Genomic DNA, 128341 nt, shown 5'->3' with positions numbered 1-128341 from the left:
AATATTTGTATTTGTATAAGGGTTTCAACAGTCGTGTTTAAAGTCAGCATGGTCGTTATAACAATCTATTTTACCAATATAACCTATTATGGGTCAAAATTACCTGATGAAGATATAGAGCTCATGGCGGGTGTGACCGGTCAACAGGGGATGCTTTCTCCTCCTAGGCACCTTATCCCACTTCTGGTATATCCAGGGGTCCGTGTTTGCCCAATTCTCTATTTTGTATCGCTTATAGGAGTTACGAGATTGATCACTGTTCGTTATCTTCACCTTCCTAAATGAGGATTTCACAGAGAAAAAGTTATCTTCTGGTGTCGATATCATAGCGACTTTGTACATTGTACGACGAAATACCATAGAGAGATTTGCTTGTGAAGTATTGTCTAACACAATATCATTTCTACAAGTCCAGCCATTGCCACTAACTACAGCTGCAGAAGAGGAGCACAGTTTTTAAAGTAAATCCTAACCTCATTTCTTTATTGGGAGCCTCAAATATATGGAAACAAATGTGGGATTTCTTCTTAGAATATCAAACTTTAACAATTGTATTAAAAAAAGGAAGATTTTACCCAAAAATTACAGTCAAGGAAAGAATATATTCTGCTGTCAAAAGTTTTAATCGAACATTTCAAGGTTGAAATTTGAAATATGAAACTGATTTTTACTCTATATTACATGAAATGGACCTTTTCTTCAATTTCAAGTTTTTAGCGGTTTTCATGAAAAACACATCATTTTACATTGAAATACAAAAACCGACACATTGTTTGCATGTGTTTTCTTGCATGAATAATCAATATTTCATTTCTGTTGCAATTAGTTTGAGGTTTTGCTCATGTGTGGCTAGATTGACTAGAGACTATTAAATCGTAGATACATTATAAAAGCTAGAATTAATAAATCTAATGGAGACTGAAAGTTTGTTTTTTATGTAAAACAATTAAGTGCCTTCATCTATCATGAATTAAATATCGAAATGCGATATTTAATTGCACTATATTCTGTTAAATGGAACTTTGGTTTGTCATAGTGGTACATGGATTAACTCAAATTAACAATATTTTAATTCCTTTACTATTTATTTGTTTGTTTGTCTTCTTCAGCAAGAAACAAGAACACCGTAAAGAGGATCATACCCTTGAAACAAACCATTGATATCTTATGTAACAAGCCATGGACATCTTATGTAATTGGAATTTAGATTGCGCCGAAGAAGCGATGTAATCTTCCGGTATTTGAAATATATATATCCCGTGATACGATTCAACAATGAAGATTTAAAGCACTTCCAGGTTAGAATTTCAACGATAGACACGTGCAAGTCTACTACAAAAATGTCTATAAGGTTAAAAATACACCAAAACCTGAATTCAATTGGATCATATTCAATGGTACAATTATATATTATCTGTAACTAATGGATTATTCAGCATGACAAATTCCTTGTTCGATAACTAGTGTCAAAACATAACATGGTGTTGACAGCAGACGACACTTTTTTGATTGAAATGACAAATCCAAACAAAGGGACATAAGAAAATAGTAAGATTAGCGCAAAAATGTTCCTCAGCATCAAAAAGTTGGTTTCCTTTTCAAAACTTATGAACGATATTCCTCTAACGCGATTGCGCCATGGGGTTAAGAATATAAATTGGCATTTTTGTCAGAATTTTTTTTTTTTTTTTTTTTTTACAACAAAATCAGTGTGAAGACATATAATCCGTTAAAAAGTTAAAAGGAAATAAGACAACATCTTCGTCAAAGCAATAATTCCACCAATCAGAAGAGCAGATTCGTTTAAGTAGATGTGAATGCGTTGTATTTTTTTAATCGCCAGGATTTACTTTGAGGTGATTTGCCGAGTTCGTCACGTAAAAGGGTGGCTGACATCGGCAAAGTTTTAAACTGACGAATTAAATTGGAAATTGTCATTTGATTTATCAAAGTTATCGTTCAATTTGACAAAAGAGTTACATGCAACGTCGTTGGTTAGTATCTTGTTTAGTGGAGCACCTCAACACGTGCTGTCAATGTAACTATCCCAGAACACAGAAACATGACGTCATACACAGGAGTACCACAATGATCACATGTTGCACAAACAACTGATGTATTAATAGGTAGAGTTCTAACATAAATCCGAAACATCTTTCTTTTCCAGCTAAGAAAAATACATATCTGACTCACGGCGGATGTGACCGGTCGACAGGGGATGCTTACTCCTCCTATAATGAGGACTCGTAAATATCTGTCGGAGTTTGTAGTTTACGGCAAATTATTGAATGATTCTGAGGTAAACTATGTACCATTGCCTGATACGAGCTCTTTAGGTATTCCCCAAACATGTTCTTTACAATGCCAATTATATGCTCACTGGTGATGGACTGAAGAAAAGCAATCTCGATTAATCTAGAGAACTAGTCTATGACTCCATCCAAATGCACAGATCTGCCGCAATTTTCTGCCATGGTCGATTCGGTAATGCAGTGTACTTCAACGGTTCTCTTTAGACTTGGTGAGTTTGGCAAAATACACAGGAACTAATAACGATACCAGGCCACCAAATATAATACAGAACTCTTGCGCGGTATTTCATAAGTCCAAGGTACCCATCATGGGTGTTCATCAGAATTTCACTTCGAAGTGAATCTGGAAGAAAAATTCGAATTCTGTACAGAAGTAGTCATCTGAACACAAAGAGTCTCGCAACTCCTTCCTGTAGATGTAATATGTGCGTCGGCCATCCATGTCTTGTGTGGTTGATTTGCTCTAGTAGCATGTCTGATAGTTGACTCGAACGTTCTAGTAAATCAACATAGTGGCCGACCTCCGCTGTATTGCCTCACTCTGAATTGTTTTTGTCTTTCGATTGTACTTTTTGAAAGTGCTTCAGGAACTATGTGTTTTCTTTGAACATGTTCTGCATGCAAGCTGTATCATCTTAGTCTCATGAACATGCCCTGACAGCGTAAAGGAGCTTTGCCTAAGTTTTGGGGTACTGATAAGAAGAACAAGTGGTTTGTGGTCTATAAGGAGCTTAAATGACTTTAGTCCTACCACGTGACCCGAAAACTGTTCACATGCCCAAAGCGCAACATTTGTTTTCGATCTGAGCGAATTTCAACTCGGCACTGGTCAATATTCTTGAACAGTATGCCGCTGGCTTTAATCCATTATCTCTCTCCTGAAAAAGTGCAGCTCCTAAACCGAAATTGTTAGCATCTGCACTGATAACAATTGACTTTTGTTGATCATAGAATGTCCACACTGGAACACTTGTAAGTAGTTCTTTAATACGAGTGAACGTGTTAATCTATGGTTGGTCCCATAACTAGACTCTTTCGGATATCAGCATGCCTGTCTTTGGACTGATCACTGACTCAAGAATGAATCTTCCTAAACAGCCCACTATTACCTGATAACGTCGGCTTGAATTCCCTTGGATGCAATGTTGTGACCAAAATACTCTATCTCAGATTTGCCAATTTCACACTTTTCCCGATTTCATTTCAGTCCTGATTCATGAATTATTTGCAACTCTGTGTGAAGTCTGTCATCACGTGCCTTGCAAGTTTTCCCGTGAATAAAGATATAATCAATGTTGACCTCCACTCCCGCGATTCTCTGCAGTAATTCTCTCATCTTGTGCAAAATATTTCTGGAGCGGATTGTATTCCGAATGGTACTAGTGTAAAGCAATATATACGCATGGACGTTATAGATATTGTCAATTCGCAGCTGTCACAATGCAACGGAAGTTGGTAAAATCCACCAGAGGCATCGAGTTTTGAAAACAGTGACAATCCAGCTATTTTGGGAGACATATCATCAAGGTTGGGCTGCATGATGTGTTCCCTTTTCACAGCTTCATACAACGTTTTGGAGGTCTACACAAATTCTCACATTTCCGTTTTTCTCTACCATCGTCAATATCTTGGCACAACAATCCATTGGCCTTTCCGCGTTTGCAACGATACCTTCTTTCTCCAGTCTGTTTAATTCGGCTTCAACTTTCGACGTCAGTGGAAATGTAATTCGCCATGCATTGGTAAACAGTACGGCTTTGCACCATCTTTGAAAGCTATTCTGATGGGCTCAAATTTCACAACCCCAAAACGTCCAAACAAACTCGGTTCAATAATGTCAATTTTCATGATAAATCCCAACGTTACTGATTCCTCTGATGACATGAATTGGAAACACAAAGTTGTGGTCCTTAAAGTGAGTTTCAGCATTGAAAACACCTAGTCAAGTGAGTCCTCCTTCCGGGTGAAATAAAGCTGTGTTGTCAGTTTTCAGTTATGGTGGGTACTGAAGTGCACGGTAGATTGATTCAACCATGACTGTGATGCCTTCTCCTGAATCAATTATAAATGTTATAGTTTCCCCACATATTTTCAGGTTCACCTTCCAGGCCTCATTCTCCTCATCACAATAGGTAATGGATCCAAGAAATCCCCATTCCGTACACTATTCAGAAGGTTCAGGTTGTAATGTTTCAGCTACACAAGTTTGGTTACCACACACAACGAAGTGATCATATTTATGTTAAAGACAGCACTGTTTGCCCTTTGCTAAACGACGATTCCTTGTTTCTCGTAGATTATATTGGCTACAATTCCCCCCGACTCTGTACCATATTATCATTACCTCCCCGTTTTCATGACCTCTGCCTCGGTTATTGCTAATATTTTGCTGAACTTGATATGTGTTGTGTTTTCTGACTGCCTCGACATTTGTAGTTGATACGCTCTGACCTTTGATTTTTGATTTTACCATTTCTGATTTGCGAGCTATTTCGACCGCTTTTCCAAGTGTCATTTCTTATCTGAACTGCAATTTCCCGGAAAGTTCTTTGTCAAATATCACTATCACCAAGCGATCTCTGATCTGTTCCTTCTTGTTAGAAAATTCACAATACTGTGATGTTTTAGCCAGATTTCTAAGAAATGTTCAATTGACTCACCCAGTTGCTGACCTCGCCGGAGAAGTATTGCGCGTTCATGAATAACATTCCTCTTTGAATTAAAAAATATTCATCGAATTTATTGAATGCTTTATGTAAAACTTATACGGTACAAATTTTGATGCACCAGATGCGCATTTCGACAAATAATGTCTCTTCATTGATGCTCAAGCCGAAAGTTTGGAAATTTGAAATAACAATAAACTTGTGAGAACTAAAAGGAAAACTAGAGTGCCAAAACAATCCAATAAAAAATGGAGCCAAATTCGTCCAAGGATAAGAGCTATGCATGAGGGAGATCGTCCTTAATTTTGAAATGAATTTCTAAATTTTATCCCAGCAATTGAATATACATCCGTATTTTGAAGCTAGTAACGAAGTACTTAGCTACTGGGCTGTAGAGACCCTCGGGGAATAACAGTCCACCAGCAGAGGCCTCGACCCAGGGGTCATAATGTAAAACTTATACGGTACCAATTTTGATGCACCAGATGCGCATTTCGACAAATAATGTCTCTTCAGTGATGCTCAAGCCGAATGTTTTAAAATTCGAAATAACAATGAATTTGTGAGAGCTAAAAGGAAAACTAGAGTGCCAAAAGAAAACCCGAACAAAAAACCAAAACAATAACAAACAAACAACAACAACAACAAAATGGAGCCAAATTCGTCCAAGGATAAGAGCTATGCATGAAGGAGATAATCCTTAATTTTGATATGAATTTCTAACAATTTATCGAATTTCTTCTTATCATCCTTGTCTGCGAACTGATGAGACTTGAATATGAGTTCGGCCTCCTTACCTGTTGTGAAGATGATAGTGCTGATCTGTACCTTTAGCTTATCCTTGTTTAACTTCGACGCCTTTCTCTGAAGCGCGAGCATCTCTCTTTCTAGTCAAACCACTTCGACGGGTTGCTGACATTCACAATATCCGGGGATTGAAATGCGGCGTACATCTTCTGGAATGTCTTGAATTCTAAAACCTATGGGTAATTGTTGGTTAATTTCTGAAACCATGTTTAGTGGAGCACATAAATACGTGCTATATAGTCTTGACTCTTGTTGAGAACAGACGTTTGATTTATTGCTCCATATTTCAAGATGTAGACGTCCCGTGGAAATCTGGGTAAGAATAGGTCTTTAATACCCCTTGTTTGTCGTTAGAGGCGACTAAATGGGGGTGGTTCTTCGGATGAGGCCGTAAAACCGAAGCCTCGTGTCACAGCAGGTGAGACACGATAACGATCTTTCCCTCCTCAAAGGCGAAAGCGCCGAGTATAGGCCTAAATTTTACAGCCCTTCACCGGCAATGGTGACGTCTCCATATGAGTGGATATTAAATAACATTCAATCAATCGCTCAATATGTAGACGTTCAGTTTTTTTCTAAGCCTTGGTAGTTTAGTTTTAGTGCTAGTTTTCATTTCTTTTTTTTTTTTAATTTCATTTATTTACTTTTCATTGATATATAGATATTTTATCTTCCTGAAGACATATATCGTTAATAAATGCTATGTTGATAAACTAGATTAAGGAATAAACAAACTCTAACAGTAAAAGGGCACTGGATGGCGAATACTACATGTTTTACATTTAGAGTTTGTAAATATTTGTCATTTTTGAGTAGTGTGTAGCATGTGGTATTTGTTTACTTAATTTGATAAAGACGCGGACTGTGTGTGTTGAAAATTTGAGGTGGCCTATCCAGTGCTTCTAAACATTTCTTATTGCCCTTGTATCGGTTTAGATCCGACACTTTAAGAAAGTAGGGTGTTGTTGGCTTTTCGTGCTCATATATATTAACATTGTTTTATGTGGTAAGGCTTTATTTGATCCCTATCATCTACAAAAGAAGACTGCATCGGTGAACATTAGTGGTATAATGCTGCACAGTTCTTAGCAGTAAATTTTAAATCTATAAGCTAAGTAACATTTAGGATCTATTACTTTGCGTAAAGATAAATCACCGGATAAATTAATTGTTTCAGTAAACCTATTGGGTAGAAAATGACTCATGATTACAAGCACGTATAACCCTTTCATAAAATTCACATGGGTACAGTGGTTATGGACATGCCTGTGAAGGCTAAGTGGAATTTAATGAAACGCAATCAAATCTACAGATAAACCGATCATAAAATTACAGTTCGCTTTATCATTACCGGTAATTGAATGCGATGACCCGTTGACTGGGTTCCGAAGGGTCGGTAATAATGATATTTACTCCAAATTGATTATTTACCAATGAGGTTTAAGCAACTAGATTTTCAATTGATCTGTGAAAATACAGAACAATTTTAATTCAAATGTTGAACACGTTCATTTCATATGCCTGGAGTTTCTGTCGATGTTTGGAGTCGATTGCAATTTGGAAATATGGTGGCAACAACATATTATTGTGTGCTTAATTTGATCATTTTCATCGTTTCTGTTCAGTCAAATACGTACGAAATACACAGGATTCTACAAACAGATATGTTGAGGAATTACTCCAAAGACGTGCGACCGGTGACGTTTCAGACAGACGCAGTGCACGTCAATATGAGCTTTCTTGCGAAAGCCCTCAACAAGTTTAACGAAATTGAAGGAGTTCTAGATATGGTTTGTGGGTTGACCTTAACATGGCGAGACGAATTGATGCAATGGAATCCATCCAATTATGGCCAAACGACAATATTGCGGCTACCAATGTCGAAAGTGTGGACACCATCATTGTTTCTGATAAATTCTGCAACTAGTTTCCAGGTAAATCTGGGAGATGACAAAGTACAAAGCGTGACGTACTTTTTTGACGGCAGCGCCATGCTTACCACCGGTATTATTACATCAACAATTTGTTCTCCGAACGTGACGTATTATCCTTTTGATTCACATCATTGCAGTTTAGAATTCACGAGTCTTGTTCTACCGGAGGAAGTAAACTTACACATTGAAACACACATCAACACTTACGCATTTGAACCAAATACCATTTGGGAGCTGGAATCCGCCTATGGGAGTGAAATGGGAACAACAGGGATTTCTTTAGTCAAGGCTAATATTAGAATAAAAAGACGACCAACTTTTCTGTTAATAAACATTTTCGCCCCGATTTTATTTCTAGCACTTGCAAATCTGTTTGTATTCGCCATTCCAATCGAATCCGGAGAAAGGGTGTCCTTTGCTGTTACAATTCTGTTGTCCTTTGCTGTCTTTTTGACACTAGTCACGGACAAAATGCCCCAAACAAGTCTATCTTTGTCGTTGTTTTCGTTGTATTTAATCCTGACTATGACTTATAGTTCTTTGATTATGTTAGCATTGGCGTTCATTTTAAGCATATATTTTACAGAGGACAATGAACCGACAGGACCATTTACAAACTTTATGTTATGCTTGTTCACGCAGAAAAAGTTCCGAAGACCTACATCTAATAAATTAAACACTGTCTGTGAATTGGACAGCGATAATATTAGACCAAACAAAGCGCCAGAAGATCGAAAAGTGTGTACGTCGTCTGGAGAAACAAGCCGAATGAAGACATTGGCTTCTAAATTAGACAAATGTTGTGGCATTGCATTCTTAGTATTTTTCATTGTGATAACCATAATATTCATGAGCGTTTTATCATCTGCTTAAAATCAGGCGTTTGAAAGGTTCGGAAGCATATTGTAGAATCTACCATATTGTTTTGGTGCATAAAATGGTTTATATCATGCCGTGAATCACCTGTTTGTTGACACAACTGAACGACTTGCTTCTCGGTGTCAACTAAGATAAGTATCCATTTTAACCTGCCATTATACAATTACAGTTTTCGGAAAACCTCTGATAATTGAAATTTTGCAAATAGACCCATAGTTTTATAGAACGTAGCAGTGAAAGGTTTGAGTTGTGTTTGTAAATATGTTTCTAATAATGTATGTCGGTCTACAATAACATTAGCAAGACACAAAATGTTGTATGTAACATATCTACAAAAAAAAATTCTAGTGACGTCACATTCATATTCTTGCTCTGGCTATGATCTCATATCATTCTACTGGAAGGTCATGACACCAGACCTCAAGACAATGAACTAAGAAAAAAGTTAAAATAGTTTTATCACAAGATAAATCTAGCATAGATATTTCTAAAAGAAAATTTCGGTTTATCCAAAAACTAAATGCAAACATATACTGAAAATTTTACTTTCTTATAAAATGTGTTTTAAAACTTAGATCCCGATTTTCCTCAAAATTTTGTGTTCCACTTTTAATGATCAAAATCTGTCTAATTAATTTGTTTCAAAGAATTTAAAAAAAGGTTATACATTATGACTGACGCTCATTACAAAGATTTTATTATATGCTGTGTAAACAAGGATTTGGGTATGTTATTGCTTACAAAGATTAGAACATGTATGTTTAATTGGTTATCGATCTAAGTTTATCATTATATATTACATTTCAAGTATCCTTTAGGTAAAATGTACCATTTAGATTTTAAAGAGGCTGTGCAAAATTAAAATGCTTAAATTAGATCTTACAAAGTTAACAATTCACTAGTTTGTATGTAAACATATACAAGACTCGAGTCTTTATTACACAGACGATTGCATTCAGAAGGTTCAAAGTTTGATTACCATTTTGAGATATTTTTCTGGACTCAGTTGCAAGAAACTTAGTTAACTTTAACTAACAGTTAACTTATCATTAACTCTTACATTTACATAGTAGTAATTAAACGTGAACTGTCGGTTAAACTCAAATAAATTTTGTGCAACAGGGCCCTGATGTTTAACATGAAAAACCAAATATATTTAGAATAAACGCAAATCACCCCCTTTAAGTTGTTTTTTAAAGGATGGGGTTGTCGCTCTCTGGTCTGTCCCAATATTTCCCCGGATAACTGCAGATCTGCAACTAGGTTTACAGAGGATAAATCAGTATTTTTGTGTATCGACACGGTCAATTTTACCTACTAACTTTAGACCTTTTTTCACATTTGTTTGTTTCTGTTGTCTGCTGTGTTCTGTGTTTGATTGTCCTTAATATAGACCAGAGCGTGGATGTAAAAATAAACACAAAAACGTTCTCCCGTTGTTGAAGTGCGTCCATTCTATTCCGCCGTGTTTGATATACGGCTCTTAAAAATAATAGCATAGAGAGAGAATTGATTGATTGATTTGATATTGTTTAACGTCCCTCTCGAGAATGTTTCACTCATATGTAGACGTCACCACTGCCAGTGAAGGGCTGCGAATTTAGGCCTATGCTCGGCGCTTACCGCTTTTCAGCAGGGAGGAATCTTTATTGTGCCACACCTGCTGTGACACGAGACCTCGGCTTTTGCAGTCTCATCCGAAGGACCGCCCCATTTAGTCGCCTCTTACGACAAACAAGGGGTACTGAGGACCTATTCTAACCCAGATTTCCACGGAATGAGAGAAATTGAAAGAAAAGTAAGAAAAACGTGCAGAGAGAGAGAGAGAGAGAGAGAGAGAGAGAGTTATATATATATATATATATATATATATATATATATATATATAAAGCACAAACAAACAATTATAACACCCAACCTTACGTTTACCCCTAGGATCTAAACGATACATGTGATAATCAATTAATAAATATTTAAAGCACTAAATAATCACAACTAGGTACTGAACATTTTCGCCCCAGCCCGGGGTCGAACCAGCGACGTACGGCACCCACCGCCTAGCAAGATTGTCAAACCAGTGCGTAAGTCCACTCGGCCACTCGGAGGGAAGTACCTACTTGTGATTATTTAGTGATATATATATATATATATATATATATATAGAGAGAGAGAGAGAGAGAGAGAATATCATATATATATTGTATTTAAGTTTCATATATGTTGCTTCAACTTCATGTATCTGCATTCAGATCTTGATTTTTCGAGAACTAAGTTTCCATTCAGACATTTTAAAGGGGGGTGTTGTATAATGCATTTGTATCTGATGTTGTTGATTAAAACATGTGACGTAGGCGATCTATTTTAAAACGCTGTTTGGGAGAGTGCAACAGAAAATTGTTTACTGGGAATGTGTATTTTCTAGAAATGGAATTCTCTAGAGTTTTGGTTTAGTATAGACTGTAAATTTTGTGTTTGTAAGTACACTGATGAATTACATTGGATATTACAATACTGGGAACTGAACTCTTTTTGTCAACTTTTTATTTATTTGGTCACCTGCCATAAAAGGAACATTAAAATAAATAAAAATCATAACTCCTATAAGCAATACAAAATAGATAGTTGGGCATACACGGACCCCTGGATATACCAGAAGTGGAATCAAGTGCCTAGGAGGAGTAAGCATCCCCTGTCGACCGGTCACACCAACCGTGAGCTCTATATCTTAATCAGACAAATGGGGTTGTCCGTAGTAAAAATCAGTGTGCCAACACGACCAACAATCGTTATAAAACAAGTCAGACGGCATTTGATCGATATGATAGGTTGTATTGGCAAACTAGATTGTTATAACGACCACAGAATTGGCAAAATGCTGATTTTAAAGGAGACTGTTGAAATCCTTACACCATCAACTTGTTTGTCAGTAGCCTCCCTCGATTTAAAAAACTAATCATACACAGAACAAGCTATTGCGTATCGAACCAATTGAGAGATATAAACACCATATGTAGGTCTTTTTCATTTACTTTATTAATTTTAATATTCCTTATATGAAAGGTGAAGATAATGAACAGTGATCAATCTCATAACTCCAATAAGCAATATAGAGTTATCCGTAGTCAAAATCGGTGTGCCAAAAATGACGTAACAATCGCTGTGAAACAAGACAGACAGCATTTGACCCAATTATAGGTTGAATTGGCAAACTAGATTGTTATAACGACCATAGAATTTGCAAAATACTGACTCTAAACGAGACTGTTGAAACCCCTGCACCATCTATTTGTTTTTCAGTAGCCTGATTCGATTAACAAACTGTCCATACGCAGAACAAACTCTTGCATATATATATATATAATCAGTTGAGAGATATAAACACCATACATAGGTGATGATGGGATATTTGTTACATAAATATGGGAAGTTGGCAATGCAGAAGCTGAAATCATTCCGTTTATCATAGAGTTGAGTTGTTAGTTTGCCGTGAAGTTCTATTTTCAACAAAATATCTAAGTTGTTAATAGATAAAATGTCCCCGACATCTCAAAATATCGCATTGAAGGCCACAACAAGAGATTTTTTCTTCTCACGTAAAGGTTTTTGAATAAAATCTGCTTCTTAAAGACCCAACTTTAAGGTAACACCCCCAAATTGTTAGTCGCCTGTCATTCAAACATTTAACAATAGATCTCAGGTGGAGTGACATCTGCAGAGACTGGTCTTGAGAGGTGTTTTGATAGCTATAACAGTGAATTAGTACAGGCGTTCTTTAGATCTTGAGAAAGCCCAGTATACCAGAATTTTGATAGCATGGACCTGTCCACAACTGATATTTTCTCACAATTATTAACAATGCAATTTTAATATAATTGTATTCTTTTCTTCTCCATATACATGTATTATAAATTACACAATCAGAAATCAAACAATACTTTGCACATTAATTTCTAAAACTTGTAACTTACTGAAATAATTTACACTGAAACTTCTCCAAATCGGCCCCTCAGAAAACCGGTTCTCCCTGAATGTTGGCCGATTCTCAAAGTCCCGGCAGAAATCTTAACATTTCCTTACAAAGAAAGTCTTACAAAACCGGCCACCCCTGAAAACCGGACATTGGTCACTTTTTAAAGTACATTTGTTAACAAACATGTGTAATTTACCCTTATCATACCGGCCACTTTTTGAAAAGTTTGGCCAGAGGGTGATCAAGATTGTCTGGGTGTGCAAATCGACTGACAAACTGACCAGATGGGAAATTATTGACCGGAGGTGTGAAAAACACAAGTGGCCTCTTTAATTTCTATCGTTTACCTGGGCAGTCAAGGTACAATAACAAGGGTGTTAATTGACACTTAGCTAATCCAAGTGACCCTTCCAAATTCTGTACAAAATGTAAAAAAAAACCAAAAAACCAGTTAGGAGCATATTGAATGAATACAGTATCAAACGCCATATTGTTGCATCATTCTATCGTATGGATATAAGCGGTAGTTAATAAAGAAAACAAACCCAAGACTTTTAATGATAATCATTAACAAAATAATTTAATTTTCTTGGTTTCCATAGACTTAAAATTCCTAAGAAATATTCAAACAACAATTTTATATTTACTACTGTACTTTTCAAAAACGTCAAAGCAAATTTGTTAATGATATAAGCGATGTATGTAAACAGAGTTTTATAGGTAATAGGAATTCCAATATGCCTCTGTGTTTTCTTTATGTATCGGAATCCTGTTGTAGATTTTCAGTATAAAATTAGATGATTTCATTGAGAATATTTTTTTTCTTATTAATTACACATGTATAATTACCTGTAGGTACAAGCGGACTTATTTGATCTCCGCCGATAATTTACCACCAGAGGAATTGGAATAGTAACTACGTTGTGAATATTGAGATAAAATGTCTCTAAATGCTAAATTCTCGGTTAACCGGCCACCCCTCCAAACCGGCCGTTTTTTTCGGCCCGAGAGCCAGCTGGTTTAGAGAAGTTTCACTGTATATTATCAATTGATGATAGCTCTATATTTATGAAAGAAATTAGTTATTCAGCCATTGAATGAGAGAGAGAGAGAGAGAGAGAGAGAGAGAGAGAGAGAGAGAGAGAGAGAGAGAGAGAGAAAATGGGTGGTGGGTATTAACTGTGTGTCAGCTACTGTAAAAGATACAACCACTATACAAATACTATCACCATTGGAACTCTGCAGACGCCCCTGAGACATGTCCTGTGTATATCAAAAGTATACATAACACCCTGATCTGTTGGCCAGGTAAATAACAATGACCATAGATGAGCTCCGCCCACATCCAGTGATACGTGAAGAAACCGTACGTTATTATTTTTGGGTCTTTAAGATTATAAAAAACAGGTCAGCCAACAAAGGAGCACAAATCGTGCCCATAGGGATTACAACAAAAAGTTGAAAGAACTGATCACCAACGACTACTGATATTGTCAATGAGGAACTCCAGCATATTTTGATTTCAACTTCAAAGTAATTGTGCGTGGAACCAGAGTTGTGTTTTAGATATTAATTTTTTAAATGACTGATAACTAGATACGAATATTTCCGTTTTCCATTTTTACTGATGAAAGAACTGTCTATAATGTCAAAAGGTCTAGCCTTTAATTTATTGTTCGGAATGGTCGTGTAAAGTGTTGAAAATTCATACGTCTTGGTGTTGTTGATTTGAGAAAAGCTATGCAATTTCAAGTTTACTAAAAGGTCTTTAGAATTTTTCAGAATCCACATTTAGTTTACATCACGTTCGGTATATGTAATGGCAAAGTGTCTTTGAAGTTTCTCCTTCACGGCTGTTAATATTTTCATGAGGAGCAAAGATAGAGGGTTGGTGGTATACTTACTTGATCCAGCAAAGTAAGGGTTTTTATGAAGTTTAGGAATTCAGTATAGGTACGGTAATTTTTATTCATGAGACCCATTGATTGGGATATTAAATGTGTCTGAAACTGAAGCACGGTTTTGAAGAATTTTATCTATTGAAAGGGCAATTGGAGTATAAGTACGATTACCAAAAGTGGAATTAATGCGTTCGTTTAAAATACAGTTGTAATAATGAGCCTTACAAACAAAGACAATGTTGTTACAAGCTTTGTCAGCTGAAACCAAAATATATATCTCATATAACTTATCTAATTCTTTTATCACTTCTGTTTTTCTAAACACAGAAGGATAGATGGTTAGTACTTTTGTTTTGATGTGTCTAATGGGGGATTTTAATATTCCTCTTACACTTACACTTTAATCCATTCTGACAATGTATCAAGTTTTTCGTTTTCATATTTAGCCCATCGTCTAGCATAATCTTCAACAAAATCCATAATAGAGATGAAATGCTGGCGCCAATCGAAAGACCGAGGTTCTCTGTATTTAGGACCTTGTAGAATATGTGATTGGTAGAATACGTGATTGGAGGTCCTCATTTTCAACTATATTAACATCACCAGTAATGACATATAGTTGAAAGAAGACGAAGAACAAGAACACGCAGGCGGATCAAGTATAGGATGGTCTATGTCTAGGCACTGCATAGTTTGTTTATAATTCAAAAGATGCAATGGTAGAAGTATATATGTAGGAAATATAGGGCGAAGACTTAAACTTGAAAACAGTTGGAATACAAGACTGAATTCTTTTATGACAAAGAATGTTGCTTATGTTGACGTCATCTATTCCTTTGTTTGTAAATTTGAGTTTGTGGAACTGTCGGCATGTTTGGAAGGAATGTCGTCCATGACTCGTGCTGGCTTAAAGAGCCTGTAATTGGCAGCACCCGTAATCACAGAGTTCAGTCTCTATTCAGGTGTTGAAAAACCAAAGTATATACTTCCTGTCTCTTCTTTAAATAACTCAATGGAATATATTAAAAATTTGTGCGAATACGATGTGGACCTAATTGTCTGTTGACGTAAGGTAAAAGTGAATGAAACGTGACATCATTTATACTTGGTCTTTTATATGAACCGATGTGCATGACTGCGCTTCCGTCTTTGAGTATAGGGAAAGAGTCCAATCAAATTAACCTTATTTCCTGGTGGACTAGTCAAATTTCCTACATCATATACATATACCTCATCATTGCATATGGTGTTTATCTCTCTCAACTGATTCAATACGCAAGAGCTTGTTCTGCTTATGGTCAGTTTTTACATCGAAACAGGCTACTGACAAACAAGTTTATGGTGCAGGGGTTTAAACAGTCGCGTATAAAGACAGTATTTCGCAAATTTTATGGTCGCTAGAACGATCTAGTTTGCCAATACAACCTATCATTGGGTCAAATGCTGTCTGAGGTGTTTCATACCGATTGTTAGACCGTTCTTGGCAAACTGAATTTGACTACGAATAACTCCGTTTTTATCTGAGCAAGATGTAGGGCTCACGACGGGTGACCGGTCGACAGGAGATACTTACTTCTCCTCGGCACTTGATATATGGTATATCCAGGGGTCCGTGTTTGCCCAACTCTCTATTTTGTATTGATTATAGGAGTTATGAGATTGATCACTGTTCTTTATCTTAACCTTTAATCCATATGGAAATGCAGTACCTAGAGTCCTGAGCCAGTGATCTTCTCGTTGTCTACGAAAAGGGGTATTCGTCTGAAATAATGCAAGGTGAAGATAACGAACAGTGATCAATCTCATAACTCCTATAAGCAATACAAAATAGATAGGTGGGCAAACACGGACCCCAGGACAAACCAGAGGTGGGATCAGGTGCCTAGGAAGTTGTGTTGTTGGTATAATGGTAACTTTTTTTTCTAGAATTCTGACCCTCGTGACAAGATGGAGTGATCAGGGGAATTGAAATGTTTATAGAGAAGTTGATTACTATTGTTATTTATACCCGTGTCCCGATATTCTTTTTATTTAGTTACCCCTTAGTTTCCTTGACATATATGTGTCTAAAAAGGTTACACCCAATTGCGTAGACAACGTTAGAAAACTTACAAGTCAAATTTTCAAACGTTTTGGAACACAAGCTACGTCTGGTAAGGTTACGAATAAATGAATAATAAATAAATTTCAAATGATCAATATATCAAAGGTTTTACAAATGTTTTTCTTTTACAGAAAATGTTTCAGTGGAGTACATGAGATCCGAAAAGGAATCATCAACAATGATTCTTCATGTAAAACTTATACGGTACCAATTTTGATGCACCAGATGCGCATTTCGACAAATAATGTCTCTTCAGTGATGCTCAACCGAAATGTTTGAAATCCGAAATAACTATGAAATTTTGGAGCTAAATATAGCCAAAAACAGCGTGCCAAAAAAGTGGAGCCAAATTCGTCCAAGGATAAGAGCTATGCATGAGGGAGATAATCCTTAATTTCGAAATGAATTTCTAAATTTTATAACAGCAATTCAATATACATCCGTATTTTCAAGCTAGTAACGAAGTAGTTAGCTACTGGGCTGTAGAGACCCTCGGGGACTAACAGTCCACCAGCAGAGGCCTCGACCCAGGGGTCATAATGTAAAACTTATACGGTACCAATTTTGATGCATATACAATGTGTAGTTTTTCTACTTTTCAAACTTTTAAAATATGTGAAACCGCATCCTCAGAGATATTTCCACCGCGTTGAAGGAAAAAACTGTGTCACTTACATCCGCCTAAAAAATTATCAATAAATGAATCACATTCATTACATCCATTACTAACATAAAAATCTTTAACATGTTCACTAAAGATCATGGATTGCAAATTACTCCCAGTAAACCTTTCACGCTTGATTATTATCGCGCAAGTAATCAAGCTTATTTCCATCATGTCTCAGACATCGTCGTCTTGTTTCAACTGCACAAGTTTTGTATATTTATCTTATACAAATCAATTTTCCTTCTTGTTCGTATTTCTAGTCCTATTAAAGCATTATGATAACTACTAGACAAATGTTCATATTTTACATCAAAGCTTTTGATTCAATGAGGGGTTATATTGGTAAATTAGATCGTTATAATTTGGCATTAATTCCACATTTCGTAATCCTTAATATATTCCAAATTCCTTTTCAAACGATGGAATGCTTCAAAATCATGCTTCAGGTTTAAACAAATTTAACATCCTTGTCAATGGGATGAAAGAATAGGAGTTACCGTATTGGTTTCCTAATTTTCACAAAAAATATCCTTGGATGCATAAATACTTTACTGAATCCAGTAAATGTTCTACCAAGCTCCTATCTTTGCTCCTCACGAAAATATTAACAGCTGTGAAGGAAAAAGTTTACACGTATTGTGTCACAACATGTCCCAGGAGCGGTATAAACCAAATGTTGATTCTAAAAAAGAACTTTTAATGAATTTGAAATTACAAAAAAAATTTCAAATCAATACCATCAAAACATATGAATATTCAATACTTCAAACGAGTATTCCTCACAAAAGATTGACGACTAGACTTTTTTACACCTTGGACAGTTTACTGCTTCAATAAAAATGGAAAAAAGAAACTACTGATCAGTTATTTACAAATTATTTTGTTATACACCACCTCTATTCACAAGTACTCAGAAGTTGATGTTAACAAGATGCTGGACTTTCAAAGTCACATTATTTTCGTAATCTTTGGTGATTGGGTCTTCCAACATTCTGTTGGAATTAACATGGAAACGGATTGTGCTCCTTTATTAGCTAACGTGTGTTCTTATTCCTACGACGCCTGTCACTGACCAAGAAGTTGATGCTAAAGGGGTTTCAACAGTCTCGATTAAATTCAGCATTCCAAAGTCGTTATAACGATCTCGTTTGCCAATACAACTTACCTATTGTTAAATTTGCTTTATACACTGTACTAGCAAACTAGATTTTTATAACGACCATAGAATTTTCGACTTTAAATGAGCCTATTGAAACCACTAATTTTGCCTTCGAATTACTCCGTTTACCTGATCAAGATATAAGGCTTACGTTTACAGGGAATGCGTACTTCTCTTCGGCATCTGATCCCATCTATGTTACATCCAGGGGTCCGTGTTTGCCCACCTCATAATGTTGTATTCCTTATAGGAGTTATGAGATATGCATATAATGTTTATATCCTTCAACTGATTCAATACACGAGAGCTTGTTCTGCGTATGATCAGCCTTTAAATCGAGGCAGGTTACTAACAAACAAGTTGATGGTGCAGGGGTTTCAACAGTCTCGTTTAAAGTCAGCATTCTCAATCGTCAACTTCCCATATTTATATAGCAATATTCCATTATCCCCTTCATATGGTGTTTATGTTTCTCAACTGATTCGAAACGCAAGAGCTTCTTCTGTGTAAGGTCAGCTTTTGAATTGAGGCAGGCTACTGAGAAACAAGTTGATGGTGCAAATAACCTATCATTGAATCAAATGCTGTCTGTCGTTTTTGATACCGATTATTAGTCCGTGCTTGACACACTAATTTTGACTACGAATAACTCCGTTTACCTGATCAAGATATAGGGTTCACGGTGGGTGTGACCGGTCCACAAGGGATGTTTACTCCTCCTAGGCACCTGATCCCACCTCTGGTATATCCAAGTGTCTGTGTTGGCCCAACTCTTTATTTTGTATGCCTTATAGGTATCAGGTGCTAAGTGGGAGTAAACAGCCCCTGTTGACCAGTCACACTCGCCACTAGCGGTATATATTGATCAGAAAAACGATTATAGTATACTCATGATAAAATGTGTATTGTGTGACCATTGTACCCGCAGTACAAGTGCCCATTGCTGTTAACTGAGGGCTTTGTTGATTTGCTATATGCATGTGGTTGTAACTGCATTGTTCTGTGGTAATCAAGTAAACTGATCTGAACGTCATACAAATGATAGAATATTTCTTTGCTGAATAATTGAAACTTTTTATTAGGCCTTAGTGAGAGATTCCTGTACCTTACACGTGAATGAAACAGTGTATATATTGAACAGTCATCAATCTCACGTTAATGTTATCCCATTAACTATGACATGACAACACTGTCAATGCGACATAATGACCTACTTATCAGAAATTCATAAGATATTAGATTGTTTTGAATAAAAACTAGATGACAAAAGCGATAAACACGGAGATGAATACCTATCAATTTCATCGTCCTTTGAAAATATTTTCCCATCTTGTGAAATATCTTAAAAGTGTTTGATGTATCACACGAGATCATGCATATTATTAAACCTTACCAGGAATTTTTCTTGAATAACAACTTACAATAAAAAAAAGAAGAAATTAACGAAAACAAAATTAAACATTCATTATTTCAGACTGTATTTACTTATTATATCTTAAATGTTTTACAAAGTTGCACCTTGCTATACGCAAAACAACCAACAGAGTAATTGAAATACATGTAATGCTGGTTTTATTTTATTTTTAAATTTCTATTTATTTGTTTCCAAGTGTGGGGACAGAGATGTCCGACTTTTTGACATAATCATATGATTCTTGTAGTACATTTGCATGGTAGTAAAGGAGGTACCGGGGTTGATTCTTCATTCCCATGGTAACCTCAAAATAGGAAGGAATAACTAGTGAAAAGTGTTATGGATGGACATGTACACACGATATTCTGAAATGGGAAACTTTGTATTCTAACTTGTTTTGTAGATATGTACCTTTAGTAGAAAGAAATATAGAAATATCAAACCTGCTATATTAAAACCCACGATCAGTAGATCAGCAGCTTTACACGGTAATAGTTGAAATACATGTAGACATTGAGGTACACAAAAAGGTAGCTAATATTTTCCCATTTGTTTTTAACGGAAGTCAACCATTACGACAATATGTTGTTCATCTTCAAGGTCAAGTATTGATTAAAGATGAAGATAACGAACAATGATCAATCCCATAATTCCTATAAGGAATACAAGACAAAGTTGGGCAAACATGGACCCCTGGATATACTAGAGCTGGGATCAGGTGTCTAGGAGGAGTAAGTATCCCCCGTCGACCGGCCAAACCCGTCGTGATCCCGATATCTTAGGTAATGGAATAATCCATAGTAAAAAACAGTGTACCATGGACGGCATAACAATCGGTATGAAATACGTCAGACATCATTGGACCCAATAATAGGTTGTATTGGCAAATAAGATCGCTATGACGACCATAGAATTTGCGAAATGATGGAAATTTTATGTATCATAAGCACATTACATCGTTAAATTCCTATATTTACATGTGTATATAGCAATATTCCATTATCATCTACACATTGTGGTTATATCTTTCAACTGATTCGATACGGAAGATCTTGTTCTGCGTGTGATCAGTTTGTAAATCAAGGCAGGGTACTGACAAACAAGTTGATATTACAGGGGTTTCAAAGTCAGCATTTCGCAAATTCTTGAATGGGATATAGCATTACAAGCTAACAAGTCACGGGGAAAGAGTAATGGCATATCTCACATCACAGAAGTCAAATTTCCATTTGCAGCGTTTGTCATCACCTCCGAATGATATTTACGTTGCCCAACTGATTCGATACTCGAGAGCATGCTCAGCATATGATCATTTCTTAAATAAAGGTAGCCTACTGACAAATAAATTGATGTTAAATGAGCTTTAGAAGTCTCGTTTAAAGTCAGATTTTGCAAAATCTATACAAAGACAAGTTGTCATTATGTCAATTGCTATCTGACTTGTTACATTAACCAATTTTTAAGCCGTACTTTACATGATATCTTTTACTACGAATTACTCCGTTTATCCGATTGAGATATTGAGCTCACGACGGGTGTAACCGGTCAATTGGGGATGCTTACATGTTAACCCCCCCCCCTAGGCACTTGATCCCACCGCTGACGAATTTAGGTGTCCATGTGTGTCCTGGTCTCAATTTCGAATTCTTTTATAGGATTTGTTAGATTGATCACTTTTCGTTGTCTTCACATTTTCATTTGATGGAGAGGGTGCATAATGGCAACCCATATACAAGGAATTACATGGCAGATGTTAGAGGTGGTGTTAAGCTTTTTAAAAGCCCCACTGTTGGTACCATGTGTGACTGATCGTGGAGTTTACCCGGAATGTATGCATAGAATTAAATCTAAGTGTATCTTTACATTGATGTGCACACAAGTAATAAACTATAGAAATTTTGTTTTATGTTTAATAGGAAGACCTTGTGATATATGCATAACTTTTACAGACATGTCTTAACTGTAACATTAGAGTTAATCTCCAAGTAAGTAAATAGCCAGACTTGCAAATTAGCAATACACAAATTATTCAATAGGCTTTCTTTGAGAACTGCTAATACCCAACACTATATAACGACTGACTTAAAAAAAACCCAGAGCAGTGATTGTAAGTGAAGACATCATATGTTGGAAAACACGACGAAGCATGACACGTGACATGCGAATCATAATGCGTTAATTCGGTAGTTTATATAAAACCTTCTTCTGTGTCTCCGCAACAGTTGTACGCTGACAGTACCTAAGTGATAGGATGGTGTCATTTCGCACGCTTTTCCTGACGATGGTGATTTCCGCTGCACTTGGTGCATGTCCGTATGATGACGTGACTTTACATGACTGGTCGGATCCAGATACTTGGCCGAATGGAGAAGTATGTAATAATTTGTCCTGTTGGACGTTTGATATTTTGTAAGTTACATTCAGTTTTGCAAAAATTTTCAACTACACATGCTACCTTTGGTATACGTGCCTGTTGTTAGAAATATGAATAGCAAACACATTTTATTAACTTTTGATTATCAAGATGCGTATTTTATGGTCTTATGAGGTTGCATTTTTATCTAAGAAAACAAAAACAAGCCCGCAGTAATAGTTTAATCGAGGTGTTCATAGTTTAGTTTTAAAACGAAATCTTTTCACTCTATCGAAATTACCTGTGTCATATTAAGAATTTATGACAGAAGAATGTCTTTCTGGTCAATATATTGAAACGTTATGTAATGTTAGATATAAAATCATATATGATTGAAATTACAATCACTCTTGTACACTTCCTCAATAAATGAAATGTTGAATAGATTTGTGTTGTATCAATTTGTCGACGAATTTCATCAAAAAGGTACCAGATGTCGACAGTGTAGTGAAGATTTGGAAAAAGATTCGTTTGAACGTGTCCCCTCCGAAACTTAAAGGAATAGAGATCAATGGAGGAGGAAGTCTGGTATGGGGGAAAATCCCGGGCGAAGAAATCAATCTCAACACCCATTACATTCATATCAAGGACGGGGGAAAAATGGTCATCGGATCCGAGGATTGTAATTATGACGCCAAGACTACTATTACTTTGCTAGGTATGTTATCTTTGTCTTATTTTCTTTGTGCTAGATATTTTATATTTTAGAATATGAAGTATATGTTCTTGTTCTTATGGTGCTTATTTTATTTATATTTCAAGACTATGCCATCCGTTATTAACCATATTTTACATAACATTTGTGAACTATCCGTTGTGATTACCTATTATTTAACATTTGCATTGACAGTGATTGGAAGGATTAATGACTACTATATATAAAGCTGTCAGTTTTGATTGCACATGTATTTAAAGTTTGAACGAGTAAAAATAAATATAATGACAATTTTATCTCCATTTTCAAAGTGTACACTAACAATAAAAATATAATGTTCGTGTAAAGTAAGCTCTATATCCTTGTTTCTATTCTATTTCAAACTAACAGGAACGCGAGGGGTGTCCTCTATTCCTGATTTTGGTGAAAAGTTTATAGGTGTAGATGCAGGTGGTACTTTCGAATGTCACGGAAAGAAGACTCTGGCGTGGACAAAACTAACAGGCACCATAAGTGGATTCAATGCTCTGACTCTAGATTTCAGACATAAGGTATTGTATGGATCAATGCGTATGTATATATCCTGTATGTCTGTCTGTCTGTATGTATGTATGCATGTACATCTATGCATGGAAGGTGAAGATAACGATGAGTGATCAATCTCATAAATCCTATAAGCAATATAAAATAGAGAGTTGGGCAAACACGGATCCCTGGACACACCAGAGGTGGGATCAGGTGCCTAGGAGGATCATGCATACCCTATCGACCGGTCAAACCCGACGTGAGTCATATATCTTGATCAGGTAAACGGAGTTATCCGTAGTTAAAATCAGTGTACCAAGAACGGCCTAACAATCGGTATGAAACACGTCAGACAGCATTTGACCCAATGATATGTTCTATTGGCAAACTAGATCATTGTAAAGATAATAGCATTTGCGAAATGCTGACTTTAAACGAGACTGTTGAAACTCCTGCACCATCAGCTTGTTTGTCAGTAGGCTGCCTCGATTGAAAACCTGACTATATGCAGAACAAGCTCTAGCGTATCGAATCAGTTGATATATATAAACACCATATGCAGATGATAATGGAATATTGCTACATAAATATGGGAAGTTGACGATGGAGAAGCTGAAATCACCCCGTTTGTCATAAAGTTACATATCTAATTTGTTTGAAATGTGACAAGAATTCATTTTTTCTTTGGAATGTCAATTTCAGGAACAACCAGGCATCAAAAACTGGAATGGTGCTTGCTTGTATCATTTTAGCGCAGACGGTACTTTTGTCAAGAGCTTGTTTCGGGGCGCTAATAGTATTGATACCACAGAATATATGAATTTTGTCACTGGTAAGTGTAAAAGTGGGAAAACAGCTTTTGCAGATTTAAATTATATCCCGGTCTTTCTTAACGATTTTTTGTACAATATCTGTAGCTCTTTGCTCTGTCCCAATATTTTCATACAGAGATATGTATCTGCTGCTACCGTTCCAAAGATATTATATTTCAAAACTAGATTTGACAACTCCATTTGATCTTTCGCAACTTGGTGAAAACACAGTGATCGAAATATTGTGATACTTAATTTAGGTGGTTGTATAAAGTATGGAAAGATTTCGTATCATGTAGTCTTAAACAGGAAGAAATCATCTTTTATATCAGGTGTCCCAACATCAGACATAATTGCAATGGCCACACAAGGCGATCTGGACAATAATGTAATGTCTAAATTGTATCCTGTAGTAGATGTTTTGGATACTACTAACCAGGTGCGCAAACACTGGATAAATGATGCCTATGTATTTGCTGCGAGAAAAGGTATGACATTTTTTTTTTTTTTTAGGTTTAAAGAGAATATTTTATCGCAATGTATTTGGCTGTGCTCTGTCTCGTAAAAACAAAATTTTAATCACCACCATCAAGGTAATCGATAACTTATTTTCAAGCTTTATCAGCTAATAATATCTTTTTTTTAAAATTGGTTTTACTTCGACCTAAGTACCTGGTACTATCATGTTGATTGACATCAAACGAGAATCGCTTTGACAATAACGACAGACAAGGCGATGAGAAAAGAGCACTGTGCTTAATTGATTATTTCTAGAAGGTTTATAATATGGTTATTCATTACAGGTTTTACTTAGATATTGGATTAATTGACAGCATATCACTTGTCAGTAATACTGAACATATAGTAATATTTTGTATTAGTTACACATATCACATATATAAGAAACAACCCCCTATTGTATATGTTGGTACATGTAACATTTTGCACAATCTCATCAAAATATAGATCTCTCAAATAGTGTATTTGAAAGTTCTATGTTTTAATGAGATTTCATGTGTTAATTACATATTGTATATATCAGTTTTCTGTAGCATTTATGAGATTTCTCTTGGATATCTTAGTTATTTATTAAATGCATTATTTATTTATCCCATATACAATGTATTATATTTATCCTTTTTGGGCTATCTATTGCATTTCTAGTTATTTGAGTGTTGCATATATTAGATATATATTGCATATATTAGTTAAAATATGCACATGCTATAATTATTATTTCGGAGGCAATACTAGGTGCTTCAACATTTTCAAAACATTTCTTTTAGGAGATACGTTTAAAGATGACATTGGCATATACCAATTTGGACACGAGTATTCAGAGGCAACAATGAAATTAGATATCTTAGGAAATAGCAACTCTCTTGTGGTAATGTCCAGAAACAACAAGGAGGTAAATGTTGACAGTTACGTAGATTTCCTTATCATGGACCAGGCCCTCGCCAATCCGATCATCGATGTGGTAGACGATGTAGGCTTTTGGCCTGTAGGTAAGTCACACTGTTATTTGAGTCGTTCCTAGCAAATAGGGTCCTTATCCTATCCAATTTGATATTGCAATGATTGTAATATTGTCAGCAATTACAACCCTTTCCCCAGGTTGAAGTCCTTGAAGTCAGCGTAACTCCAGTAGCTCTAATGATAAAGGCTTTAGACTTGAAATTAGCAGGAATATACCTTGGTGTATTCACTGGACAACAGGTTAATCTATTTTGAGGTACTGTCGTGGGGAACAATAAACAGGCTATTCGTTAATTTTTACAATAAACGGGTCTATATATAACACCTTCCGTATTCTTAACTTACCGAATGAAACTGCCAGAGAATAATGTTTGATTTATCGCAATATATTATCTATTTCACCGGTCGCGGTAGCTCAGTTATAGAATGTTCACTTTTTGGCCGGAATGACACATGTGCCATTGCCGCGTCAAACCTAAGACCTAAACATAGGTATGACTACTCTGTCGCCAAAATGCTCGGCATTTAGAAGTGAGAATCACGGGTCTCTCAAATATGATAATAAAAACAAGGTCCTGTCTTGTGTCGCGATAGGCGATGGTACGTAAAAACAAACTTCTCACAGCCACGATTCCTGATGCTTAAACTGGGTCTAAATTAATCAACTGATGACGTCTCAATATAAGTGAAAAATCTCGACCGGACGTAAAACAATCAATCATTAAAGATGTTATATTAAGCTATATTTCAATAGATCTTAGAAGAAGGATTTCTAATGCTATGTGAACACATTAACCAGATACTAATGGAGATTCAGAGATTATTGAAGAACCATAAAGGAACTGTGTTTCACATAGTCGCATCCATATTGTACCTTTTCTCTGCCAGGGCAGCATATTATACTTCAACTAAAACATATCCGTACGCATTTTCAGAGTAAAGTGAATTATTTGAAAGCAATGTACAGGTAGGTGTAAATAAAATTATTGAAATCATCAGAGGGAGGATGAAAACTAGCTAGCACGGACCAAAAGAATGGAACTTTGGAGAAGTAGAGGTAGGGATGACCTCAGTGATCATGGTTGTCTTTGTTGATAATGCTGATATTTTGAATTTTTTGTAGGGGACAAAATTTACGTCACGTCCACTGACTATGATTGGAAACAAGTGGAGGAGTTCACGATTATGGAATGTCCGCAGTGTCTAACAAACCAGATTCAACTAAATAGTATGTGTTTTTATATCAATTACACCGTAATACATTAATATCATACAGAAATATAACGCATATCTTACACAGAAATGTTATAGATGCAAGGCGAAGACAACGAACAGTGATCAATCCCATAATTCCTATAAGCTACACAAAATAGATAGTTGGGCAAACAAGGACCCCTGGACACACCAGAGGTGGGATCAGGTGCCTAGGAGGAGTAAGCATCCCCTGTTGACCGGTCACACCCGCCGTGAGCCCTATATCTTGATCAGGTAAACGGAGTTATCCGCAGTAAAAATCAGTGTGCCAAGAACGGCTTAACAATCGGTATGAAACATTTCAGACAGCATTTGACCCAATGCAAGGTTGTATTGACGAACTAGATCATTATAACGATCATAGAATTTACGAAATGCTGACTTCAATCGAGACTGTTGAAACCCCTGTGCCATCAACTTGTTTGTCAGTAGCTTACCTCGATTTAAAAACTGACTATACGCAGAACAAGCTCTTGCATATCGAATCAGTTGAGATATATAAACACCATATGCAGGTGATAATGGAATATTGCTACATAAATATGGGATATATATATATATATAGATATAAATTTAAATGTTATAAGGCTACTGAAAAACAAGTTGAATTTACAGGGGTTTCAACAGTCTCGTTTAAAGTCATTATTTCGCAAATTCTATGCTCGTTATAACAATTTAGTTTGCCAATACAACCTATGATTGGGACAAATACTGTCTGACATGTTTCATATCGATTGTTAGGCCGTTCTTGACACACTGATTTTGATTACAGATTACTCCGTTTACCTGATCAAGAGATAGGGCTCACGTGAGGGCGGGTGTGACCGGTCGACAGAAGATGCTTGCTCCTCCTAGACACCTGATCCCACCTCTGGTATATCCAGGTGTACGTGTTTGCCCAACTCTCTATTTTGTATTGCTTATAGGAGTTACGAGATTGATCACTGTTCGTTATCTTCACCTTTCATATCGCAGAATTATTTACTGGGTGTAAAAAGATATAAAATTTACAGTCTTCCGACACGAATTATCGTTTTGTATTCTGAAAATTGCATGTTAATTATAGATTATGCGTATCAATATGTTAAGACAAAGCGAGTATTTTCCCGTGGGAATACGGGTTAGAATAGGTCCTCAGTACCCCCTTGTTTGTCGTAAGAGGCGACTAAATGGGGGCGGTCCTTCAGATGAGACCGCAAAAACCGAGGTCCAGTGTCGCAGCAGGTGTGGCACCCTCCCTGCTCAACGGTCATAAGTGCCGAGCATAGGCCTAAATTTTACAGCCGTTCACCGGAAATGGTGACGTCTCCATATGAGTGAAATATTCTCGAGAGGGACGTAAAACAATATTCAATCAATCAATCAAAGCGAGTATTTTGACTTGAAGATGAAACTAATATAGATCTAAAATGCGTCTTATTTCAGAACCTCCAAGGTTTTCTCATTATGGTGAAATCTTTAAACGAGTGGACATGAGAGCAGAAGTGTTCCGAACGACTCGGAATATTCACATCACAAGCGAAGTGGCAGAGGGAGAATCCAATGGAGGTCATATCAAGGTCACACAAATATTGGTCTCAATGAAATAATTCAATTACAAATGTTTGTAGAGTAAATGAATATCAGACAAATTGCATTCTTCATTTACTTTACAGTTCCTGTATGGATTTAAGACTGTGAAAGTGGAAAACGTAGAGTTAACGAACTTGGGTGATCCATTGGTGACAGGTAGCTACATTTTCAAATCAATATCTTGTAACCAACCAAAGTTTTTTCCAATATCAATAATTCTTACTAGTGATAACTAGTACATGTAAGAACGGACGTTTTTCCCTGTGACATACTGTATGTAGCCTTCTTTACACTGTAGTTTATTTTTTGCTATTTCTACTGCAAGCGCAGACCGTAAAATCAAAACCCTTATCCATAAAACATAGTCATAATCATAAAGAATGGATATGAGAAAATTTATTTCAAAATTGCAAGAAAGTGTATTAATGAAAAAGTACAAATAACTTGGACGCATTTAAAACTGTATACAGTAATTCATTTCAACGCTTCGGCAAAAATACATATGAAATCGAAGCAGGCTACTGACAACGAATTTGATGGTGCAGAGGTTTCAAAAGTCTCGTTTAAAATCAGCATTTCGCAAATTCTATGGTTTGCCAATACAACCTATCATTGGGTCAAATGCTATCTGACATGTTTCATACCGATTGTTAGTCCGTTCTTGGCACACTGATTTTGACTACGGATAACTCCGTTTACCTGATCAAGATCTAGGGCTCTGTGTGACCGGTCTACAGGGGATGCTTACTCCTCCTAGGCACCTGATCCCACCTCTGGTATATGCATGGGTTCGTGTTTGCCCAAGTCTCTAATTGGTATTGCTTATAGGAGCTATGCTATTAATTACTGTTCGTTATCTTTACCTTTCACATTGAAGATATTTGTAAATCTGCATGTCATAAATGTTATTCTCTGGAATGCAAATGTGAATATAATTTGCACAAGTTTATTATTCTCTACTATAGCATGTGACTATTATTTTGCATACATTTATTTATCTCTTCCTAAAATATGTGAATCTAATTTGCATACGGTTATTTCTTCTCTTCTATAACTTGTGTATATGATTTGCATAAGTTTATTCCTTCTTTTATTCTACATTTTAAGGAAGATACCCTCTTCATTATCACATGTGTGAAAACCTAGCAGACAAGATGATTTATGTCAGCGAGTCGTACCTTCAGAACAACTCAATTCATCACTCCCAGTTTAGATGCATCACCATACATGGTACACACAATGCAAAGGTATTCACTATTTTTGACTTTGTACAAAGAAGATAGAGAATAGCACCCCCTTTAAATTGAATAACAAAACCTTGTAAGCACAGTTTAGCGTTATCATACGTTATAAAATAGATTTGTAAGCACGATGTAACGCTATCCATACATTAATGTACATATATGTGTAATTTTTAGTATCATTCATTGATGTAATTTTAAAAAAAAAAATTAGCGCTAATATACGCTAATGTATTTTTTGTACTTTTAAAGATAACGTATCGCTATCAGACGTTCATAGACACCAGAATTTGATGTGCATTAGTTTTAACCAGTCTATGAACGTGTCAACGACTGTGTATGAGTATCGCTAAAACGTGTATATTTACATTATATAGCTACGTTAATGATAAGCAATTTGTTTTTCATTGTACTAAAAATCTTAATGTGGTGCATTTTATGAATCTTTACCAGAATACGCCCGATCAAGTTTGAAAAGATACTGAAAATTGAAACTAAATACACATCCACGCATTCACTTAAAAGTGAAAGATGGGAACATTATGGGTATCAAACTTCATTAACATGTTTACATAACACCAATAAAATACCTACAACATAAAATTCAAATATTAAACTGAAAATTGTCACGTCAATTTAAGATTGAAAAAAAGATTGCATTTGTGATTTCGTACCTCTTATATCGGTATAGGATGTCCACGATTTCGGCGTTTTGGTCAGTTTATCAGTAGACAAACATGTATATTGGTCGAGAACCAATGACGAATTACAAAGTGAAATAACAATTTGGAACTCTGAGATCATTTATGAGATAATGTTTATCAGTCGTGTATGCTCAGGAAAATATGTCTATAAATAACTATCGAAACATTTGTAGATATGAATGAATATACAGAGAAAGTCCAAGATACCAGTTAACACATTTTTTTTCAAACCTAGAAATTGTCTCCTTTCACATAGGAAAGTAAGCACATTCTACCATTTATTTTATCAGATAAAAAACAACATTTGTTTGAATTCGGTCGGGCACGGATTATTCGTTGAAGATGGTGGAGAGAAACATACACTGTTTGAAGGAAATTTGGCTCTAGGCCAAAGAGCATGGACGGGTTTGATAAACCACCCAATAACAGGAGCGCTACCTAGCGACAGGTATTTTCATTAAGTTGATTTTTCTGTATTTTATGTGAAAAATCTGAAATAATTGATCATTACTGTACACCATGGATGGCTATCAATACTCATTTTACATGGTAATAGTATATGAAACAAACGATTTTTAAATATGGGAAAACTTTAACAAATTTCGCCACATTTCGTGATGTTTTCAGAGAACCTGTTACCTACTGGATCACAAACCCGCTTACAAAAATGATAAATAACGTGGCAGCAGGGAGCGATGTAAGTAAAGCTATCCTAAATTTAGACTAAGAACTGAAATATCAATCAACCATTTGGTTTTATGTTGTTTAACGTCCCATTCGAAAATTCTAACTCTTATATAAACGTCACTAGTTTTAGGTGAAGTAGCACAAACTTTCACTTGTGCATACATTACGCCGTTTAAGTGATGATTATTTATCGTTCTACCGCCTACCTAACACATGTCCTCCGCTTTAAAGATGTGGTCCTTTCTCAGCTGACCTGGGCTTTTTTATATTCATACGAGTCAGAATTCATTCAAGGCTTCTGCAAAGGAAGAAAAGATATTTTGTTGTGGCCTTCGACTCCACATTAGGACGTATCAACGACCTTCTATCTAGTAATAATACTAATTTTCACTCGAATGTCAATTCCATATATACGAAGAGGTACTCGAAATAAGAGACATCACAGTCCTCCAAATCTGTTTCTTACCTAGATATTTTATTCAACATAAATGTCAACGGCAAACTAACAACTTAACTTCATGACATACTGGATGACTTTAGTTTCTCCATTGTCAACTTCTCATATTCATTTGCAATATACTATTATCACCTACATATGGTGTTTATGTTTCTCAACTGATTCAATACCCATGGGTATATTTTGTGTATGCTCAGTTTTTAAATCAAGGCAGACTACTTACAAATAAGTTGATGTTACAAGGGTTTGAACAGTCACGATAAACTCCACATTTCGCACATTCTATGGTGGTTATAACGATCTAACAACCTATCGTTGAGTCAAATGCTGTCTCAAGTGTTTCAAACCAATTGTTAAGTCTTTCTTTACACACTGATTTTGACCACAGAATACTCTGTTTACCTGATTAACATATACGACTCAAGGAATCTGTGACCAGTCAACAGGGGATGCATACTCACTCCAAGAACCTGATCCCACCTCTGGTGCGTTCAGGAATCCGTGTTTGTCTGATCCCACCTCTGATGCGTTCAGGGATCCGTGTTTGTCTGATCCCACCTCTGGTGCGTTCAGGGATCCATGTTTACCCTACTCTTACTTTTCTATTCTTTACAGGAGTTATGAGATTGATCACTGTTCGTTATCTTCACCTTTCATTGATCACTGTTCGTTATCTTCACGTCTTTATCATATCGGAAAGACTGGTGTAGTATTTCAATTGTTAAGCAAATTCATGAAATGGTAATAATATTGAAATGGTAAACTTCAAACAGTAATAATGATAATTGATATGATAGTCATAGAAATATGTCAATTCATGTAATCTGTTGCCTTGAATATGAAATCATGGAAATAAACATACGTAAACGTAATACTGTTTAGAACGCTGGTCAGCAGTACCTTCAATTTTTTTCAGTTCATTGGAATTTGGTTTCTCTTCCCGGAGGCCCCGATAGGACCCTCAGCCACGAAAAACTTCATGAGACCAGGCGAGGCTAAACACACACCAGTAGAATTATTCACAAACAATGTTATTCATTCTTATGGAAAAGTAAGTACGAAACTTCGATTTTGATAAATGGAACATCTTACTAAACTATTTCTATACGAGATGATATAACTGATAAATAGAACAATGAACAGAGTTCATATGATAGGTATTATGTTGAATTGTAGACTGGACTTTTCGTGGATAACCAGTTATTCCCAAATCAAACTGTAAACAAGGTATACAACAAACTAAATACCCGGATGACACCGACCGACACAACATCGGAACGTGTTCCTATGATCTTCGACAGAACAACAGGTATATTGAGTACAAAATTTAAATGGATTATTTTACCCATTATTCCCAGAAATGATCGTCATTATTAACACATTGTATGTAGTTTAATGGATATAAGCATTGTAAAGAAATCTAAGCCATATTTTAATGTAGAAGATGTTTCCCTGTTTTCCATGAAAATGCATAGCGCGTAATCCTTACTACGATATTTTATTACCATTTTCCATATGCTTGTGGTTATGTACTTACTAACAATTGAAAATGTCCAACATTTTCTACAAATCCATCCATGCTTAGAATTCTGTAAAACCAGTTATTAACATTTAGATGCTAGAAAGCAATGTATTTCTTTGCAGCATTCAAGTGCAGAAATCGGAATTTGTGGATCCGTGGAGGTCCAACTATAGTTCGATACGCATCGTAAGTATCCGGTTACCTTAAGCCCCATCCCATTATCATTTTAAAAGTATTTACAGAGTGATTACGGAATTTAGCTCCTTAAGAATGCTTTATTGTAATGTTTTCAAATGTTTGAGTCTATGTAAACTGCTATGAGAGAGCTATGCGATTTTTTTACGCAGTTTAATTTTAACATATGACCTGTAACATGCAAGTAGCAAAAATAAAAACAAAACCAGTCGTACAAAACTGTCTTTGGAGAAAGCGTATGTTGTCTCTGCCTGTTGCCTAATCCTATCATGTTACACATAATAAAATATGTTTAAATTCACCTGTTTTAATAGCTTGTTCTGCGTATTGTAAGTTTTTTAATCGAGGCAAGCTACTGACAAACAAGTTGATGGTACAGGGATTTCAACACTCTCTATTGAAGGCAACATTTTGCAAATTCTATGGTCGTTATAACGATTTAGTTCGTGAATACAACCTATCATTGGGTCGAATGCTGTCTGACGTGTTTCATACTGATTGTTAGGCCGTTCTTAGCACACTGATTTTGACTAAGGGTGATTCCGTTACCTGATCAGGATATAGGGATCACGACGGGTATGACCGGTCGATAGGGGGTGCTTACTCCTCCTAGGCACCTGATCCCGCCTCTGGTGTGTCCAGGGGTCCGTGTTTGCCCAACTATATATTTTGTATTACTTATAGGAGTTCTGCTGTTGATCACTGTTCGTTATATTCACCTTTCATGAAAATTATATGCAGATTTCATTTGTACTCATCTCATTGATTATGTGTACGTCTTCTTTAATTGTTTGATAAGAATTTTTTTATTTTGCTTGGCGACAATGGGTATCATTTTTAGCGTATGGTATCAGGAATATCACAGAGACCCTGGGAACTCTTTCCATATTCAATGTACTACCAAGTTTTATGCTTAGAGAATAAGGGTTTATTTCTCATTTTCTCGATTTTAGGTTGGCTGAGAGTATGGAGGTAGCTGCCCTTGTAAAGTAAGTAAATTCGATCTTAGAAATGTAATGTTGTAAGATTTTCAATGCCTACATATCAAATAGCAAGAGCAAAAGGAAGAAAAAATTGTGTGATGAATGATGCTTTTTCCTTCATTTCAAATTTGTAATGTTTCTCTAGAGAACAGACCTCCTATCAACTATTTGAGAAAAGCGTGGTAATTGGATTGACAGAGAATTTGGGAGAACCACAAAATGTGAAAGCAAAAGATGGAAGTATTTTAAAATGGTCTCGTTCCATGCCAAAGTTTAATTTGTGAGTGAAATACGAGTATAATTCAATTCCAATGTATTTACAGCAAATTCTAAATGGAAAACCTTTGTAATTGTTTTTGAAAAACTAGATTTAAAAATCCCCCAGTGAAGTGATACCTGAATTTATTATAGTTTCTTATAATTGATTTCTTTAGAGCGAATACGATCCGAGGTTTTCAATTTCGTCGTGGACCAGTGTTTGTAAGATCCTGCTTTTTTGGGGGATTTCAGCCCACCGATCAATACAACGCTGCAGCTTTTACACATAGTGCCTGTGTACTAGAATTCAACTCCCGCAACTACTTCATGTCCACCTTTTTTGATTTTGCCGATGTGAGAAAATATTCCATAATTTTTTACTTTTATTTTTAAGCTTGTGTAGTAAATTTTATAGTATTTGAAGGGCGACCTCTATCGTTTATATCAATGACCGACATCCAGACGACGGGCAATGTAACCGGTCAATTTGCTTTGTTTCGCAAAGATTGATTGATTGAATATTGTTTAACGTCACTCTCGAGAATATTTCACTGCCGGTGAAGGGCTGCAAAATTTAGTCCTATGCTCGGTGCGTATGGCCATTGAGCAGGGAGGGATCTTTATCGTACCACGCCTGCTGTGACACGGGACCTCGGTTTCTGCGGTCTCATCCCATTGACCTTTAGTTTTGTTTCGCAAAGAACCAAAATATACTTTGCAACAATATTGACACAATAACTGAAAACAAAACTATTGAACCAATGGTGTTTTTAATCCTCTGTTTATCATATAAACCCACTTGTGTAAGCAAATGTTTGCACCCATGTATACTACAATTAATTAAAAAATGATAACGATGATGACTCCTGATTAGCATTCGTTTGATATTTTGCAAGAACACACAAGAAATGACTACACATGTGTCGGTGTTGTTCTCTATGTCAATTAACATTTGATTAGTATCGGTATATATATTCACTATCTTCACCTTTCATAGACTGGTTACCAATAACACGCTACTGTTTTTGTGCATCTTTCCAGGTTTTGAGCATCATAAAACTTGGCCTTGATATTGGTGTCTTATACTAAACATTCAGTACTCAGTTGCTCAAAAGTGTGTTAAGTTGAACAGGCAGTTAATGTCTATACAAATCTACACAATTATGTAAGAGTTCATGACAATTTAACTGTTAAAGTTAACTATGCTTCGTGGCAACAGGGTCCAGTTTATTTCCCCCCTTTAATTAGTTTTCGTATCAGACGACAGACTACTTGTGGGGCACGATTTACCCGGGAACAATAGTAGTATATCTTTTCAAAAGCAAGAATATAAGCACAGTAAAACTATTATATTAAAGAGTATGAACCTTACTTCGTGCAGATTGCTTGTCGTGTCATTTTGAGACACACAAACACATTGTGCATCTCTCTCTCTCTCTCTCTCTCTCTCTCTCTCTCTCTCTCTCTCTCTGTGTGTATGTGTGTGAAATGGGGTTTTTTACGGTATTTACATGTGGTTATTTATCCAGACAATTGATCATGTGCTTTTAACTTACTTCGTAAAGGAAAATCACAAGTATTGCATGCTCCAACCTTTGTATAAAGATACAATTTGATGAAATTCCGAAAGCATACAAATGATATTCTTATTTCATCATAGGGTTCTAATGCTGGAAACCGATTTTTACATGTCCCATGTAAAAAACAAGTCCACAGTGATGCTACATTAGCGATCAAAGATTTCAAAAACGACTTCTATATCGTGAAAAACATTCCATTTACAACAACGGAGGAGTGTAGTTACAGAAGCAACTGGGGTGCTGCAAAATGTCCTCATGATTACGGTCAGGTAGATTGATATTTCGAACATACTAGATTTGTTTTAATCAGTGTGATATATATTCTTACAGAAGTGCAATATCCAGACATGATATACCTATGTACTATTTGCGTATCTAATACAGCATATGATATCTAATTTGATAATGAAATCATTAATAGTCATTCACATAATCTGTTTTGTTTTTTTTATTTACGACGTACTTTCACTGGAATTTGTTAAAATCAGCTGCTATTTGATATCAATTTGTTATTTTCTTTTCTATGAGAATGTGTTTGAACACTGACGTAAAAATGAAAATTAGATTCTTGAATAGTTTCGTTTATGATTGAATTGAAACCACTTTCTTTTAGATTTCCGTGTATACACCGCCAACCGGGAATAATATGTTTGTTGCCAGGACTGACGTCAATTTCCCAATAGTAGAAGTGTACGATCAAATCCCATCCCAGAGATTTATCACCATCTTAGGAGGACGATTTAACTATCTTTTCTACTTTAAAACCGCAGTACCTAAAAATATCTTTCTGGTCGGATCTTCCATTACGAAGTCCAAGACTGTGGTTCTGGCTTACTGTATTCCAAGAAATGCTGCTTTCAACATGAAGTTCAAAATCGGAGACACTGAGTTAACTACGACTCAGGTGAATTCATTGGAAAAAGTCCAAAGTGACACAGATGGTGGGAAGTTCTTCTTCGACCAAACAGTGGGGTATGTACTCAAAGTTAAAAAGTCACGTTTTCTCATTACAAGCAAGGTGAAGATAACGAACAGTGATCAATCTCATAACTCCCACAAGCAATACAAATTAGATAGTTGGGCAAACACGGACCCCTGGACACACCAGAGGTGGGATCCTTTAAGAATGTGCAATACAAAACACAGAAAGTTCAACTGTTTGAATTATTTGTACATGTACTCCACTTTGACAATAACAACAACGAAATGATCATCATGTACTTCATGGAGTTTTCACTGGGAACTTCAAACATATGTATTGTCAATAGTATTTGTTTGTCCTTTGTAAATTTATAAAAGTAACACAAATATCGAATACAGTATTCGTAAACCATTTTCAGAGTCGTGTTTTTCAAGATGCTTCACAACAAGGACTTCATGGGTGAATTGTCACAATGTCCTCAGAACAGGTGCCCTACTGTCAATATTTTCATAGGCCAGGGAGACATGTCAGACAACGACTGTTCTGGGAGATTTCAGACCAATCCTAGCTACGTCCAACCTGCACCGGTACGACACATTACTACATTCGCCAACGAGAATACATGTAATAACGTTACACGACGTAAAAGCTCTGCACGTATTCTTTTCAGGAATTCATTACAGAATGGACAGAGTTGATTTTGATATTTATATTGGACTATGTTTATGATAGGTTTATTATGGAACAATTAATTCTAAAAAAAATAAATATTCTATTTGTTTTAATTTCTTACATGTAGAAGACCAGACGAAATTTATGATTGCGCTACATTATGCAACAAACAAAACTAAATAATTTCTTATTTGATAGAATGGTCAACCTACAGAGTCAGTGGAAGAAATGCCGGCAGATGTCAGTTCACCACCTGGCGTAAGTTTGATGAATATTAAGAACAGTATCGAATTCAAAAACATTTTTCCATATATTTGATTTCCTTCTCAATATCATTTGTTTTGCTAAACTACTTAGCAATAAATCATTAATACCAATTTTCTCACGTATTTCCGGTATTGGTTAATATTGTCGATCTATTTGCAGTGGATCGGTGCAGGGGCATCCTACCCATTCCCACAGTGATCATAAGAATGTTGGTATTATGCTTTAGGTATGAATTGTCACAGGGAAGCATCATAAGAATAAACTATGTTGTTGAAACATATACTCATTTGTTTGATTGTAAGCGAATTCAATATTTGTTTTAAAAAGTTTAAAAGCATGTGTATAAATAATATATTATATATACATATCCGTTAATACCATGGCCGCGCCGAACCTAAGAGGCACCTGATCCCACCTCTGATGTGTCCAAAGGTCCATTTTCCCCTACTCTTAATTTTGTATTCTTTGTGAGATTTATGAGATTCATTACTGTTCCTTATCTGTGATCAATCTCATAACTCCTATAAGGAATTTAAAATCAAGAGATGGACAAGCACGGAACCCTGGACACACCAGAGGTGGGACCAGGTGTCTAGGAGGTATTAACATCCCCTGTCGACCGGTCACATCTGCCGTGAGCCCTATATCTTAATCACGTAAATGGAGTAATACCTAATCAGAATTAATGTGTTAATTACGGCTTAACAATTGGTATGAAACACGTCAAACAGCATTGATGGGAAGCGAATTCTCTATAAATCATAATATATTGATTTTTGTTTGACAAGAAACAATGGGAAGCGAATTTTATGTTTGTACATAAAGGATTAATTCTGAATCAAAACATGCATAAATCCATGCGAATGAATTATGCATATATTCATTTCCGTTAATGCATACTGATTTCAATTAAATTCTGGTGTTTTTTTAAAAAATACTTTAAAAATCAAACGTGTAGATCACTTATGTTCTCATTTGTTTGATGGGATTGTTGAATATATATTGTTTAACGTTTAGGGGGATCTTTATCATGTCATACCTGCTGTGATACGGGCATATGTTTTTGTGGTCTTATAAAAAAACACCCAATTTAGTCGCCTTTTACTACAAGCGAGGGGTACTGTGGACCTATTCTGGCACAGGTCCACACTGGATAGAATGGAATTCTATATCAAAAAACCTTTAAAACATATAGTATTCCGCTTATATTCATCTCTGATAAGTTCTAACAACTTATGATGTCTTCATACATTAATTGATAACAAAGGTCATAAAACATTTGCCCGAAAGGGTGAAAATAATGAACAATTATCAATCACATTATTCCTATGAGGAATACAAAATCAAGAATTGGGAAAACACGGATCCCTGGATATACCAGAGATGGAACCTGGTGCCTAGGAGGAGTGAGCATCTCCTTCCAACAAGTCACATCCGCCGTGAGCCCGATGAAACACGTCGTACGTCGTAATATGAATGTCAATTAAAAGCGTGCACTCCGTATAAATAACAATGTGAAATAAATGTTTATTATGTTTGGTTGATGAGAATAGTTGTAATTGATACATACAGAAATCATTAAATACTGTTAACATATTCATGGATTACATAATCATAATACTTCTTGTGTTGTGTCTTTGCACTTTCAAATAATTGCAGTAACCATAAAGTACAAGGACCATAGCCTGACAAGAAAACAAAATATACCAGTGTTGATTCTACATTTAGAAAGAGTGAAATATTCATTGATTTCAATTCATAAACTTTGATTCATTGATTTCAAGAAAAATCACATGAAAATTGCATGTTTATTTTCAAAGGATGTTTTCAATTCTAACGATAATAATAAGATGTATTGTGTAATCATGTGTATTGGCGGAATTGTGGACTGTAAGTTAAAACAGGACATACGTCTGCAAAACAGCGGAAATATTCTCAAATTTATGACATCAAAGACGATGCCATAGATAATATTTACATGCTGTTAAATAACGCTATGGGTTCATTTCTTTGAACATTTCCAATGTATAGCGACAATCAGGACAGAATAAGAATAAATATGTACTTGATTTAAAAAAAAAAGAGGCTAAGATACGCATTGAAGAAGTTTTGCAGCTTTAAGGAACACTACCTTTTAGGGACAGATAATTTTTATCATACATATAAACTTTAAAACTTACTGATATTATTAGTAACCCCGCACAGAATGTTGTTGACCATTCGTTACCAATTTGATCCACTAATGCACCCCCTACACTGGCCCCTAGAAATGCTCTAAAATATATTTTATATTTGACCATATTAAAACTGTTTACAAATGATAGAAAATATTGTCAAAGGTTTCTTTAATGAAAGTTGTATAAAATGAATCATGAAATTTTGAACATCTTACTACCCTAGAGAAAAGCAGGAATTGAATAGACCAGAAACCACACCATGTGTATCCATACTTTCGTCCATTCCAATATTTCTGTCAAAGTAAATGTGAATGATCAATTTTGCTTTATCTCTATATTTTGTATTGCATTGTGTAATATCACCATAAAGAATGACTTACTTCGCTGATTCCATCAGGCCTGAGAAGGTTGGAATAATGACACCCGCTAAACCCACTCCCAGCAGAAAAAGGGACAAAATGACAGACCAGATTTCACTATTAAAAAAAGGCAAAATGAGTGGTGAAATATTTTTCAATGTAGAATAGATAATGCAAAAAAGTACAAATACTTAGGAACAATATTTTGATAAGAAGTCGAAGATGTGCTCACAGAATAGAACATACCTCGTTCATCTTTATCAAATAGAGTTTTCAAATTATTTTCCGTCAGTAGAAATTATGTTTTTCAACTTTGTTTATTAAATTTCAGGTATCATTGATAAGAAAATCCACATTTGTAACATCATACTATGCGATTTAACAAACCGTTTATCAGGATGATAATGAAAAAGTTAAGATGACAATCAGTGATCAATCTCATAAATTCTATAAATGATATGACATCAGGATCAATACTGATCCATAGAAACACCGTAGGTGGAATAAGATACCTAGGGGGAGTAAGCATCCTCTGTGGACCTGTCACACCCAAGAAAATCTATTTGGATGAAAAGGTGAACATAACGAACAGTAATCAATCTCCTATGATGCAACTGATTCGATACGCAAGAGCTTGTTCTGCGTATAGTCAGTTTTTAAATCGAGGCAAGCTACTGACAAACACGTTGATGGTACAAGGGTTTCAACAGTCTCGATTGAAGTCAGCATTTCGCAAATTCTATGGTCGTTATAACGATCTAGTTCGTCAATACAACCTATCATTGGGTCAAATGCTGTCTGACATGTTTCATACCTTCTGTTAGGCCGTTCTTGGCACACTGATTTTGACTACGGATCACTCTGTTTACCTGATCAGGATATAGGGCTCACTGCAGGTGTGACCGGTCGACAGGGGATGCTTACTCCTCCTAGGCACCTGGTCCCACCTCTGGTGTGTCCAGGGGTCCGTGTTTGCCCAACTATCTACTTTGTATTGCTTATAGAAGTTGTGAGATTGATCACTGTTCGTTATATTCACCTTTCATACATAATCTTCAGGAAGGAAAAACAAAACGGATATAAAATTAATGATACATCATAAAAAGTGTGAATTTGAGAAATTGTGAAGTTCTGCATTTTTATAGATCCTATTTATGACTTCCCTAATTCTGCAAATGTTATATAATATATGCTTTTAAAATGAGTTCCTTATTAAGATGAAATATTTATCCGGTGTATTGGCTAAACATGGCATTCATATGTATGTTTTAAGAGAGCATCTTTCATCATGAAATAATTAAGATAACGAACAGGGATTAAATTCATAACTTCTATAAAAAACAAAATTAGGAGTTGGACAAACGAATTCTGGATATATCAGAAGTGGATCAGGTGCTTAAGAGGAATAAGCATCCCATGTTGACCAGTAACTCCCGCCTTGGTGTTCTATCTTGATCTGCTAAACGGAGTAATCCGTAGTCAAAATCAGTGTGTATAGAACGACCTAACAATTGGTATGAAACATCAAATGACAGGTTGTATTTCAAAACTATCGTTATAACGACCAGAGTTTGCATAATGCTGACTTTAAACGTGTGTTGAAACCCAGTAACATCAACGTGTCTGTCAGTAGCCTGTCTCAATTTAAAAACTGATCATACGCAGACCAAACTCTCGCATATCGAATCTGTTGAGAATCATAAACACCACATGCAGGTGATAATGGAATATTGCTCTTCACTCACGAATTCCTCTTCTTGTAGCCAAGTAGTTATAATGTCTTCACTTTTTGAGATATTCTTTTTTAAAGTATCGAATTTTCGGTGGCTGCAATATCTCTTTTTCAATTTGATTTCCTATTTATATTTCTTTTAATAACCGTCATTAACATTGCATTTTGGTACAAATATAAATTTGTGGTTTATTTGTATTAGAATGAATTGGTACTCTATTTCCGATAGGTTTTGAAATAAAATCAATTTCAAATGTTTTCAGAAATACGATTAAACTGATCTATGTTTTAACAAATGGAAAACATGATAAAAGCATGATAAACAGTTAACCAGTACTTGTTGACTATATGTAGAAAATGTGAAGATCAGGAACAGTGATGAATACCCCAATAAATGATATAAGTAGTATGGCAAACATGGACCCCTGGACATACCAGAGGTGGGATCAAGTGCCTAGGAGGAGGAATTCGGCGTCAGTAACTTTCTGTCAAGTACTTATTTACTTATTAGGAGAGGAATGGGAAGACAAAGAAGACTATAACTTGGTTATAAAATAGGTCAAGCGTTAAACCTTGCAGTAGTATACCGTTGAACATTCAAAATTAGTCCATATAATCAGCACATTAAAACCCCAATATGCACGGTATCCACACAATTCGCCCCAGAAATTAAATACAGGTTTACATTTTGTGTATTGATGTTTCTTTAGTTTACTGTTATTGGTATTCTTGATAGTTTAATGCTGTAATTAAATAGAAGATATACTTACAAAGGTAACATATCTATTAAAGGTGTTGGCCCCATCAATAAGTAAGCAATCGCCGTTGTTAAACTTCCCATTGTCATCGTGCTCATCACATAACCCTAGAGAGGCAAATTTATCTTGTGTTATATTATCTTACAATACCTATCTCAAGCAAAATTTGAAATTAAAACGAGATCTGGTAAAACAAATTTCTTAATACTGGCACGTACAAAACATTTGTGACTCATTATCATTTTCGTATTCTTTCACGCCATTTCCCCTTCAACAATAGCTCAACATTAAAATCAAAAGTAACAAGTCTGAAACACGGAGGTCCAGTGTTACGGTAGTCGTTGGAACGATAAAGAACCCTCAATGCTACGGCCCTGAACCCCATGCATTAGTCAAACTTTGTGGAACTTCGCCTAAAGCTGATGACAGTTTTAGAGGAGTAACAATTTCTCCAATGGCACGTGATAAACGAACAATAAAACACACTTTCAACGACATTTAAAGGTAATGGTAAGCGACAAAACATTCCACAATTTCGTACATCAGTAATGAATAAAATCCACGACTAACTTACTTTTTTATCGATAACATATCCATATAGTGGTCCGGTGATGGAGTGCATTAGTCCACATATCAAAAACATCAGCCCTATTAATGATGGTTTCCCTTTCAACTAGAACATCAAATGAAATCGTGACCTGTTTATGAATGTGGACTACATATATGATTTGTTGGCAGTAAGTCACATTCGAGTTAAAGAACATTGTACCTCTGCTAGGTTCTCAACATGCAATGCTAGAGTGGAGTCATTAAACCCCATAGCAAAACATCCCACTGTTATTGTCAAACTAACCACCCACGTATAAGGATTCTTGAGTAGAAAGAAAACGGATTTGTGTCTGTCTCTTGGAGAATCTGAAAGTGCAGATAGAACACAATGGTCTGTTTAGAAAGCCAAGCGATTGTACGTTAACGTACCTCACAACATAGTCTTCCCTGGTGTTTGATATCGAATGCCAAAGTAACACTCGCAAAATTAATTATATTCTGTTTTCTGAATTGCAACGATGAATTTTTATTCAGATAGAATGTTTGTTTTAATAGGACAAAACCCTGTCCTTGGATCATGAAATTAACAATTTAGGTAAAGGACATTTGCTCTCTTTTAATATGTATTTATTTACAATTTAATATCAATAGCATTAAAGTCAATGTTATTGTTATGTTTTACACACAAACACTATATACCTATTTTGGCCCCACCCTGGAGTTAGAACATTTATCCCCCAAAATCACAAAATTTACAATTTTGTTACCCCCCCCCTCCTGCTCTACATGACTATGCAATTATTTGCCTTACAGATGTGATGTTGAGAAGAATAGTTTTAGAAATGGATCAAGTTCTGTTAGTGCTTGAAATTTTGAAACAGTTTTAATGGTAGTTTTCGGTTGAAAGTATTAAATTGTTATCACGCAAAGGACGATGATCAACCATAATTGCAATGAATGGAAACTTCCAAGCCTATCATCATTAAAAACAAGTAATATCTGCTAAATAACTCACAACTGTGTTCTTCTTTACCAGTGTATGAAACATTTTTAGAATAAATCTAAAGTGAAAGAAGTCAATAGTTTGATACATACATGTCAAACAAGAACGAAAGGAACAAACAAACAACTGGACAAAAAAGAAAAATACATATACAGATAAGTAACTACATGTACAGATAAGTAACTACATATACCGAGTAACAAGTGTCATAAATGTCCAAACACACCAACATAATAATCAAGGTCTATGAAACGCTTTACATTCATTTCATCACCTCACCAAAAATCATTTAGATATATACCTATACATGCATCTGTATGACTTGGACTACAGAGTCCAGCGCATAATTACCGGTATATAGCAATCAATACATGAACGTCGACATTTTTTTTGTAATCAATCATGAAGTTGATTTCAATTCACAATCAGATTGGAGAAAATGTGAATCCAAATAAGTCAGATAAATACATGTACAATTGAAAGCAAATTAAAGGAAGTTATTTAAAAACATTATACATGTGCAATGTTGATAACTTTAAAACTGAATGCTGCGTTATCAACAAGAGTGGAAAAAACTCATTTGTAACATGAAAGTTAGTGCAAGAGGATATACCAAATCTAATATAATAAATTAGACTAAAATATATGTGCATGGATCTAGATTTGGGCATTGTAGTGATTGTTGATATGTAAATCTTTAAAAACAAAAAAGAACAAAAGAAAAAACAAATTAAAAAAATCCAAGAGTTTGCACCAAAGTACAATATACTTGTACACTGTGCTCATCAACACATATGTATTACACTCCTTGTGTAAACCTCATTTTCATATTTCAAAGGAAACTCGCTGGTTTGTCTTGGGTCTGAATGAGAAAAATACATATTGTTAATGTTTGAATTTTATAAAAAGGTTCTTTGAAGGAAAAACAAATAACTTTAGCAAAAAAAAAGCAACAAAAAAAAAGCAGTAGATTCACTGCTTGTGTAGGAGTTCTAATATGAAAGAAACCTAACAGAAGTGACTCACAATAAACATTTACAACATGTACTGTATAACTCGATGAGAATCTCAAGTTAGGCAATTAAAAGTTACAATAGTATTTTTCAAACAGTAATGTTCAAACCGTTCTGTTATACGCATCTAAGCTTGACTGGTCCCTTAACAAAGAGATTATGGAATAGGCAGAACCAGTCTAATATTGACAAGTTTAGCTTTTGAAAATAAACTTAGGGAGTTAGCCAATGAAATATCCATAATAAAATCACCTACATATTGAATGCTGTAGACTCATATACGTACTACATATTTATTTGGTATCATCATGTTCCAAACGGGGAGAGGATATTGTTCTCCATGAAATTTAATAAAAATCGTCATTACTGATATTGCTCCTGTTAGAAATAATGAAGAGGCATCTCACCGAAAAGCTATATATTTTTTCATATGAAAAGATCATTCATAGAAACAAATGTGGGGATGGGGAACAAAGACAATAAAACCATGCCCCCCACTCCTTCATCTTTTGTACGTTCGGAAATAGCATATACCTGTCATTGTTAATTGTTAATGAACAAATTGAAAACACCGTTACTTTTCATTGTGTGTTGCATCCTGTGGACCGCAAACATTTTACATTCATGCTTGACACAATTGCAACCTTTGTCTAACACTTGTTCTAATCATATGTATTTCAGTAAACAACCCTCGTAAAATTGCAGGCGGTGCTTTGAAGACTTCAAACCGAAGTATTGTAAACGCAGACCTATAATTGTTTACCTTTTGTCTTTTATTTCCCCCAAACATTTCGGTTGAGCATCACTGAAGAGACATTATTTGTCGAAATGTGCATCTGGTGTATCAAAATTGGTACCGTATAAGTTTTACATTATGACCCCTGTTAGTTCGCGAGGGTCTCTACAGTCCAGTAGCTAAGTACTTCAGTACTAGCTTGAAAATACGGATGTATATTGAATTGCTGTTATAAAATTTAGAAATTCATTTCAAAATTAAGGATTATCTCCCTCATGCATAGCTCTTATCCTTGGACGAATTTGGCTCCACTTGTTTGGCATGCTGTTTTCGGCTATATTTAGATCTAAAACTTCATAGTTATTTCGGATTTCAAGCATTTCGGTTGAACATCACTGAAGAGACATTATTTGTCGAAATGCGCATCTGGTGCATCAAAATTGGTACCGTATAAGTTTTACATCATTATTTTCATTTTCATCTTTGAAACTAAAAATCGAAATAAATTTGGTTGAAAAGACGTTGGTTCTGAGAAATGTCTTGGTCGTTTAAAAATGGTAAGTTAAGCTTAACACCGTTGCATGCTCTATATTTCTGAGTGAATATCGACTATCTATTTCAACACTTCAAGATTGAATGTCTAGTACTATTCCATTCACACCTACTTATCGTGCATAGTATCAGGGAGTTTCATTAGTTACGTTATATCGCCCCTTTGAGTCCCTCTCTGTCAAAACATAATCGTACACAAGGTCTTTGTCATTCACATTCAACACGAATCTGACTGTGTAGTTAATTGTTTTACTGTGTCGAACACATTTTTGCTGTGACAAGCGAAATTGTTACTGTGTTGAAACCACACAGTGAAAACACAGATGGAAAACTCTGATAACTCTCATGTATAGGTTCATGGCGTGGCTTTTAATAATAGATTCAGCTATGAAAAGTATTGGAGTTTTTTTTTATACCTGTAACCGCTATGCAAAGGTTACAGTGCAAAGGCACCCTAACCGAAATCGGTTTCATGTACGGATTCTTATTGATTCTCAAAGGTTTGCACGAATGAATTTCTTAATAACCACTTTAATTTTTTGCAGACGTAGATGATTTTAAAGAATGGCCTGTTTCTTGCGTCCCATTCCCCCCCCCCCCCCAGCATTCCAATTTCGTTGACTAATGACATGTCTAACACCAGATGACGATAAAAAAGGGTTTTCGGTTTCTGTCGCGGTGACAATAAGTACCGACGCTTGCGCTTAGCTCTTAAAAATAATTACTAAATACTTTATCATACAATGTTTCTATACCTTCGGTAACTTTACCTATCAAAATAATGGTAATTTCCTTTAATTTCTCCTGACAGGGACTAGTAAATGAGTGGTTCTATATGATTTGCAAAAATGTTACCTTTTTATACATACTTTACACACTGTTCAACGAACTATTTTTCCGAACAACTGCTCAAGATTAACCCTTCGGATATGAATGTAGACCCCGTATTAAATCGATTGCAAAATTACGACTAATTCATACACGACTTGTTTACTGTAGCGATGCATAAAGGTAGCAGGGGACAGTTTCACACTATGGGCCCGGTCAACTTTTAAAAAATGGAAATACCCCATATTTTAAGTGATATTACATCTGTAAAAATGCATACAATAATTTTAGAATGCATGTCAAATGTAGCTGAGTGCTTCATAAAAATGTTGATATACAACATGTAGGTGTCACCCATCTTCATAAGTCAAGGGTTATTGATTCGTTACCTCGCACTAACCATTGACATCTGTCGCTATTTAAAAGTTGGGCTCGAGAAAAAGGATGACGCAATACGCTAAAATAAATCAGCCAATGGGATTTCTTGTTTCAGATGAAAGTTTGGCAAGGGAATAAACAGAAAGTAAAAAATGGCCTCCGTTGTCGAAAAGATATGTGAAAAACATCAAATCGATCATTTGACTGAAAACCAAAAGCTTTCGATATCATGTATCAGAGAAGAAAAAGATGTTTTTATTGGGACTAAAACCGGCAGTGGTAAATCGCTATCTTACGAAGTTGTTCCCATTATTTTGGAGGAAAATGCAGTGACACTGATAGTCGCCCCACTTTTCAACATTATTGCGTGTTAAATTATTTCATAACGCAATCAATAATTAACATTTTTCGTCCTTTAATTGTTGTAGTTTATCATTTAGTTCATAGTCAATTTTAGACAACTTGTTTAATTTGTTAAAACATAGTCGACAAACGTACTTCGACAATCCATCATTTTCATTCGGCTCATACCCCAAAACCTCGTCTAATTGTTTTTTCAAGCAAAACGAACTCCCGAAAATCAATCGACGGTATCTGTCTTGTACTAATTGGCCACAAATTCGACACCATAATGCCGTCGCCATGCGTGTTTACTGTTTAGTTTGTTTTCGACCGATTATAAAAGCCGTTGTCTGATTGGTTTGCAGCTTCAGGCTGCAAACCAATCATATGCTTCTTCTCGAGCCCAACTTTTAAATAGCGACTGATGTCAAGGGTTAGTGCGAGGTAACGAATCAATAACCCTTGACTTGTGAAGATGGGTGTCACCATGATTCCTATCATATAGATGGGTGCAAATACGAAACTAAGACACGTGGTCAGTTGCTGAAGAAATTCCGGTGAAAACATGCATGGTCCAGCAAAAGGTCTGTAGCTGAGAGGGAAGGTGGATGGCCCCATATGAAAGGTAGATTCTTTAGAAGGGCAGATTGGGTTCTTGATTGTGCACAGTTTCTAAATCCCCATGTTTGGTACTGTGATGGTGTGGGGGTGGTGCTGATTAGCCCAAATGAGAGAAAATCAAGGCAAAAAAGGGGAACCTGCTGGGAACATATGTTTTGTGCACCAGCACCAGTATTAATAGATTACATGTCATTTAGGGTAATAATTTATTAACTGCACCAATATGAAATACAAGTATTGCCATAAAAGGGAAATATGATTTTTCATTAGTCTATCATAATCTGACTTTGATTTATACCCCCTATCCACATGTTTCAGAACCAAAGAAACTGTCCCCTGCCCCCTAAATTTACATATATTTAGCGATAAACCGGAAACACGATTATGAAAGCAAGATCCAACTGGCGACAATAAAGCGCAGCTATGAATAGCGCTTTAAAAATAAATCTTTTCCTATCATAATAATTACTTCGTCTGCCCAACAGTTGTGGGTATTGTTAGGTATATAATGTGCAACTATGTTTTCCTTCTTTCATAACTTTATCAGGTTATTAACAATGGACAACTGGGATAGTCTAATGTCATGAAGTGTCAAAGTATAAAATGATGAATTAAAACACAATTGATATACAATTTCTCCTCTTAAATTAGATAATTCTACCACTTACTTTTATCAAATGAATGATTGCTGAGATGTGTTTCAATACTTGTTCTTACAACATGACAACCCATCATTAATTTTCAAACTGACGTCGTAAAATTATATCATGCATCACGTGATTGGGTCTACTTGAGCTAGAAATAAGATTGATGAACTCACCAACATTATGCCGTATCAGGAGATACCCAGATGTTCCACTAAGTATTATCATACTACCAACGACGAAAAAAGGCAAACCAAATCCGCCTAACTGAAAACACACAATATTATTTATGAAATATAAACGCATTCTTTGTATCGCGGTCATAATGCAAAGATATATCAAATCAATGAAATTGAAATTGACAGATTGCATGATTAACATGATATTGAAATTGATTCTGATGTGTATATGTGGTTTTCCTGTCTATTAAAAGACATATTGCATGTTTCGAAAATATATAAAATTATATGCATTTGTCTTATGCATATAGAAATTAATTTTAATAGTTAGTGCGCCGAAATATTGCGATAATTAATAGCAATACTGATTTAAATCTAAGCTCCTGATGGCAAACGTCTCATTAATTAGTTAGGTAGTCGCGTGATACAGTGACATCATATGCGACCTTCTTCGATCAAATGATTTCAAAGTAGAGTTAGATGCAAGGTGAAGATAACGAACAGTGATCAATCTCATAACTCCTACAAGCAATACAAAATAGATAGTTGGGCAAACACGGATCCCTGGACACACCAGAGGTGGGACCAGGTGCCTAGGAGGAGTAAGCATCCCCTGTCGACCGGTCACACCTGCAGTGAGCCCTATATCCTGATCAGGTAAAGAGAGTGATCCGTAGACAAAATCAGTGTGCCAAGAACGGCTTAACAATCGGTATGAAACACGTCAGACAGCATTTGACCCAATGTGAGGTTGTATTGACGAGCTAGATCGTTATAACGACCATAGAATTTGCGAAATGCTGACTTCAATCGAGACTGTTGGAATCCCTGTACCATATTATTAAACATCAGGCTTTATTCACCATGGGCAACGTTTATTTCGATGTTGACAAATTTTCCGAGTCTTAAGAAAACATTCAAATCTGATATAGTGATGTAAATACCCAAGTGTAACGAGAAAAGAGAGTATGGAATCGACAAATTTAATTGCGAGTAAATAATGTTAACATTTGTCGCTGTTTAAACACTATTCGGTAAGGTTATTCCTTTAAATATCTGGAATTGGCGTTAATTTTTATAATAAACTGTGCAATTATTATTCATTTTTGGATAAAAAAAATTATGATATATGTACATGTTACATCGTTGACAACAAGGCCTACTGTTATGGGTGCATTTCGAAAAAAAAAAGAAAGTACTGATATCTCCTAATCAGGATATAGGGCTCACGGTGGGTGTGACTGGTCGACAGGGGATGTTTACTCTTCCTAGGCACGTGATCCCACCTCTTGTATATCCAGGGGTCCGTGTTTGCCCAACTCTCTATTTTGTATTGCTTATAGGAGTTATGAGAGTGATCACTGTTCGTTATATTCACCTTTCATAGATAAAAATAATCAAATTTAAAGTGAAAATAACAACATTTTCTTTAAGAAAGTAAAATCATTTTTTTTCTTTTTTTGAATTGTGATCTAAACGTCGCTATAAAGTGGGAGGACGGCGTTATACTGTACTTGATGTTACGAGTTCATTTTGAAAAAAAATGAAAACATTATAATTCAATCTAAAGATAGTTATTACAATGTTTTATCATTTATAATTACAAGTTCAATCATTTTCGATCTTTCATTTTTTTATTTGAACTGCGAGTTGGTGGAAACTGTGATCACGAGTATGTGTTGTTACAAGGTCAGTTGGTGCAAGCGTGTATTTTGTGAAATGATGAAAACCAGAACATAATGCATATGCTGTACAGGTTTAGCAGTGCTTAGCTTCAATATAACCATTTTCTTGCAATTCAACTGGGTCTCTGTCCAACTGCTTTTGGAAATGTACATGGAGAAAGGCAGTTGGTTTTCTTAAAACAAAGTCCTTGTGCTGACAAAAAATCATTATAATGATCTAGTTCGTCAATACAACCAATCATTGGATCAAATGCTGTCTGAAGTGTTTCATACTTATTGTTAGGCCGTTATTTATACACTGATCTTGACTACGGATGACTCCGTTTACTTGATCAAAATATAGGTATCACAGCGGGTGTGACCGGTCGACAGGGAGTGCCTACTATTCCTAGGCACCCGATCTCACCTCTGGTATGTCCAGGGTTCCGTGTTTGCCCAACTCTTAATTTTGGATTCCTTAAAGGAGTTATGAGATTGATCACTGGTCGTTATTTTCACCTTTTCAGGCATATTTTCATGATCATCGTTATCAATTAATGTGTGAGGACCTCATGAGTTTTGGAAATATTTACATTATAGATTTATAGTACGACTGTCTGGTAAGGCTCGGTTATCCTTGATTTGTTGCGATGAACCTTAGAACTTGTTTTCAAAGATTTTGTATATTACACATGCAATAAAATATATTCAACCCATAGTGGATTCAAATTGACTTAAAAACTACAATATCAATCCGATGATTTCAAATCGTCAGCGCTAAAAATATTCTTGCTTGTACAGCTAGTAATTCGAAGTTTACAAGGGAGTCCGCTGAGCTAGTATTATCTCATTGCATTGTGACGTCAAATGTTTTACTGTAAAGGACGAGCACTACGAATGCTATACATGTACATCTAATTTCTTGCGAATTAATTTCCTGCAGTCTTGAGTACCGGTGCCCGCCAAAAACATCGGATATACAGTATATAATAGTATTTTCAATGAAAATTGGGTACACTTCGCAATGAAATTATATCCATATTTTGATCACTGTTCGTTATCATCACCTTTCATCCATTCTACAAAGGACATTATATGACGTAATAGTACATTATAAAAGGAGCTATCGAAATGAATTACACATATCATCTAGGAAATCAGTAGTCTATTCTATAAAAGGTCTAACGAAAAAATCCCCATCTTAGCGTTTATTTAAAGACCAAAAATACCGTACGGTTTCTTCACGGATAACTGGATGTGGGCTATCAATGCCTATTTTTACGCCGTAGGTTTGATGTGGTCATGGCACGAGCAGGGCTCGAACTCACGACCTCCCGGTAACGAAACGAACATATTACCACTGAGCTCCTGTGACAGGGTATTGTACACCTGTCCTACCTCATAAAGGGCACCACCAACTGCTGGTCCAATTATAATTCCAAGTCCACCGGATGTCTGTAGAAGGCCCTACAGGGAAAGAAAGAATTCGCAGTAAAGTGTTAGAATTAATACACGTGTCTATTGATGTAGTGTGTTATATTTCTGTACAGGTATAGTTACTAATACAGGTGCCTATTGATGTAGTTTGTTACGTTTCTGTACAGGCATATTTACTAACACACGTGCCCATTGATGTAAATTGTTTCTGTAAAGGTATACTTACTAATGCTGTCCCAACGTTATCTGGAAATGAACCTGTGATTGTGGCAAAACTGGCTGTATAAAACATAGAACTTCCAAAACCTTCCATTGCGCGACATAAAAAACACACGACACTATATACCATCTCGTCTGAAAAGTTATCCAACACTCTGGAAAAAACAACAGCATTGAAGGTGTTGAAAATCAGACAGAAATACTTGTGGATTTCACTCGTGCACAATGTGGATTGTATTGTATTATTTGACTCCCTTGTTTATAGAGTTCATTAGCGTGGTACTTGTACGTATATGGATATGATGATTGCCAACATTGTAGTAAAATTGCAGGATTTTATATAATTATTTATAATATAATTATAACAATAATCTATATAATAATTGCAAAATTTCCTACAATGCTGGCTCCACTCCCGTCCAATCTCCAACCAGAGAACAAAACTACATTTCATTGTTTAAAGAACAAGCATAAATAATGTGAATGTGTTCAGACGTGGAGTGGAAGGTACTGTCCATTGAATTATAATGAGAATGCCTATAATCAGTATAAAGATTTGGGATACTTATTAGCAGATTCACGGACGTGTTGCAGGTTGATCATATGCCATCGTAAATCCGGCATTAATGGCGAGAGATTTTGGGAAAATTTATCCAAATGTTCACTAGGCAAGACTGATATGTCATGTATGTATTTCCATACACTGGTTAATGACATCTGCTTATAACATATCACTGATCATTATCCACCGCAGCAGCCGATCCATTTGTGGGCTTTTGATGGAAATTCTAAACACTTACATTTATAACGTGTTAATAGTTTTTTTCCCAAATAATGTGTTTATCATATTACTGTTCTTAAAACATTCATACTGCATTAGTGCATTTACATGTTTGAATGATATTTCATACATTCATTTTTTTTTTAAAACCACTCATATGTTCTTACATGAATGATGGTAATTCCTGTTTGTTTCCTTGCAAATATATTAGAATATTTTGAATTTTAGTGGCTGATGCAAGGTGAAGATAACGAACAGTGATCAATCTCATAATTCCTACAAGCAATACAAAATAGATAGTTGGGCAAACACGGACCCCTGGACACACCAGAGGTGGGATCAGGTGCATAGGAGGAGTAAGCATCCCCTGTTGACCGGTCACACCCGCTGTGAGCCCCATATCCTGATCAGGTAAACGGAGTTATCCGCAGTAAAAATCAGTGTGCCAAGAACGGCTTAACAATCGGCACGAAACACGTCAGACAGCACCCTACCCAATGCGAGGCTGCACCGACGAACCAGATCGCCACAACGACCATAGAATTTGCAAAATGCTGACCTCAATCGAGACTGCCGAAACCCCTGCACCATCAACTTGTCCGTGAGCAGCCTACCTCGATTTAAAAACTGACTATACCCAGAACAAGCTCCCGCACATCGAATCAGTTGAGATACACAAACACCACATGCAGGCGACAATGGAACATTGCTACATAAATGTGGGAAGCCGACGACGGAGAAGCCGAAACCATCCCGCCTGCTTTGCATCAAAATCATCTTTTATATACCTTTATATTTCCTGAATATGAAATACTTTTCGTTAAGGAACATTTCTGTTTCGGAAAGCGATAAAAACATGAAAATCATAAGCATAACTAATGACCTGCAAGAAAAAGAGGAACTTACCCAAATACTAAGGCACCGAATCCTCCAACCATGGTTCCTGCGAGATACATGTACTTTGTTCCAATTCTTGTCATCTGATGGAGAGAATGGTTGAATGTGGGTTATGTGTATGATTAGAGAAATTACCAGAATTGTCTAGATAATAGAGAGTAGTTAAAACTGATAGTGGTAGTGCATGCAATCAAATATTGCATCAACATATTGAAATCATCAACCTATCTACAACAGTACTAAAATGACTAATATGACATAAATCAAAACTTAATCAACTGGAAAGGATAGGGGCAAGGGGCGTCTACATATTGAAATCGTCAGGTTTTTCACGGAGCTATAGAAATACACCTGTTCTCAATCAGAGTCAGACCTGCTTTGATCTAATCAGCTGTTACGAGAAATGAAGCTTAAAACCACTGTTTATTTAGTTTTTATTTCATTATAAAATTGTCCCAAATAAGGAACGGGCGGGCCGAAACTTCAGACAATTCCACATTGTTCGTGTCATTGGTCATTTTAGTATAAATATATATCAGTAAGGGATATGAACGTCAAGTGAACTACAGTGATATTGATTGTCTGTATAAAAAAACAAACTATTTTCAGATACAATATATTTTGTGTTATCCCATAAAAAGACTTCGTCATTTAATCAAGGACAGAAGGTATGGATCGGGAGTTTGATATTCCTTATACCGATATCCCTGTTAAGTATTCTAAATAGATCCAGAGAGAGAAAGAAAGAGAGAGGGAGAAAATACTTGCTTAATACTTGCATAATTTCCCAATATCGGAGAAGACAAGAAAATAACAAGTTCATACACCCCAAAGATAATTCCAATCACAGTTTGAGGAACTCCTTTCTTTTCAGCCTACATTCAAAATAAAATCAAAACATAATTTTTAAGGATGCAATTCTCTGACGAAAATAATGATTATAATCGGATAAATGGAATAGCGTCACAGTTATACAATCTTCAAGAAAACTTTAACAAAAAGATAATTAGAATATTCAACGGTACTCGATAGAAGAAACCAGTGAATGTTGTTTGCCACGTGATAGAATGATTTATCTTTTGAATCCTTGAAGGATATCTGCAAATCTGCACGGCAATCAAAACCCCTGTTTAAAAGATTTGAATATGTGATGAATAGAACATATTAATTACTGATGAATGATTTACCGATGTAATCGCTCTTGTGAGTTTTAATCATAGAAAGTGAAGATCACGAACAGTGATCAATCTCATACTAGTAAATCCCATAAAGAATGCAAGCGTGGGAACAGGACAAACACCGGAAGTGGTATCAAGTACCTAGGAGAAGAAAGCATCCTCTGTTCACCGGTAACGGCCGCCGTGAATCTTATATCCTAATCAGGTATACGGAGTAATCTGTAGTCAAAATCAGTATGGAAAGAACGCCTTAACAATTGGTCATGAAACCCGTCAGACAGCATTCGACCTAATGACAGGTTGTATTTGCAAATAAGATCAATATAACGCCAATAGAATTTGCTAAATGTTGACTTCAAACGATACTGTTGAAAACCCCGTAAAAGCAGCTTATTTGTCAAGAGCTTACCCCAATTTAAAACAAATATCATGCGCAGAACATGCTCCCGCGTTTCGAATAAGTTGAGACATAAACACCATATGCAGGTGACATTGGAATAGTGGTATATTAATATGGAAGTTGACAATGGAGGAGCTAAAGTCATCCAGTTTGTCATAAACTTGATAATTGAAGATGATTTATCCATATGATAGTGATGTTTTACAAGTGATGAACATATATGTAATAGTTATATTATTTCCTGTCAATTTGTTTTATCTGTTTTATGTTTTTTGCAGATTTATAAAACGAATTTGCTGATGTTTTCGGAAAGCTCAATCCAACTACAACCCAAACCTTATGCATCTTAAAATCACTCCTACAGTTGATTTACAAAAGTCTAAAAACTTTTGTCATTCACAATTATAATCCTACATCTCAATACCGGGTATTATGAAGTATTTTGTTCTTGATATAATCTTACTAACATTAATATCTCGTATATATTTAATTGCTGTTATAAAATTTAGAAATTCATTTCAAAATTAAGGATTATCTCCCTCATGCATAGCTCTTATCCTTGGGCGAATTTCGCTCCACTTTTTTGGCACGATGTTTTTGGCTATATTTAGCTCTGAAACTTCATAGTTATTTCGGATTTCAAACATTTCGGTTGAGCATCACTGAAGAGGCATTATTTGTCAAAATGCGCATCTGGTGCATCAATATTGGTACCGTATAAGTTTTACATATACAACGTAAATCAATTCTAAAACTACAACTATACCTTTGTTGGGAAGAATGACATGGAGAGAGAGAAACATGAAACATTTAAAAAGTTCGAGAACGCCGTTACTGCCAGAAGAATCTTTTTGTGTTTTGGAATCTTTGAAAATGAAAAATCACTATCCTCCTTCTCATGAATAATATTGCTTTCGTCGTCTGTACTAGAATCTGAAGTTATCAATGGCACCATTTCCACAGGTTCTGGATCTGTCCCTTTCATTTCGATTTCTTAAAAACAAAAATCATAATATCTGTATGTTTTCCTACGAACTATTTTGGTAAATATATGAATTCTGCAATATTTAACTTTTGTTGGAACATACAGAAATCACAAACAGTATTCAGTCTTAGTCCGTCTGTTGTTTACAGATGGCTGCATTCAGGTTAATATCGCAGTAAGTTTTATTTGCAAGCTCTGAGCACGGTTTGAATATTAAGTTTACCCAATGATCGAATATGTATATCTTATTCGTGAACAAAGTTATTGATTTGCAACGACATATGTTCGCATGAAAGGCCCAAATTCTCATGCATATGGATAATTAAAGGGACTGATTCACGATTTTTGAAAAAAAAAATATTTTGCATTTTTGATGTTCAACATTTAAAATATAACTCATTTAATGTCGACAGCCAAACTTTTTACCTTTTGAATGCAAGAATAAAAGCAATATTTTAGCCTTAAATCTGTGTTATGTAAACAAAGACTCGAGTCTTTTTATGTATACAAACAAACCAGTGAAATATTAATTTTGAAACATAAAGCATCTCAATTTTGCATAGCCACAAATTCTAACTTTTAGATGACGCATTCTATCCAAAGAATGCTTGAGATGTGAAAGATATAATAAACTTAGATCGATATCCATTTCTTTTGAAAATTTTGTAAACATTAACATATCGAAATCTTTGTTTAAAAAACAAACTCTCTAAAATGAGCTTCTGTAATAATGTATAACCTTAATTTTTATGCGAAATCTTTTAAACACATTAGACAGTAAGTTTTGGTCATTAAAAGTGAAAATCAAAATCGTGAATCAGTCCCTTTAAGGACACAATATGTACATCATGGTGCTTATCATCACATCTTAACACATGTGATGTATTCGTATTCAGAAATTTAACGTGTACAAATAAGGTCACCAATCGTGGTACCTCAGTGGTTCGTCGTGGGTTCAAGTCAACTAATACCATAATCGCGTCAAACCTAAGATAAAAACAAAGCAGTGATTGCTCCTTCTCCAACTGATCGGCATCTAGAAGTGATAGTCGCGAATCTTTAAGATGAAACCTTAGAATCCGAAGTTCCGTGCCATGGTAAGCTTTGGCACACAACATGCAACGAACCTTAGCTGCTACAACACTGCGCTTTATTCGTGGTTTAACCTTTTGTGGCAATTCATCAACAGCTAGTGATGTCCTCGAAAGGATTGAAAACAAATAATAGACAAATAAAATAAAGTGCAAAATTCACTTTCATACCTATATCAAAAATGAGAAAATAAGGAACCGTGATCAACCTCAAGAATACAAAATTGAGAACATGGCAAACACGAACCCTGGGAAGCACCAAAGGTGGGAATAGGTGCCGAGGAGGATTAATCATTCCATATTGATGGGTCTTACCGAACTTAATCTCTCTATTTTGGTCATTTAAACGTTATATTCTGTAATTAAAATCAGTGTATTTATTACCATGAAACATAACATACAACATTCCACGTGATGTCAGGTTGTATTTGAAAATAAGAGCAATACAACGACAATGTTGTTTTAGCTTTGTTTGCTGGAACCAGTGCATAGTCCTGAAGTAACTTATAAAATTCTTTTATTATTTCTGGTTTTCGAAACAAATGATAGATGTTATGTATTTTTATTGTGCTCGTGAGGATTTATCATCATTGTGGAATTTTTATCAATTAAGAACATAAGGACGGATTCAGTTTACACGGCCATCTGTTTAAATTAAATAATTGTTCATGTCCGTCACCATTACCTGAACAATAGAAAAGCAACAGTCAGTGATTAAAGTGGCATTCCTTACCTGATCAAGGTACAAAACTTTAATTCCTCAAAACTACTTTATTTTGATACAACCAACGACATGCTCTACTAGAAGCGGTCGCAAACCTTTTATCAAATGTCACAGATGTCATTTTATTTCCTTCAATAAATGCGATGGATGTATCTCCAATCGAGCAAAACTGTATGTAAAACTTATACGGTACCAATTTTGATGCACCAGATGCGCATTTCGACAAATAATGTCTCTTCAGTGATGCTCAACCGAAATGTTTGAAATCCGAAATAACAATAAACTTTTAGAGCTATTTTAGGGGAATACAGAGTGCCAAAAAGTGGAGTCAAATTCGTCTAAGGATAAGAGCTATGCGTGAGGGAGATAATCCTTAATTTTGAAATGAATTTCTAAATTTTATAACAGCAATTAAATATGCATCCGTATTTTCAAGCTAGTAACGAAGTAGTCAGCTATTGGGCTGTAGAGACCCTCGGGGACTAACAGTCCACCAGCAGAGGCCTCGACCCAGGGGTCATAATGTAAAATTTATACGGTACCAATTTTGATGCACCAGATGCGCATTTCGACAAAGAATGTCTCTTCAGTCATGCTCAACCGAAATGTTTGAAATCCAAAATAACAACAAACTTTTAGAGCTATTTTATGGAAAAAACAGAGTGCCAAAAATGTGTATCTTAAAGATTTAAATACTATTTCTAATTTGATAAAGAGATGGTTTATGTGAATACCTGGAGGAAATTCGGTCTGGTATCGTAACAATAAAAAAAATCTATGTTTAAAATACCAATAAATTAAGACAATAATTTTGAAATATAGATTTCCTTTTGAAAACATCATTACTCATAACCCATGGACTTTCAAATATGCTCATTCTTGAAGTAGTATTGCTCTTTTTTTTTTTTTTTTTATCTCTGTCATATTCAACTTATAAGATGTCCGGGTTGCTAAAAACCCAAATCTATTCCGGAGGGAAGATTTTTTAAACACTAAATAAAAGGTGAAGATAACAAATAATAGTGATCAATCTTCTAACTCTTATAAGGAATACCGAATAAAGAGTTGGACAACACGGACCCCTGGATGTACCCGGGGTGGAATCCAGTGCCTAGGAGAAGTAAGCATCCCCTGTCGACAGGTCACACGCGCCATGAGCCATATATCTTGATCAGTTAAACGGAATTATTCGTAGTCCAAATCAGTGTGCCAAGAACGGCCCAACAATCGGTTTTAAACACGTCAGACAGCATTTTACTCAATGTGAGGTTGTATTGGTAAATTATATTGTTATAACGACCACATAATTAGCGAAATGCTGAATTAAACGAGAATGTTGAAGCCCCTGTAACATCAACTTGTATGTCAATAACCTGCCTCGATTTTAAAACTGATTATACGCAAAAAAAAAGCGCTTGGGTATCGACTCGGTTGAGAGATGTAAACACCAAATGCAGGTGATAATGGAATATTGCTACATAAATATGCGAAGTTTACGATGGAAAAGCTAAAATCATCCCATGTATCATAAATTGAGTTGTAAGTTTGCCGTTTATATCTATATTCAATAAAATATCCAAGTACGGAGTAGATGTGGTGAACTATGTATTTTTGTTGTAGAAGCAACTGTCTATGATGTCAAAAAGTCTAGTCTTTAATACATCGTGAGGAATGATCGTGTATAGTGTTACAAAAGTCATACGTTTTGATGTTGATTTGATACAAGTTTTTGCGATTTCAAATTTGCTAAAAGTTCTCTAGAATTGTTTAGAATTCGCATTTTATTTACACTAGCATGTTTTGGCACATCTGATAATATTTTTGTGGGGAGCAAAGATATGGGCATAGTAGAATATATCCGTCTTTGAAAGGATTTTTGTGATGTTTAGGAATCCAGTATAGATAATAACTCCTTTTCATGACAAGCCAGATGACACCAGTTTCTCCATCGTCAACTTCCCATATTGACATGTATGTAACAACATTCCATTACCACCAGCATATGCTGTTTACATCTCTCAACTGATTTCATACGCGATAGCATGTCCTGCACGTGATCATTTCTAAATCTAGGCAGGCCACTGATCAATAATTTTGTTAGAATGGTTATAACAGTCTCTATCAAAATAAAAAAAAAATTCAAATTCTTTGGTCGTCATAATGATCTAATTACCAAATACAACCTTTCATTTGATCGAATACTATGTGACGTGTTTTATATCAGTTGTTACACCGGTCTTACTCCGTTTACCTCAACACGATATCGAGTTCACGATGGATGTGACCACTCAACAAGACATACGTTACCCCAGTCTTTACCTGCGGATTACTCTGTTTATCTAACCACGATATCGAGGTCACGGTGGTTGTGACCGCTCAACAGGATATGCTTTTTCCTCCTAGATACATAATACTACCTCTGCTGTTTCCAGGGCTCCGTGTTTGTCTTTAATTTTGTATTCTTTATAGGATTGATGAGATTTATCACTGTTCGTTATATTGATTTTTTTATCAGGTACAGGTCACACAAGGACACAAATGTGTTCTTAATGGTTCACTTTACAAGGTGATATGTTATACTTCAGCGTTGTGCAGAATATGAAATATATGCAATTCAATTCACTGACTGTCGGTGATCCTTTAGAATTCAAGGTGAAATTCGCAATCTCATTGAAGTTTCGAAACTTTAATTACCTTGGTGAATATAGCCTGATATTGGGAACAATACAGATATAGTTCTTGTACGTATTTGTATCTGAAGGTCAATTACCATATCAGGACCTACCGTGCGGAATGAACTACCAACAAGCATTAGAACAATCAGTTAGTACAATATTTTCAAGCGCCAACTTAAATCGTTTTATCATATCAGTGCTTTCAACTAACTTATTCCTTCATGGACACTTGCTCTGTTGATAAGTAGTCAATTTTGATGTTGTAAACTTGTCTTGTTTTTTAAATTTAATTTGCATGTACAGTTTTAAAATACATAATTGGTAAGAATAGAATAGAATTGTTGCTATTATGTGAAAGGTGAAGATAACGAACAATGTGCATATAGTAGTACACTATTCCTCACGATGAATTAAAGACTAGACTCTTTGAATTCATAGACAGTTGCTTCTTCAACAAAAATGGAAAATGCAAGTATGTTTATCTAGTGATCAGTCATCCAAAAATTACTTTGTTACTGTAGAATCATTTAAATTGGTGGGGGCCAATTTTCGTGGATTGCTGAATTTTTACGGGTTCGTGTGGACGTAATTTCATGGATTTATATATTTGTAAGAAAGATAACTCTGGAATGTAATTATGATTTTTTTATTCGTTGAGGATGTAAATTCGTGGGTGAGGGGTACCCACGAATTCCACGAAAATTGAGCCACCACGAATTCTAATGATTCCACAGTAAAGGCCACTCTGATTCCACGCACATGTACTCTGAAGTTGAAATAAAAAATATGCTAGAGTTCCTCGTTGACGATATCTTCCTGGTGTTTGGTGACCAGGTCTTCCAACAGTCTGTTGGAATCCCCATGAGCACAAATTGTGCTCCTTTGTTAGCTGACCTGTTTTTATTTTCTATGAAGCAGAATTTATTTAAAAGCTTCTACGTGAGAAGAAAAAGTCCCTTGCTGTGGCCTTTAAGTCGACATTTAGATATATCGACGACGTATTATCTATTAACAATAATGATTTTATAACTCATTCATATGTCGATTCGATATATCTCTATGAACTCGAAATAAAAGACACCACAGAGTCGTCCACCTCTGCTTCATACTTAGATATGTTATTGAAGGTAGATATTGGTGGCTATTTTGCTGCAATTGTATTTTGTTCAGAAAAAGAAAGAAATTTCACATGTGGCGACCTCCTGTAATTTAATTTGATGCTAGCACAAAGCAATTGTCGCTGTTGATATCGTTGACCGATTGATTCCCATTTGATTTGAGCTGTCCACGCACCACACACCTTACATACAAATGTATTAGCGGTTCTTTATCTTTTGCTGAAGGAAACTCGTCGGTTTGCGTAATATGTACAATATCAATTTAAAGACGCCGAAATTCACAAGGTGACGGGATATTAATTGTTATCAAATATGCCACATAGCCTTGAGTCGAGGTAAGTCTGAACTTTTGAAACATCGTTATTGATACTCGCAATTGAATAAACCAACCAACAAACAAATCACAACCATCGTACGAAGACCAACGGCAATTGATAGCAATATGAATTACTCAACCAATTACAAGTAATTTGAAAATTGAGGTACATGCAAGGTGAAGATAACGAACAGTGATCAATCTCATAACTCCTACAAGCAATACGAAATAGATAGTTGGGCAAACATGGACCCCTGGACACACCAGAGATGGGATCAGGTGCCTAGGAGGAGTAAGCATCCCCTGTTGACCGGTCACACCCGCCGTGAGCCCCATATCCTGATAGGTAAACGGAGTTAAACTGGAATGGTGCTTACTTGTATCATTTTAGCGCAGACGGTACTTTTGTCAAGAGCTTGTTTCGGGGCGCTAATAGTATTGATACCACAGAATATATGAATTTTGTCATTGGTAAGTGTAAAAGTGGGAAAACAGTTTTTGCAGATTTAAATCATATCCCGGTCTTTCTTAACGATTTTTTGTACAATATCTGTAGCTCTCTGCTCTGTCCCAATATTTTCACACAGAGATACGTATCTGCTGCTACCGTTCCCAAGAAATTATATTTCAAAACTAGATTTTGACAACTCCATTTGATATTTCGCAAATTGGTGAAAACACAGTGATCGAAATATTGTGATACTTAATTTAGGTGGTTGTATAAAGTATGGAAAGATTTCATATCATGTAGTCTTAAACAGGAAGAAATCATCTTTTATATCAGGTGTCCCAACATAAGACATAATTGCAGTGGCCACACAAGGCGATCTGGACAATAATGTAATGTCTAAATTGTACCCAATAGTAGATGCTTTGGATACTACTAACCAGGTGCGCAAACACGGATAAATGATGCCTATGTATTTGCTGCGAGAAAAGGTATGACATTTTTTTTAGGTTAAAGAGAATATTTTATCGCAATGTATTTGGCTGTGCTCTGTCTCGTAAAAACAAAATTTTAATCACCACCATCAAGGTAATCGATAACTTATTTTCAAGCTTTATCAGCTAATAATATCTTTTTTTTTTTAAATTGGTTTTACTTCGACCTAAGTACCTGGTAATATCATGTTGATTGACATCAAACGAGAATCGCTTTGACAATAACGACAGACAAGGCGATGAGAAACGAGCACTGTGCTTAATTGATATATTTCTAGAAGGTTTATAATATGGTTATTCATTACAAGTTTTACTTAGATATTGGATTAATTGACAGCATATCATTTCTCAGTAATACTGAACATATAGTAATATATTGTATTAGTTACACATATCACATATATAAGAAACAACCCCCTATTGTATATGTTGGTAAATTTAACATTCTGCACAATCTCATCAAAATATAGATCTCTCAAATAGCGTATTTGAAAGTTCTATGTTTTAATGAGATTGCATGTGTTAATTACATATTGTATATATTAGTTTTCTGTAGCATTTATGAGATTTCTCTTGGATATCTTAGTTATTTATTAAATGCATGATTTATTTATCCCATATACAATGTATTATATTTATCCTTTTTGGGCTATCTATTACATTTCTAGTTATTTAACTGTTGCATATATTAGATATATATTGCATATATTAGTTAAAATATGCACATGCTATAATTATTATTTCGGAGGCCAATACTAGGTGCTTCAACATTTTCAAAACATTTCTTTTAGGAGATACGTTTAAAGATGACATTGGCATATACCAATTTGGACACGAGTATTCAGAGGCAACAATGAAATTAGATATCTTAGGAAATAGCAACTCTCTTGTCGTAATGTCCAGGAACAACAAGGAGGTAAATTTTGACAGTTACGTAGATTTCCTTATCATGGACCAGGCCCTCGCCAATCCGATCATCGATGTGGTAGACGATGTAGGCTTTTGGCCTGTAGGTAAGTCACACTGTTATTTGAGTCGTTCCTAGCAAATAGGGTCCTTATCCTATCCAATTTAATATTGCAATGATTGTAATATTGTCAGCAATTACAACCCTTTCCCCAGGTTGAAGTCCTTGAAGTCAGCGTAACTCCAGTAGCTCTAATGATAAAGGCTTTAGATTTGAAATTAACAGGAATATACCTTGGTGTATTTACTGGACAACAGGTTAAATGATCTATTTTGAGGTACTGTCGTGGGGAACAATAAACAGGCTATTCGTTAATTTTTACAATAAACAGGTCTATATATAACACCTTCCGTATTCTTAACTTGCCGAATGAAACTGCCAGAGAATAATGTTTGATTTATCGCAATATATTATCTATTTCACCGGTCGCGGTAGCTCAGTTATAGAATGTTCACTTTGTGGCCGGAATGACACATGTGCCATTCCCGCGTCAAACCTAAGACCTAAACATAGGTATGACTACTCCGTCGCCAAATGCTCGGCATTTAGAAGTGAGAATCACGGGTCTCTCAAATATGATAATAAAAACAAGGTCCTGTCTTGTGTCGCGATAGGCGATGGTACGTAAAAACAAACTTCTCACAGCCACGATTCCTGATGCTTGAACTGGGTCTAAATTAATCAACTAATGGCGTCTCAATATGAGTGAAAAATCTCGACCGGACGTAAAACAATCAATCATTAAAGATGTTATATTAAGCTATATTTCAATAGATCTTAGAAGAAGGATTTCTAATGCTATGTGAACACATTAACCAGATACTAATGGAGATTCAGAGATTATTGAAGAACCATAAAGGAACTGTGTTTCACATAGTCGCATCCATATTGTACCTTTTCTCTGCCAGGGCAGCATATTATACTTCAACTAAAACATATCCGTATGCATTTTCAGAGTAAAGTGAATTATTTGAAAGCAATGTACAGGTAGGTGTAAATAAAATTATTGAAATCATCAGAGGGAGGATGAAAACTAGCTAGCACGGACCAAAAGAATGGAACTTTGGAGAAGTAGAGGTAGGGATGACCTCAGTGATCATGGTTGTCTTTGTTGATAATGCTGATATTTTGAATTTTTTGTAGGGGACAAAATTTACGTCACGTCCACTGACTATGATTGGAAACAAGTGGAGGAGTTCACGATTATGGAATGTCCGCAGTGTCTAACAAACCAGATTCAACTAAATAGTATGTGTTTTTATATCAATTACACCGTAATACATTAATATCATACAGAAATATAACGCATATCTTACACAGAAATGTTATAGATACAAGGCGAAGACAACAAACAGTGATCAATCTCATAATTCCTATAAGCTACACAAAATAGATAGTTGGGCAAACAAGGACCCCTGGACACACCAGAGGTGGGATCAGGTGCCTAGGAGGAGTAAGCATCCCCTGTTGACAGGTCACGGCCGCCGTGAGCCCTATATCTTGATCAGGTAAACGGAGTTATCCGCAGTAAAAATCAGTGTGCCAAGAACGGCTTAACAATCGGTATGAAACATGTCAGACAGCATTTGACCCAATGCAAGGTTGTATTGACGAACTAGATCATTATAACGATCATAGAATTTGCGAAATGCTGACTTCAATCGAGATTGTTGAAACCCCTGTACCATCAACTTGTTTGTCAGTAGCTTACCTCGATTTAAAAACTGACTATACGCAGAACAAGCTCTTGCATATCGAATCAGTTGAGATATATAAACACCATATGCAGGTGATAATAGAATATTGCTACATAAATATGGGAAATATATATATATATATAGATATAAATTTAAATGTTATAAGTCTACTGAAAAACAAGTTGAATGTGCAGGGGTTTCAACAGTCTCGTTTAAAGTCAGCATTTCGCAAATTCTATGCTCGTTATAACAATTTAGTTTGCCAATACAACCTATGATTGGGACAAATACTGTCTGACATGTTTCATATCGATTGTTAGGCCGTTCTTGACACACTGATTTTGATTACAGATTACTCCGTTTACCTGATCAAGAGATAGGGCTCACGTGAGGGCGGGTGTGACCATTTTCCCCTACTCTTAATTTTGTATTCTTTGTGAGATTTATGAGATTCATTACTGTTCCTTATGTGTAATCAATCTCATAACTCCTATAAGGAATTTAAAATACAGAGATGGGCAAGAACGGAACCCTGGACACACCAGAGGTGGCACCAGGTGTCTAGGAGGTATTAACATCCCCTGTCGACCGGTCACACCTGCCGTGAGCCCTATATCTTAATCACGTAAATGGAGTAATCCCTAATAAGAATTAATGTGTTCATTACGGCCTAACAATTGGTATGGCAAACAGCATTGATGGGAAGCGAATTCTCTATAAATCACAAATATATTGATTTTTGTTTGACAAGAAAAAAATTGTATTTTAAAAAAAACCTAAGCATATATATAAACAATGCATACACTCATTCATCTATGATGGGAAGCAAATTCTATGTTTGTACATAAAGGATTAATTTTGAATCAAAACATGCATAAATCCATGCGAATGAATTATGCATATATTCATTTCCGTTAATGCATAAATTGATTTCAATTAAATTCTGGGTTTTTTTTAAATACTTTAAAAATAAAATGTGTAGATAATTTATGTTCTCGTTTGTTTGATGTGATTGTTGGTTATATATTGTTTAACGTCCCGCTCAAGAATATTTTACTCATATAGAGAAATCACCATTACCGGTCAATGGCTGCAAAATTTAGGCCTATGTTTGGCGCCTAAAGACCGAGAAAATAAACACCGCCTTCACATTTACCTGGCCTGTGAACCCTTGTCAATCAGGAGAAATTGAGCTTCACATTGATGCTAGAAATTGATGGACATTTAGTACTAGTCTTTGTGTATACCTTATCTATCTTATCAGGCGATCGAGGCGCCCGTGCAGTCCTTTGATGCTTACCGCGTAATCCAACTGGAGAGGGAATTTTCATGTAGAGATAGTCATACAATAATAGTAGTAAATTTTGCATATAATTATATCAATTATAACAGAATATAGTAGGGTATACTTAGGAATGGGTACGATTGATAATAATTATTACGGATTGTTAGAATATAATTTACACAGACATCGATTTTATGCTAAACAGATTAATTATGAGTAAATATATTTTACGTTAATGAAATTTTGTTTACACTCATTTGAAAATCTATAAGCGTAATTTTCACTCAAAACATGGCGACAAACGTGTATGTAACTGCATTCTAATTAAAATTAGACGTTAAATCATCTCGTGTATTCGCATACATGCAAGGTGTATGCGAGTACGCGAGCGGATCTAACATCTAATTTTAATTAGACTGATGTAACTGTCAACTTATCGGAAGAGAAGGTAGCCGCTATAAGGGCTCTTTCTTGCATATAATGGTTGGAATTGGGATCCAGAGGAAGAACAAATTCTTCGTCTGGACCAATTATCGAAGGCACTGTCAGAAAATCCGAATGTCCGACTGTTTTGTAGTTATGGACGAGAAACACAGACAACTCTGGTGTGCCTTCCAGAAAAATTAATTCAAACTGAATAAAACTTTCTGAGCAGTTTTGGAATATATTCATGTAGCCATCACGGGGCGTTGGACGATGATTGGTACATAGCCAGAAAATCTACCACAGTACGCAGGAACTCCCGTCGGAAACTATATGTTTGGCAGTCCATCGTCAGATACCGGGTATCTGACGGAGGCAGTTAAATGGATACAAGAAAACTTAGAATAAAGAATATTCTGTCTAAGCGTTCTTATTTATATAAGATAAATTTATCGAGCTTTAATTTTTACATGTTTGATTCATTAGATTTAATTATCAACGTTTCGATTGACTTGCAGAAGAAAAATGACTACCATGAATTTTTCAATCTTACAAAAACGTACAGGTATTGCAGGTAACAAAGATACCATCATGTGTATTTGGGACGGTATATACAAGCAAGGGTTTCCTCGGGCTCGGGGCTTCACACCTGTCTTAAATTAGCTCCGTCCCTTACTTAACTTACCTGAGGAAAACCGACCGGTTGAAAATCTCGGCCTTTAAGAACCTTTGAGCATAGGGGGATCTTTAGCATGCCATACCTGCTGTGACACGGGGCATATGATTTTGCAGTCTCATTAAAAAAAACATCCGATTTAGTCGCCTTTTACTACAAGCGAGGGGTAATGTGGACCTATTCTGGCACAGGTCCACACTGGATAGAATGGAATTCTATATCAAAAAACCTTAAAACATATAGCATTCTGCTTATATTCATCTCTGATAAGTTCTAACAACTTATGATGTCTTCATACATTAATTGATAACAAAGGTCATAAAACATTTGCCTGAAAGGGTGAAAATAACGAACAATTATCAATCATAATTCATATGAGGAATACAAAATCAAGAATTGGGCAAACACAGACCCCTGGATATACCAGAGGTGGAATCAGGTGCCTAGGAGGAGTGAGCATCTCCTTCCAACCAGTCACATCCGCCGTTAGACCGATGAAACACGTCGTACGTCGAATTATAAATGTCAATTAAAAACGTGCACTCCATATGAATAACAATGTGAAATAAATGTTTATTATGTTTGGTTTATGAGAATACATACAGAAATAATTAAATACTGTTAACATATTCATGGATTACATGATCATAATACTTCCTGTGTTGTGTCGTTGCACTTTCAAATAATTGCAGTGACCATAAAGTACAAGGACCATAGCCTGCCAAGAAAACGAAATATACCAGTGTTGATTCTACATTTAGAAAGAGTGAAATATTCATAAACTTTGATTCATTAATTTAAAAAAAAAATCACATGAAAATTGCATGTTTATTTTCAAAGGATGTTTTCAATTCTAACGATAATAATAAGATGTATTGTGTAATCATGTGTATTGGCGGAATTGTGGACTGTAAGTTAAAACAGGACATACGTCTGCAAAACAGCGGAAATATTCTCAAATTTATGACATCAAAGACGATGCCATAGATAATATTTACATGCTGTTAAATAACGCTATGGGTTCATTTCTTTGAACATTTCCAATGTATAGCGACAATCAGGACAGAATAAGAATAAATATGTACTTGATTTAAAAAAAAAAGGCTAAGAAACGCATTGAAGAAGTTTTGCAGCTTTAAGGAACACTACCTTTTAGGGACAGATAATTTTTATCATACATATAAACTTTAAAACTTACTGATATTGTTAGTAACCCCGCACAGAATGTTGTTGACCATTCGTTACCAATTTGATCCACTAAGGCACCCCCTACACTGGCCCCTAGAAATGCCCTAAAATATATTTTATATTTGACCATATTAAAACTGTTTACAAATGATAGAAAACATTATCAAAAGTTTCTTTAATGAAAGTTGTATAGAATGAATCATGAAAGTTTAAACGTCTTACTACCCTAGAGAAAAGCAGGAATTGAATACACCAGAAACCACACCATGTGTATCCATACTTTCGTCCATTCCAAGATATCTGTCAAAGTAAATGTGAATGATCAATTTTGTTTTTATCTCTATATTTTGTATTGCATTGTGTAATATCACCATAAGGAATGACTTACTTCGCTGATTCCATCAGGCCTGAGAAAGTTGGAATGATGGCACCAGCTAAACCCATTCCCAGCAGAAAAAGGGACAAAATGACAGACCAGAGTTCACTATTCAAAAAAGGCAAAATGAGTGGTGAAATATTTTTCAATGTAGAATAGATAATGCAAAAAAGCACAAATACTTAGGAGCAATATTTTGATAAGAAGTCGAAGATGTGCTCACAGAATAGAACATACCTCGTTCATCTTTATCAAATAGGGTTTTCAAATTATTTTCCGTCAGTAGAAATTATGTTTTTCAACTTTGTTTATTACATTTCAGGTATCATTGATAAGAAAATCCACATTTGTAACATCATATTATGCGATTTAACAAATCGTTTATCAGGATGATAATGAAAAAGTGAAGATCACAATCAGTGATCAATCTCATAAATTCTATAAATAATATGACATCAGGGTTAATACTGATCCATGGAAACACCGTAGGTGGAAAACGATACCTAGGAGGAGTAAGCATCCTCTGTTGACCTGTCACACCCAAGGAAATCTATTTGGATGAAAAGGTGAACATAACGAACAGTAATCAATCTCCTATGATGCAACTGATTCGATACGCAAGAGCTTGTTCTGCGTATAGTCAGTTTTTAAATCGAGGCAAGCTACTGACAAACACGTTGATGGTACAAGGGTTTCAACAGTCTCGATTGAAGTCAGCATTTCGCAAATTCTATGGTCGTTATATCGATCTAGTTCGTCAATACAACCTATCATTGGGTCAAATGCTGTCTGACATGCTTCATACCTTCTGTTAGGCCGTTCTTGGCACACTGATTTTGACTACGGATCACTCCGTTTACCTGATCAGGATATAGGGCTCACTGCAGGTGTGACCGGTCGACAGGGGATGCTTACTCCTCCTAGGCACCTGGTCCCACCTCTGGTGTGTCCAGGGGTTCGTGTTTGCCCAACTATCTACTTTGTATTGCTTATAGAAGTTGTGAGATTGATCACTGTTCGTTATATTCACCTTTCATACATAATCTTCAGGAAGGAAAAACAAAACGGATACAAAATTAATGATACATCATAAAAAGTGTGAATTTGAGAAAATGTGAAATTCTGCATTTTTATAGATCCTATTTATGACTTCCCTAATTCTGCAAATGTTATATAATATACGCTTTTAAAATGAGTTCCTTATTAAGATGAAATATTTATCCGGTGTATTGGCTAAATATGGCATTCATATGTATGTTTTAAGAGAGCATCTTTCATCATGAAATAATGAAGATAACGAACAGGGATTAAATTCATAACTTCTATAAAAAAAACAAAATTAGGATTTGGACAAACGAATTCTGGATATATCAGAAGTGGATCAGGTGATTAAGAGGAATAAGCATCCCATGTTGACCAGTAACTCCCGCCTTGGTGTTCTATCTTGATCTGCTAAACGGAGTAATCCGTAGTCAAAATCAGTGTGTATAGAACGACCTAACAATTGGTATGAAACATCAAATGACAGGTTGTATTTCAAAACTATCGTTATAACGACCAGAGTTTGCATAATGCTGACTTTAAACGTGTGTTGAAACCCCAGTAACATCAACGTGTTTGTCAGTAGCCTGTCTCAATTTAAAAACTGATCATACGCAGACCAAACTCTCGCATATCGAATCTGTTGAGAGTCATAAACACCACATGCAGGTGATAATGGAATATTGCTCTTCACTCACGAATTGCTCTTCTTGTAGCCAAGTAGTTATAATGTCTTCACTTTTTGAGATATTCTTTTTATAAAGTATCGAAATTTCGGTGGCTGCAATACCTCTTTTTCAAGTTGATTTCCTATTTATATTTCTTTTAATAACCGTCATTAAAATTGTATTTTGGTACAAATATAAATTTGTGGTTTATTTGTATTAGAATGAATTGGTACTCTATTTACGATAGGTTTTGAAATAAAATCAATGTCAAATGTTTTCAGAAATACGATTAAACTGATCTATGTTTTAACAAATGGAAAACATGATAAAAGCATGATAAACAGTTAACCAGTACTTGTTGACTATATGTAGAAAAGGTGAAGATCAGGAACAGTGATGAATACCCTAATAAATGATATAAGTAGTATGGCAAACATGGACCCCTAGACATACCAGAGGTGGGATCAAGTGCCTAGGAGGAGTAATTCGGCGTCAGTAACTTTCTGTCAAGTACTTATTTACTTATTAGGAGAGCAATGGGAAGACAAAGAAGACTATAACTTGGTTATAAAATAGGTCAAGCGTTAAACCTTGCAGTAGTATACCGTTGAACATTCAAAATTAGTCCATATAATCAACACATTAAAACCCCAATATGCACGGTATCCACACAATTCGCCCCAGAAATTAAATACAGGTTTACATTTTGTGTATTGATGTTGTTTTAATTTACTGTTATTGGTATTCTTGATAGTTTAATGCTGTAGTTAAATAGAAGATATACTTACAAAGGTAACATATCTATTAAAGGTGTTGGTCCCATCAATAAGTAAGCAATCGCCGCTGTTAAACTTCCCATTGCCATCGTGCTCTTCACATAACCCTAGAGAGGCAAATTTATCTTGTGTTATATTATCTTACAATACCTATCTCAAGCAAAATTTGAAATTAAAACGAGATCTGGTAAAAAAAAAATTCTTAATACTGGCACGTACAAAACATTTGTGACTCATTATCATTTTCGTATTCTTTCACGCCATTTCCCCTTCAACAAGAGCTCAACATTAAAATCAAAAGTAACAAGTCTGAAACATGGAGGTCCAGTGTTATGGTAGTCGTTGGAACGATAAAGAACCCTCAATGGTACGGCCCTGAGCCCCATGCATTAGTCAAACTTTGTGGAACTTCGCCTACAGCTGATGACAGCTTTAGAGGAGTAACAATTTCTCCAATGGCACGTGATATACGAACAATAGAACACACTTTCAAAGACATTTAAAGGTAATGGTAAGCGACAAAACATTCCACAATTTCGTACATCAGTAATGAATAAAATCCACCACTAACTTACTTTTTTATCGATAACATATCCATATACTGGTCCGGCGATGGAGTACATCAGTCCATATATCAAAAACATCAGCCCTATTAATGCTGGTTTTCCTTTCAACTAGAACATCAAATGAAATCGTGACCTGTTTATGAATGTGGAATACATATATGATTTGTTGGCAGTAAGTCACATTCCAGTTAAAGTATATTGTACCTCGGCTAGGTTCTCAACATGCAAAGCTAGAGTTGAGTCATTAAACCCCATAGCAAAGCATCCCACTGTTAATGTCAAACTAACCACCCACGTATAAGGATTCTTGAGTAGAAAGAAAACGGATTTGTGTCTGTCTCTTGGAGAATCTGAAAGTGAAATGGTCTGTTTAGAAAGCCAAGCGATTGTACGTTAACGTACCTCACAACATAGTCTTCCCTGGTGTTTGATATCGAATGCCAAAGTAACACTCGCAAAATTAATTATATTGTGTTTTCTGAATTGCAACAATGAATTTTTATTCAGATAGAATGTTTGTTTTAATAGGACAAAACCCTGTCCTTGGATCATGAAATTAACAATTTAGGTAAAGGACATTTGCTCCCTTTTAATATCTATTTATTTACAATTTAGTATCAATAGCATTAAAATCAATGCTATTGTTATGTTTTACACACAACCACTATATACCTATTTTGGCCCCACCCTGGAGTTAGAACATTTATCCCCCAAAATCACGAAATTTACAATTTTGTTACCCCCCCCCCTCCTGCTCTACATGACTATGCAATGATTTGCCTTACAGATGTGATGTTGAGAAGAATAGTTTTAGAAATTGATCAAGTTCTGTTAGTGCTTGAAATTTTGAAAACAGTTTTAATGGTAGTTTTCGGTTAAAAGTATTAAATTGTTATCACGCAAAGGACGATGATCAATCATAATTGCAATGAATGGAAACTTCCAAGCCTATCATCATTAAAAACAAGTAATATCTGCTAAATAACTTACAACTGTGTTCTTCTTTACTAGTGTATGAAACATTTTTAGAATAAATCTAAAGTGAAAGAAGTCAATAGTTTGATACATACATGTCAAACAAGAACGAAAGGAACAAACAAACAACTGGACAAAAAAGAAAAATACATATACAGATAAGTAACTACATATAAAGATAAGTAACTACATATACCGAGTAAAAAGTGTCATTGATGTCCAACAGTGCTCCCACTGGACCAAAATTCCCTTTCGCCACTTTTTCGGGGTGCGGCGCAGCGCAAATAATCCCATGCTTTACAATTATTTCCATCATATTATTTTATTCATTACACTGATTTTAGCATTTTGAATCAATTACATTACTTAATCATATCCAGCTACCATACCTAAACACTTCTTTCTGAATTATTAAGAAGTTGATTTGCTTTTTAATAAATTCTATTATGGAAATCAAAAATCAGATAATAAATCATATAAATATAAACTTCATGAAGCTACACTCCTCAGTGAAAACATTGTGTATATTGCCGAAATGCAGATGTCACAAAACATCAAGCCCAATTTAGAGTCGTATCTCAACCATTCCCTATTAAATTTCCGTTTTGGTATGGAAGATTTTGCAGTTTGGACAGAATAAGATGTTTGAGCATGTGGGGTTAACTGTAAAGCCAACCATAGATATTCAGAAGACTGACTTGGGTCAGAAGCTACGAGTTTAGTGTCAAAATAGAATGGGGTGCATAGTCTTACGAGATTAACATTTTTATACTGTTGCGCACCGAACTTCAAAAAGAAAAAAATCATTAAAATTGCTATGTCCATATCAATGGTGACCGACCGCATTGTTTATGAAATATTCAAACTAAAATCAAACATATCAAAATCTTGTAATCAACGAGCTTGGCCGCAAAAACAAACAATTGATGTATTTACATTATACACAATAATACGACCAATTTAATTACCGGTCAGTTCTATGGTTAAGAAGTTACATTAATGTGAAGATGATCACACGATAATGAATAAGACTTTAAATGTTAAACAATTGACCACAACAGGGTACACAGCTGTCCGATGTACTTTATTACATAATCACCGACTTTTTGCAGCCATACATTACCTGAGGCTATTATCTGGCCTTCGTGACCACCTCTGTGTGCACTGGAGCGACGCGAGATTTCCGGTCGCACGCGTTGACTGAATAAACAGATTTTGACTGCATAAACAAACAGGCGATAATGTGTCACTGACAAAGGAAAACACAAGGGAGATTTTAAAATACAATTTACTGCAAAAAGGGATTTTCGCCACTTTAATTTTTTTTTCGCCATTTTTGAAAAAAAATTCGCCCGTAAATGGCGAAGCCCAGCTCGAGCACTGATGTCCAAACACACCAACATAATAATCAAGGTCTATGAAACGCTTTACATTCATTTCATCACCTCACCAAAAATCATTTAGATATATACCTATACATGCATCTGTATGACTTGGACTACAGAGTCCAGCGCATAATTACCGGTATATAGCAATCAATACATGAACGTCGACATTTTTTTTGTAATCAATGATGAAGTTGATTTCAATTCACAATCAGATTGGAGAAAATGTGAATCCAAATAACCCAGATAAATACATGTACAATTGAAAGCAAATTAAAGGAAGTTATTTAACTTTAAAACTGAATGCTGCGTTATCAACAAGAGTGGAAAAAACTCATTTGTAACATGAAAGTTAGTGCAAAAGGATATACCAAATCTAATATAATAAATTAGACTAAAATATATGTGCATGGATCTAGATTTAGGCATTGTAGTGATTGTTGATATGTAAATCTTTTTTTTAAAAAAGAACAAAAGACAAAAAACAAATTTAAAAATTCCAAGAGTTTGCACCCAAGTACAATATACTTGTACACTGTGCTCATCAACACATATGTATTACACTCCTTGTGTAAACCTCATTTTCATATTGCAAAGGAAACTCGCTGGTTTGTCTTGGGTCTGAATGAGAAAAATACATATTGTTAATGTTTGAATTTTATAAAAAGGTTCTTTGAAGGAAAAACAAATAACTTTAGCAAAAAAAAAAAAAAAAAGCAGTAGATTCACTGCTTGTGTAGGAGTTCTAATATGAAAGAAACCTAACAGAAGTGACTCACAATAAACATTTACAACATGTACTGTATAACTCGATGAGAATCTCAAGTTAGGCAATTAAAAGTTACAATAGTATTTTTCAAACAGTAATGTTCAAACCGTTCTGTTATACACATCTAAGCTTGACTGGTCCCTTAACAAAGAGGTCCCTTAACAAAGAGATTATGGAATAGGCAGAACCAGTCTAATATTGACAAGTTTAGCATTTGAAAATAAACTTAGGGAGTTAGCCAATGAAATATCCATAATAAAATCACCTACATATTGAATGCTGTAGACTCATATACGTACTACATATTTATTTGGTATCATCATGTTCCAAACGGGGAGAGGATATTGTTCTCCATGAAATTTAATAAAAATCGTCATTACTGATATTGCTCCTGTTAGAAATAATGAAGAGGCATCTCACCGAAAAGCAATAAATTTTTTCATATGAAAAGATCATTCATAGAAACAAATGTGGGGATGGGGAACAAAGACAGTAAATCCATGCCCCCCCCCCCCCCACTCCTTCATCTTTTGTACGTTTGGAAATAGCATATACCTGTCATTGTTAATTGTTTATGAACAAATTGAAAACACTGTTACTTTTCATTGTGTGTTGCATCCTGTGGACCGCAAACCATTTTACATTCAAGCTTGACACAATTGCAACCTTTGTCTAACACTTGTTCTAATCATATGTATTTCAGTAAACAACCCTCGTAAAATTGCAGGCGGTATTTTGAAGACTTCAAACCGAAGTATTGTAAACGCAGACCTATAATTGTTTACCTTTTGTCTTTTATTTCCCCCAAACATTTCGGTTGAGCATCACTGAAGAGACATTATTTGTCGAAATGTGCATCTGGTGTATCAAAATTGGTACCGTATAAGTTTTACATTATGACCCCTGGGTCGAGGCCTTTGCTGGTGGACTGTTAGTTCGCGAGGGTCTCTACAGTCCAGTAGCTAAGTACTTCAGTACTAGCTTGAAAATACGGATGTATATTTAATTGCTGTTATAAAATTTAGAAATTCATTTCAAAATTAAGGATTATCTCCCTCATGCATATCTCTTATCCTTGGACGAATTTGGCTCCACTCGTTTGGCATGCTGTTTTTGGCTATATTTAGATCTAAAACTTCATAGTTATTTTGGATTTCAAACATTTCGGTTGAGCATCACTGAAGAGACATTATTTGTCGAAATGCGCATCTGGTGCATCAAAATTGGTACCATATAAGTTTTACATCATTATTTTCATTTTCATCTTTGAAACTAAAAATCGAAATAAATTTGGTTGAAAAGACGTTGGTTCTGAGGAAAGTCTTGGTCGTTTAAAAATGGTAAGTTAAGCTTAACACCGTTGCATGCTCTATATTTCTGAGTGAATATCGACTATCTATTTCAACACTTCAAGATTGAATGTCTAGTACTATTCCATTCACACCTACTTATCGTGCATAGTATCAGGGAGTTTCATCAGTTACGTTATATCGCCCCTTTGAGTCCCTCTCTGTCAAAACATAATCGTACACAAGGTCTTTGTCATTCACAATCGACACGAATCTGACTGTGTAGTTAATTGTTTTACTGTGTCGAACACATTTTTGCTGTGACAGGCGAAATTGTTACTGTGTTGAAACCACACAGTGAAAATACAGATGGAAAACTCTGATAACTCTCATGTATAGGTTCATGGCGTGGCTTCTAATAATAGATTCAGCTATGAAAAGTATTGGAGTTTTTTTTGTTGTTGTTGTTTTTTTTTTGTTTTTTTTTTTTTTTTACCTGTAACCGCTATGCCAAGGTTACAGTGCAAAGGCACCCTAACCGAAATCGGTTTGATGTACGGATTCTTATTGATTCTCAAAGGTTTGCACGAATGAATTTCTTAATAACCACTTTAATTTTTGCAGACGTAGATGATTTTAAAGAATGGCCTGTTTCTTGCGTCCCATTTCCCCCCAGCATTCCAATTTAGTTGACTAATGACATGTCTAACACCAGATGACGATAAAAAAGGGTTTTCGGTTTCTGTCGCGGTGACAATAAGTACCGACGCTTGCGCTTAGCTCTTAAAAGTAATTACTAAATACTTTATCATACAATGTTTCTATACCTTCGGTAACTTTACCGATTGAAATAATGGTAATTTCCTTTAATTTCTCCTGACAGGGACTAGTAAATGAGTGGTTCTATATGATTTGCAAAAATGTTACCTTTTTATACATACTTTACACACTGTCCAACGAACTATTTTTCCGAACAACTGCTCAAGATTAACCCTGCGGATATGAATGTAGACCCCGTATTAGATCGGTTGCAAAATTACGACTAATTCATACACGACTTGTTTACTGCAGCGATGCATAAAGCTAGCAGGGGACAGTTTCACACTATAGACCCGGTCAACTTTAAAAAAAAAAAAAAAAAAAAAAGTAAATACCCCATATTTTAAGTGATATTACATCTGTAAAAATGCATACAATAATTTTAGAATGCATGTCAAATGTAGCTGAGTGCTTCATAAAAATGTTGATATACAACATGTAGGTGTCACCCATCTTCACAAGTCAAGGGTTATTGATTCGTTACCTCGCACTAACCCTTGACATCAGTCGCTATTTAAACGTTGGGCTCGAGAAAAAGGATGACGCAATACGCTAAAATAAATCAGCCAATGGGATTTCTTGTTTCAGATGAAAGTTTGGTTAGGGAATAAACAGAAAGTAAACAATGGCGTCCGTTGACGAAAAGATATGTGAAAAACATCAAATCGATCATTTGACTGAAAACCAAAAGCTTTCGATATCATGTATCAGAGAAGAAAAAGATGTTTTTATTGGGACTAAACCGGCAGTGGTAAATCGCTATCTTACGAAGTTGTTCCCATTATTTTGGAGGAAAATGCAGTGACGCTGATAGTCGCCCCACTTTTCAACATCATTGCGTGTTAAATTATTTCATAACGCAATCAATAATTAACATTTTTCGTCCTTTAATTGTTGTAGTTTATCATTTAGTTCATAGTCAATTTTAGACAACTTGTTTAATTTGTTAAAACATAGTCGACAAACGTACTTCGACAATCCATCATTTTCATTCGGCTCATACCCGAAAACCTCGTCTAATTGTTTTTTCAAGCAAAACGAACTCCCGAAAATCAATCGACGGTATCTGTCTTGTACTAATTGGCCACAAATTCTACACCATAATGCCGTCGCCATGCGTGTTTACTGTTCAGTTTCTTTTCGACCGATTATAAAAGCCGTTGTCTGATTGGTTTGCAGCTTCAGGCTGCAAACCAATCACATGCTTCTTCTCGAGCCCAACTTTTAAATAGCGACTGATGTCAAGGGTTAGTGCGAGGTAACGAATCAATAACCCTTGACTTGTGAAGATGGGTGTCACCATGATTCCTAGCATATAGATGGGTGCAAATACGAAACTAAGACATGTGGTCAGTTGCTGAAGAAATTCCGGTGAAAACATGCATGGTCCAGCAAAAGGTCTGTAGCTGAGAGGGAAGGTGGATGGCCCCATATGAAAGGTAGATTCTTTAGAAGGGCAGATAGGGTTCTTGATTGTGCACAGTTTCTAAATCCCCATGTTTGGTACTGTGATGGTGTGGGGGTGGTGCTGATTAGCCCAAATGAGAAAAAATCAAGGCAAAAAAGGGGAACCTGCTGAGAACACATGTTTTGTGCACCAGCACCAGTATTTATAGATTACATGTAATTTAGGGTAATAATTCATTAACTACACCGATATGAAATACAAGTATTGCCATAAAAGGGAAATATGATTTTTCATTAGTCTATCATAATCTGACTTTGATTTATACCCCCTATCCACATTTTTCAGAACCAAAGAAACTGTCCCCTGCCACCTAAATTTACATATATTTAGCGATAAACCGGAAACACGATTATGAAAGCAAGATCCAACTGGCGACAATAAAGCTCAGCTATGAATAGCGCTTTAAAAATAAATCTTTTCCTATCATAATAATTACTTCGTCTGCCCAACAGTTGTGGGTATTGTTAGGTATATAATGTGCAACTATGTTTTCCTTCTTTCATAACTTTATCAGGTTATTAACAATGGACAACTGGGATAGTCTAATGTCATGACGTGTCAAAGTATAAAATGATGAATTAAAACACAATTGATATACAATTTCTCCTCTTAAATTAGATAATTCTACCACTTACTTTTATCAAATGAATGATTGCTGAGATGTGTTTCAATACTTGTTCTTACAACATGACAACCCATCATCAATTTTCAAACTGACGTCGTAAAATTATATCATGCATCACGTGATTGGGTCTACTTGAGCTAGAAATAAGATTGATGAACTCACCAACATTATGCCGTATCAGGAGATACCCGGATGTTCCACTAAGTATAATCATACTACCAACGACGAAAAAAGGCAAACCAAATCCGCCTAACTGAAAACACACAAGATTATTTATGAAATTTAAACACATTCTTTGTATCGCGGTCATAATGCAAAGATACATCAAATCAATGAAATTGAAATTGACAGATTGCATAATTAACATGATATTGAAATTGATTCTGATGTGTATATGTGATTTTCCTATCTATTAAAAGACATATTGCATGTTTCGAAAGTATATAAAATTATATGCATTTGTCTTATGCATATAGAAATTAATTTTAATAGTTAGTACGCCGAAATATTGCGATAATTAATAGCAATACTGATTTAAATCTAAGCTCCTGATGGCAAACATATCATTAATTAGTGATACAGTGACATCATATGCGACCTTCTTCGATCAAATGATTTCAAAGTAATGTTAGATATTATTAAACCTCAGGCTTTATTCACCATGGGCAACGTTTATTTCGATGTTGACAAATTTTCCGAGTCTTAAGACAACATTCAAATCTGATATAGTGATGTAAATACCCAAGTGTAACGAGAAAAGAGAGTATGGAATCGACAGATTTAATTGCGAGTAAATAATGTTAACATTTGTCGCTGTCTAAACACTATTCGGTAAGGTTATTCCTTTAAACATCTGGAATTGGCGTTAATTTTTATAATAAAATGTGCAATTATTATTCATTTTTGGATAAAATAATTATGATACATGTACATGTTACATCGTTGACAACAAGGCCTACTGTTATGGGTGCATTTCGAGAAAAAAAATACTGATATCTCCTAATCAGGATATAGGACTTACGGTGGGTGTTACTGGTCGACAGGGGATGCTTACTTTTCCTAGGCGCCTGATCCCACCTCTTGTATATCCAGGGGTCCGTGTTTGCCCAACTCTCTATTTTGTATTGCTTATAGGAGTTATGAGAGTGATCACTGTTCGTTATATTCACCTTTCATAGATAAAAATAATCAAATTTAAAGTGAAAATAACAACATTTTCTTTAAGAAAGTAAAATCATTTTTTTCTTTTTTGGAATTGTGATCTAAACGTCGCTATGAAGTGAGAGGACGGCGTCATACTGTACTTGATGTTACGAGTTCATTTTGAAAAAAAAACAAATGAAAACATTATAATTCAATCTAAAGATAGTTATTACAATGTTTTATCATTTATAATTGCAAGTTCAATCATTTTCGATCTTTCATTTTTATTTTATTTGAACTGCGAGTTGGTGGAAACTGGGATCACGAGTATGGGTTGTTACAAGGTCAGTTGGTGCAAGCGTGTATTTTGTGAAATGATGAAAACCAGAACATAATGCATATGCTGTACAGGTTTAGCAGTGTTTAGCTTCAATATAATCATTTTCTTGCAATTCAACTGGGTCTCTGTCCAACTGATTTTGGAAATGTACATGGACAAAGGCGGTTGGTTTTCTTCAAACAAAGTCCTTGTGCTGACAAAAAATCATTATAATGATCTAGTTTGTCACTACAACCTATCATTGGATCAAATGCTGTCTGAAGTGTTTCATACTTATTGGTAGGCCGTTATTTATACACTGATCTTGACTACGGATGACTCCCTTTACCTGATCAAAATATAGGGCTCACACGGGTATGACCGGTCGACAGGGGGCGCCTACTCTTCCCAGGCACCTGATCTCACCTCTGGTATGTCCAGGGTTCCGTGTTTGCCCAACTCTTAATTTTGGATTCCTTAAAGGAGTTATGAGATTGATCACTGGTCGTTATTTTCACCTTTTCAGGCATATTTTTATGATCATCGTTATCAATTAATGTGTGAGGACCTCATGAGTTTTGGGAATATTTACATTATAGATTTATAGTACGACTGTCTGGTAAGGCTCGGTTATCCTTGATTTGTTGCGATGAACCTTAGGACTTGTTTTCAAAGATTTTGTATATTACACATGCAATAAAATATATTCAACCCAAAGTGGATTCAAATTGACTTAAAAACTACAATATCAATCCGATGATTTCAAATCGTCAGCGCTAAAAATATTCTCGCCCGTACAGCTAGTAATTTGATGTTTACAAGGGAGTCCGCTGAGCTAGTATTATCTCATTGCGTTGTGACGTCAAATGTTTTTACTGTAAAGGACGAGCACTACGAATGCTATACATGTACATCTAATTTCTTGCGAATTAATTTCCTGCAGTCTTGAGTACCGGTGCCCGCCAAAAACATCGGATATACAGTATATAATAGTATTTTCAATGAAAATTGGGTACACTTCGCAATGAAATTATATCCATATTTTGATCACTGTTGGTTATCTTCACCTTTCATCCATTCTACAAAGGACATTATATGACGTAATAGTACAGTACGAAAGGAACTATCGAAATGAATTACACATATCATCTAGGAAATCAGTAGTCTATTCCATAAAATGTCTTACGAAAAAATCCCCATCTTAGCGTTTATTTAAAGACCAAAAATACCGTACGGTTTCTTCACGGATAACTGGATGTGGGCTATCAATGCCTATTTTTACGCCGTAGGTTTCGAACTCACGACCTCCCGGTAACGAAACAAACACATTACCACTGAGCTCCTGTGACAGGGTATTGTACACCTGTCCTACCTCATAAAGGGCACCACCAACTGCTGGTCCAATTATAATTCCAAGTCCACCGGATGTCTGTAGAAGGGCCTGCAGGGAAAGAAAGAACTCGCAGTAAAGTGTTAGAATGTAGTGTGTTATATTTCTATACAGGTATACTTACTAATACACGTGTCTATTGATGTAGTGTGTTATATTTCTATACAGGTATACTTACTAATACACTGTCTATTGATGTAGTGTGTTATATTTCTATACAGGTATACTTACTACGGTAATACACTGTCTATTGATGTAGTGTGTTATATTTCTATACAGGTATACTTACTAATACACGTGCCTATTGATGTAGCGTATTATATTTCTGTATAGGTATACTTACTAACGCACGTGCCTATCGATGTAGTTGTGTTTTTGTACAGGTATACTTAATAACACACGTGCCTATTGATGTTGCTTATTATATTTCTGTACAGGTATACTTACTACACATGTAACGCACGTGCCTATTGATGTAGCTTGTTATACATATTGTATTTCTGTACAGGTATAGTTACTAATACACGTGCCTATTGATGTTGTTTGTTACGTTTCTGTACAGGTATATTTACTAACGCACGTGCCCATTGATGTAAATTGTTTCTGTAAAGGTATACTTACCAATGCTGTCCCAACGTTATCTGGAAATGAACCTGTGATTGTGGCAAAACTGGCTGTATAAAACATAGAACTTCCAAAACCTTCCATTGCGCGACATAAAAAACACACGACACTATATATCATCTCGTCTGAAAAGTTATCCAACACTCTGGAAAAAAACCAACAGCATTGAAGGTGATGAGAATCAGACAGAAATACTTGTGGATTTCACTCGTGCACAATGTGGATTGTATTGTATTATTTGACTCCCTTGTTTATAGAGTTCATTAGCGTGGTACTTGTACGTATATGGATATGATGATTGCCAACATTATAGTAAAATTGCAGGATTTTATATAATCATTTATAATATAATTATAATAATAATCTATATAATAATTGCAAGATTTCCTACAATGCTGGCTCCACTCCCGTCCAATCTCCAACCAGAGAACAAAACCACATTTCATTGTTTAAAGAACAAGCATAAATAACGTGAATGTGTTCAGGTACTGTCCATTGTATTAGAATGAGAATACCTATAATCAGTATAAACATTTGGGATACTTTTTAGCAGATTCACCGACGTGTTGCAGGTTGATGATATGCCATCGTAAATCCAGCATTAATGGCGAGAGATTTTGGGAAAATTTAACCAAATGTTCACTAGGCAAGACTGATACGTCATGTATGTATTTCCATACACTGGTTAACGACAGCTGCTTATATCATATCACTGATCATTATCTACCACAGCAGCCGATCCATTTGTGGGCTTTTGTGGAAATTCTAAAAACTTAAATTTATAACGTGTTAATAGTTTTTTTTCCCAAATAATGTGTTTATCATATTACTGTTCTTAAAACATTCATACTGCATTAGTGCATTTACATGTTTGAATGATATTTCATACATTCATTTTTGTAAAACCACTTATATGTTCTTACATGAATGATGATAATTCATGTGTGTTTCCTTGGAAATATATTAGAATATTTAGCATTTTGGTGGCTGATTTGATACTTTGCATCAAAATCATCTTTTATATACCTGTATATTTCCTGAATATGAAATACTTTTTGTTAAGGAACATTTCTGTTTCGGAAAGCGATAAAAACATGAAATCATGAGCATAACTAATGATCTGCAAGAAAAAGAGGAACTTACCCAAATACTAAGGCACCGAATCCTCCAACCATGGTTCCTGCGAGATACATGTACTTTGTTCCAATTCTTGTCATCTGATGGAGAGAATGGTTGAATGTGGGTTATGTATATGATTAGATAAATTACCAGAATTGTCTAGATAATAGAGAGTAGTTAAAACTGATAGTGGTAGTGCATTCAATCAAAAAAATCATCAACCTATCTACAACATTACTAAAATGACCAAAATGACATAAATTAAAACTTAATAAACTGGAAAGGATAGGGGGAAGGGGCGTCTACATATTGAAATCGTCAGGTTTTTTCACGGAGCTATAGAAATACACCTGTTCTCAATCAGAGTCAGACCTGCTTTGATCTAATCAGCTGTTACGAGAAATGAAGTTTAAAACCACTGTTTAATTGTTTATTTAGTTTTTATTTCATTATAAAATTGTCGTCCCAAATAAGGAACGGGCGGGCCGAAACTTCAGACAATTCCACATAGTTCGTGTCATTGGTCATTTTAGTATGAATATATATCAGTAAGGCATATGAACATTTTAGTATAAATATATATCAGTAAGGCATATGAACATTTTAGTATAAATATATATCAGTAAGGCATATGAACATTTTAGTATAAATATATATCAGTAAGGCATATGAACATTTTAGTATAAATATATTTCAGTAAGGGATATGAACGTCAAGTGAACTACAGTGATATTGATTGTCTGTATAAAAAACAAACTATTTTCAGATACAGTATATTTTGTGTTATACCATAAAAATACTTCGTCATTTAATCAAGGAAAGAAGGTATGGATCGGGAGTTTGATATTCCTTATACCGATATCCCTGTTAAGTATTCTAAATAGATCCAGAGAGAGAAAGAAAGAGAGAGGGAGAAAATACTTGCTTAATACTTGCATAATTTCCCAAAATCGGAGAAGACAAGAAAATAACGAGTTCATACACCCCAAAGATCATTCCAATCACAGTTTGAGGAACTCCTCTCTTTTCAGCCTAAATTCAAAATAAAATCAAAACATAATTTTTAAGAATGCAATTCTCTGACGAAAATAATGATTATAATCGGATAAATGGAATAGCGTCACAGTTATACAATCTTCAAGAAAACTTTAACAAAAAGATAATTAGAATATTCAACGGTACTCGATAGAAGAAACCAGTGAGTGTTGTTTGTCACGTGATAGAATGATTTATCTTTTGAATCCTTGAAGGAATATCTGCAAATCTGCACGGCAATCAAAACCCCTGTTTAAAAGATTTGAATATGTGATGAATAGAACATATTAATTACTGATGAATGATTTACCGATGTAATTCTGCTTGTGAGTTTTAATCATAAAAAGTGAAGATCATGAACAGTGATCAATCTCATACTAGTAAATCCCATAAAGAATACAAGCGTGGGAACAGGACAAACACCGGAGGTGGTATCAAGTACCTAGGAGAAGAAAGCATCCTCTGTTCACCGGTAACGCCCACCGTGAGTCTTATATCCTAATCAGGTATACGGAGTAATCTGTAGTCAAAATCAGTATGGAAAGAACGGCTTAAAAATTGGTCATGAAACCCGTCAGACAGCATTCGACCTAATGACAGGTTGTATTTGCAAATAAGATCAATATAACGTCCATAGAATTTGCTAAATGTTGACTTCAAACGATACTGTTGAAAACCCCGTAAAAGCAACTTATTTGTCAAGAGCTTACCTCAATTTTAAACAAATGTCATGCGCAGAACATGCTCCTGCGTTTCGAATAAGTTGAGACATAAACACCATATGCAGGTGACATTGGAATAGTGGTATATTAATATGGAAGTTGACAATGGAGGAGCTAAAGTCATCCAGTTTGTCATAAACTTGATAATTGAAGATGATTTATCCATATGATAGTGATATTTTACAAGTGATGAACATATATGTAATAGTTTATTATTTCCTGTCAATTTGTTTTATCTGTTTTATGTTTTTGCAGATTTATAAAACGAATTCGCTCATGTTTTAGGAAAGCTCAATCCAACTACAACCCAAACCTTATGCATCTTAAAATCACTCTTACAGTTGATTTACAAAAGTCTAAAAACTTTTGTCATTCACAATTATAATCCTACATCTCAATACCGGCTATTACGAAGTATCTTGTTCTTGATATAATCTTACTAACAATAATATCTCGTATATATTTAATTACTGTTATAAAATTTAGAAATTCATTTCAAAATTAAGGATTATCTCCCTCATGCATAGTTCTTATCCTTGGACGAATTTGGCTCCACTTTTTTTGGCACGATGATTTTGGCTATATTTAGCTCTAAAACTTCATAGTTATTTCGGATTTCAAATATTTCGGTTGAGCATCACTGAAGAGACATTATTTGTCGAAATGCGCATCTGGTGCATCAAAATTGGTACCGTATAAGTTTTACATATACAACGTAAATCAATTCTAAAACTACAACTATACCTTTGTTGGGAAGAATGACATGGAGAGAGAGAAACATGAAACATTTAAAAAGTTCGAGAACGCCGTTACTGCCAGAAGAATCTTTTTGTGTTTTGGAATCTTTGAAAATGAAAAATCACTATCCTCCTTCTCATGAATAACATTGCTTTCGTCGTCTGTACTAGAATCTGAAGTTATCAATGGCACCATTTCCACAGGTTCTGCATCTGTCCCTTTCATTTCCATTTCTTAAAAACAAAAATCGTAATATCTGTATTTTTTACTACGAACTATTTTGGTAAATATATGAATTATGCAATATTTAACTTTTGTTGGAACATACAGAAATCACAAACAGTATTCAGTCTTAGTCCGTCTGTTGTTTACAGATGGCTGCATTCAGGTTAATTATCGCAGTAAGTTTTATTTGCAAGCTCTGAGCACGGTTTGAATATTAAGTTTACCCAATGATCGAATATGTATATCTTATTCGTGAACAAAGTTATTGATTTGCAACGACATATGTTCGCATGAAAGGCCCAAATTCTCATGCATATGGATAATTAAAAGGACTGATTCACGATTTTTGAAAAAAAAAATGTTTTGCTTTTTTGATGTTCAACATTAAAAATATAACTCATTTAATGTCGACAGCCAAATTTTGACCTTCTGAATGAAAGAATAAAAGCAATATTTTAGCCTTAAATCTGTGTTATGTAAACAAAGACTCGAGTCTTTTTATGTATACAAACAAACCAGTGAAATATTAATTTTGAAACATAAAGCATCTCAATTTTGCATAGCCACAAATTCTAACTTTTAGATGACGCATTCTATCCAAAGAATGCTTGAGATGTGAAAGATATAATAAACTTAGATCGATATCCATTTCTTTTGAAAATTTTGTAAACATTAACATATCGAAATCTTTGTTTACAAAACAAATAACAAACTCTCTAAAATGAGCTTCTGTAATAATGTATAACATTAATTTTTATGCGAAATCTTTTAAACAGTAGGTTTTGGTCATTAAAAGTAAAAAACAAAATCGTGAATCAGTCCCTTTAAGGACACAATATGTACATCATGGTGCTTATCATCACATCTTAACACATGTGATGTATTCATATTCAGAAATTTAACGTATACAAATAAGGTCACCAATCGTGGTACCTCAGTGGTTCGTCGTGGGTTCAAGTCAACTAATACCATAATCGCGTCAAACCTAAGATAAAAACAAAGCAGTGATTGCTCCTTCTCCAACTGATCGGCATCTAGAAGTGATAGTCGCGAATCTTTAAGATGAAACCTAAGAATCCGAAGTTCCGTGCCACGGTAAGATTTGTCATACAACATGCAACGAACCTTAGCTGCTACAACACTGTGCGTTATTCGTGGTTTAAACTTTTGTGGCAATTCATCAACAGCTAGTGATGTCCTCGAAAGGATTGAAAACAAATAATAGACAAATAAAATAAAGTGCAAAATTCACTTTCATACCTATATCAGAAATGAGAAAATAAGGAACCGTGATCAACCTCAAGAATACAAAATTGAGATTATGGCAAACACGAACCCTGGGAAGCACCAAAGGTGGGAATAGGTGCCGAGGAGGATTAATCATTCCATATTGATGGGTCTTACCGAACTTAATCCCTCTATTTTGGTCATTTGAACGTTATACCAGTATTCTGTAATTAAAATCAGTGTACTTATTACCATGAAACATAACATACAACATTCTACGTGATGTCAGGTTGTATTTGAAAATAAGAGCAATTCAACGACAATGTTGTTTTAGCTTTGTTTGCTGGAACCAGTGCATAGTCCTGAAGTAACTTATAAAGTTCTTTTATTATTTCTTGTTTTCGAAACAAATGATAGATGTTATGTATTTTTATTGTGCTCGTGAGGATTTATCATCATTGTGGAATTTTTATCAATTAAGAACATAAGGGCGGATTCAGTTTACACGGCCATCTGTTTAAATTAAATAATTGTTCATGTCCGTCACCATTACCTGAAAAATAGAAAAGCAACAGTCAGTGATTAAAGTGGTATTCCTTACCTGATCAAGGTACAAAACTTTAATTCCTCAAACTACTTTATTTTGATACAACCAACGACATGCTCTACTAGAAGCGGTCGCAAACCTTTTATCAAATGTCACAGATGTCATTTTATTTCCTTCAATAAATGCGATGGATGTATCTCCAATCCAGCAAAACTGTATGTAAAACTTATACGGTACCAATTTTGATGCACCAGATGAGCATTTCGACAAATAATAACAATAAACTTTTAGAGCTATTTTAGGGGAATACAGAGTGCCAAAAAAAGTGGAGTCAAATTCGTCTAAGGATAAGAGCTATGCGTGAGGGAGATAATCCTTAATTTTGAAATGAATTTCTAAATTTTATAACAGCAATTAAATATGCATCCGTATTTTCAAGCTAGTAACGAAGTAGTCAGCTACTGGGCTGTAGAGACCCTCGGAGACTAACAGTCCACCAGCAGAGGCCTCGACACAGGGGTCATAATGTAAAACTTATACGGTAGCAATTTTGATGCACCAGATGTGCATTTCGACAAATAATGTCTCTTCAGTCATGCTCAACCGAAATGTTTGAAATCCGAAATAACAACAAACTTTAAGAGCTATTTTATGGAAAAAACAGAGTGCCAAAAATGTGTATCTTAAAGATTTAAATACTATTTCTAATTTGATAAAGATATGGTTTATGTGAATACCTGGAGGAAATTCGGTCTGGTATCGTATCAATAAAAAAAAATCTATGTTTAAAATACCAATAAATTAAGACAATAATTTTGAAATATAGATTTCCCTTTGAAAACATCATTACTCATAACCCATGAACTTTCAAATATGTTCATTCTTGAAGTAGTATTGCTCTTCTTTTTTTTTTTTTTTTATCTCCGTCATATTCAATTTATAAGATGTCCGGGTTGCTAAAAACCTAAATCTATTCCGGAGGGAAGATTTTTTAAACACTAAATAAAAGGTGAAGATAACAAATAACAGTGATCAATCTTCTAAATCTTATAAGGAACACCGAATAAAGAGTTGGACAACACGGACCCCTGGATGTACCCGAGGTGGAATCCAGTGCCTAGGAGAAGTAAGCATCCCCTGTCGACCGGTCACACGCGCCGTGAGCCATATATCTTGATCAGTTAAACGGAATTATCCGTAGTTCAAATCAGTGTGCCAAGAACGGCCTAACAATCGGTTTTAAACACGTCAGACAGCATTTTACTCAATGAGAGGTTGTATTGGTAAATTATATTGTTATAACGACCACATAATTAGCGCAATGCTGACTTAAACGAGACTGTTGAAGCCCCTGTAACATCAACTTGTATGTCAATAACCTGCCTCGATTTTAAAACTGATTATACGAAGAAAAAGAGCTTGCGTATCGACTCGGTATAAACACCAAATGCAGGTGATAATGGAATATTGCTACATAAATATGCGAAGTTTACGATGGAAAAGCTAAAATCACCCCATGTGTCATAAATTGAGTTGTAAGTTTGTCGTTTATATCTATATTCAATAAAATATCCAAGTACGAAGTAGATGTGGTGAACTATGTATTTTTGTTGAAGAAGCAACTGTCTATGATGTCAAAAAGTATAGTCTTTAATATATCGCGAGGAATGGTCGTGTATAGTGTTACAAAAGTCATACGTTTTGATGTTGATTTGATACAAGTTTTTGCGACTTCAAATTTGCTAAAATTCTCTAGAATGTTTAGAATCCGCATTTTATTTACACTAGCATGTTTTGGCACATCTGCTAATATTTTTATGGGGAGCAAAGATATGGGCTTAGTAGAATATATCCGTCTTTGAAAGGATTTTTGTGATGTTTAGGAATCCAGTATAGATAATAACTCATTTTCATGACAAGCCAGATGACACCAGTTTCTCCATCGTCAACTTCCCATATTGACATGTATGTAACAACATTCCATTACCACCTGCATATGCTGTTTACATCTCTCAACTGATTTCATACACGATAGCATGTCCTGCACGTGATCATTTCTAAATCTAGGCAGGCCACTGATCAATAATTTTGTTAGAATGGTTATAACAGTCTCTATCAAAATAAAAGTTCACAAATTCTTTGGTCGTCATAATGATTTAATTACCAAATACAACCTGTCATTTGATCGAATACTGTGTGACGTGTTTTATATCAGTTGTTACACCGGTCTTACTCCGTTTACCTAAACACGATATCGAGTTCACGATGGATGTGACCACTCAACAAGACATACGTTACCCCAGTCTTTACCTGCGGATTACTCTGTTTATCTAACCACGATATCGAGTTCACGATGGATGTGACCACTCAACAAGACATACGTTACCCCAGTCTTTACCTGCGGATTACTCTGTTTATCTAACCACGATATCGAGCTCACGGTGGTTGTGACCGCTCAACAGGATATGTTTTTTCCTCCTAGATACATAATCCTACCTGTCCTGTTTCCAGGGCTCCGTGTTTGTCTTTAATTTTGTATTCTTGAAAGGATTGATGAGATTTATCACTGTTCGTTATATTGATTGTTTTATCAGGTACAGGTCACACAAGGACACAAATGTTTTCTTAATGGTCCACTTTACAGGGTGATATGTTATACTTCAGCGTTGTGCAGAATATGAAATATATGCAATTCAATTCACTGACTGTCGGTGATCCTTTAGTATTCAAGGTGAAATTCGCAATCTCATTGAAGTTTCGAAACTTTACGTTGGTGAATATAGCCTGATATTGGGAAGAATACAGATATTGTTCTTGTACGTATTTGTATCTGAAGGTCAATTACCATATCAGGACCTACCGTGCGGAATGAACTACCAACAAGCATTAGAACAATCAGTTAGAACAATATTTTCAAGTGCCAACTTAAATCGTTTTATCATATCAGTGCTTTCAATTAACTTATTCCTTCATGGACACTTGCTCTGTTGATAAGTAGTCAATTTTTATGTTGTAAACTTGTCTTGTTTTTTAAATTTAATTTGCATATACAGTTTTAAAATACATAATTGTTAAGAATAGAATAGAATTGTTGCTATTATGTGAAAGGTGAAGATAACGAACAATGTGCATATAGCAGTACACTATTCCTCACGATGAATTAAAGACTAGACTCTTTGAATTCATAGACAGTTGCTTCTTTAACAAAAATGGAAAATGCAAGTATGTTTATCTAGTGATCAGTCATCCAAAAATTACTTTGTTACTGTAGAATCATTTAAATTGGTGGGGGCCAATTTTCGTGGATTGCTGAATTTTTACGGGTTCGTGTGGACGTAATTTCATGGATTTATATATTTGTAAGAAAGATAACTCTGGAATGTAATTATGATTTTTTATTCGTTGAGGATGTAAATTCGTGGGTGAGGGGTACCCACGAATTCCACGAAAACTGAGCCACCACGAATTCTAATAATTCCACAGTAAAGGCCACTCTGATTCCACGCACATGTACTCTGAAGTTGAAATAAGAAATATGCTAGAGTTCCTCGTTGACGATATCTTCCTGGTGTTTGGTGACCAGGTCTTCCAACAGTCTGTTGGAATCCCCATGAGCACAAATTGTGCTCCTTTGTTAGCTGACCTGTTTTTATTTTCTATGAAGCAGAATTTATTTAAAAGCTTCTACGTGAGAAGAAAAAGTCACTTGCTGTGACCTTTAAGTCGACATTTAGATATATCGACGACGTATTATCTATTAACAATAATGATTTTATAACTTTCATTCATATGTCGATTCGATATATCTCTATGAACTCGAAATAAAAGACACCACAGAGTCGTCCACCTCTGCTTCATACTTAGATATGTTATTGAAGGTAGATATTGATGTGTAGTGTTTTCGTTGTTTTGTAAATAATAATTCCTTATTAAAGTTTAGAATTTATTCAAGTCCAAAAAGTACAAAATTAAACACTGCATTTTAACACAAAAATTTGTAAGAGTCGAAAGTAAAAAGTAAAAAGTAAAAGTAAAAAGTGAATAACAGACAAACTCACGCACGTCTCATCTTTGACAACTCCTCCCACTTTTCATTAAATGAACCAATGAAACAAACTTAAAAACGGTACTAAAATTAGGGGAAACCTCAATGACATTAATTTACAGGACAGGAAACATTTTGAGTAAGCATAACAAATTCAAAGAAACACCAGTCTTAGATCTGACCATAAATCTGATAACAATTACAAGCGAATAACATCGATACGGTGGGACGGGGAGAAAGATGTCAAGTTTGAGAAATTACAAACAGGTGCAGCAATGTTCTTTCTAATGATCAAATAAAACAATTAAATTTCAATTATAGATTTCTAACAATTAATCAAAAACATTTAAACAATGCCTAAATCATTTTAAGTAAATCTAAGAAACTAACAAATTGTCTTTATCAAAGAAAATATATATACGCATGTATATAACAGATGGCTATTCTTGCTGCAATTGTATTTTGTTCAGAAAAAAAAAGAAATTTCACATGTGGCGACCTCCTGTAATTTAATTTGATGCTAGCACAAAGCAATTGTCGCTGTTGATATCGTTGACCGATTGATTCCCATTTGATTTGAGCTGTCCACGCACCACACACCTTACATACAAATGTAATAGCGGTTCTTTATCTTTTGCTGAAGGAAACTCGTCGGTTTGCGTAATGTGTACAATATCAATTTAAAGACACCGAAATTCACAAGGTGACAGGATATTAATTGTTATCAAATATGCCACATAGCCTTGAGTCGAAGTAAGTCTGAGTTTTTGAAACATCGTTATTGATACTCGCAATTTAATAAACCAACCAACAAACAAATCACAACCATCGTACGAAGACCAACGGCAATTGACAGCAATATGAATTACTCAACCAATTACAAATAATTTGAAAATTAAGGTACATGTATTCTGTGTAATATTCAATATATAACAACCATGTCATATCTAGTCAATGTATGATGGGATTTTTGTCATCAAGGTATCATGTTGAAGGGTTTATCAAATAAAAACAATCCACCATACGAATTTTTAACATTTTGTTTACTGCTTGATTTATTTCACCAAGAATTTAACATTGGAGTCTATGGAAAGAACATGTTTTATTGAGATATTTTTAAAAGAAATCAATTTTCATACAAATCTCTTGGTAGAAAATTACATACACTTTCTCTTTACGAAAACATAAAATAAAATTAATCATTTATCACACACATTTTTAGAAAATTAGATTTTCTTGTTTTTACAAACGGCATATAACTCTTCAAAAAAGTCTCAAGTACAAAAAGGGCAGTTTCTAATCATGTACCAGTCATGTGATTTTTACCTACTTCACTTTCATCATTATTCAACAATAATCATTTATGTTCCTTCAAAATTGTTCATTTATTCTTTTGTTATACCTTAAGTTGGAACACGAAATCACTTCATTCAAACAATTTAAAATTGCCCATGGAAAACAGATCTTTATAATTTAGATAATCAATATATCGATAGTAATACTGTACATTATATCCAAAGAATGCAAATTTATACTCTGTGACAAGGAGGACTTTCAAATGCCGGTGCAGACACCTCAACTTCAAAGGTTCCGACTATTTTATACATGTAGGCCTACGCCTGGACTGTCCCGTGTTTAAAGAAAATAATACCCGTGACCCATATTGTATCTATATATGGATAAGTACACAATTGTACGAATTCTACATATAAATGTTATTTTTGTCAGCTTAGTACATTAAGAAAATCTTTATAATTCACCTTAATCAAATTCTCTATTTACGATTCAAATAATCTTATTCTAAGTATTCATGTTTACTTACTCAGTTTCCCTAACGAAACCATGTTCGACCTTGTCGCATTTATCATCGGCAGAAAAAATGCTTATCTATGAATGTCATTCCTCTAAAAGCCATTGCATGTGCCGTATTCTTGTTGATTACGATGCCGTTATCTTATGAATATTCATAAATCGAGGAATGTAACATCCGTGATTGGGGATTATCTCCGCGTATATAGCACACATTGTTATTGTAAAGGCTTAAACATACACATCTAATTTTGATAATAAAAACAACTAAACTTTCTTGATTTTCTGCCTACATATTTCCGCCGTTAGGATCCCCGTGTATACACATGTATATAGGAACAACGACAATAGCGTCAGCATAAGACAGTGGCTCTAAAGAACCACCGTCTAAAACTTACTTCTTTTAAGTTGCTTTTAATGTTTAAATACAAATGACACTTTTAGCGTAATCAATGTGTTGTGTTCCGATTTTTTAGTGAAAGCAATACAAAATAGAGAGTTGGACAAATATGGATCCCTGGATATACCAGAGATGGGATCAGATGCTTAGAAGGTGTAAGCATCCCCTGTCGACCGGTCACACCCGCCGTGGGCCCTATATCTTGATCAGGTAAACGGAGTTATCCGTAGTCAAAATCATTGTGCCAAGAACGGCCTAGCGATCGGTATGAAACACGTCAGACGGCATTTGACCCAATGATAGGTTGTATTGGAGAACCAGATCACTATAACGACCATAAAATAAAAATGATGTCACCAGATCTAGTTGGAACAAAGTAATGTAGATTAGTCAACATTTGACTACTTTACGTGCATTTTCATCACCTTTAAACCAAGAGCATGGTTCAGTAGATGAAAAATTATTGAAAACAGTCAAATGCGATACATTTTCTTTTATTCATATGAAAGAAACATATTTCTATTGTTTAAATAAAAACAGTAGCTTAAAATGTATGTATATAAACACTGCTTGTTTTAAAGTGATGTGTTCTAATTTTAGAAGTGGCTGTACTCTGGAAAAGGCTGCTAAACATATTTTTCTTCCGAAATTTGGTCAATATACATCCTCGATAAAATACATGTAAATTTTGATAGAAATCCGTAGATTTTTCAATATTAAGATGTGGTATGGGGAATTACCTTAATATCTACTTCCAATAAAATTTCTAAGTATGAAGCAGAAGTGGACGACTCTGTGGTGTCTTTTATTTTGAGTTCACTGGGATATATCGAATCGGCATATGAATGAAAATTATCATTGTTAATAGATGATAATTGATTAGTGTCAAGTAATCATTTCATATATTTGTCATGAGATTGGTTTTCCATCATAAGTGATTCGTTTTGCATTGTGTTATTGTATTACATTGATTCATCATGGCCAATCTACCAAATATTTTGCTCGTGAATGACACAATGCATTCATGAAAGGTGAAGTTAACAAACAGTGATCAATCTCATAACTCCTATAAGAAATACAATACCTGTAAAGAGTTGGGCTAACACGGACTCCTGGATATACCAGAGGTGGGATAAGGTACCTAGGAGGAGTAAACATTCCCTGTCGACCGGTCACATCCGCCGTGAGTCTTATATCTTGATCAGGTAACCGGAATAATCCGTAGTCAAAATCATTGCGCCAAGAACATATAAGCGTGGTCAAAAATTTTCAAAACGACATCAGAGGTCTGTGATATATGTAATTTAGTTACAATCGATAGTGAACAACATACATCACGCATGCAAGGATATGCCTAATAAATCGATGGGACCACCAGTCACAGCTTCTTGGCTTTTTCCGACAAGCTCGGGGGAAAACATCGAATGTACTTTTTGACTGAGTGTAAGACCTTTGTACAAAATGGATGTTTCCAACCACTGCCTAAGCCTCTGATTAATAGTTTTAATCCATTAATATATCCGTAAACAATCTCATCGTTTCTGACAAATGTTTACGGCTAAAAACACAATCAATGCATTGTAGTCAGGGCCGTAAATTACATGGAGGCGGAGGAGGCAGCTGCCTCCTCCAACTTTTGAGCCAAAAAAAATTAAAATTTAAAGTTCATTAGAATTTATGTTGTTTCCAATAACTAAGAACATGATACCTCCCTTAAAAAGCATTCCAAATCTTTCTTTTAGAATGAGTTAGTCAAGTAACATCTTAGAAGGCCCTAGAATCAAGGATTTTGCACGAAACGTGTTCAGTGTGCACAAAATGTGCTCAGCGTCTGGGGGCCTGGGCGGCCCCCAGACCCCCGCCTAATTTCCTGCCTCATCCAAATTGAAGGTTAATTTACGGCCCTGGTAGTCGTATTCTAATTCTAATTCAATATGAAATTGGGGATATCGCATTGCATTCGAGATTGTTTTTCGTTTGAAGTCCCGAGAAGACACAGTTGCGATGCATAATGTATTCCCCGTCCGTCAGCAAAGAAACCTGACGAAACTAAGAACACGGGAATATATAAATATATGTAAAACAGGAGAGATAAATATATATTATGTATAATAGCATCATAGGTTGTATAATGTTCTGGAAACTATAAAATTCCTATAAAAGATTTTATACAAACTTAACACATGGCGTGCATGCATAAATATTGACTAAATATACGCTGTAAAATTGACAATCTGTACAATCACATTCTCCATTTTCTCTGTTGGCTTCATAACGATTTTGTTGTTCATGTAAATATTTGTTTTCAAGAACTACAATAACAGCAGTATCTGGTGAATACAGTATAAAGATACATAATTCTATCAATTTGAGTTGTACATTTAAGCCCAATTTTGAATATGAAAAGGCTAAGATAGCGAACAGTGATCAATCTCATAATTCCTATACGGAATACAATATAGATAGTTGGTCAAACACGGAACCCTGGATACACCAGAGGTGGGGTCAGGTGCCTAGGAGGAGTAAGCATCCCCTGTCGACCAGTCACACCCGCCGTGAGCCCTAGATTTTGATCAGGTAAACAGAGCAATCCGTAGTGAAAAATACACCACACAGCATTATATATATATATATATATATATATATATATATATATATATATATATATATATATATATATATATGTGTGTGTGTGTGTGTGTGTGTGTGTGTGTGTGTGTGTGACGATACATAAGATGACTAAAGATATATGGGGAGAAACCAGCACTAAAACTACACTATATCTATAAACGTACTTACACTGTAAACTACATGTTCATTGTTTTGGACTTGCTTTTAAGAGTTAAACAATGAACAATTATGAATATTGCACAGTAACAAAGTTGCGATGCATGGTGTGGTATTGTTTATTCAAGATTAAGATAGCTTAGTATTTTCATGAGTGATGTCTGCAGTCCATATTTTACCAAACGTCGTTTGAATAAAAGTACAGTATTTTAAACAGATCAAACATATTTACATTTCTGTATAATGTGAAAATATGGTTATATGAAATAGGCTTCTCATATTTTTGATAGATCTGCTAAATGTTTTCATTTGTAGAAAGTGCTACATTAAATCAATTGCAAAAAATGACCCTTTGTCTTCAGCTGTAAGACGTTTTGGAACAGATACCTGGTCTCTCATCTTCGCTAGCCAAGGGTTTACGATCCGCTCCGTTTCTCTACAAAACCTTGGCAGATTTAGTGCGATTTTCGTAGCCTCAACTTTCTGCATATGATTGGACGCAAGGAAAATCCACTGCTCAATCAGAGAACGTGTTACGTTAGATCACGTGCAAAACAAATCAATCTAATACCTGTCACTCCGCCGTGTATCAAATACATATCCAAGTCAATGATGCCACGTGAGCAGTTCAGACTCGTATAGATCTGCGTAAAGAAGTGAATTTTATTTACTACAGTACCGTAACATAAGTTTAATATTAAAGATCTCTTGTAATTCGTTGTTTTATGTTCTATATATCCTAGATTTAGACAGTTGCGTCAGAGCTATTTTCCTCAATTTGGAATTCACCTTACACACGTGGGATTATTTTTCGACGTAGACTCAACGACTACATATATATTTCATGGATTCACTCAGTACTGACGTGTTTTTTTTTAATACAACAGGGATCCTATGCTATAAAATAATGAGAAACATTTAATAAACAAGAGAAAATATTTCTGTTTAAGTTGCTCACTTCAGCCATAAACTCGACTAATATTTTCTAATCAAAGGACTATACATTTTTAGAGTTTGGGTCTGATGTGTCCCCACAAAAATTCACATGAAGTCATTATATCTTTAGGACATTTTAGTCCATCAGGTGGCCCATCTATATAGTACAATTTTGATAAAATAAAATCCACTGATCTCATAAACATTTCCAGTATCACCCGATAATTTCAAAATAAGTCTATAATCCTCAATAGTAGGGATGTGTTAATTTTAACACAAATTCTAATTGGGGATACGTAGTTGATTTTTTTTAAAAATATATATAAGTGTATGCAATTTTCTAATTAAATATTGTGCATAAACGTTATCTGGCTGCACTACTTCTTCATAACAACTTTTTGAACACTGCTGATATTTCTGAACCATTAAGGCGTTTATTTAATCGAAACTGTCTCTAAGACAAGTGTTTGAAAAAAGATAATGTTTTATGAAACATATAGGGAAAATTCCCTCCGGGAACATTTCGCACGCGACTGTATGATATATAAACTTTCTGTGCAACGAATAAGTTATCACAATTAACAAACAATATACTATACATGTACAATACGTATTGTTTCTTCTTAAAACTTTGAAAGCGTCTTCCTACATGTACAATAGACTGTATATCGGGAGTCTCGCTTGAACCATGACCGCGTCGAACCTAAGACGTAACCATGGATAGCGATTGCCCCTTCACCAAACACTCAGCATTTAGAAGCAAGAATCACAAGTCTTCCGGATATTACCTTAAAAATAGAGGTTATGTGTCGTGGCAGGCGTTGGTACGTTAAAGAATCCTTACTGCTACGGCCTGAACGCTAACCATAGGTCTAAAATGTATAGCACTTCACTCAAAGCTAGTGACGTCTCGCTATGAGTGAAAAACTCTCCACGGGACGTAAAACAAAAAACTGGTACATTATCGGTATGTTCGTACTGGCGTCTGTGACCCGTGGAAATGAAAATTTAAGCGTTTTTGTTTTGGTTCGTTTACTTAACAAAAAATCACAAATGCATATATCATAAATTTAGTACATGTTTCACACCTCAAACAAAAGATTTTTGCGTGCACCAAATAACTTGGTACACCCAAAGTCCAAGCTTCATGGTTGTGTCACCGTGCCATTGTATTCATAATTATTAAACCAATAATTACCAATGATTGGTAACAATCAAGGAAGGTCTGAATACGGTGTATCAGTTACCAGACTTGGTATGGAGGATTGAATATTAAAACAAAAACACAGATTTGGGTGGCTTGGGCGACCAACAGAAACAAGAGATCAGACATGCTCTATTTAAGATATATTTACTCTCTCTTTGAGGTATCTGTTATGCCCCATCACTAACACTTCATGAAAATAGTATAGGATGTCTATTCACCATCTTGTGTTCGGCTTCCCTCACAAAAAGATACATCCAGCAATCTATCATTTGAAACAAAAGACACAGGAACAACTTTATATCGTTTTTGTTGGTCACTCAAATGATCAGTTTTCAATATCATTTTCAGAAATGATATCTAGGAAACGCATTCAAGTATTTTTTTATCATGCCCGAAAATGTCCAAAAGAATAGGTTTATTTCTTGAAACAAGGATGAGGAATTATTGAATGTGTACAAAAACCTAATTTGATACTTGAAAACTACTCACTGTGCACCCTCACCTGGCTGTTGAATACAAGTAAACTCCCCTTGAGGGCACTAATTATCAAACCCAGCCAATACAAAATTGCACCGAACAAGATAAATACTGATGATTTTTATTAAAGGATGAAAAATACGGAATGGTTATAATAAATTAAATAGAGACCACAAAAAGTTTTAATTTCTCGTGTGAAACATGTACCAAGTATGTTGTTTAACTTTTCTCCCACCACTCGATTAGGTCCCTCGCTTCGTTCGGCACCAAATCTCTTGGTACTCGAGAAAAGTTTACCAATATATACATAGAAAACGACAGTTTGTGAATTTCATGAATACACGCCAGGTAAATTCTTGGCATTTTCTCATCTCGTTAAAAATCTAACAACAAAATATTAGTACATAAAACGATTTAATGTCTGATTTACATGATACAAAATTACAAATAATACATGTACATGTACTATGATCGAGAAAAAATGCACCCTCAGTGATCTAATGCGTATGATTAGCCACAACTTGTGGATCACAGACAAAAGTATAAAATAAAAATCGATAAAAAATCAAATACAATATATATCATGTCTTGAAAATTTATGGGATGCATTACCATTGCAATGATGACATGTATAAGAAAACAATCAGAAAGTGATCAAATGTATGGGATAGTTATCAAAATCTCAGTTACTATTCTCTTCCTTGTACAATAACAATTAACCGTGCTTACCAATCTGATGGACACTAAAATTGTTTATCATTCGGTTTATAATTAATGTTACATGTACATACATTTAGATATTTGATTATTTCAACATGTTATAATAATATATCTTGAGGATTTACATATAAACTTCTTCAAGTTTAGAACGTTTTAGAGTAGTTTGCCAACACATGCAACATATTGAAAGAAATTATCAAACTGGTATACTCTTGTTCTAATTCAAAGTTAAAAATAAATTCAATATCAAAAATAAATTGCAATGATAATCTACAATGGATACATGATGAAATAAATATGATTTATCTACATGTAAATCTTGCTGTAAATACATTATGCACCAGAACAAAAAATAATAATATATGCTTCATGTAAACCGGTTTAAAACATGTGGAGGCATGGACATTCAAACATTGCTTGTAACGGCTGATTGATGTATAATAACTTCATAACCTCGTCTCTTTTGCGTTTTTCCCTCATTAAGAGTCCTACAGAGACCGTAGAGTGTAACAACTATTACCTGAAAATAAAAATTTACATGATGTTCATATATTCCTTTGAATTTTGTTTTAAATACTCGTTAGGTAACTAAACAGAAATTTAAAAAGAGGCCTTGGGGACACACTGCTGTAATGTTTTAACTTTTAAGTGTATTTCAATTCATCAGTCTGGATAATTGACTCTGACAAGAGAAACATTAACTCCACACAGACTCCGATTAAATGGACATTGTTTATAATTGTTAAGGTCATGTATGCCAATTATTCTTCAGTGCTGTTAACCCAGAGCCTGGGTATTGTTTAAGTATCATTAATAGATTTGTAGTGCAAGCAATCACACGTGTTGTTTTTCCTTGTGTGAAACAAGAAACATTATAACTGCTCACCTGAACATTGCTCAGATACGTTACTGGAGCATTAATATCTGCTCAACAATTAGGCAGGCCCTGCTGTTTGATTATTACATGTCTCCAGGCCCAAGGATTATGAAACATCTTAAGCTTAAGTCAAAATTTGAACATTGCAATGAAATGATTGAGAAATCAATCATTCCAAAAGAAAATTGTCATTCAATATTTTTTTTAAGTCTTAGTTTGGTACATGATCCTGGGGCCAGGTGCTTGAATATTCACCAACTGTAATTATTATACTCCTTTTGGAAAGTTTCTATGAAATCTTACAGCAATCTTAAATCTTTTGATTTCTACTGTACCCCAACTCTACGAGTATACACCAGTATACCAGCGAATCAGAATTTAGTTTAAGTAATATAATTTATATATACATCATATCCATGTTCATAAAGTGATGAAAAAGTGTATCTCAATGCAAGTGATAATGGAGTATTGCAACATGAATATGGGAAGTTGAGAGTGGAAAAGCTGAAATCATCTCGTTTGTCATAAAGTTGAGCTGTGAGTTAGCAATTAATGTCTATGTTTAATAAAATATTCAAATATGGAAATCCAAAATTCCTTTTACCAAAAGATACTTTGTGCCAAGTTTGATTTACATTGGTCCATTAGTTCTGGAGAAGAAGATGAAAATGTGAAAATTTTACAACAATCACATCAACAACAAATTTTTGATCAGAAAAGCTCACTCAAGCTTCAATATTTCTAAATGAATAGCCCTGAAATACATGTACATAACATGATTAACATGATTACTGAACTATACATTCAATACATGCTGGTATTTGCTGACTTCCTCATGAAGGGTACATGTAAATTATTTCAGACTTACTGAGGTTGCTATGAATCCTGAAGCACCTGTTGCAGACCAGTTAAAACCAAATTTGTCCACAAGCACACCTCCAACAGTGGGACCTAAGAATGCTCTGAAAATAGATTGTTCAATACTACTGACACTTAGTAAACAAAACGTAACACAGAATAAAACGCGCAGAAAATATACTGAAGCTGCAAGTACCCAAGAGAGAAGCAGAAGTTAAAGAAGCCGGAAACAATCCCATTCGTGTCCATGTTCTCTTCCATTCCAAGTTCTCTGTCAACAACAAATGTGTGATTGGAATCATGTTGCATGATGTTACATTCAGAGAATGATACAGCACTCGTATATTACATTCGGATAATGATATTTTGTATATTACATTCAGAGAATGATAGAGTACTTGTTTATTACATTCAGAGAATAATACAGCACTTGTATATTGCATTAAGAAAATGATACAGTACTTGCATATTGCATTGCCTTACTTTGCTGAATCTAACAGGCCTCGGAAAGTTGGGATAAGTGCACATCCTAAACCCAGTCCCATCAGTGCCAAAGACAAAATGACAGACCAGAGTTCACTATTTAGGAAAATCAAAGAAATTTCACATGAAATATCGTACACTGCTATGTAGAGAGTTAAAGAATGAAATATAATAAGTGTGAAGTGGAAATTAAGACTAGGGTATCAAGCAATAATATTCTCAAAAGACTTTGAAAATGAAAAGATATCTTGGATCACAGTTGCAAAATTTAGGGATATGTTTCTGGGTAAAGAAAGAAGACTGTTATCTAGTCTGACAATGCAGATATTATCTTCACCTTGAAATCAAAATAGAGGCATGACAAAGACATACTTACAATGGTAAGTGAGGAATCAGAGGTGTGGGCCCCATCAATAAGTAACCAATCGCTGCTACTACACCTCCAACTGCCATCATGATCTTCACACAACCCTGAACAGAGACAGATATCATGCTACATAGCTCTACACAACCCTGAACAGAGACAGATATCATGCTACATAGCTTTACACAACCCTGAACAGAGACAGATATCATGCTACATAGCTTTACACAACCCTGAACAGAGACAGATATTATGCTACATAGCTCTACACAACCCTGAACAGAGACAAATACTGTTGTACATTATTCTATACAACCCTGAACAGAGACAGATATCATGCTACATAGCTCTACACAACCCTGAACAGAGACAGATATCATGCTACATAGCTCTACACAACCCTGAACAGAGACAGATATCATGCTACATAGCTTTACACAACCCTGAACAGAGACAGATATTATGCTACATAGCTCTACACAACCCTGAACAGAGACAAATACTGTTGTACATTACTCTATACAACCCTGAACAGAGACAGATATTGTGCTGTATAGTGCAGTATAACTAAATATATCGGGGATTTTCAGAAACAGGCTATAACTTAAAATTACCTGTGTGTTTTAATACTAAGCAGGAGTCAGATTACTGACCCTGTGATCAATAGAAGAGTACTGGTCATCCGAGTATCCCAGACACCCTGCAATCAGTTGTGACACGGATGCCGGCAAGGTTAAAGTTTTCAAAAAGTAGGTCAAACTCCAAGGTCCAGATCACAGGGTCAAAAATGTTAGTACCCACGGAAAGGTCTTGTCACAAGGAATACTCATGTGAAATATCAAAGTTCTAGCACTTACTGTTCAAAAGCTATTAGCAAGGTTAAAGTTTTCAAAATGTAGGTCAAACTCCCAGGTCATGGTCACAGGGTAAAAAATTGTTGGTACCCACGGAAAGGTCTTGTCACAAGAAATGTCCATGTGAAATATCCAAGCTCTAGCACTTACTGTTCAAAAGTTATCACCAAGGTTAAAATTTTCAAAGAGTAGGTCAAACGTCAAGGTCACAGGGTTAAAAATGTTGGTACCCACGGAAAGGTCTTGTCACAAGGAATACCCATGTGAAATATCAAAGCTCTAGCACTTACTGTTCAAAAGTTATTAGCAAGGTTAAAGTTTCAGATAGAATGACAGAATGATGAAATTACAGACAGGACAAAAACAATATGCCCCCCCCCCCCCCCCCCCCCCCCCCATCTTCGAGCTCAGGGGCATAAAAATGAATAAAACGGTCGCACGAAAACTGCGAGAAAATTTTGACGTCGCAGGTTGCGCCGTTGAGCACAACCTCATTACAAAATAATTAATTTTCTCAAAAGTAAAGTACAAAGTTGAAATTTTGGGTATTGGTCAACAATGGTATTTTTAATAATATATAGCAGTTTTATATGAAATTAAATCGATACTTTAAAAGTTATAAGTCCATTCCATGGAATTTGGGACAACCCTCGTATATGTGAGAATCACAGGTCTTGCAGATATAACGGTTACCTTAAAAACGGAGGTACAGCGTCGCACCAGGTGTTGGCACGTAAAAGAACACTCACTGCTACAGCCCTAAGCAATTAGGTCTAAATTTCAGGTACTTCACCTACAGCTGGTGACATCTTAATAGTAGTAAAAAATTCTTGACAAGACATGAAACAAAAAACCAACCCACCTTTTTGTCAACAATATATCCATACAAAGGAGCGGTGAAACAGTACATTCCGCCTGCTATCAGAAACATCAGTCCTATCAATGCTGTTTTTCCTTTCAACTAGAACATACAATAAAGTCATAAACAAATGGATTGAGGAATATGGCATATATAAAAAATATGTATATATACAATCTCATCATGGAAATGAATTCTAACCTCTGGTAGTTTATCAACATGTAAAGCTAAAGTTGGATCAAGAAAGCCTAGAGAAAAACTCCCAGATATTAAGCATAAGGCAATGGACCATGTAAATGGACTCCTGAGCAGGGAAAGTATGGATTTGGACCTTGTTCTAGGAGAATCTGAAAGTACACTACAATTTTATTCACAATAGTCTTATGTTGATGAACGTTGCTTACTGACTGGTAGTCCAGAAAGCTGTCAACATTTCATTGGTGAACATTATCATATGTTTGAATAATTCCCAGATTTCTTATTGGCTAAGATTAAAAAAACTAGTAAAAATAGGACATTATGTTAACATCCATATGCCTTCGAGGTGAACACAACATTTGATTTTTCCAACGTCAGACCAAAATTAATTTGGGAATTTCTAAATTGATACGATTGGCTTATATTTCCATGGCATCCAAAAAAACTCTTGTCTCTAATCAATTTCCAATAGGTATTGCAATACAGATGTAAAGAAAGATGGTTGATCAAGTCATTTGCTAAGGTCAAGCTGCCAGTCTTGACATTTTTTTTAAATTATTCAATAATATAATAAATGAAAACTTGCATCTCTAATCACTTTCCACTAAGTCTTGCACACTAGCTGGAATCAAAGATGGCTGACCAGCTATCATTCCGTAGTTTCCAGTAGCCAATTTGATATTTTAGATTATTCAATCATATAATAAACCAATTATTGACATTTTTCAGTCAATACAATACTTTACCTACCCTCCAAGTACAACATTTACCAAGCCAGAGAACTCGGTGAATATTGTACTTTGAGGGTTAATAGCTAAAGCATCATATTAATTGAGAAAATGTCATTAATTGTACAATATAACTAATACCAATTAGAGGTTAGTAATAAATCTTCACTCAAAGATTATTCATAAAGAAACCATGACAGGCAGGAACGTACATCTAAGTTTGTGGTTGTGAGACATTTGTAAAAATATCTGCTACAAATTTGTGGAGCAGAAATAGAACTTTTAATTAACAAAAAGTCCACAAAGTAAAACGTTCTGCATTTTTATGTCAGGTTTTAAACGAATTATTCAAGAATTCCAGGCAACGAAATTAAGGGGAAATACTCGCTAAATGCGAGTTAAAAATTGAATTTGCGAGTAAAAAATCACAAGTGATCGCAACTTTTTGCGAGTGCAAAAAAACCCGGTCTTTTTCCCGGATTTCCTTGGTTTATTGGCTGTACTTTGAAGTTTACAATAATTTTGTCTTGTGCATAGAAATGCTTTACAGAATGAATATACAAGTATTGAAAAAGTAAACGTGGATCGAATAAATAACTAAGGCCAAGGTCATCTCAGTCAGTGAAGTCGAAGATGGCCTACTTCAAACACACTTCGGACGTCTCAGAGACGTCTGATTTAAATAGAAAGCATATTGATCTCGTCCGTGTCTACATGTCGAAACAACACATGACAGTGTGTTACCGTTTCACGCGGTGTCCTTCTGTAATCTATAGTCAAACACTTCGAGTTCGCGAGGTTTTCTTTTCAACTAGAATTTTTTTTGGTGAAATTTCCAAAAGTTTTGAACATATAGTTTGAATTGGTGCAAACAGTCTTCAAGATTTCAATCCACATGATGCTGTAAATAGGTGGTAGATCTCTGGACAGCGAGTACGCCACACAAGTGTACCCTATGACCCGCACCATGTATTTTGTCTGATAATTCATTGAATTTTAAATGAAAGAATTCGCAATCTTATTTTTATTATTGCCCTTTAAAGGAGATTTTAAAAGATTTTCCCAAAATGTTGATAAAGAGACATGATTGTTTTCTTAAATTCATGTAAAACAGTAATCGATTGAAAAATGCTAGTAAAAGCTCAATTTTGCTAGTTGGAAAATAATCCACTAGCTAAAATTTGCTAGTGGTGAAAAAAGTTAATTTCGATCCCTGGAATTCCAAGTCATAGAAATATGAAATCAGTTCTACGCATTCTTTATGCTATCAAAGTGGGGATCCGGGTCAATATAGGTCCTCAGTACCCCTTGCTTGTCGTAAGAGGCAACTAAATGGGGCGGTCCTTCTGATGAGACAGCAAAAACTGGGCCCCCTGTCACAACAGGTGTGGCACAATAAAGATCCCTCCCTCCTCAAAGACTGTAAGCCCTGAGCATAGGCCTAAATTTTGCAGCCATTCATCGGCAATGGTGACGTCTCCATATGAGTGAAAAATTCTCGAGCAGGACATTAAACAATATTCAACCAACCAACTCCACAAAGTAGGGTATCTCCTTGCAATGTAGGTGATAAGTAAATGTACGATCCTGTAGTGACCTTGACCTTAGGATCCCAATATCAATAGGATTCTTTCTCTTTTGATAACAAAGCTACAATGTGAAGTAGTCTCAAGGTGATCATCTGCAGAAGGTAACCTTTAACCTGCAAATGTTCCCTGGTTCCTAAAAAGTTTTGGTCACATAATTATATCTATATTTCCAATGTTTTTGCCTTTGAATCTATTCTTTAGGTATACATCTACATTTAACAGACAAATTTCTGTATTCTTTATTTAGAATAAAACCTGAGTAAAGAAAATACATATACTATACAACAATTTAAAGAGAGAAGACAAAGTCACTCGGAATTTAAACATAAGAGATCCACGGGTCACATTGCTCACCTGAGGCATTATATTTGTACAGAGATAAAATTCACCAGGTTTGGACACAAACTTTTTAACCTTTCAGCAATTATTCACAGTAACACCATGCTTAGTAGACACTGGAATCCATACTTTATGAGGTAATTGACCATTGGTTGCGTTTTATTGGGTCTTCGGTTGAATATTTTTTAAAAGATTATTTGTAAAACATAAAAATCCTATTGTATACTTGCCCTGGCTCCTGGAAGTTTTATTTAAGTTAAAGTTGTACTACATGACAATGCTTGCATTTCAATTCAAATATCATCGAAGAAAATCTAATCAAACCTGAATCTTCACTATATGAGTATACATGTATATTGATTTGACAAACAGTGTCCTTATTTTCTAAAGAAGATTAAATTTCAAAGATTTCAACAGAAAGAAGCTATTACAAAAGTTTTGGTATTTACTGGACAAACAATCCTACAAAATCTTATTGAATGAACCAAACCTATCTTATTTCTGACATACTCTCCATCCACCCACTCAACCCTTCCCCCAATGCTTTTGTCAAGTTTGATAAAACTTTGCAGTTCCTCTTGAAATTCAAAAATAAAATGAATGTTAAACATGGGCCCATGGACTGCTCATACAAAGAGGAGGCTGATTAACTTCAAGAATTCTAATACCAAAGGTGACCAACAATATACAAGACAATACAATAAAGCATGTACACTGTATGCATCAGACACTTCCCTTTTGTTTTGACCAACTGTGATTAACTTGTAACTGTTGGGATGTGTGTCAAAAGATTCTCACAGTAATCTAAAAACCTTTACTGTAAGCCCTCTCCGACCCTATGAGTCATTCTTCATACAGTTCTGTATCTATACTTTCTATAAATATATAAACCGGTCGTGGTAGTTCATTGGTGGCGCATTCACTTCGTAACTGTGAGGTCGTGAATTCGAGCCTCACTCCTGCCGTGGCCACATTAAACTGAAGAAGTAAACATAGGTAGTCATTGCTCCTTCACCAAAAACTCGTGACTTAAAAGTAAAAATCTCAAGGGTCTTTCAGATATGACCTTATTCATGGAGGTCCCCTGTCATGCCAGGCAATGGTATATGAAAGAAATAGGAGCGCTCACCATTATGGCTGTACGGGCTAAGCATAGGTCTAAATTTGTGGCACTTCACCTATAACTGGTGATGTCTCAATATGAGTAAAAAATCCTCGACAAGACATATAAAACAAATCTATAAATATACAATATCATTTTACCAAGTTGTATGCCCATCTTTGAAGATTCTTATGGCATTTCCATTTAAACCAATACTTTCTTTAGCTTTTCTTGTGAAGATTTTTTTTCCCACTTATTATCTCCCCTTGGAAAGAAATATGACCTTTCAATTGAGCAAACTTTAAATTTCCTTTACCCGAAGATGCTTCGTACCAAAAGAGCTGAAATACACCTGTAGTTCCTCAGAAGTTGTAACAGCAACAGATGACAGACTTGATTAAGAAGAGGGGGGGTGGCGGTGTGTGTGTGTGTGTGTGTGGGAGGGGGGGGGTCAAACTCACAGTAACCTTTGGCTCAGTTAAGATAAGTCAATGATGACCATGTGACAGATGTACAGCAAATTGATCCGAAAAGCTCACTTACACCTGTATGTCAGGTGAGCTGACATATTATACAAATGAACTTACCATCAATATGTCCTATCATGAAATAGCCAGCTACTCCATTAAGTACTGTTATAGAGCCAACCACAAAGAAGGGTAACCCAAATCCACCTAACTGAAAAGTAACCACATGATTTACAAGTATAAAGTCCCATTTCTTCTTCCTCTCTTATAGGCATTATCCTATTATTTACTTCGCGAATCAAATAAGTTAGACGTTGTTGACGTTAACGTCAATTTCATCTCTGTGCATGTTTATTACAATCCTAAATATTTTATAGGGATTGTGGCCCTCTTTTACCTCTGATATACTTAATGTTATACTTAATGTACCTCACTTATTATATTACTTTTACATTTTATATCCATCTTAAGTACTTGCCTTTATTCCGTAAATATATATACACAATATGGGAAAACAGCAATGTTATTCGTATATAATTTGTAAAGCTGGGTTTTAGGTAAACCCTTTATCATAACTTTTTTTATTAAATTCGCCTAAATGCTTGGTATGAATATATACAGAATAAAGTAATTTTTACTAATATCAGCGATTTATTCCGTTAAAGTTATTCAATACAATTAAACATGGATGTACTTAATTTCATGTAGAAGTAAAATACGCACTTGATGCGCGGATCAAGACCAATTTTATTTTATATTGAATTCGCCTAAATCCTTGATATGAATATACGGAATAAAGTAACATTTACATAATATAGCACTGATTTATTCCGTAAAAGTTATTCAATATGATAAAACACGGATGCACTTAATTTCATGTGGAAGTAAAACATGCACTTTAGTATGAATAGTGCTTGTGTATATACGGAATAAATGTAAGTTAATATTATGGAACTTCCATTGGTATTTTTCTTCATCTTTCTTGTACTCTCCCTTTAAATCAGAGTTGTGAAGGAACTAAATTCCAAGGTTTTGAGTACATTTAAAGAACTTGCCTCGCTATTTACTCCTGTTATTTGCTTTGCGAAGCAAACTAATTCCGAGGTTTTGAGTAGATTTAAAGAATGTGCGTCGCCATTTACTCCTGTTATTTGCTTTGCTTTGTACAAAAACGTGCTATTTTCTTGATTTCTTCTCTTTTTTTAACTTGTTCCCCCAAAAAATACCAAGCCCCATTTTTATATGTTTCTCCCCCAAAGAAACCCTTCTACAGGGAAATCTTCCCCTTGAAGTGTTATTTAGAATGAAATGACTCAGTATATATATACTCCTGTTATTTGCTTTGCGAAGCAAATAAATTCCGAGGTTTTGAGTACATTTAAAGAACTTGCATCGCTATTTACTCCTGTTATTTGCTTCGCTTTGTACAAAAACGTGCTATTTCTTGATTTCTTCTCTTTTTTAACTTGTTCCCCCCCCCAAAAAAAAATACCAAGCCCCATTTTTATATGTTTCTCCCCCAAAGAAACCCTTTTCCGGGGAAATCTTCCCCTTAAAGTGTTATTTAGAATGAAATGACTCAGTATATATATACTCCTGTTATTTGCTTTGCGAAGCAAATAAATTCCGAGGTTTTGAGTACATTTAAAGAACTTGCATCGCTATTTACTCCTGTTATTTGCTTCGCTTTGTACAAAAACGTGCTATTTCTTGATTTCTTCTCTTTTTTAACTTGTTCCCCCCCCCCCCCCAAAAATACCAAGCCCCATTTTTATATGTTTCTCCCCCAAAGAAACCCTTTTCCGGGGAAATCTTCCCCTTAAAGTGTTATTTAGAATGAAATGACTCAGTATATATATATACTCCTGTTATTTGCTTCGCGAAGCAAATAAATTCCAAGGTATTGAGTAGATTTAAAGAACTTGCATCGTTATTTACTCCTGTTATTTGCTTCGCCTCTGTATTTGTTATGATTGTTTTGTATGGAATAAATCAATATAATTCTCCCAGACCCAAAATGAAAGGAGTCAAAATAAGTGAAATTATAGTCAGAAAGTATAATAGTGGTCGTAAACATGTACAGAGATGAAATTGACGTTAACGTCAACAATGTAAAACTTATTTGATTCGCGAAGTAAATAACAGGATAATGCCCTCTTATATATATTAGGCAAGGAACAATGTTATAAAGATTTGAACACTTCTAGGGAAACTGTGCAAAGTCTCCATTGGCAAGTTGGCATCTACCATCTCTTTACTGTTCAGGAAAATCAGATAATTAAAATAGATTAGACCAACATCTGTAGATTTTAAATCTCCCTTTATCACAGGTCACTGTCAGTTGAGAAGTTAAGTTTTGAAAAAAAATTCCTCAAGTAAAAAATAAATTTCCTTACGGAAAAGTAAATTTGACCTGTCCTAACTAACAGAATTAACCCCTGCAGGGCTTATCCATATATGGGCATATTTGAAATGTATAACTCATGACCAAGCAGAAATACATGAGGATAAACATTATTCATGTTTCACCTGATACACAAAATTCCTTTATCAATTGATATTTATCAATAATCATGGTGTAATAAAGAGTGTGGGAATTTTCAGGGAAGTCCATGCTCTAGTCTCTTAAAAAATATCAGAACAAAATCATGTCCACTGACAGACATGATGATTGTTGTTACAAAGTCTAAAACAAAATGACTAGCTAAGTACATAAAGTTGAAAAAAACACCTACAAAGTGAAGAAAAATTGTCCAATCCTGATGAAAATATCAGTGTACAAATTTTCAACAACAAAAAAATCATATGCGAGTCTCTCAGAACATGTCCAGACAAAATCATGTCTACTGAAAGATGGACATGCTGATTCCAATATCATATACACCCTCCCCCTTTAAACTTTGCCAAGGGTAGAAAAAGAATTCTAATTTTCTTCCCATTTCATTTCAAGGAGACCTGATACACTAACCAAAATGTTTTTTGGGTTTTTTTGTGATAAACTCATGCCTCAGACAAGTCACTGAAGTGATAATGAAATGATACAACCAAAACAAAGATAGCTAGGATATCAATGCAGCTAGCTTTTGGAAGAATAAACCCTGTATTTCTCACCTACCAGTGAGAGTCACCTGTGATAATGGTTTAAAGTTTGTAAATGACAGTCCATTAGACTGCACCTCTTCATTTCCTAGTTATTAACAACAATTAACAAACAACTTGGACCAATGCATCTCATGGGTTCTGATAATAGTGCGAAGGGATCCTCGGTGTGGGGAAAAAACATAACAGTCAGTGGAAGCCCATATGTCTGAATGTTCAACCACAAAATACCCTAACATAAAACTGATGTTAATCATGAGATTCAAACTCCGAGCGCAGCAATGAGAACTGAATGCATTATTCAAACTCCGAGCACAGCAATGAGAACTGAATGCATTCAGCACTACAATATTCAAACACCCAATGTACACGTACGTATATGAAATTTGAAAGTAAATGCATCGGTAGGTAGTAGCTAACATTTTGATCAGTTTCAACACACACTAATGGACGAAGATTATCAGGCAGAACCTACATATGATAAAACAAACAACATTGTGTATTCCATTCCCTCAGGCCTGAGTGTTTTGCAATATTTTTCAAATTTTTACATCTTTTATGTTTTCAAATAGCCCAGTCTGAATATAATTCTGAAGATGTTACTCTGGAAGAACTTCTTTCAATATTGTGCTAAACATACAATTTGCATACTACCTGATAGAGAGCACCACCCAGTTACCTGATAAAGAGCACTGCCCAGTTACCTGATAAAGAGCACCACCCAATTACCTGATAGAGAGCACCACCCAATTACCTGATAAAGAGCACCGCCCAGTTACCTGATAAAGACTATTGCCCAGTTACCTGATAGAAATCATTGCCCAGTTACTTGAAAACGAGCACTACCCAGTTACCTGATAAAGAGCACCGCCAACAGCCGGTCCAGCTATGAGACCCAGTCCACTGAATGTCTCTAACACACCCTAAATAGAAATAATGAAGACCACATCAAGTGAAGACATAACAGGTTATGAATATTCACTAAGTTTATACATCTACATGTGCTTACAAATATTCATACTTACAAACATGGTTGCAACATTATTGGGAAACACACAGGCAATAATGGCAAAACTGGCAGTTACAAACATTGAACATCCAATAGCTTCAACTGTTCGACACAGAAAACACATGACAATGTATGTGGTCCCATCCGGACTTCTGTCCAACACTCTGAAATAAATGGAAAGTACATGTAACATGTCAATATATACTACAACAATGTCAACATGTCAATATTAAAGAAGAGTGTAAAAATGACAAATATACCTGTACAATCAGGTCTAATTAGAATATCATAAACAAATTAACTGAACAACATTAACATGGTAATTAAGGTAACCAATTAGTCTAAACATGACAAACATACCCAAACAATATGGCACATATCCCTCCAATCATGGTTCCTGAGAGAAACATGAACTTTGATCCTATTTTTGTTATCTGTTGAAAATAATTATCATACTGAATTCACTGCAACATATACCATGTTTAGTGCTTTAATTCTGAGTGTAAACACATACATAGATTTAAGAAATATCTTTCAATTTTTGAAAGTATATGAGATTGATATATACAGAGTTATTTTCGTCCCATGTTATTTTCGCCCTGTGTTATTTTCGCTCTGTGTTTTTTCGCCTTTCTACACTTGCAGACAGTTTCACCCCATTTTAAATTTGCCCAAACACAATTGTGTTAAAAGAAAGATAAGTCAGAGAGAAAACAGTTTTACCCAGTCTTAATTTTGCTCAATGACAACAAGAGCAAAAGGGGTGAAAATGAAATGGGGGGGGGGGGGGAGAGAGGATATTTCCCTGCATTAGGGCTGAAATGATATGCTCCTTCACGAAATGATACATTGTGCAATACTTATGTCACGATTCAATACTTTCAATACAATACAGTTTACAGAAGAAACCAATAATGACATTGAAGAAAAATTTTATTACCAAGATTCACATTATCTCAATCATAATTTAAAAAGCAAAATGTTTCCAAATTGCCAAACGGTAAGATGCCTGTTGGCTCTGTAGTTTAAACTGTTAAAAGTTTATCATCATTTTTGTAAGACTCCAGGCAAACAAAAGTCTGAACGTTATTCGACATTATTTAGGTGAAATAATAAGTACATGAAGGCCGAGTCTATAATGTGTTTTACTGAACCAGAATGTAATGAACATATCATGTACCTTAGTTGTGCACTTTATATTGAAATTTATGAAATAAATTCTCTTAACCCTAGAAATGATACATGTTTTATAATCTTGGAGCACTTTGGCATGGTTACTATCTAGTAGGCATGTTAGTACAATCACTTCTTAATAGGTATGTTAGTTAGCACGACGGGACTGTCACTAGTTAGTTAGCATGACGGGACTGTCACTAGTTAGTTAGCATGACAGGACTGTCACTAGTTAGTTAGCATGACGGGACTGTCACTAGTTAGTTAGCATGACGGGACTGTCACTAGTTAGTTAGCATGACGGGACTGTCACTAGTTAGTTAGCATGACGGGACTGTCACTAGTTAGTTAGCATGACCGGGACTGTCACTAGTTAGTTAGCACGACGGGACTGTCACTAGTTAGTTAGCATGACGGGACTGCCACTAGTTAGTTAGCATGATGGGACTGCCACTAGTTAGTTAGCATGACGGGACTGCCACTAGTTAGTTAGCATGACTGGACTGTCACTAACTAGTAGTTAGTTAGCATGACCGGACTGTCACTAGTTAGTTAGCATGACTGGACTGTCACTAACTAGTAGTTAGTTAGCATGACGGGACTGTCACTAGTTAGTTAGCATGACGGGACTGCCACTAGTTAGTTAGCATGACGGGACTGCCACTAGTTAGTTAGTATGACGGGACTGTCACTAGTTAGTTAGCATGACGGGACTGTCACTAGTTAGTTAGCATGACGGGACTGTCACTAGTTAGTTAGCACGACGGGACTGTCACTAGTTAGTTAGCACGACGGGACTGTCACTAGTTAGTTAGCATGACGGGACTGCCACTAGTTAGTTAGCATGACGGGACTGCCACTAGTTAGTTAGCATGACGGGACTGCCACTAGTTAGTTAGCATGACTGGACTGTCACTAACTAGTAGTTAGTTAGCATGACCGGACTGTCACTAGTTAGTTAGCATGACGGGACTGCCACTAGTTAGTTAGCATGACGGGACTGCCACTAGTTAGTTAGCATGACTGGACTGTCACTAACTAGTAGTTAGTTAGCATGACCGGACTGTCACTAGTTAGTTAGCATGACTGGACCATCACTAGTTAGTTAGCATGACTGGACCATCACTAGTTAGTAAGCATGACTGGACTGTCACTAGTTAGTTAGCATGACAGGACTGTCACTAGTTAGTTAGCATGACAGGACTGTCACTATAGCATGACGGGACTGTCACTAGTTAGTAAGCATGACAGGACTGTCACTAGTTAGTTAGCATGACAGGACTGTCACTAGTTAGTTAGCATGACTGGACTGTCACTAGTTAGTTAGCATGACGGGACCATCACTAGTTAGTTAGCATGACGGGACCATCACTAGTTAGTTAGCATGACGGGACCATCACTAGTTAGTTAGCATGACGGGACTGCCACTAGTTAGTTAGCATGACGGGACTGTCACTAGTTAGTTAGCATGATGGGACTGCCACTAGTTAGTTAGCATGACGGGACTGCCACTAGTTAGTTAGCATGACGGGACTGCCACTAGTTAGTTAGCATGACTGGACTGTTACTAGTTAGTTAGCATGACAGGACTGCCACTAGGCAATGAATTTAACATTGAATCGAGCAATATCAATATTTCCATGAATCGTTTCAGCCCTACCCTGTATACAGTATCGTGAGGCTCTTCACACCAGCATACTGACTGGAGCATGTTAGCAACCATATACTTTGAAACAATTGAAAGACATTTCTAATATTTACATTTTAACAAATTTTAATTGCATTTTAACAAAAAAGCTGTGTTGTGCTCTTTATGTCCAGTGTGTTGATGTGCAGCAATTAGACTATATCGAAAAGTGAAAGTTTGTCAGACTTAAGTTTCAGTTAGCAGGAATGTTCATGAAGGGAAAAATGAAGTGAAAATAAATATATGTATATATACATATTAGTGATGGGCAATCGGACCGAAAACCATAATCGATTATCGGTAATAATCGGACACATATAATCGATTATAATCGGAATTGCCGTGTTTTTCTAAACTTTCCCCCCTCATAATAGATAACGAATCATTAAACATGTATGGAAACAACATTTGAATTCTTCTTTGTTTCTTTTGTTCACATGTAAATAAATCAGAATTTCAATATATCAAGTAATTTATTTACAATCACAATGTCAATGTCTCAAAGATATCAGAGTTCACAACCAAGACAAAATAAAATTTTCCATTTGACTAGAAATACTCTAATGTCTCTAAATAAAAAAAATGATATTGACTGACTAGAAATGAATATGCAATGTCAAAATTACAGAACAGTAACAACTGTAACAATAACAAAAAGTAAGTATTCTAACTAGAACGGTATCAGAAATGAAAATAAATTTCAATCCGACAATCACCAATACTCAATGTTTCTGTTGAGAAACACAAGGAGGTCAATGTTGTTTGGACTTAACCTACATCTTTTTTTGTTGACAAGGTTACCACATAAACTGAAAACCCTCTCTGAGGAAACAGATGAGGCGGGTATCGCTAAATATTTCCTTGCAGTGTTTCCAAGTCTAGGATAAAATTGTTTGTGACATTTCCACCACTCAAGAACAGTTAGATTCTGGTCTTTTTCTAAGATCTTGCATCCCAAGTACCTCTGAAGTTCATTTTCAATGGCCATTTCAGGATTTGGCTGAGTTTCTCCAATGCAGACTATATCAGATAACCAGTCCTCTGTATCTGCTGACTTTATCTTCTTGAGTTGAGGCTCCTCTGTTTCTATATTCTCCGAAGAGTCCACTTCAGCAATGGGTTTGGCAAGTTCTGGTCCTAGTACTGGTAGAGTTGGCCGTGAAGGTTCTGCAATAGGTTCATCCTCATTGTCTTCCATCTTAATCTTGATAGGAATTCCAGTCTTATATGCATTTTGTACTTCCTCTCGTAGATACTTGTAAGCCTGTTCTCTCAATTCTGGGGCAAAGTTCAAATCTTTAGTAAATGGGTTCATAAGACACCCCATTAATGTGGTTTTCTCAGTGATTGCCCTTTTATTCAGCTCAACATGCATTTTCTCCTTCATTCTTCTGATTATTGGTTCATCATCCTCTTTGGGACCAATGATTTTCAAAAGTTTCATTACTATTGGTAAAACTTTGTGCATAGTGGGTGTCTTGTCAGCACATATAATTGTAGATATAGATATATATATATATATATATATATATATATATGAAGGTGTAGTGATGGTGTCAATATGCCTTCTAGATAGAGACAGTGTCTAAACATGACTACTACCAGTAACTAGTTACAGTCCCATCATGCTCACTAACATGCCTATTATCTAGAGACAGTCCCGTCATGCCCACTAACATATCTACTATCTAATAATGACAGTCCCGTCATGCCCACTAACATGTCTACTATCTAATAATGACAGTCCCGTCATGCCCACTAACATATCTACCATCTAGTGATGGTCCTGTACGTCATGCCCACTAACATATCTACCATCTAATGATGGTCCTGTACGTCATGCCCACTAACATGTCTACTACCTAGAGACAGTCCCGTCATGCTAACTAACTAGTGGCAGTCCTGTCATGCTAACTAACTAGTGACAGTCCCGTCATGCTTACTAACTAGTGACAGTCCCGTCATGCTAACTAACTAGTGATGGTCCCGTCATGCTAACTAACTAGTGGCAGTCCTGTCATGCTAACTAACTAGTGACAGTCCCGTCATGCTAACTAACTAGTGGCAGTCCTGTCATGCTAACTAACTAGTGACAGTCCTGTCATGCTAACTAACTAGTGACAGTCCCATCATGCTAACTAACTAGTGACAGTCCAGTCATGCTTACTAACTAGTGACGGTCCAGTCATGCTTACTAACTAGTGGCAGTCCCATCATGCTAACTAACTAGTTATGGTCCCATCATGCTAACTAACTAGTGATGGTCCCGTCATGCTAACTAACTAGTGACAGTCCCGTCATGCTAACTAACTAGTGACAGTCCCGTCGTGCTAACTAACATACCTATTAAGAAGTGATTGTGCTAACATGCCTACTAGATAGTAACCATGCCAAAGTGCTCCAAGATTATAAAACATGTATCATTTCTAGGGTTAAGAGAATTTATTTCATAAATTTCAATATAAAGTGCACCACTAAGGTACATGATATGCCCATGTGGAACAACAGGTAGATGATGCGTATTTATGTTTGCTAGGCCTTACAGTGCAAAATATAATATAAACACAATTTTGATATATATACATGTACTTATCATATACTTGTTAACGATTACGCCGATTCTGCATTGTGCGATATGGATGACATCACAAATCCTATATCAACGACCGGTCTAAAACCCCATATCACATATCATACAGGCGTGCAAATATGCATATCAATCCGAAAATTATGTATTTCCTTATATAACAATCAACATATCAAAGCTGTAACCATGGTAAATCAATGTATCAAAGTTTTTACTGTAGTAAATCAATGAATGAGAGTTTTTGTCATAGTTAATTATAATTAATATATCAAGGTTTATACCATACTTAATTAATGTACCAACGTTTATACCATACTTAATTAATGTATCAAAGATTTACCATAATAGTAAATCAAATCGAAACTACAATAGCAAATCATTGTATCAAGGTTTTCACCATAGTGAAACAATGTGCTAAATATTGGTGTATCTTTTAAATGCAAAAAAGTAACCTACATGTGATAAAAAGTAACCTACCTGTGATAAAAAGTAACTTACATGTGATAAAAAGTAACCTACCTGTGATTAAAAGTAACCTACATGTGATAAAAAGTAACCTACCTGTGATAAAAAGTAACCTACCTGTGATTAAAAGTAACCTACATGTGATAAAAAGTAACCTACCTGTGATAAAAAGTAACCTACATGTGATAAAAAGTAACCTACATGTGATAAAAAGTAACCTAAAAGTAACCTACATGTGATAAAAAGTAACCTACCTGTGATAAAAAGTAACCTACCTGTGATTAAAAGTAACCTACATGTGATAAAAAGTAACCTACATGTGATAAAAAGTAACCTAAAAGTAACCTACATGTGATAAAAAGTAACCTACCTGTGATAAAAAGTAACCTACCTGTGATTAAAAGTAACCTACATGTGATAAAAAGTAACCTACCTGTGATAAAAAGTAACCTACCTGTGATTAAAAGTAACCTACATGTGATAAAAAGTAACCTACCTGTGATAAAAAGTAACCTACATGTGATAAAAAGTAACCTACATGTGATAAAAAGTAACCTAAAAGTAACCTACATGTGATTAAAAGTAACCTACCTGTGATAAAAAGTAACCTACATGTGATAAAAAGTAACCTAAAAGTAACCTACATGTGATAAAAAGTAACCTAAAAGTAACCTACCTGTGATTAAAAGTAACCTACCTGTGATAAAAAGTAACCTACCTGTGATAAAAAGTAACCTAAATGTGATAAAAAGTAACCTAAAAGTAACCTACATGTGATAAAAAGTAACCTACATGTGATAAAAAGTAACCTACATGTGATAAAAAGAAAACCATTTTGTAAGATCATGCAGCTTCCAGACTCGGTATCAAATGAAAAAAAACCCATTATAAATAATATATCGTTCAAAAACAATATTTAAGCATGAAAAATGCAGTATATAATAAACAGAATATTACATGCCGAAATGCATAGCAGCCCTCTATGGAGCACCAAATTAACATAAACTCAAATAATTGAAGATAACTTCAATTATTTGAAGATATCATCAATTCATTTGATGCGCACAACAATTGAATTAAAGATCTCTTCAAATAATTAATGATATCTTCAATTCTGAATTATTGCGCGCATTAATTGAATTGATGATAGCATTAATTCTTCAACTGAATTGAGGCGCGCTTTAATTGAATTCATGATCTCTTCAAATGAATTAATGATATCAACAATTGAATTGATGCGCTTCAATTCAATTGAAGAGAGCAATAATTGATATAATGCATGCATTAAATCAATTTATGAGAGCAACAATTGAATTGATGAGCGCATTAATTCATTTGAAGAGAGCAATAATTGATTTAATGCGCGCATTAATTCAATTATTGCTCTCTTCAATTGAATTAATGATATCTTTAATTCATTTGAAGAGAGCAATAATTCTTTTAGAGAGAGCATAAAAGACCATAGTGACATATTTTTCGGTCACAACACACGTACCTTATAAGCAAAATGCATCAATGACGAAAGCTTAAAGCAAAAAGACTGACAGGCAAATGGAGAGAGAGAAAGAACAAGATAAAATACTTGCAAATACTTGCATAATTTCCTAATATATATATACAGTATAATCTGTCTAAACCGGCTATGTGTGGTTCCAAAGAAATTGGCCAGTTTGCACAGAGTCCAGAGTGCAGAATGTTGACAAGAATGAGAGTTGCTTCCCTTGTATTCACTATCTATGCATACGTGTGTAATGATTGCTAACGTTTTAATATACATTTATCACAAAAGAATTCAAAATGTAAAAATATATATGTCAGTGTTTTATTGTCGTGCTCATTTGAAAAAGTTTCAATTTTTATTAAACAGTTTAAAATCTGGGAATTATTCGTGCAATTTTCTGTTGGTAAATTGTCAATTTCGTCTACATCATCGCCACTATCAAGTGCTACATTATGTACGTTCGTCAAGTTTGTGTTGTGTTCGTTTAAAATTTGTCTTTCCCATCTTTCATTGTAAATGTATCGTTTTCAACTGTCTCAATCTGTGAAACGGACACTAACGTAATGCCGAGTGATCGACCGGACATGGTGAGTTGTGCTAACTAACTGCATATCATCACTGTCTGACTAGCCGTAAAGCTCCGAGAAGTCCACGAGGGGAAACCCTGCTTTTGGAAAACATAACGGGGTTGTTGCCGATTTTGTTTCATTCCAAGAATGTATCGAATTCATCGATTAATTGAACTTTGTCTTTTAATGTCAGTTCTCGTCTCTGTCGTTAGGGGGAGGGCGCCATTACCTCGTGCGTGGTGTTGTCATAATTGAAAAGTGCACCCCCTAAAAATCAGGTTTTATTTTAAACTGATTGCGACCCATCGCCAGTTGCACTCTTTTACTTACCTGAGGCTTCCCTTGAGACACCCTTTGTGTACACCGCGTGTGATCGACCGAATACCGACAGGTTGGTCATCGTGGGGTGGCTGGTTTAAATGCGATAATTAGAGCTAATTACGAGCAGTTGGGACCTTGTGTACACCGAATACAATTGACCGCAACAATTAGGGTGGTGTATCATCGAGGGGCCGGTTTACACAGGATAATTAAAGTTAATTAATAGCAGTTGGGACTGTGTAAGCCGGCCGATATACAGAATATGCAGTATCCGGAGTACAGGGAATTATTAATAAAGGATTTGTTAAAGAAATGTTAGGGACTATATTTTGTGGCCGGAATTGACAGAGCGCCGGGAGTACTCAGAGGCCGGTTTGGACAAATTATACTGTATATATATATAATTTTAACAAAAAAGACCATAGTGACATATTTTTGGGTTACAACACACCTTATGACCAAAATGCATCAATGACAAAAGCTTAAAGCGAAAAGACAGACAGGCAAATGGAGAGAAAGAGAGAGAGAGAGAGGGGGAGAGGGGGAGAGAGAGAGAGATAAAATACTTACATAATTTCCTAATATTGGTGATGACAAGAAAATGACAAACTCAAACACTCCAAATATCATTCCTACTGTAGTTTGGGATACTCCCTTCTTTCCTGCCTAAATAAGCAAAATAGAAAATAAATAGTTACAATGTTTAAAGCATTGGGTTTTTTTTTCAACACACTTCTTCAGAATATCACTATATACATAAATTTCACACATGCATGTACATGAAACTTTTTAAAGCCAGGATCTAGAAAACTGAAAGATCCTGACAGATAATCCATATCATTCATCAACATTATTTCAAATATCATTTGAAATATATGTTATACATTAATGAATTTGTAGTGCAATTTTATGCAACAAAGTTTAAAATAGATCTATTGAATTATCTAGTCATACCTATTCATAAGTATCATTGTTAAAAAGGGTCTTTCTGAGCACAGCTGTCAAAGCATCTTAAGCTCTCTAATGTCTTCAGACTATATTTACCTCTGCTGGGAAGAATGGAGCTAAAAGTGAGAAGCATGTCACACTGAAAAAGTTCACTGATGCCATGGATACAAGCAGAAGTATATTCTGTTTTGAAAGTTTGGAAAATGACAGTTCCTCGTCCTCCTTCCTATTGATACTGTTGCTTTCACTGTCATTACTAGACCCCGCGGTGTTTGATGGACCCTGCTTCACTAGGGGCTCTCGTTCACTGTCTTCCATGCCTAAGGGACAATTAATATATATGTATTTGCTGTAAGAAAATTGCTGTAAAATGTCAAATAAAATGAGGCATTTCCATCAAAAACAAAGTTCAGTCCTCAAAAACATGTGGCTTTAAGTTTTGCACCAATACATACATGAATGAAAATAGTTTATTATGTACTGTGAACAGCCTCTGTTAACTTTTGGTAAAAAATTAAATTATTCTTCAAATTTGATATCAGATCCTTAATTGCTACAGAAAGATTTGTCAGTAGTAGTAGTTATTATACCTCAGAATGTTTTTGCTATATAAATGTTAAGTGAATAAATTTGCTATTTCTTCTGGATAACGCTGGCCGTGAAATAGTTTCTGAACTATCTGCCCTAAGGAAATAGTCTCGAAACTATTTACCAGATGCTATATTTTCCCGCGTTTTCTTTTCTGTTATGTCAAAGTCCAATAACTCTAATTAGTTAACTTCACTTTGGTATGTCTAACACAAGTAAAGTCTACTTTGGTATAATAAAACACTTATTTACTGGCTATACATGAGGACAATAACAATTTTAGTTTATTGTCCCCCTCTACAGCAACTCGGGAAATAGTTGCTGTCTTGGGGGACAATAAATTTGATATTGTCCTCAGAGCCAGTAAATAGGTGTATAGTATGTAACGGTAACAGGGAGTATAATTCTTACTTGTAAATTAGCAGCATTGCAATGTCATATTAAAAAAGATCATAAAACTAAATGTGAAGATGTCCTTAACACAGGTCTCCATACAGCAGTCAAATTAAAATTAAACTCTTCACTAGCATGACATGGTGAAGCGACAATTAAACTAAAAGAACTAGTGAACAAGACGACAGCCTAAACAGCTTTAGTCAGGTTCAGTCCAAAGACTATTTCTACCTACGAAGCTATTAATAGCTACCTAGGTATTTAAACCTACTTAAAGTAGCTACTTCTACCTACTTTTACCTGTTTTTAAATATATAGATAAATAATAATTAAGGTGCATCTTTTAAACAGGTCAGTCGTTTTATGTATCTTGTTGTGCATGTGCACAACTAAATTAGGAGTGTAAATTTGAATACTTTACGAGAATGGAGAATGTAGAGGAAATGCATGAAAAATCGTCCCAAAAACCTTTAACAGGTTGGGAACATTTAAATTCCTCTATAGCGAGATATCCTTACTATAACACGATTATCCCTCTTTAGTGAGAGAGTAAACATTACCATAAACAGGTCAATCTGATTAAAATAAGATCTTTGATCCGCTCCGTTATTGTTATGTCGCTACACAACTCTTCGGATCAAGTTACTGTAGTAATGATAAATTTATTATATACCCCCTTCTGCATTTTAAACCACATTTATAATGCCTCGTTCACACGAAGAATTTAATTCGCATTAAACGTAAGTTAATGCGAATTAAATCTGAACCTCGTTCACACGGAGATTTTAATGCGCATTAGTTTACTTCGAATTAAAATTGACGTCGCGATTTAATGCGAATTAAATTTACTTCGCATTAGCTCCGTGTGAACGCTAAGCGAAGCTAATTCGAATTAAATGTAGACGCATGCGTAATGGCCAATTTGGGTCACATGCATCATACCCATGGTCAGCTATATATATTAATGTTAATTTTGTACGAAAAACTAAGCAAAATGATAATAATCACTAAATTAAACATGTACAAACAGCATGTCATTAGATAACGTCAGACGTAAATCTGTGCTCTGCATAGGCATACTGAGTAATACATGTGGAAGGAATTGTTTTTAAATACGACAACAATGTTTTAAAATAGTGATAATATGATTTTCTTTTTTACATTTTTTAAAACATATGCCGCTCATTGTTAATTTTTATACCATATGACGTCACAGTAGACTTATAATACGTATTAGTAAAAAATTACGTCATAACAGTAGTCAGCGGAATGGTGAAAAAGACGTTCCGAAGTTTTAAAATTGGGCCCATGAAGAAAGATTGAATGCTGGTTGTCGGAGGAAATAACAAGTAATTTCTTGGGAACATATAAATAAACACTACAAAAAACTCCTTATGTGTAGATCAAAATTATGTATGTAGACCTAAATTGTAAACATGTAGTACATTACATGTAGGCCTATATAGCGTTTTGAACAAAGAATTCTGTAAAGATCTACACAATATTCATTAAAATATCTATAAAAATAATTTTCAATAACATAGTCTATTCTTTAATTTATTTTGCGCACCCTTTAATAGAGATGCATACGAATTTAATGCGCATTAGTTTACTTCGCATTAAATATTACCGTCGTGTGAACGCTATTTAATTCGAATTAATTTAATGCGCATTATTTTACTTCGCATCAAATTTGATGCAAAGTAAAATTTAATGCGCATCCGTGTGAACGAGGCATAAGATGATAAATGTAATCCAAATTATCAAAAACACAGACATACCATGAAATTATGTTTTGTGTACTTAGTTTTGTTTTGTGACGCGGTCAATATTTTCCACAAATAATGTTGCGTTGATGCATTGTGACGTCATTGTAACGGTATGATGCCATCAGTTTCAGAGGATACTGATATGGAATCAGAAAAACACAGTGTGGTGGTCCGGTATCACACGATGTGAAATCCACAGTATCAAAGAACGATACATTGATGGGTATATAATAAAGCTCTGTCCTCGTGCTAACTTTGGGTTGTTTTTTGGTCCTGTTTTGAATATAGATACTAATGCCAATACTTTTTAGCTTCGCCCTCAAACACGGTCACGCCGTAAAACATATTATTTATCTAAATTATGTGTAGTTTCATTGTTGTGTCACATATATCAGTCGTAATCACAGAAAAATGTGTATATTTTCTCGCTACCCATTTCACCAACCTGAAATAAACAATCGTTGATATTTTCACAGTGAGGCAAAATTATGCCGTACTTTTTGTAGCGAAGATCCAATGTATCATCCAGATTGGGATTCAGAAGTTTCACATCAAACGCAAATAAAGTAACGAAAAAAACTAAAATATTCGGATTACGAAGGTGACCCGGCTCGGCCCGGCCCGGTTTTTACTACCCATTTTACCAACTATATAAAATAAACGTGACAAGACTTACCTGAATCAGGTGCGTACTTTAATCTATTAAGCACATCTCAATTTCTCTAGACTTATAATAGTAAGA

The 128341-nt window shown here is 35.2% G+C and overlaps 4 protein-coding genes across 6 annotated transcripts in view; 1 reads left to right on the top strand and 3 right to left on the bottom strand.

The window, feature by feature from the left end:
* The first annotated feature begins 22033 nt into the window (after window positions 1-22033).
* On the top strand, window positions 22034-38291 carry LOC130055123 (cell surface hyaluronidase-like). Its single transcript, XM_056166636.1, has 23 exons — window positions 22034-22184; window positions 22653-22884; window positions 23272-23432; window positions 24109-24238; window positions 24551-24706; window positions 25505-25726; window positions 26821-26925; window positions 28377-28510; window positions 28607-28679; window positions 29631-29770; window positions 30759-30916; window positions 31096-31165; window positions 32529-32663; window positions 32789-32921; window positions 33257-33320; window positions 34283-34318; window positions 34458-34592; window positions 34747-34924; window positions 36231-36419; window positions 36764-37122; window positions 37491-37659; window positions 37943-38002; window positions 38171-38291. Exons 1-23 carry the CDS (start codon window positions 22065-22067, stop codon window positions 38207-38209), a joined length of 3198 nt encoding a protein of 1065 aa, XP_056022611.1. The 5' UTR covers window positions 22034-22064; the 3' UTR covers window positions 38210-38291.
* A 1230-nt stretch (window positions 38292-39521) lies between these two features.
* On the bottom strand, window positions 39522-57443 carry LOC125651343 (MFS-type transporter SLC18B1-like). The gene is made up of 13 exons (XM_056164492.1): window positions 57225-57443; window positions 55660-55755; window positions 54890-54963; window positions 53210-53357; window positions 52945-53013; window positions 49886-49970; window positions 43807-43958; window positions 43612-43710; window positions 43050-43144; window positions 40569-40664; window positions 40407-40481; window positions 40192-40285; window positions 39522-39696 (listed from the first exon to the last, which is right to left on the bottom strand). The coding sequence occupies exons 1-13, from the start codon at window positions 57441-57443 to the stop codon at window positions 39616-39618; spliced, it is 1383 nt and encodes a 460-aa protein (XP_056020467.1). The 3' UTR covers window positions 39522-39615.
* A 12518-nt stretch (window positions 57444-69961) lies between these two features.
* On the bottom strand, window positions 69962-88623 carry LOC130054525 (MFS-type transporter SLC18B1-like). Its single transcript, XM_056164491.1, has 13 exons — window positions 88399-88623; window positions 86834-86929; window positions 85922-85995; window positions 84776-84923; window positions 84137-84205; window positions 81471-81555; window positions 74177-74328; window positions 73982-74080; window positions 73419-73513; window positions 70934-71029; window positions 70771-70845; window positions 70556-70649; window positions 69962-70075 (listed from the first exon to the last, which is right to left on the bottom strand). Exons 1-13 carry the CDS (start codon window positions 88621-88623, stop codon window positions 69995-69997), a joined length of 1389 nt encoding a protein of 462 aa, XP_056020466.1. The 3' UTR covers window positions 69962-69994.
* A 13826-nt stretch (window positions 88624-102449) lies between these two features.
* Window positions 102450-128341, bottom strand: part of LOC125650841 (MFS-type transporter SLC18B1-like) — a 26007-nt gene continuing 115 nt past the window's right edge. Inside the window, exons 1-14 of one of the 3 annotated variants that reach the window (XM_048879387.2) lie at window positions 128276-128341; window positions 124946-125169; window positions 124472-124567; window positions 115959-116032; window positions 115615-115762; window positions 115444-115512; window positions 111611-111701; window positions 107269-107414; window positions 107071-107169; window positions 105367-105461; window positions 104991-105086; window positions 104704-104778; window positions 104518-104611; window positions 102450-103292 (exon numbers count right to left, since the gene is read on the bottom strand). The exon at window positions 128276-128341 is cut by the window's right edge and continues 115 nt beyond it. In XM_048879387.2, the coding sequence (XP_048735344.2) occupies window positions 103179-103292; window positions 104518-104611; window positions 104704-104778; window positions 104991-105086; window positions 105367-105461; window positions 107071-107169; window positions 107269-107414; window positions 111611-111701; window positions 115444-115512; window positions 115615-115762; window positions 115959-116032; window positions 124472-124567; window positions 124946-125167 (1419 nt within the window). In that variant the 5' untranslated portion in view covers window positions 125168-125169; window positions 128276-128341 and the 3' untranslated portion in view covers window positions 102450-103178. Of the gene's footprint in view, window positions 103293-104517; window positions 104612-104703; window positions 104779-104990; window positions 105087-105366; window positions 105462-107070; window positions 107170-107268; window positions 107415-111610; window positions 111702-115443; window positions 115513-115614; window positions 115763-115958; window positions 116033-118431; window positions 120178-124471; window positions 124568-124945; window positions 125170-128275 lie in introns of those variants that run through there. The other 2 variants (XM_048879389.2, XM_048879390.2) reach the window with 2 other exon arrangements.

This window comes from Ostrea edulis, chromosome 5 (assembly GCF_947568905.1).
Source record: "Ostrea edulis chromosome 5, xbOstEdul1.1, whole genome shotgun sequence".
NCBI lineage: Eukaryota > Metazoa > Mollusca > Bivalvia > Ostreida > Ostreidae > Ostrea > Ostrea edulis.
Note: the sequence above shows the minus strand (reverse complement) of the source record. Positions and strands in the feature narration are given on the sequence as shown.

Excerpts from the sequence above, each read along its gene's own strand:
- LOC130054525 (XM_056164491.1), bottom strand. The coding sequence starts at position 88,623 with ATGGAAATGAAAGGGACAGATGCAGAACCTGTGGAAATGGTGCCATTG. Across the intron at positions 84,206-84,775 it reads ATAACGTTGGGACAGCATTG|GCCCTTCTACAGACATCCGG; the intron begins GTAAGTATACCT and ends CTTTCCCTGCAG. Across the intron at positions 81,556-84,136 it reads TTGGTGGTGCCCTTTATGAG|TTAGGCGGATTTGGTTTGCC; the intron begins GTAGGACAGGTG and ends GTGTGTTTTCAG.
- LOC130055123 (XM_056166636.1), top strand. The coding sequence starts at position 22,065 with ATGGTGTCATTTCGCACGCTTTTCCTGACGATGGTGATTTCCGCTGCA. Across the intron at positions 24,707-25,504 it reads TGTATTTGCTGCGAGAAAAG|GAGATACGTTTAAAGATGAC; the intron begins GTATGACATTTT and ends CATTTCTTTTAG. Across the intron at positions 30,917-31,095 it reads GGAGCGCTACCTAGCGACAG|AGAACCTGTTACCTACTGGA; the intron begins GTATTTTCATTA and ends TGATGTTTTCAG.
- LOC125651343 (XM_056164492.1), bottom strand. The coding sequence starts at position 57,443 with ATGAAAGGGACAGATCCAGAACCTGTGGAAATGGTGCCATTGATAACT. Across the intron at positions 53,014-53,209 it reads ATAACGTTGGGACAGCATTA|GGCCTTCTACAGACATCCGG; the intron begins GTAAGTATACCT and ends CTTTCCCTGTAG. Across the intron at positions 40,665-43,049 it reads TTAATAGATATGTTACCTTT|TGAAATCTGGTCTGTCATTT; the intron begins GTAAGTATATCT and ends TTTTTTTAATAG.